This window comes from Rattus norvegicus, chromosome 16, assembly GCF_021556685.1.
Source record: "Rattus norvegicus strain SHRSP/BbbUtx chromosome 16, alternate assembly SHRSP_T2T, whole genome shotgun sequence".
Lineage (NCBI taxonomy): Eukaryota > Metazoa > Chordata > Mammalia > Rodentia > Muridae > Rattus > Rattus norvegicus.
This window is the reverse complement of record NC_141549.1, coordinates 23373783-23517961: the sequence shown is the minus strand read 5'-3', so window position 1 is coordinate 23517961 and position 144179 is coordinate 23373783. Positions and strand designations below refer to the sequence as shown.

At 40.8% G+C, this 144179-nt stretch overlaps 2 protein-coding genes and 2 pseudogenes across 5 annotated transcripts; 1 reads left to right on the top strand and 3 right to left on the bottom strand.

The window, feature by feature from the left end:
* Positions 1–34667: 34667 nt before the first annotated feature.
* Positions 34668–47724, bottom strand: LOC148000473 (uncharacterized; annotated as a pseudogene). The gene is made up of 8 exons (XR_015640531.1): positions 47700–47724; positions 47283–47319; positions 45098–45159; positions 42904–42937; positions 42369–42411; positions 41199–41327; positions 35797–36469; positions 34668–35694 (listed from the first exon to the last, which is right to left on the bottom strand). The product of XR_015640531.1 is annotated as an uncharacterized LOC148000473 (transcript).
* Positions 47725–60591: 12867 nt separating this feature from the next.
* On the bottom strand, positions 60592–102670 carry LOC148000472 (uncharacterized). Of its 2 annotated transcripts, XM_087589376.1 has the most exons (6): positions 84595–102670; positions 84098–84140; positions 82232–82375; positions 61738–71363; positions 61313–61635; positions 60592–60737 (listed from the first exon to the last, which is right to left on the bottom strand). In XM_087589376.1, the coding sequence occupies exons 4-6, from the start codon at positions 71073–71075 to the stop codon at positions 60715–60717; spliced, it is 9684 nt and encodes a 3227-aa protein (XP_087445502.1). In that variant the 5' UTR covers positions 71076–71363; positions 82232–82375; positions 84098–84140; positions 84595–102670; the 3' UTR covers positions 60592–60714. The 2 variants fall into 2 exon arrangements, with proteins under 2 accessions (XP_087445502.1, XP_087445500.1); XM_087589374.1 differs by having other exon boundaries at positions 61313–71363.
* On the bottom strand, positions 89513–112965 carry LOC148000471 (uncharacterized). The gene is made up of 6 exons (XM_087589377.1): positions 112521–112965; positions 107918–108032; positions 107017–107190; positions 105938–106044; positions 103951–104003; positions 89513–89671 (listed from the first exon to the last, which is right to left on the bottom strand). The coding sequence occupies exons 1-6, from the start codon at positions 112775–112777 to the stop codon at positions 89631–89633; spliced, it is 747 nt and encodes a 248-aa protein (XP_087445503.1). The 5' UTR covers positions 112778–112965; the 3' UTR covers positions 89513–89630.
* Positions 112966–125623: 12658 nt separating this feature from the next.
* Positions 125624–125974, top strand: LOC134482344 (elongin-C-like; annotated as a pseudogene). Its single transcript, XR_015639741.1, has one exon. The product of XR_015639741.1 is annotated as an elongin-C-like, transcript variant X2 (transcript).
* Positions 125975–144179: the final 18205 nt, after the last annotated feature.

Genomic DNA, 144179 nt, shown 5'->3' with positions numbered 1-144179 from the left:
AAAGACCCAAATGGTGCTCCAACATATAACAAGGACACATGCTCCACTATGTTCATAGCAGACTTATTTATAATAGCCAGAAGCTGGAAAGAACCCAGATGCCCTTCAACAGAGGAATGGATACAGAAAATGTGGTACATCTACACAATGGAGTACTACTCAACTATATGATTTCATGAAATTCAGAGGCAAATGGATGGAACTGGAAAATGTCAACCTGAGTGAGTTAACCCATTCACAGGAAAACACACATGGTCTACACTCAGTGATAATTGTATGTTAGCCCAAAAGCTCAAATTACCCAAGATGCAATCCCCAGACTCCATGAAGTTCAAGAAGGATGACCAAAATTCAGATGCTTGCAATCCTTCTTAAAATGGGGAACAAAAATATTCATAGGAGGGTATACGGAGGCAAACTTTACAGCAGACACTCAAGAAACGGCCATTCAGAGCCTGCCCAACATGTGCCCCATATATATATATATATATATATATATATATATATATATATATATATATATATATATATATACAGAAATACTCACACACACAGAGAGAGAGAGAGAGAGAGAGAGAGAGAGAGAGAGAGAGAGAGAGCCACCAAAACTAGGTGAGACTGATGAAGCTAAGAAGAGCATGATGACAGGAACCGGATATAGGTCTCTCCTGAGAGACACGAGCTGAGCATGTCAAATACATAGGTAAACACTAGCAGCAACCTACTCAACTGAGAATGGGGCACCCTTGGGGAAATTACAGAAGGGACTGAAAGATCTGAAGGTTCTTGAAACCTCATAACAATATCAAGGCCTACCATCCAGAGCTTCCAGGGACTAAATCACTACCCAAAGACTTTACATAGACTGTCCCAGGACTCCAACTGCATATGCTGCAGAGTTGGAATATCATTTTTGGGCACCAGTGGAAGGGGAAGTCCTTGGTCCTGCCAAGGATGGACCCCAGAGCAGGGAAATGTCGGGGGCATAGAAAGGGGGAGTGAATGGGATGGCCACAGTTATGATGAAGGAGGAGGGGATAGGAGGCTTACGGACAGGAAAATGGGAAAGGAATGTACATTTGAACATAAATAAATATATCCAATTAAAAAGAAGAAAAATAAAACAGACTGAAGGAGCTGAAGGGGCTTTCAATCCCATAGGAATAACAACAACATCAACCATCCAGACCCTCCAGAGCTCCCAGAGACTAAACCATCAACCACTAAGCCACTACCCAAAGACTATACATGGACTGACCCTGGTCTCCAACTGCATAGGTAGCAATGTAGTAGGGCACCGGTGGAAGGGGAAGCCCTTGGTGCTGCCAAGACCTAATGCCCAGTGAACAGGATTGTTGTGGGGAGGGTTGTAAGGTGAGGAGGATGGAAAGGGGAACACCCATATAGAAGGGGAGGGGAAGGGGTTAGGGGGATGTTTGCTTGGAAACCAGGAAAGGTAATAACAATTGAAATGTAAATAAGAAATACTCAAGTTGAGGAAACAGACCAGATAAACAGTTCTCTGCACCCAAATCCCGTGGGAGGGAGAGCTAAAACTACAGAGAGGCAGACACACCTGGGAAACCAGAAGAGACTGCACTCTGCACACATCCAGACGCCAGAGGAAAACACCAAACGCCATCTGGAACCCTGGTGCACGGAGGCTCCCGGAAAGAGCAGCGCAGATCTCCTCGGTTGCTGCCGCCGCGGAGAGGACTTAGGCAGTACCCCACGAGCACACTTGAGCCTCGGAACCTCAGGTAGGACCAACTTTTCCCCTGCAAGTGACCTGCCTGCTGAACTCAAGACACAGGCCCACAGGAACAGCTGAAGACCTATAGAGAGGAAAAACTACACGCCCGAAAGCAGAAAACTCTGTCCCCATAACTGGCTGAAAGAAAACAGGAAAACTGGTCTACAGCACTCCTGACACACAGGCTTATAGGACAGTCTAGCCACTGTCAGAAATAGCAGAAAAAAGTAACACTAGAGATAATATGATGGCGGGAGGCAAGTGCAGGAACCCAAGCAACAGAAACCAAGACTACATGGCATCATCGGAGCCCAATTCTCCCACCAAAATAAACATGGAATATCCAAACACACCAGAAAAGCAAGATCTAGTTTCAAAATCATATTTGATCATGATGCTGGAGGACTTCAAGAAAGACGTGAAGAACTCCCTTAGAGAACAAGTAGAAGCCTACAGAGAGGAATCGCAAAAATGCCTGAAAGAATTCCAGGAAAACACAATCAAACAGTTGAAGGAATTAAAAATGGAAATAGAAGCAATCAAGAAAGAACACATGGAAACAACCCTGGATATAGAAAATCAAAAAAAGAGACAAGGAGCTGTAAATAGAAGCCTCACCAACAGAATACAAGAGATGGAAGAGAGAATCTTGGGAGCAGAAGATTCCCTAGAAATCATTGACTCAACTGTCAAAGATAATGTAAAGCGGAAAAAGCTACTGGTCCAAAACATACAGGAAATCCAGAACTCAATGAGAAGATCAAACCTAAGGATAATAGGTATAGAAGAGAGTGAAGGCTCCCAGCTCAAAGGACCAGTAAATATCTTCAACAAAATCATAGAAGAAAACTTCCCTACCCTAAAAAAAGAGATACCCATAGGCATACAAGAAGCCTACAGAACTCCAAATAGATTGGACCAGAAAAGAAACACCTCCTATCACATAATAGTCAAAACACCAAACGCACAAAATAAAGAAAGAATATTAAAAGCAGTAAGGGGAAAAGGTCAAGTAACATATAAAGGCAGACCTATCAGAATCACACCAGACTTTTCGCCAGAAACTATGAAGGCCAGAAGATCCTGGACAGATGTCATACAGACCCTAAGAGAACACAAGTGCCAGCCCAGGTTACTGTATCCTGCAAAACTCTCAATTAACATAGATGGAGAAACCAAGATATTCCATGACAAAACCAAATTTACACAATATCTTTCTACAAATCCAGCACTACAAAGGATAATAAAGGGTAAAGCCCAACATAAGGAGGCAAGCTATACCCTAGAAGAAGCAAGAAACTAATCGTCTTGGCAACAAAACAAAGAGAAGAAAAGCACACAAACATAACCTCACATCCAAATATGAATATAACAGGAAGCAATAATCACTATTCCTTAATATCTCTCAACATCAATGGCCACAACTCCCAAATAAAAAGACATAGATTAACAAACTGGATACGCAACGAGGACCCTGTATTCTGCTGCCTACAGGAAACACAACCTCAGAGACAAAGACAGACACTACCTCAGAGTGAAAGGCTGGAAAACAACTTTCCAAGCAAATGGTCAGAAGAAGCAAGCTGGAGTAGCCATTCTAATATCAAAAAAAATCAATTTTCAATTAAAAGTCATCAAAAAAGATAAGGAAGGACACTTCATATTCATCAAAGGAAAAATCCACCAAGATGAACTCTCAATCCTAAATAACTATGCCCCAAATACAAGGGCACCTACATACGTAAAAGAAACCTTACTAAAGCTCAAAACACACATTGCACCTCACACAATAATAAAGGGAGATTTCAACGCCCCACTCTCATCAATGGACTAATCATGGAAACAGAAATTACACAGAGACGTAGACAGACTAAGAGAAGTCATGAGCCAAATGGACTTAACAGATATTTATAGAACATTCTATCCTAAAGCAAAAGGATATACCTTCTTCTCAGCTCCTCATGGTACTTTCTCCAAAATTGACCATATAGTTGGTCAAAAAACGGGCCTCAACAGGTACAGAAAGATAGAAATAATCCCATGTGTGCTATCAGACCACCACGGCCTAAAACTGGTCTTCAAAAACAATAAGGGAAGAATGACCACATATACGTGGAAATTGAACAATGCTCTACTCAATGATAACCTAGTCAAGGAAGAAATAAAGAAAGAAATTAAAAACTTTTTAGAATTTAATGAAAATGAAGATACAACATACCCAAACTTATGGGACACAATGAAAGCTGTGCTAAGAGGAAAACTCATAGCGCTGAGTGCCTGCAGAAAGAAACAGGAAAGAGCATATGTCAGCAGCTTGACAGCACACCTAAAAGCTCTAGAGCAAAAAGAAGCAAATACACCCAGGAGGAGTAGAAGGCAGGAAATAATCAAACTCAGAGCTGAAATCAACCAAGTAGAAACAAAAAGGACCATAGAAAGTATCAACAGAACCAAAAGTTGGTTCTTTGAGAAAATCAACAAGATAGATAAACCCTTAGCCAGACTAACGAGAGGACACTGAGAGTGTGTCTAAATTAACAAAATCAGAAATGAAAAGGGAGACATAACTACAGATTCAGAGGAAATTCAAAAAATCATCAGATCTTACTATAAAAGCCTATATTCAACTAAACTTGAAAATCTACAGGAAATGGACAAGTTCCTAGACAAATATCAGGTACCGAAGTTAAATCAGGAACAGATAAACCAGATAAACAACCCCATAACTCCAAAGGAGATAGAAGCAGTCATTAAGGGTCTCCCAACCAAAAACAGCCCAGGTCCAGATGGGTTTAGTGCAGAATTCTATCAAACCTTCATAGAAGAACTCATACCAATATTATCCAAACTATTCCACAAAATTGAAACAGATGGATCACTCCCGAATTCCTTCTATGAAGCCACAATTACTCTTATACCTAAACCACACAAAGACCCAACAAAGAAAGATAACCTCAGAACAATTTCCCTTATGAATATCGACGCAAAAATACTCAATAAAATTCTGACAAACCGAATCCAAGAGCACATCAAAACAATCATCCACCATGATCAAGTAGGCTTCATCCCAGGCATGCAGGGATGGTTTAATATACGGAAAACCATCAACGTGATCCATTATATAAACAAACTGACAGAACAAAAACCACATGATCATTTCATTAGATGGTGAGAAAGCATTTGACAAAATTCAACACCCCTTCATGATAAAAGTCATGGAAAGAATAGGAATTCAAGGCCCATACCTAAACATAGTAAAAGCCATATACAGCAAACCAGTTGCTAACATTAAACTAAATGGAGAGAAACTTGAAGCAATCCCACTAAAATCAGGGACTAGACAAGGCTGCCCACTCTCTCAATACTTATTAAATATAGTTCTTGAAGTTCTAGTCAGAGCAATCAGACAACAAAAGGATTTGGTCAAGGGGATACAGATCGGAAAAGAAGAAGTCAAAATATCACTATTTGCAGATGATATGATAGTTTATTTAAGTGATCCCAAAAGTTCCACCAGAGAACTACTAAAGCTGATAAACAACTTCAGTAAAGTGGCTGGGTATAAAATTAACTCAAATAAATCAGTAGCCTTCCTCTACACAAAAGAGAAACAAGCCGAGAAAGGAATTAGGGAAACGACACCCTTCATAATAGACCCAAATAATATAAAGTACCTCGGTGTGACTTTAACAAAGCAAGTAAAAGATCTGTACAATAAGAACTTCAAGACACTGAAGAAAGAAACTGAAGAAGACCTCAGAAGATGGAACGATCTCCCATGCTCATGGATTGCCAGGATTAATATAGTAAAAATGGCCATTTTACCAAAAGCGATCTACAGATTCAATGCAATCCCCATCAAAATACCAATCCAGTTCTTCAAAGAGTTAGACAGAACAATTTGCAAATTCATCTGGAATAACAAAAAACCCAGGATAGCTAAAAGTATCCTCAACAATAAAAGGACTTCAGGGGGAATCACTATCCCTGAACTCAAGCAGTATTACAGAGTAATAGTGATAAAAACTGCATGGTATTGGTACAGAACAGACAGATAGACCAATGGAATAGAATTGAAGACCCAGAAATGAACCCACATGCCTATGGTCACTTGATTTTTGACAAAGGAGCCAAAACCATCAAATGGAAAAAAGATAGCATTTTCAGCAAATGGTGCTGGTTCAACTGGAGGTCAACATGTAGAAGAATGCAGATCGATCCATGCTTATCACCCTGTACAAAGCTTAAGTCCAAGTGGATCAAGGACCTCCACATCAAACCTAATACACGCAAACTAATAGAAGAAAAACTAGGGAAGCATCTGGAACACATGGGCACTGGAAAAAATTTCCTGAACAAAACACCAATGGCTTATGCTCTAAGATCAAGAATGGACAAATGGGATGTCATAAAACTGCAAAGCTTCTGTAAGGCAAAGGACCCTGTGGTTAGGACAAAACGGCAACCAACAGATTGGGAAAAGATCTTTACCAATCCTACAGCAGATAGAGGCCTTATATCCAAAATATACAAAGAACTCAAGAAGTTAGACCGCAGGGAGACAAATAACACTATTAAAACATGGGGTTCAGAGCTAAACAAAGAATTCACAGCTGAGGAATGCCGAAGGGCTGAGAAACACCTAAAGAAATGTTCAACATCTTTAGTCATAAGGGAAATGCAAATCAAAACAACCCTGAGATTTCACCTCACACCAGTGAGAATGGCTAAGATCAAAAACTCAGGTGACAGCAGATGCTGGCGAGGATGCGGAGAAAGAGGAACACTCCTCCATTGTTGGTGGGATTGCAGACTGGTACAACCATTCTGGAAATCAGTCTGGAGGTTCCTCAGAAAATTGGACATTGAACTGCCTGAGGATCCAGCTATACCTCTCTTGGGCATATACCCAAAAGATGCCCTAAATATAACAAAGACACGTGCTCCACTATGTTCATCACAGCCTTATTTATAATAGCCAGAAGCTGGAAAGAACCCAGATGCCCTTCAACAGAGGAATAGATACAGAAAATGTGGTACATCTACACAATGGAATATTACTCAGCAATCAAAAACAATGACTTCATGAAATTTATAGGCAAATGGTTGGAAGTGGAAAATATCATCCTGAGTGAGGTAACCCAATCACAGAAAAACACACATGGCATGCACTCATTGATAAGTGGCTATTAGAACAAAACCTTGAATTACTCTAGATGCAATCCACGGACCACATGAAGCTAAAAAAAAGAAACGATGAATAAAATACAGATGCTTCCATTCCTTCTTAAAATGGGATAACAAAAATATCCATAGGAGGAGGCAAAGTTTAGAGCAGAGACTGAAGGAACAGCCATTCAGAGCCTGGACCACATGTGGCCCATACATATACAGCCACCAAAACTAGATTAGACTGATGAAGCTAAGAAGTGTGTGATGACAGGAACCGGATATAGATGTCCCCTGAGAGACACAACCAGAGCATGTGAAATGCAGAGGTGAACACTAGCAGCAAACTACTGAACTGAGAACAGGACCCCCTTTCACGAATTAGAGAAAGGACTGAAAGAGCTGAACGTGCTTGCAACCCCATAAGAACAACAATGCCAGAGATTGCCAGGGACTAAACCACTACCCAAAGACTATATATGGACCCAGGGCTCCAACTGTATATGTATCAGAGAATACACTTGTTGGTCACCAGTGGAAGGGGAAGCCCTTGGTCCTAACCTGGTTGGACCCCCAGCTCAGGGGAATGTAGGGGTGGGTTGTAAGGGGGTGGATTCGTGGAGGGAGACCCTTACAGGGAAGGGGGAGGGCATTGGGTGTTTATGGACAGGAAACTGGGAAAGGGAATAACATTTGAAATGTTAAATAAAGAAATATATCCAATATAAAAGAAGAAGAAAAATAAGAAAAAGTTAAAGGAGGGGGAGGAGGAGCAGGAGGAGGAGCAGCAGTAGCAGCAGCAGCAGGAGCAACCTAAGCAGAAGCAGAAGATGCAGCCAAAGCAGCACCTGATGCAGCAGGCCAAGCCACAGCCGAAGAAATCGACACCGAAGCTGTCGATGCGGCTGAAGCCGCCGAAGCCAACGAAGTCGATGCTGAAACCACCGAACCCGAAGCTGACCAAGAAGCCAACGCCGAAGCCAAAGCCGAAGCCGAAGCCGAAGCTGAAGCCAAAGCCGAGGCAGAGGCCGAGGCCGAGGCCAAAGCCGAAGACAAAGCCTAAGCTGAAGGCGAGGCCGAGGCTGCCAAAGAAGCTGTCGAAGCTGATGCGGCCTAAGCTGATGTGCCGGAAGTCGATGCTGACCAAGCCAGTGCCCACGAAGCCGATGCCGCTGAAGCCGATGGGGCCGAAGCTGCCTAAGTCGAAGCCGAAACTGAAGCTGAAGCCGAAGAAGAAGGGAAAGAAGAAGTGAAAGAAGAAGGCGAAGACAAAGCCAAGAAGAAGGGAAAGAAGCAAAAGAAGCCGAAGCCAAGGAGCCAACAAAGCCTAAGAAGCCGACGAAGCCGACAACTTCTAGGAAGAAGACGAAGACAAAGAAGACTGAGGAGGAGTAGGAGGAGGAGGAGGAGGAGGAGGAGGAGGAGGAGGAGGAGGAAGATTAGGAGGAGGAGGAGTAGGAGGAGGAGGATTAGGAGGAGGAGGATTAGGAGGAGGACGAGGATCACAGGAAGCGGGGGGAGGGGGGAGAGGGGAGGGTGAAGAGGAGAAGGAGGGGTAGGAAGAGACGACAACGATGAAGACAACGAAGACAACGACTAAGAAGAAGGTGAAGGAGAAGACAGAGTATAGAAGGCTAATATGCAATGTGTACAAAGAAACTCAGAAGTTTTGACTGCAGAGAATCAAATAACTCTAGTACAAAATGAGGTGCAGAGCTAAACAAAGAATTCTAAACTGAGGAATATCAAATGGCCCTGAAGTACCTAAGGAACTATTAAACATCCTTAATCATCAGCAAAAATCAAACTAAGAAAATGCTGAGATTTGACCCCACTCCAGTCAGAATGGCTAAGAACAAAATCTAAGGTGACAACAAATGTTGACGAGGATGAGGAGAAAAGAGGAACACTCCTCCACTGTAGGTGGGATTGCAACTCTGGAAATTAGTTTGTAAGTTCCTCAGAATTCGGACATAGTACTACCTGAGGACCTAGCTATACAGCCTCCTGGGCATATACCCAAAAGGGGCGCCAACATATAACAAGGACACATACTCAGTTACATTCATAGCACCCTTACTTGTAATTGCCAGGGCTGGAAAGAACCCAGATGTCCCGCCATCTACAGAGTACACTGACAGACCCATGTCTTCAGGTGCATATGTAGCAGAGGACGGCCTTGTTGAGCACCAATGGGAGGAGAAGCCTTTGGTCTTGCCAAGGCTCTATCCTCTCCACAATGTAAGGGAATGCTAAGACAGGGAGGTAGGAAGGGGTGAGTATATGGGTGGGGGAAAACCCTCAGGGGGAGGGGCGATGAAATAGGGGTTCATGGATGGCAAAATAGGAAAGGGGATAACATTTGAAATGGAAATGAAAAATATCAAATAAAAATCCCCCCCAAGAAAATAATGAAGGGCTGTGGTGGTTGGTAAAGCTCAATTGGTAAAACTTTTGCCTTGAAAACCCGACTGTAGATGTGGTGATAAGGGGATCCCCAAAGCTACTTGCCTGCAAGTGTGAATATCAGTGCACTCCAAAGTAGTAAATCAATCACACCAGGGATGTGGGTGAGTGAGGTTTGTCTCCAGAACAGAGGGACCAGGGGTGGAACCCACAGGGAGGCCTGATGACCTGAGTTCAGTCCTCAGAAGCCACAATGTGGCAGAACAGAACTGTCAGTTGGCTCTGTCCTCTGACCAGTACACACTTAGCTCCACATATGTGGGGGACAAGAAACTGAGAGGAAGACAATGGGAATCACTGACCTTCACATGTATATCAGTGCAAAATCAACAGAACAGAAGGTCCTCACTCCCCTTCTGTGAGGGGAACATGGTCACAGTTCCTGTTCAATATGTCTTTTATCCATTAGCAAACAGGTAATGTTAATCTAATATTCATTATTGATATTGCCCTAAAGTTGACAATTTGTCTTATGATTAATTTTCCAGTGCTGTCTATTAACATTAATGCGCTATATATTAAGAAAGTCTTCATAGAATCAGGGGTTGTGGAGGGGGGATGGGAGAGGCAAGAAAGGGGATAACATTTGAAATGTAAATACATAAAATATCCAATAAAAAAGAAAAAAGAACAAAAATAACAAAAACAGGAAAAACAAAAAAAAAATCTAGATAGGGGGCTTGGCAGTGACCAGCTCTAGTTTTGGTTTGAATAACACTCAGTTCTGATTGCTAAGACACACAGGGCAGCTCACAACTGTCTGCTGGGGAACCAGCACCAGGTTCTACCACACATGGTACACAGAAAATACACAGAGGCAAAACAATTGTGTGTGTGTGTGTGTGTGTGTGTGTGTGTGTGTTTGCCCACGTGCATGTGTGTGTCTGTATCTGTGTACCTTTTTGTATGTTTACACAACTTAAGTTATACATAAAAATAAAATTAGGTAGTTTCATTAAGGCGTAGGAGCTGCTGTCCCACAGGGTGGAGGTCTCATATGACTAAGAGCATTCAGCAGGTATAGACTCAGGAGTCCCCAGGCTTGGGCTCTGTCTTCAAATCATGGGTCACCTGGTACCCATCATGAAAAGGATGCTTAGGGATCCTGAAGAGAGACAAGCAGCTAGGGAGACCAGCAGAACGCCTTGACTTGCTGTTTGGCAAATGGTGCTGCAGAGACTTGTGAGATTGCCTGGGCTCTGTTAATGTTTTGGGGTTTTGCTTTGGTTTGGTGTTTTGAGCCAGGGTTTCTCTGTAGACCAGGCTGCCCACAAAGTGAGATTCTATCTCAGAAGTAGTAAGTTACCTTGCCAGAGACGGTGTCATCTGCTTCAGATGTCTTCTGTGAGCCCTTGTAGAAAGGTTGATGACTGATTTATGTGATGCTCCAGAGCTGTTTGTAATGAGGCAGGAAAACAGGGGATGTATGTGAGGGCTGCCTTTGCTCCTTGTGTATCACAGGCCAAATCCTTCCTTCCTAAACTCCAGACTTGCGCGCTGCCCCTTTACCTCTTGAGAAGATGAAGTCCTTGTGGAGATGACCGCAGCTCCATCCTGCAGTTGCTGGTTCTGACAGACAGCCCCGTGAGACCACAAAGCCCTTAAGGATCGGGCTTGTTCTGGAAGTCCGCTAATGTGGGGTCCACCCACACTGGACAGACTAGACGGAGCAAGTCTCACAACCGCCATCTTGGTGAATGCCCGCATCAGCTCCAGGAAGCGGAAGTACATGGATGGGGGGGAGGAGTCCTCCAGCACTTGTTAGAATGGACAGTCTCAAAACGCCCCAAGCATGTCCAGGCCACTTCTCTTTACATTTCCATGTGGACTTTGTGACCTCTGTCTCAATACTTTTCTCCTAGGCATGATTTTTTAATACATGTATGTTATTTTATACTTATCTATTTTCCCACTACTGTCACTACCAGTCACCTTAAAAGGCAATAATACACATATTCCAAAAACCCTGTAGGTTTCTTCTACACTTCTCTCAGCCAACAAAAGCATGAATGCCAAGTTTAACAGTTTAACATATGTGGCCAAATTTTAAAAAATGAAAATAATTAAATATATGAATATATAAATATATATATGAATATGTGAATATATAAATATATATATATAAATCTGTGTGTGTGTGTGTGTGTGTGTGTGTGTGTGTGTGTGTGTGTGTGCGCGCGCGCGCGCGCACAGAGGGAATATATATGGAGCCAAACTAACAGAGGACACAAGGCTCCACCTAGACATCTTGTGTCACACAATTTCACCTCCAGTAACAGGAATGGGTAACAAACTGCTGAGTCCTTAACCATAGGGTCCTATAGGAAGCCTCAACTGTCACAGGCTTGTGTCAAGACTATTGGTTGGTCTACACAATCTGATGTTCAGGACTGATTTCTGATGGTAACACTTCTGTCATCACAGTGGGAGAGGTTGAGCCGGGGTCTAACTAGACTCTTCACCCTACTAACCAGAGTTCATAATACTGGAAGGTACCCTGTCTGCTACTGGAGGGCAAAGGTAATCCTCAATATCTGTCACCTACAAACCCTGCAACCTACAACGACACCTACATGGAAGCCCAAAAGCATCTTCAAATCTAATTCCAGGTGATCTAGACCCCTCTTATGTCTTCACAGGCCTGGACATTCACACAGTGCACACACATATACATAGGCAAATCATTCACACGTAGGAAATAACCATAATGTTTCAATAATAATAGGTTCACATGTATGTAGTAAACTTATGTGCTAAGTTCATTACTTACAAGCATACAATCTATTAGTGCTTTCTTAGTATTTTATTAAAATTATGCCCCTATCACCCTATTGGTTTTCAAAAAAAAATTATCTTTCACCAAAAAACCTGTGGCCATTACAAGCTACTCTTTATTCCTCCACAGCCTACCCCCTATTAAATTTTTAGGTACCACTTCCAACTATTGATGATAGAAGTATGAACTTCAAATATAGAACCTTAAAACCAGGTTGTGTACAGCACCAGTGCCTTTGCAATAGCCCATAATATAAATGGTTTTCTGAGGGGCCCTTTGATTAATGAGGAAACAGGCTGGAACCCAATCTAACTTCTACTTCAGGTTTCTCATTCTGCTAGCGTTTGTTGTTGCTGCTACTGTCTTATTGATTGATTGATTTTTTTTGTGTCTGGTTTTTGAGGTATTTGTTGGATTTGATTGAATGAGTGAGTGAGAGAGAGAGGGTGAGTGAGTTATTTCCAGAATGAAGGTGCGTGTGTGCATGTGCGTTTGCGTGCTTGTGTGTGTGTGTGTGTGTGTGTGTGTGTGTGTGTGTGTGTATGTGTGTGTAGCAGCATTGGCTGTCCTGAATCTAGCTCTGTAGACCAGACTGGCCTTAAACTCATGGAGAACTGCATGCCTCTGCTGCCTGAGTGATGCGATTAAAGGCATATGTCACCACCAACCACTTCATTCTAGGTATTTAATAGAAATGAAATCATCTAATATAACATTAACCCCTTTTTGGTCATTAGAATTTCTTCTTTCACAGAGTTTAATGTTTGTCATTTTTATTAATGTATTAGGATTAGTATCAATAAGTCTTGTCATTGCTAGAAACTAGTCCATTGTATTGATATGCCACACTTTGTTTACCTATTCATCACACTGTACTTCTTCGGGTTCCTCCCTTTTGTCATTTATAAGTTCTGTGCACATTCAGGTGCTTAAGACTGAACCATTTTATATTTATACTTCAAACAGTAATATAGAAGGTTGCTATTTCTCAGTTCCTTTACAGTCTCACATGTGCTCTTGCACTTTTAGACACTTCACAAGTGCTCTACCACTGACCTACACACTCAGCATATAAATATATATGAATATATATTGTTATATTATACTATATGTTACATAAATGATAAACATATAAAATATATTTCTCAACTGCACTCCCCTGCTCTATGAACTGAGCTACCAAACTCTCTACAAAACAACTAGATAGAATACTTGGAAAATAGGCTTTATACCAGGGAAGCAGCAATGTTCAGTTTACAAACACTCATCAAATTTATCTGCCATATAAAGAAACTGATAGAAAAAAATCAGGAATTGATGACAGAGTAGAGACTGAGGGAATGGCCAGTTAATTACTAGCCAAACTTGATACCCATCCGTGGGCAAGCACCAATCCTTGACATTTCATAATACTCTGTAACAGAGTATTTTATAACAATTGTAACAACTGCAGACAAGTGTTTAACATGGCTGTCCTCTGAGAGGCTCCACTGAACAGCTTACTCAGACTGATGCAGATATCCACAGCTAAACAGTGGGCAGAAGTTAAGGACTCATATACAAGATTCAGAAGAAGGATTGCAGCCCTCAAGGGGAATGAAACTCCATAGGCCATACAGCAGAGTTAACTAGACTTGACACTTTGGGCTCTCAGTGTCTGAACCATCAGCAAAAGAACACACAGGGGCTGGAGACAGGCCTCCCAGTACATGTGTGGCAGATGTGCAGCTCGATATTCATGTGTGTCCTGAACAACTGGAACAGGGGCTGGACCAAAAGCTGTTGCTTTTCTGGTTGCTATGTTCTTCTAGCTGGGCATCTTCGAATATATAAATGAAGTACTTGGAAATCTCTGGAGAAGTGTCTTGAAATCCATTGTCCACGCTGTCCTTTTACTGTTGAGTTATTAGACATCTTCATATATTCTGGACAAAGATTGCTACATCTATACCTTTACATAAACTTCTGGAAATATTTCAAACAGCAGGAAAAACACACTGGCTTCTTCTGGACACAAATGAATAAAGACATCAGGCCCTGGTGTCTTATACAATTATTGATTGTACTAAAAATTATTTACTTGCCTTAAAATATTGTGCTTGTCTTCACTGTTAGAGAGCTGCCTTCCATGTGTGAAGCAAACTCACACTACCTCTAAAGTACATGCACAGCCTTATGTGTTCCTTAATACTTTCTAATGTTTGATGTATTTAGAAAGGGACAGAAATATTAAAAACACTTATGTTTTTGAATGAAAAGAATGTTAATGAGAAGAAATTCGTAAAAAAGCATCCATTTAGATGATGCAGCACATAAGATCATTTTCCATCCAAGCCTGATGACCCTCAATCTTGGTAGGAGGATCAAACCTACTCTAAGACATTGCAGTCTCACCTCTACATATATGCATCATCACTTACACACACACACACACACACACACACACACACACACACACACATACACACATGCACATACACACACACACTCAGAGAGAGAGAGAGAGAGAGAGAGAGAGAGAGAGAGAGAGAGAGAGGAGTGGGGGGGGCAGTGCTTGCTCCCATGGTTTGCTGAACCTGTTTTCTTATACAATTGAGGCCCATCCACCCTGGAGTACCAACATCTAGGACCACCACCTACAATTACAGGGGACATTCTACATTAATCACAAGAAAATGACCCACAGACTTCCTTCAAGACAATGTGATGGAGAAGATACCTCTACTCTGATTCAGTCTTCCCAGATTATATGTAGATTTATGGAAAGTTCATTAAATTCAACCAGCACAACATCCTCCAAGGCTCAGGTACTGTTGTTGAAGAGGGAGTCAGAAATGATATAAGAACAAAATTTGGGGAGACGTGCTGTGAAACTAGGTCTTCTGGATGTGACAAAGTAATGACAGTCATGAATCCAATACAGGTGTTTTCCTGAAAACACCCTACACAAGAATGGGGCATCATGGGGCTGGGGATTTAGCTCAGTGATAGAGCGCTTGCCTAGCAAGCACAAGGCCCTGGGTTTGGTCCCCTGCTCTGAAAAAAAAAAAGAATGGGGCATCACCATCATCTCAGGTATTTGGAGTGGTTCATAAAGCCCCCATTAATGGCCACTTCTTGAGGGAGCAGGATAAAAGTTTTACAAAGGAAAGAAAGAAAGAAAGAAAGAAAGAAAGAAAGAAAGAAAGAAAGAAAGGGAGAGAGAGGGAGAGAGAGAGAGAGAGAGAGAGAGAGAGAGAGAGGGAGAGAGAGAGGAAGAAAGTTAGGTTTCAACTGTCTTTTCTCTTTGGCAACTAATAACACATGACTTGGTAATATGAGTAGTTTTTCAGAGTAGGGTTAAAGAGAGATTGTAGGGCGCCCTCCTGTGGTGAACAACGGTACTGCGCATGCGCAGGTTTTGCACCTGGAGTCAGTTAGCCGGGATGGTACCATGCTAGTGAGGTGATTCATTCTCCGCCAATCCCTGAAGGACAATTAGCCACAGCCTGTTGTGTATATAAGGCGAGTGCTTTGCCGCTCGAGGTCCCCGTATCAGCAAAGAGGTGGTCCTGCAATAAAGGTTGTTGAGAAGAATCCGACCGTGTTGCGTCTTCCTTGCTGGCCGAGGCAGGCAAGACAATTGGTGGCCTGTGCGGTGACCCGAGGACAATCTCGTGGATTCAGAACTCTGAAAGTTCAGGACGGTGACGTCAGTAAATTCCCGGATAAGGGACCATAAGGTTCTCTGGAGGTAAGCAGAGAAGATGAAAGCCTTGCTATAGAAACCGAAAGGTTTGTAAACTATGGCAATGTTGTTTCCAATGGATCCTTTGTGGATAGGGCTTGTACCTCTTTTTGTTTCCTTTTTTCTTTGTGTGGGATAGAGAAGCCACAGAGGGCAAGCTTAAGCCCTGACCAAAACCTCTTTGGCGAATGGTTCGTGCCTGCTTAGAGGATAAACGACGTGAGGAAGCCGTTAGAGCCATTAGGACAGGTCAGAGGGTCCTTGCAGAGCAACAAGAAAGTATGTCGGAGGGAGAAAAGTTCTCGAAAGAAAAAAAGAAAAGAAAAGGAGATAAAAGGAACAGAGAGAAGGTAGAGATAAAAAAAAAAGAGGATAATCAGAACCAGGAAACAAATAAGATATATTCTTCTTTAAAAGCCTTGACCTTAGAAATGTCAGATGATTCAGAGCTTAGTGAGGATGATGAGGCTGATCTCGAGGAAGAGTCTGCTCAGTGTGAGAGGGAGAGATATGATCCAGACTGGCCACACGCTAGTGCCACATGGCAACAAGGCGGACAATTAGACAAGAAAGCGGTTATACCAACAGCACCTCCGTATAACCCTCAATATAAAAGCATGGTGAAGCCTACAAAAGCTACTTCCTTTTGCCCAGAGGTGTGGAAAGAGATGGGATTAAGTTTTCCAGTGTTTCTGGATGCTAATGGGCATTGATATCATGAACGTGTTGACTTTAAGACTATAAAGAAATTGGCAGAATCGGTCAGAACCTATGGGGTGAGTGCAGCTTTTGTTGTGGCTCAAGTTGAGGCTATTGCTAGGTATTGCCTCACCTCTTGGGATTGGGGGAGTCTGGCTAAAGCCTGCCTCTCCTCAGGTCAATACTTAGATTGGAAATCTTATCTTTTTGAATATGCTAATACTCAGGCCACCATTAATCTAGCCTCAGGAGTAGACCCTCAGAGACATTGGGATGCTGACATTGCTATTGGGTCTAGGGAGATTCACTCTGCACCAGACTGGTTATCCAGAACAAGTATATAGTCAAATTAATGAAATAGCCATCAAGGCATGGAAAGCACTGCCTAATAGGGGTGCAGTCTTCGGGAACCTTACCAAGGTTCTGCAAGGACCCACAGAGCTGTTTTCAGACTTTGTAGCCTGCATGGTAGAGGCTGCTACCAAGATCTTCGGAGACCCTGATACAGCCATGCCTCTCATTAAGCAGCTAGTGTATGAGCAATGTACAAAAGAATGTAGGACTGCTATAAACCCATACTAACACAAAGGTTTAGAAATTTGGATGAAAGTCTGCAGGGAACTGGGAGGACCATTGACTAATGCTGGCCTAGCGGCAGCTGTGATACAGTTAGGAAAAACTGCCACCACGGATACCTGTTTCAAATGTGGCCATAAAGGGCATTATCGAAGACAGTGTCCTGAAAGGAATAAGGGGAGAATTAGTGATAGACCTAAGCAGCCTGGACTATGTCCACAGTGTAAGAAGGGAAGTCATTGAGCAAATGAGTGTAGATCTGTGAAGGACTTGGATGGCCGACCCCTAGCGACAGGATGTGGTGGTGCACGGCCAAAAAACAGACAACGGGGCCCACGTCCCCAGGGCCCTCAAATATATGGGGCACTGCAGGGCGACAGACAGGGACAGGACAATCAGAGGCCTTGGCCTTTCCTTCGCCACCCAAAGGACCGAGGAGAGCCACTAAAGGCTCCGCAGGACTGGACCTTCACTCCACCACCAGACTCGTACTAACCCCCCAAATGGGAGTGCAGCCTGTAGACACAGATTTTAGAGGACCCCTCCCTAAAGATACAGTTGGGCTATTGTTGGGATGCTCCTCCTCTGCCCTGAAGGGTTTACAGATTGTGCCCGGAGTAATTGACCCTGATTATTTAGGCACAGTAAAAGTCCTGGTAGCCTCCCCCTAGGGAATTACTGCAATTTCCCCTGGAGACAGAATCGCTCAAATGCTGCTTCCGCCTAGCTTGCATAAGTGCTTTCCTGCTGAAAATAGAATCAGAGGGGACAGGGGCTTAGGATCTACAGGCTCCCGATTTGCCTTTATCTCATTGGAACTGGGTGATCATCCAATGTTAACATTGACTGTAGAGAGACAATCATTCCTTGGCCTGTTGGACACTGGAGCAGATCATAGTATTATCTCTGCTCATGACTGGCCACCTAGGTGGCCTACGAAAACATCATCTCAGGCCCTACGTGGTCTAGGGTATGAAATGGCTCCTTTTATAAGCTCCAAAGAATTGACATGGGAGGATACAGAAGGGAGATCAGGAAAGATTACTCCCTGTGTTATAGACATTCCCGTGACACTGTGGGGCAGAGATGTTTTGATAAGTCTAGACATGAGACTGACTAATGCTTACTCCCTGCAAGTTAAGGATATAATGGCGAAAATGGGCTACATGCCTAGAAAAGGTCTGGGAAAAAATTACAAGGACGAGTTGACCCAGTACTGTCAAAACAAAAGCAAAACAGGACGGGTCTGGGTTTTTCCTAGGGGCCACTGAGGGAGGAATACCCATTACTTGGAAAACAGAGGAGCCTGTATGTGTTCCTCAATGGCCTCTATCCTCTGAAAAATTAATTGCTGCTGCCGAATTAGTATTTGAACAATTGCAATTAGGACATATTAAACCATCCAGATCACCTTGGAATACACCCATATTTGTTATTAAGAAAAAGTCAGGAAAATGGCGATTATTGCAGGATTTAAGAGCTATCAATTCTCAGATGCAAACAATGGGTCCCATACAGAGAGGTTTGCCATTACTCTCCAGCATCCCTGCCGATTGGCCTATTATTATTATTGATATTAAAGATTGTTTTTTTCTATCCCTCTTGCTCCACAAGATAGCCTGCTATTTGCCTACTGAGTCTAGAAAAGGGCTGCTGATTCCACAGATAGGCAACAGCTTTAAAAACAGCTCCCACTCCATGTTTGGGGCCCATAATGAAGACTGAGCTACATATCTGCAGCATATGTGTGGGGGCCTAGGACTACTTCATGTATGATCTTAGGTAGGTAGTTCAGTCTCTGAGAGGTTCAGTTTACTTGATTCCTGGTATTCCTGTGTAGTTGCTATCCTCTTCTGGCCCTCAGTCATTCTGCCAAGTGTCCCATAAGAGCCTCTGAACACAATATTTGGCTGTAGGTTTCTAAATCTGCTTCAGTCAGTGCTTGGTGGAACCTATCAGAGGAAAGTTAAGCTATTCTCCTGTCTCCAAGCATAACAAATTATCGTTAATGGTGTCAGAGACTTGTACTTGCCTGTGAGATGGGTCTAAAGTTGGGCCTCTTGTTGGATGCCCATTCTCTCAGTCTCTGTTCCATCTTGTCCCTGCCTTTCTTGCAGGAAGGATAAATTTGGGGTCACAAATTTGTGTCCTCTTGTGTGTTGGTGTCCTTATTCTTCTACTGGAGTTTCTACCTGACTATAGAAGGCAGCTTCTTCATCTTCCATATCCCCACTGCTATGAGTATCAGGTAATGTCACCACTGTTTGTCCTGAGAACTTTTCCACCCCAGGTGTCTGATACATCCTCAGGAGGACCTCATTCAGCAAACACACACATACACAGAGACACACACACACACAGGCACACACACACGCACACACACAGGCGCACACACAGAGACATACAAACAGATACACACAAGCATACACACAGAGACATATAAACAGATACACACACAAACACACCATGTCTGCTGTAGATTTCCATTTATTCTCTGGGCTCTGTGACCCTGTTTTATGTTTCACCTCATATGTGATACTGAATCCCTTCCCCATTCCTTTTTCTATACTTCTCTTACACAGTGCCCTCCCTCCATCTTTCTCCTATTACTCTTTTACTCCCCCTCCTTGTGAAAAGCATGCATTCTCTCTTGAGCCTTCCTTGTTGTGTAGCATCTCTGGGTCTATAGAATGCACTGAGAGTGTTTTGTATTTTATTGCTAATATCCACTTATAAATAAGTACATACACTGCATGTCTTTTTAGGTGTGGTTACCTAATTGAGGATGACATCAATTTCCATCCATTAGTTTTTCATACCTGAATAGTATTCTACTGTGTAGATATAACGCATTTTCTTTATCTATTGTTTGTTTGAGGAGCATCTGGGTTATCTCCAGTATCTGGCTATTATGAAGAAAGCTGCTATGAACATAGTTGAGCAAGTGTCTCTGTTGTGTACTAGGTTATCTTTTGGGAATGTACCCTAGGTATTTTTTTTTACTAATTATTTATTTATTTTTTTTTGGTTCTTTTTTTCGGAGCTGGGGACCGAACCCAGGGCCTTGCGCTTCCTAGGCAAGCGCTCTACCACTGAGCTAAATCCCCAGCCCCACTAATTATTTATTTTTTATCATTCCATATTTATTCACCTCTTGGTCCTCAACCTCCCAGTGTTCCATATTGCATACCTCCCTCCCCTTGCAATCACCCTCCCTTAACTTCTCCACAAGAACATTCCCATTCCATGCACTCCACCCAACCCGTAAAGTTCCTGGGAATTCTAGTCTTTGAGGATTAGGTGCATCCTCTCTGACTGAACACAGACCTGGGAGTCCTCTGCTGTATGTGTGTTGGAGGCCTCATCTCAGCTGCTGTATACTATCTGGTTGGTGATCCAGTGTCTAAGCAATCTCAGGGGGGCTAGGTAATTGAGACTGCTGGTCCTCCTCCAGGGTTACCCACCTCCTTCGCTTCCTCCAGCTTTTCTCCAATTCAACCAGAGGAGTCAGCAGCTTCTGTTCACTGGTTGGGTGCACATAACTGCATCTGACTCTTTCAGCTGCTTGTTGGGTCTTTTGAGGAGCAACCATGATACATCCCTTTTTGTGAAAGCTCCATAGCTTCAGTAATGGTTTCAGGTCTTGGTGCCTCCCCTTGAGCTGGATCTCACTTTGGGCCTTTTGCTTGACCTCCTTTTCCTCAGCTCCTCTCCATTTCCATTCCTGCATTTCCTTCAGACAGGAAGAAATATGGGTCAGAGCTTTGGCTGTGGGATAGCTACTCCATCCCTCACTTGATTCCCTGTCTTCCTGGGGAAAAGACAGGTGGACTCAAAAAGTTCAGTCTTTTCACAGTAGGGCCTTTCATCTAGGGTACCCCATTTGAGACCAGAGAGTCGTTCACTTCCCAGGTCTCTGGTATATTCTAGAGGGTCTTCTCAACCTCTGTCCTCCCAAGTTCATCTGTTTCAATGTTTTCTGCTGTACCTCAGGGCTTCAGATCATGATACCAGATCATGACCCTCCCAACCTCATTCCCTCCCAGTACCTCCCTCCCTCCCCCTTGTGATTGCTTTCTGTTCCCTCCCAAGTGGAACTGAGGCTTCCTCACTTGAGCCCTTAGTTTGTTGACCTTTTTGAGTCCTGTGGACTCTATGGGTATTCTGTACTTTTTTATTTTGGCTAATATCCACTTATTAGTGAGGACATATTGTGCATGTCCTTTTGGGTCTGAGTTACTTCACTCAGGATGACATTTTCTAGTTCCATCCACGTGCCCGAAAAATGCAGAATGTCCTCATTTTTAATAGCTGGTTAGTATTCCATTGTGTAAATGAACCACATTTTCTTTATCTATTCTTCTCTCTTGGAACATCTGTGTTGTTTCCAGGTTTCAGCCATCACAAGTGAAGCAATTATGCACATAGTGGAATATGTGTCCCTGTGGCAGGCTGGAGAATCTTGGGTATATTCCCAAGAGTAGTATTTCTGCATCTTTAGGTATGTCTATTTCCAATTTACTGAGCAACCTCCAAATTGATTTCCAGAGTGGTTGTACCAGTGTGCAATCCCACCAGGAATGGAGGAGAGTTCCTCTTTCACCACATCCTCACAAACATCTGTTGTTAATTGAGGTTTAGATCTTAGATATACTGAGTGGTGTAAGGTGGAATCTCAGAGTCACTTTGATTTGCATTTCTCTGATCAATAATGAATTTGAACATTATTTAGGTGTTTCTCAGCCATTCGAGGTGGTACAAATTTTCCTTTTAGCACTGCTTTCATTGTGTGCCATAGGTTTGGGTATGATGTGTTCATATTTTCATTAAATTCCAGAAAGTGGTGGTTTTTTCATCCCAGACCAAATGATCATTAAGTAGAGAGTTGTTCAGTTTCCAAATGTATGTGGGTTTTCTCTTGTCTTTGCTCTTATTAAAGACCAGCCTCAGGCTATTGTGGCCTGAAAGGGTGCATGGGATTATTTCAATCTTCTTGTATTGGTTAAGAACAGTTTTGTATCCAATTATATGTTCCATTTTGGAGAAGATACCATGAGGTACTGAAAAGAAGGTGTATTCTTTCTTTAGGGTGAAATGTTCTGGATATATCTGTTAAATACTTTTGGTTCATAACCTCTATTAGTTTCACTGTGTCTCTGCTTAGTTTCTCTACCAAAGACCTCTCCATTGATGAGACAGGGGTGTTGAAGTCTACCACAATTATTGTGTGGGTTTCAACGTGTCTTTTGAGCTTTACTAAAGGTTTGTTTTTTGTTTTGTTTTGTTTTGTTTTGTTTTTGTAAACCCAGCAGGTTAACATTTATTTGAAACTGCTATGAGTGTTTTACATTTTCTTAGTAGTTCAACATAGTAAAGACAATGTGGAAAACAGAATACATGGTTTTGTTTGTTTGTTTGTTTGTTTGTTTTCATCTTTATTAAAATGGGTATTTTTTTATTTATATTTGGAATGTTATTCCCTTTCCCGGTTTCCATGCCAACATCACCATAACCCCTCCCCTTCCCATTCTATATGGATGTTCCCCTCCCAACCCTCCCCCAACTATACCCTTCTTAGGCATATACCCAAAAGATGCTCCCACATATAACAATGACACATGCTGCACTATGTTCATAGCAGCCTTATATATAATAGCCAGAAACTGGAAAGAACCCAGATGCCCTTCAACAGAGGAATGGATACAGAAAATGTGGTACATCTACACAATGGAATATTACTCAGCTATCAAAAACAATGACTTTATGAAATTCGTAGGCAAATGGATGGAATTGGAAAATATCATCCTGAGTGAGGTAACCCAATCACAGAAAAACACACATGGTATGCACTCATTGAAAATTGGCTATTAGCCCTAATGTTTGAATTGCCCTAGATGCACAGAACACATGAAACTCAAGAGGGGTGACCAAAATGCGAATGCTTCACTCCTTCTTTAAAAGGGGAACAAGAATACCCTTGGCAGGGAATAGGGAGGCAAAGTTTAAAACAGAGGCAGAAGGAACACCCATTCAGAGCCTGCCCCACATGTGGCCCATACACATACAGCCAACCATTTAGATAAGATGGATGAAGGAAAGAAGTGCAGGCTGACAGGAACAGGATGTAGTTCTTTCCTGAGAGACACAGCCAGAATACAGCAAATACATAGGCGAATGCCAGCAGCAAACCACTGAACTGAGAACAGGACCTCCATTGAAGGAATCAGAGAAAGGACTGGAAGAGCTTGAAGGGGCTCGAGACCCCATATGAGCAATAATGCCAACCAATCAGAGCTTCCAGGGAGTAAGCCACTACCCAAAGACTATACATTGACTGACCCTGGGCTCCAACCTCATAGGTAGCAATGAATATCCTAGTTAGATCACCAGTGGAAGGGGACTCCCTTGGTCCTGTCAAGACTGAACCCCCAGTGAACGTGATTCTTGGGGGGAGGGTAGTAAAGGGGGGAGGATGGGGAGGGGAACTCCCATATAGAAGAGGAGGGGGGACAGGTTATGGGTCCAGAAACCGGAAAGGGAATAACAATCAAAATGTAAATAAGAAATACTCAAGTTAGTAAAGATAAAAAGTAAAAATCAAAATTGAACAGTGGGAAAAAAACAATAAATTTATGAAAATCATAGGCAAATGGATGGAACTGGAAAATATCATCCTGAGTAAGGTTTTTATTTTTAATGGGAATGCCCTTGCATTCAGGTCATAGATATTCAGAATTCTTAATTTTCTCTTGGGGGATTTTCCCTTTAATGAAATATGAGTGTCTTTGTTCATCATACTTATAACTTTCAGTTGAAAGTCTATTTTATTGTATTTTAGGATGGCAACTCCAGGTTGTTTTTTGAACCCATTCCCTCGGTAGAACTGTTGCCATCCTTTTATTCTGAAATAGTGTCTGTCTACGTTAATGAGGTGTGCTTCTTATATGCAGCAAAATGCTTGATATTGTTTGTGTAGCCCATCACACAGCTTATGTCGTTTTATAGGTGAGTTGAGTTCATTAATATTGAGAGACATTAAAACCAGATGACTGTTGGTTCCTGTTATATTTGCTATTGTAAGTATTTTTTATGTGTTTGGGGTTTTCTCCTTTAGGCTTTGCTGTGAGATGTTTAATATGTTGTCTTTTCTTTGTTATAGGTATCTTCCTTATATTAAACTTTTCCTTACAGGATTCTCTGTTGTCCTGGATTAGTAGATAGATACTGTTTGAATTTAGTTTTCTCCTGGAATATTCTAGTTTCTCCACCTATATTGATTAAGAGTTTTGCTGGGTACAGTAGCCTGGGCTGGCATTTGTGTTCTCTTAGAGTCTGCATGACCTCTGACCAGGCTCTTCAGGCTTTCATAGTCTCTGTTGAGAAGTCTGGTGTAATTCTGACAGGTCTGCCTTTTTATGTTATGTGGCCCTTTTCCCTTGCAGCTTTTAATATTCTTTCTCTGTTCTTTGCATTTAGTGTGTTGAGGATTATGTGACAAGAAGAATTTATGTGAAGAGAGGGAGGTAAGACCGGTCGAATAAGTGTCGTCCCATCGCCGTGGGGAAGGTACAGTCTAAGGAGGCTTGTTTCATAGGAGAGATCAAGCACTCACTCAGGGAGAGAGGATTAAGAGTGAAGAAAAAGGATTTAATCAAGTTCTTTTTTTTTTAATTAACTTGAGTATTTCTTGTATACATTTCCAGCGTTATTCCCTTTCCCGGTTTCCGGGCAAACATCCCCCTCCCACTCCCCTTCTTTATGGGCAATCCCCTCCCCATCCTCCTCCCCTTGTCGCCCTCCCGCCAACAATATAGTTCACTGGGGGTTCAGTCTTAGCAGGACCTAAGGCTTCCCCTTCCACTGGTGCTCTTACTAGGATATTTATTGCTACCTATGAGGTCAGAGTCCAGGGTCAGTCCATGTATAGTCTTTAGGTAGTGGCTTAGTCCCTGGAAGTTCTGGTTGCTTGGCATTGTTGTACATATGGGGTCTCGAGCCCCTTCAAGCTCTTCCAGTTCTTTTTCTGATTCCTTCAACGGGGGTCCTATTCTCAATTCAGTGGTTTGCTGCTGGCATGCGCCTCTGTGTTTGCTGTATTCTGGCTGTGTCTCTCACGAGAGATCTACATCTGACTCCTGTCGGCCTGCACTTCTTTACTTCATCCATCTTGTCTAACTAGATGGCTGTATATGTGTGGGCCACATGTGGGGCTGGCTCTGAATGGGTGTTCCTTTTGCCTCTGTTTTAAACTTTGCCTCTCTATTCCCTGCCAAGGACATTCTTGTTCCCCTTTTAAAGAAGGAGTGAAGCATTCACATTTTGATCATCCGTCTTGAGTTTCATTTGTTCTAGGCATCTAGGGTAATTCAAGCATTTGGTCTAATAGCCACTTATCAATGAGTGCATGCCATGTGTGTTTTTCTGTGATTGTGTTACCTCACTCAGGATGATATTTTCCAATTCCATCCATTTGCCTACGAATTTCATAAAGTCATTGTTTTTGATAGGTGAGTAATATTCCATTGTGTAGATGTACAATATTTTCTGTATCCATTCCTCTGTTGAAGGGCATCTGGGTTCTTTCCAGCTTCTGGCTATTATACATAAGGCTACGATGAACATAGTGGAGCACATGTCTTTTTTATATATTGGGGCATCTTGTGCGTATATGCCCAAGAGAGGTATAGCTGGATCCTCAGGCAGTTCAATGTCCAATTTTCTGAGGAACCTCCAAACTGATTTCCAGAATGGTTGTACCAGTCTGCAATCCCACCAACAATGGAGGAGTGTTCCCCCTCCACATCCTCGCCAGCATTTCCTGTCACCTGAGTTTTTGATATTAGCCATTCTGACTAGTGTGAGGTGAAATCTCAGGGTTGTTTTGATTTGCATTTCCCTTATGACTAAAGATGTTGAACATTTCTTTAGTTGTTTCTCAGCCATTCGGCATTCCTCAGCTGTGAATTCTTTGTTTAGCTCTGAACCCCATTTTTAATAGGGTTATTTGTCTCCCTGCGGTCTACCTTCTTGAGTTCTTTGTCTATTTTGGATATAAGGCCTCTATCTGTTGTAGGATTGGTAAAGATCTTTTCCCAATCTCTTGGTTGCCATTTTGCCCTAACCACAGTGTCCTTTGCCTTACAGAAGCTTTGCAGTTTTATGAGATCCCATTTGTCCATTCTTGATCTTAGAGCATAAGCCATTGGTGTTTTGTTCAGGAATTTTTTTCCAGTGCCCATGTGTTCCAGATGCTTCCCTAGTTTTTCTTCTATTAGTTTGAGTGTGTCTGGTTTGATGTGGAGGTCCTTGATCCACTTGGACTTAAACTCTGTACATGGTGATAAGCATGGATCGATCTGTATTCTCCTACATGTTGACCTCCAGTTGAACCACCACCATTTGCTTAAAATGCTATCTTTTTTCCATTGGATGGTTTTGGTTCCTTTGTCAAAAATCAAGTGCCCATAGGTGTGTGGGTTCATTTCTGGGTCTTCAATTCTGTTCCATTGGTCTATCTGTCTGTCTCTGTACCAATACCATGCAGTTTTTATCACTATTGCTCTGTAATACTGCTTGAGTTCAGGGATAGTGATTCCCCCTGATGTCCTTTTATTGTTGAGGATAGTTTTAGCTATCCTGGGTTTTTTGTTATTCCAGATGAATTTGTAAATTGTTCTGTCTAACTCTTTGAAGAATTGGATTGGTATTTTGATGGGGATTGCATTGAATCTGTAGACCGCTTTTGGTAAAATGGCCATTTTCACTATATTAATCCTGCCAATCCATGAGCATGGGAGATCTTTCCATCTTCTGAGGTCTTCTTCAATTTCTTTCTTCAGAGTCTTGAAGTTCTTATTGTACAAATCTTTTCCTTGCTTGGTTAAAGTCACACCGAGGTACTTTATATTATTTGGGTCTATTATGAAGGGTGTCATTTCCCTAATTTCTTTCTCGTCTTGTTTCTCTTTTGTGTAGAGGAAGGCTACTGATTTATTTGAGTTAATTTTATACCCAGCCACATTGCTGAAGTTGTTTATCAGCTTTAGTAGTTCTCTGGTGGAATTTTGGGATCACTTAAATATACTATCATATCATCTGCAAATAGTGATATTTTGACTTCTTCTTTTCCCATCTGTATCCACTTGACCTCCTTTTGTTGTCTGATTGCTCTGGCTAGAACTTCAAGAACTATATTGAATAAGTAGGGAGAGAGTGGCAGCTTTGTCTAGTCCCTGATTTTAGTGGGATTGCTTTAAATTTCTCTCCATTTAATTTAATGTTAACAACTGGTTTGCTGTATATGGCTTTTACTATTTTTAGGTATAGGCCTTGAATTCCTATTCTTTCCCAGACTTTTATCCTGAAGGGGTGTTGAATTTTGTCAAATGCTTTCTCAGCATCTAATGAAATGATCATGTGGTTCTGTTCTTTCAGTTTGTTTATATAATGGATCACATTGATGGTTTTCCGTATATTAAACCATCCCTGCATGCCTGGGATGAAGCCTACTTGATCATGGTGGATTATTGTTTTGATGTGCTCTTGGATTCCGTTTGCCAGAATTTTATTGAGTATTTTTGTGTCTATATTCATAAGGGAAATTGGTCTGAAGTTCTCTTTATTTGTTGGGTCTTTGTGTGGTTTAGGTGTAAGAGTAATTGTGGCTTCAAAGAAGGAATTTGGTAGTGCTCCATCTGTTTCAATTTTGTGGAATAGTTTGGATAATATTGGTACGAGGTCTTCTATGAAGGTCTGATAGAATTCTGGACTAAACCCATCTGGACCTGGTCTCTTTTTCGTTGGGAGACCTTTAATGACTGCTTCTAGTTTCTTAGGAGTTATGGGGTTGTTTAACTGCTTTATCTGTTCCTGATTTAACTTTGGTACCTGGTATATGTCTAGGAAATTGTCCATTTCCTGCAGATTTTCAAGTTTCGTTGAACATAGGCTTTTTTAGTAAGATCTGATGATTTTTTGAATTTCCTCTGAATCTGTAGTTATGTCTCCCTTTTCATTTCTGATTTTGTTAATTTGGATACACTCTCTGTGTCCTCTCATTAGTCTGGCTAAGGGTTTATCTATCTTGTTGGTTTTCTGAAAGAACCAACTTCTGGTTCTGTTGATTCTTTCTATGGTCCTTTTTGTTTCTACCTGGTTGATTTCAGCTCTCAGTTTGATTATTTCCTGGCTTCTACTCCTCCTGGGTGTGTTTGCTTCTTTTTGTTCTAGACCTTTTAGGTGTGCTGTCAAGCTGCTGACATATGCTCTTTCCTGTTTCTTTCTGCAGGCACTCAGCGTTATGAGTTTTCCTCTTAGCACAGCTTTCATTGTGTCCCATAAGTTTGGGTATGTTGTACCTTCATTTTCAGTAAATTCTCAGAAGTCTTTAATTTCTTTCTTTATTTCTTCCTTTACCAGGTTATCATTGAGTAGAGCATTGTTCAATTTCCACGTATATGTGGGCATTCTTCCCTTATTGTTATTGAAGACCAGTGTTAGGCCATGGTGGTCTGATAGCACGCATGGGATTATTTCTATCTTTCTGTACCTATTGAGTCCCGTTTTTTGACTAATTGTATGGTCAATTTTGGAGAAAGTACCATGAGGAGCTGAGAAGAAGGTATATCCTTTTGCTTTAGGTTAGAATGTTCTATAAATATCTGTTAAGTCCATTTGGCTCATGACTTCTCTTAGTCTTTCTACGTCTCTGTTTAATTTCTGTTTCCATGATCTGTCCATTGATGACAGTGGGGTGTCCTACTATTATTGTGTGAGGTGCAATGTGTGTTTTGAGCTTTAGTAATGTTTCTTTTACGTATGTAGGTGCCCTGGTATTTGGGGCATAGATATTTAGGATTGAGAGTTCATCTTGGTGGATTTTTCCTTTGATGAATATGAAGTGTCCTTCCTTATCTTTTTTGATAAATTTTAGTTGAAAATTGATTTTATTTGATATTAGAATGGCTACTCCAGCTTGCTTCTTCTGACTATTTGCTTAGAAATTTGTTTTCCAGCCTTTCACTCTGAGGTAGTGTCTGTCTTTGTCTCTGAGGTGTGTTTCCTGTAGGCAGCAGAATGCAGGGTCCTCATTGCATATCCAGTTTATTAATCTATGTCTTTTTATTGGGGAGTTGAGGCCATTGATGTTGAGAGATATTAAGGAATAGTGATTATTGCTTCCTGTTATATTCATATTTGGATGTGAGGTTATGTTTGTGTACTTTTCTTCTCTTTGTTTTGTTGCCAAGACAATTAGTTTCTTGCTTCTTCTAGGGTATAGCTTGACTCCTTATGTTGGGCTTTACCATTTATTATCCTTTGTAGTGCTGGATTTGTAGAAAGATATTGTGTAAATTTGGTTTTGTCATGGATTATCTTGGTTTCTCCATCTATGTTAATTGAGAGTTTTGCAGGATACAGTAACCTGAGCTGGCATTTGTGTTCTCTTAGGGTCTGTATGACATCTGTCCAGGATCTTCTGGCTTTCATAGTTTCTGGCGGAAAGTCTGGTGTAATTCTGATAGGTCTGCCTTTATATGTTACTTGACCTTTTTCCCTTACTGCTTTTAATATTCTTTCTTTATTTTGTGCATTTGGTGTTTTGACTATTATGTGACGGGAGGTGTTTCGTTTCTGGTCCAATCTATTTGGAGTTCTGTAGGCTTCTTGTGTGCCTATAGGTATCGCTTTCTTTAGGTTAGGGAAGTTTTTGTCTATGATTTTGTTGAAGATATTTACTGGTCCTTTGAGCTGGCAGTCTTCACTCTCTGCTACACCTATTATCCTTAGGTGTGATCTTCTCATTGAGTCCTGGATTTCCTATATGTTTTGTGACCAGTAGCTTTTTCCACTTTACATTATCTTTGACAGTTGAGTCAATGATTTCTATGGAATCATCTGCTCCTGAGATTCTCTCTTCCATCTCTTGTATTCTGTTGGTGAAGCTCGTATCTACAGCTCCTTGTCTCTTCTTTTGGTTTTCTATATCCAGGGTTGTTTCCATGTGTTCTTTCTTGATTGCTTCTATTTCCATTTTTAATTCCTTCAACTGTTTGTGTTTTCCTGGAATTCTTTCAGGGATTTTTGTGACTCCTCTCTATGGGCTTCTACTTGTTTATTTATGATTTCCTAGATTTCTTTCAGGGATTTTTGTGACTCCTCTCTATGGGCTTCTACTTGTTTATTTATGATTTCCTGGAATTCTTTCAGGGATTTTTGCGATTCCTGTCTGTAGGCTTCTACTTGTTCTCTAAGGGAGTTCTTCACGTCTTTCTTGAAGTCCTCCAGCATCCTGATCAAATATGATTTTGAAACTAGATCTTGCTTTTCTGGTGTGTTTGGATATTCCATGTTTATTTTGGTGGGAGAATTGGGCTCCGATGATGCCATGTAGTCTTGGTTTCTGTTGCTTGGGTTCCTGCGCTTGCCTCTCGCCATCAGATTATCTCTAGTGTTACTTTGTTCTGCTATTTCTGACAGTGGCTGGACTGTCCTATAAGCCTGTGTGTCAGGAGTGCTGTAGACCTGTTTTCCTGTTTTCTTTCAGCCAGTTATGGGGACAGAGTGTTCTGCTTTCAGGCGTGTAGTTTTTCCTATCTACAGGCCTTCAACTGTTCCTGTGGGCCTGTGTCTGGAGTTCACCAGGCAGGTCACTTGCAGCAGAAAAGTTGGTCTTACCTGTGGTCCCGAGGCTCAAGTTTGCTCGTGGGGTGCTGCCTACGAGCTCTCCGCGGTGGCAGCAACCAGGAAGATCTGCGCCGCCGTTTCCGGGAGCCTCAGTGCACCAGGGCTCCAGATGGCCTTTGGTGTTTTCCTCTGGCGTCAGAGATGTGTGCAGAGTGCAGTCTCTTCTGATTTCCCAGGCGTGTCTGCCTCTCTGAAGGTTTAGCTCTCCCTCCCACGGGATTTGGGTGCAGAGAACTGTTTATCCGGTCTGTCCTAAATTCTTTTGTTTTATTGATGAAAAATGTCCCTGGTTAATTTTAAACAGTGTGTGGCTGAGGGTGACAAGTGTGCAGGCCTGCTAACAAGCAAGCTGCAGGCTGTGCGTGGGCAACAGCACAGCTCAGGCCAAGTCAGCATAAGAAGAGTTTCAAGGTGAGGAAGCCAGCGCAGAAACAGGGATGTATTGGGGTAAGATGGGCTAGAAAAGGCCTCGATGATTTGGACTAGCTTGAGTAAAACTTGTAATAAAAAAGGGACAAGGTAATGGTAAATTGTTTTTATGTATGCGTTCTTTTAGAGTTATGTTTTAGTCTTTGGACCTGATTAGAGATAGTTTACACCCTAGACATGAGAGAGAATGGGTTTGGGAAAAAGAGTCCTCCCAGACTCTCCATGGATGCTTTGGAGAAAGAGAAAAACTTACAGAGCTCTCCTAGTAACAGAAGAAAGGCAGGAGATGTCCTGCCTCTCTGCTGGCTCCTATTGGAGAAATGCTTCTTTCTGGTTCTGGGTTCCATAGGTAGGATATCTGAGTCCCTTCGGTGGGACACCATCTAGTTTTTCCCCTCTATGTCTATTGTCTGGTGCACCAAGCTGTCCATGTCTGTCAGTTTATGTCTGTGGTTTTTGTTTCTTGTTGTTTAAATGTTTTATGTTTCATGTTCAAAAGAAAAAATGGTAAAAACTTTATCTGCCAGTCATTCACACCTTGATTTGGTTTTAACTCGTTTCAAAAAAAGGGAACAAATGAATAAAAAACAGTTTCAATGGTTGTACCAGTCTGCAATCCCACCAACAATGGAGGATATACTGCTTGAGTTCAGGGATAGTGATTCGCGTTGGGTGTTTCTTATGAATGATGGTCAGGGTGTAGTCATTTCTTATGAATGACTGACAGACTGTAGGCTTGTCCTTTAGAGAAGTGACAGAGTTGGTATGTGTTTCTTGGGGTTGATTCACAGGCTGTTGACATTACCTATGAATGATTTACAGGCTCTGAGACTGGGCACAGAAACAAAAGGTTAAGAATGGGACGATTTTGAGAGATAGTAGAATGTGTATTGTACTCAGTACACATCTAAGTTACATGTGGGGAGTAAATGGACTGACAGAATGAAAAACTAGAGTAGGACAAGTCAGTGTATTTAAAGAAAATATTCAATAAAGAGGAAGATCTTGGAATTCTAATTCAGAATTTATTATTTATATGAAACTGTAACTTAAAGACTAAAGGCCTTTAGATCTACAAAATTATCAAGAAGCATGTGGATTATGGAATATCTACTACTGTGCTATGGTTCTCCTTCATAACCTAGTACAGCCTAACAATAGGAAATAAGGATTAGAGCCTGAGGTGTTTGGTAAAACACGTTTCCTGAAAACCTCACTGCAGATGTGGAAATAAGGGGATCCCCAAAACTTGCTTTCATGCAAGGATGAAGATCAGTGTGCTCCAAGACACTAGGATTTGAGTGAATGAACATGTCCCCAGAACTGAGGGACCAGGGGTGGAACCCATACAGAGGGATGATGGCCTGAGTTCAGTCCCTAGAACCCACAATGTGGTGGAACAGAACTGTAGAGTGGCATTGTCCTTTGACCCACACAATTACACATGTGAGTGGGGTACAGGAAATAGAGAGGAAGACAATATCAGTCTCTATCCTTCACATGTGGATCAATGCACACACAAGATGTACACAAGGTTTATACTGGGGTTCAGGGTTATAGATCCAATTCAAAATGTCTTTGTTTGACCCATCTGCAAGCACAAGTCATATTGGTGTAAATATCTCTTGGTGAAAATTTTTGCACTATACTAGAAAATTTATTGAAGTTTCATGATAAAAATTTATCTTATGGTGAAATTTACCATGTTGTATAATATTAACATACATATACATATACATACACACACACACACCCATACATACACACATATGGCCTAGAGAGATGGAGACGCAGTTAAGAGTTCTAGTTTTGTTTGTAGAGCACTCAGTTTTAATTGCTAGCACATCGCTGGCCACTCAAAACCAACCATCTGTAAATCCAGTTCCAGGGGAACCAGCACTGGGTTCTATCACACATACTGCATAGAAAACGCACAGCAGTAAAAACTCCTACATATAAATCTAATCAATTTAATGATAGACAAAGAAAATAAAATGTATTAACTTCTTGACCTAAAACATGTGCCCAATAACGGGCTCTAAAGGAGACCATGGAAAAGAATTGATAAACTAACTCAATGTTTCTGTTTTCTGTACAGAAGGCCTATGAGCTGCTGTCTTCAGGTACGCAGCTCTCATATGCCTAGGAGCCTAAAGTAGGTATGCAATCCAGTGGGGCTCAGTGAAAAGGAAGCTAAGCATGACCTCTCCCCTCTCAGTAAGGAGCCTATAAAATAAAGGATGCCCAGTGCTACACTCCACAGAGCCAAGAAGACTGAACAAAAGAAGGGCACAAGAAAGGATAATTGAGAATATGGAAGGGTCATGGAAGGCATATGGATGAAGGGAAGCAGTTGGGAAAGGAGAAAGGAAGGAATAGGGTCACTGAGGGTCCAGTGTGGGGAGGGGGAGGGAACTATGATAATGAATGGAAATCTGCAACAGATAGGGGTGGTGAGTGAGGAGGCGACCTCAGAGAGAGACAGAGACTGAGGTAGGGGAGGCAACAAGAATCACTGGAGCTTGTGACTCACTACACTGGGGATACAGAGCATGGGGATCCTGGCTCTTCTCGCTATGCAGGAAGCCCAGTGGAGCAACTGGAACATCGACCCAACCACAAAACTTTAAATCCAAATTTTTTCCTGTCTACAGGAAATGAAGGAATAAGGCTGGAGGGGAGACTGAGGGAACAGCCAACCAATAACCCACCCAACTTGAAACTGATCCCTTGAACAAGCGACAGTCCCTGACTCTGAATGATACCCTGTTATGCTAGCAGACAGAGTCTAGCACAGGCTGTCTGGAGAGGTTGCACCCAGCAGCTGACTTAGATGTACACACCCACAGCTAAAATTGGATGGATCTTGAAGACTCTTATGGAAGAAAAAGTAGAAGGATTGCAGTCCCTCAGAGGATAAGAACGCAACAGGAAGACTAACAAAATCGATTGACCTGGACTCTTAGGGCTCTTAGAGACTGATCCACCAACCAAAGAATATACAGAGGCTGGTCCTAAGCCTCCACACACATAGGTAGCACATATGGAGCTCGATCTTCGTGTGAGTCCCAAAAAAAACTGCAGCAGGGACTATCCTTAAAGCTGTTGCCCCTGTGCGGGATATGTCCTTCTATCTAGACGGCCTTGTCTGGACTCAGTGGGAGAGGAAGGGCATAGTCTCACAGAGACTTCATGTTCCAGGGTGGGAAGATAACCAAGTGGCCCCTACCCTCTCAGAGGAGAAGGAGGCGGGGCACAAGGGAAGGATTGTGGGAGAGGCTGACAGGGAGGGGGCAGTGAGCAGGATGTAAAGTAAACAAGTAAAAAATAAAATTGAAAATAATTGAACATTTTTTCTAGGAAGCATCACATGGCACAACTGAGTCTCCAGTGAAACAATAAATTTTTACTTCAGTCTACTATCACATTATACCTTTAACTCTACAATTTATATATATGATCAATTCTCCCACACAGACTGCTGTGGCATTCCAATCGATCCTGGAGGAATATCAAGGGTCTAGGGATCAGGAGCCGCAGCCACTAGAAGAAAAACAAGAATTATCAACAGCATCATCAGGCACATCACTGGTGATATTGTCATGCCCAGCATCAACAACATCAGTATCATTATCATCGGGATCAATGTAGTGAGAAACAGTGAGAAGGTGGATGCTTCTCTTGTTATTTTTAATCTCAGAAGTTGCTTCTTTTGGAATGTTGCGGTCAAAGGCTATGCTAACCTCAGAAGTCAGAGTTCAGAATGACAGCATTAAATAGACAATAACATTTAACAGGAAGTTACCCCTGCTTAGTCATTCAGGAAACACAAGGTCTTCACTGGGAGTGACCATAATCTCCTCATTCTAGACTAGAAAACAACCAATCAGAAAACAGTTTTACATGTCACTTGTATTTGTCCAAACTGGATTTATCATGTTACTAAAAATATATAAATTGAAAAAAAGTTTCAGGTTCTAGGTTATTCATGAATAGCCCTATAGAAGCATGAAATTTATTAACAAAACAGACCTAGGTTTCAAGGGAAAAAAATTCATCTATTTTAAGCTACTATTTTTGTCTAACTAATCTGATCCAACTTTTTTGTCAGTGGGAGCTCCTTGGCCATTTTCTTCATGCCATGCATGTTGAATTTGGATTTTCATCCATGTTATGACAGAGAAAAGTGAGGATACAAGCCATAAAAAAGGCAAAAAGGGGATGTGTGCTATCGCTGGTGCCCGAAGATATCCACCCACCCTGAGAGGGTTCATGCTGTGGTTTATTGGTTCAGCTGACGCAGAAGCATCAAAATTATCAACAGGTGCCTGAGTAGCAGGCAGACCTTCTTCTATGTCAGGAATAAAAGAAGATTCCTCATCTGAAGAAGCAGTATAAAATATTTCTTCTTCACTAAGGGATATCAAAAGAGTCAGGTTAGTCATTTGAATGGAGTCAAGGGAATCACAAGTGCAGGAACCAGGAGTGGGCTCTGGGTCAGCATGGGGTTTGTACCTTGTACTCTCCTTGTAAAGAGGTAAATCAACTACATAATCCAATCCAATGTGACTAGCTGGTCCTGAGTCACCTGACACAGTACTGTCATCAGCATTTGTATGGGACAGCTCGGGCTCATCTGCAGTCAGACCTTCAGCGGAATTGGTGGACTTAGTCAGCGCAAGCTCAGCTGCAGTCAGACTGGCAGCGGCAGTGGTGGACTTAGTCGGCACAGGCTCAACTGCAGTCAGACTGTCAGCGGCATTGGTGGACTTAGTCGGCACAGGCTCAACTGCAGTCAGACTGTCAGCGGCAGTGGTGGACTTAGTCGGCGCAGGCTCAGCTGCAGTCAGACTGGCAGCATCCTTGGTGGACTTAGTCAGTGCAGGCTCAGCTGCAGTCAGACTGGCAGCCTCCTTGGGGGACTTAGTCTGCGCAGGCTCAACTGCAGTCAGACTGTCAGTGGCAATGGTGGACTTGGCGCAGGCTCAACTGCAGTCAGACTGTCAGCGGCAATGGTGGACTTAGTTGGCTCAGGCTCAACTGCAGTCAGACTGGCAGCCTCCTTGGTGGACTTATTCTGCGCAGGCTCAGCAGCATCCAGGCTGTCAGCAGTAGAAGTGGAAGGTCCAACATCAGCAGCAGCCTCAGAAGGCACGGAATGGAAATTTTCCATTTTAGTTTTTTCATCCTATAAGGAAAATTATCATTGTTATTTTTGATTAAAAATTCACTGATTTTATTCATTTCATCACCCTTCTGATAAAGTCAGGACCTTGATTTATAGTCCCCAAACTATTTCTGTATTCCGTCGATATTTAGCACTACATTCAATGATATTCAGTAACGTCTGCTTCCTTTCAGGATGAGTAAACGGCCCAGAGTCTTTAAAAATCTTTAATGTGGACATGCTTAGGTTTAAACTTACCACTATTCTGCTCTTTGGGATCTAAACTCATGGTACCTTTTAAGATGGAAATATATAAAAAGAAGTGACAAAATGTGTTTCTTGGCCTCTGATGTTTTGCTCTGCTTCTCCTCGAAATAACGATTTTGTAATATTCTCTCTCCTTCACATTCTATGGTTCATCCCAAAAGTTCCACCAGAGAACTACTACACCTGATAAAAAACTTCAGCAAAGTGGCTGGGTATAAAATTAACTCAAATAAATCAGTAGCCTTCCTCTACACAAAAGAGAAACAAGCCGAGAAAGAAATTAGGGAAACGACACCCTTCATAATAGTCCCAAAGAATATAAAGTACCTCAGTGTGACTTTAACCAAGCAAGTAAAAGATCTGTACAATAAGAACTTCAAGTCTCTGAAGAAAGAAATTGAAGAAGACCTCAGAAGATGGAAAGATCTCCCATGCTCATGGATTGGCAGGATTAATATAGTAAAAATGGCCATTTTACCAAAAGTGATCTACAGATTCAACGCAATCCCCATCAAAATATCAATCCAATTCTTCACAGAGTTAGAACAATTTGCAAATTCCTCTGGAATAACAAAAAACCCAGGATAGCTAAAACTATCCTCAACAATAAAAGGACTTCAGGGGGAATCACTATCTCTGAACTCAAGCAGTATTGCAGAGTAATAGTGATAAAAACTGCATGGTATTGGTACAGAGACAGACAGATAGACCAACGGACTAGAATTGAAGACCCAGAAATGAACCCACACACCTATGGGCACTTGATTTTTGACAAAGGAGCCAAAACCATCCAATAGAAAAAAACATAGCATTTTCAGCAAATGGTGCAGTTCAACAGAAGGTCAACATGTAGAAGAATGCAGATCGATCCATGCTTATCACCTTGTACAAAGCTTAAGTCCAAGTGGATCAAGGACCTCCACATCAAACCAGATACACTCAAACAATAGAAGAAAAAGTGGGGAAGCATCTGGAACACATGGGCACTGGAGAAAATTTCCTGAACAAAACACCAATGGCTTATGCTCTAAGATCAAGAATGGACAAACAGGATCTCATAAAACTGGAAAGCTTCTGTAAGGCAAAGGACACTGTTGTTAGGACAAAACGGCAACCAACAGATTGGGAAAAGATCTTTACCAATCCTACAACAGATAGAGGGCTTATATCCAAAATAGACAAAGAACTCAAGAATTTAGACCGCAGGGAGACAAATAACCCTACTAAAAAATGGGGTTCAGAGCGAAACAAAGAATTCACAGCTGGGGAATGCTGAATGGCTGGGAAAAAACCTAAAGAAATGTTCAACATTTTTAGTCATAAGGGAAATGCAAATCAAAACAACCCTGTGATTTCATCTCACACCGGTGAGAATGGCTAAGATCAGAAACTCAGGTGACAGCAAATGCTGGCGAGGATGTGGTGAGATTGCAGACTGGTACAACCATTCTGGAAATCAGTCTGGAGTCTCCTCAGAAAATTGGACATTGAACTACCCGAGGACCCAGCTATACCTCTCTTGGGCATATACCCAAAAGATGCCCCAACTTATAAAAAAGACACGTGCTCCACTATGTTCATAGCAGCCTTATTTATAATAGCCAGAAGCTGGAAAGAACCCAGATGCCCTTCAACAGAGGAATGGATACAGAAAATGTGGTACATCTACACAATGGAATATTACTCAGCTATCAAAAACAATGACTTTATGAAATTCATAGGCAAATGGTTGGAACTGGAAAATATCATCCTGAGTGAGGTAACCCAATCACAGAAAAACACACATGGCATGCACTCATTGATAAGTGGATATTAGCCCAAATGCTTGAATTACCCTAGATGCCTAGAACAAATGAAACTCAAGATGGATGATCAAAATGTGAATGCTTCACTCCTTCTTTAAAAGGGGAACAAGAATATCCTTGGCAGGGAATAGAGAGGCAAAGTTTAAAACAGATGCAGAAGGAACACCCATTCAGAGCCTGCCCCACAAGTGGCCCACACATATACAGCAGTCCAGTTAGACAAGATGGATGAAGTAAAGAAGTACAGGCCGACAGGGGCCGAATGTAGATCTCTCCTGAGAGACACAGCCAGAATACAGCAAATACATAGGCGAATGCCAGCATGAAACCACTGAACTGAGAACGGGACCCCCGTTGAAGGAATCAGAGAATGGACTGGAAGAGCATGAAGGGGCTTGAGACCCCATATGAACAACAAGGCCAAGCAACCAGAGCTTCCAGGGACTAAGCCACTACCCAAAGACTATACATGGACTGACCCTGGGCTCCGACCTCATAGGTAGCAATGAATATCCTAGTAAGAGCACCAGTGGAAGGGGAAGCCCTTAGTCCTACTAAGACTGAACTCCCAGTGAACAAGATTGTTAGGGGGAGGGAGGTAATGGGAGGAGGATGGGGAGGGGAACAGGGGGGAGGGGCTAGGGGGACGTTGGCCTGGAAATCGGGAAAGGGAAATACAATCGAAATGTAAATAAGAAATACTCAAGTTAATAAAGAAAAAAAATAAAAATAAAAATAAAAAGTACCTGAGTTCCATGTCTTTGCTAAGTTCTTCCTAGAATAAAAATTACTCAGGTTCATCACCTGTAGTAGTTAATTGGAAACCAAATTGATCTAGGCATAAACGAAGAGCATTTGAGTTTGGTTTCTATAAATTTACAGTTTCTAATGATTCCATTATGTGTAATAATTATATCTGAACTTCCTCTTTCCTAATGATGAAATTAGAGGTCTAGAGGAAGGTAGTTAGCTACGTGTTGACAGTATGCAGTGGAGTAAGGAGTAAGTAGTGTGTGTAAGATCAGCAGACACACCCTTCTGCTTGCTTTGTAACTTCTGAAAGGGGATTTAAACAGGAAAGATGGCTGTTACTTTTGAATTTGTTTCTGTACTTTCTGTGACAAAATATCTGATGGGGAAAACCAGTCACTTATTTCAAGGAAGGAACAGGGAGGCCTGACTTTTGGCAGTACATTATTGGTTCTCACAGGCTGGTAGACCGGGAAGCAGATAACACAGTACTGGTACCACAAGTAGTCACAGCCATTAAAATCTACCACTGAAAACCTTCTGCTAGCGAGGCCAGACCCCAAAAGTTAAACAATCTCCCAAACAGTGGCCAAGTGTTCAAACACATGAACTCCCATCTCTTTGTCTGATCCTCCCATGCACTGCTTAGCATTTGTGTTAATGTTAAATAACCCCGCCCCACACACACACATGCAGAGTTTATCTACTGTTTGTCTGTTAATGCTAACCAAAGTGTAAATCATGCTACAAATGTGATAAACCTACTTGGAAGCCTGACTGATAACTTGAATTTGATACCTGAGACTGGAAACAGAGGAAGGGAAAGATTCATTCATACAAGTTATCTTTTGATACCCACAATTCAACTTACATTCTCCTACTCCCCAAATAAATTAAGAACAGGACGTCCTTGAACTGACAGAGACCACCCTGCCTGCTTTATGAGTTCGTGAATTAACTGTGTACTCCAACATACCCAGCCACATGTTGTGGGCACCCTGCCTATAAGTACTTTGGAGTCAGTGGGTAAAACCAGAATGCTGAGGTCCTGTCCAGGAAGTTAAGAAATATCAGAAGACTGACTTCTTATTTCCCCTGATGATAATTTTAATCTTTTTGCCTATCAAACATATTAAATCTGTGTGCTGGAAAAGGGGCTGAGGAGTTTAAAACATTCATTGCTCCTCCAGGACACCTGGCTTTGCTTTGTAAAACACATAATATTGGCTGACAAAGTTCTGGAACAACAAGAACAAAGGATGAAATGACCTCTTCTGATTTTTGTGGGAAGCACACGCACATGGTATACAGACAGAATACACGCAAAACATTCACACACATAAAGTCAGTCAATCCAAAGTAAATGAAACACAACTATGGTGGTCGCTTTCATGTTGACTGTACCTATTTCCAGGAGCATGTACTATTTGGTTTCTGTATTTTTATGAGTTCTCCTCAGTGAGTTAAAAACATGCTCATTTTCTGTTTTTTCTTCTGTTTCCATAGTCTAATTTACTATTATTACATTTTATGACAGTGATTCTCAACCTGTCTGTCATACCCTATTGGAGGAGGGCATAGAACAGTCTCACACAGGTTGGCAAAGACCTTCTGAAAATACCAATACGACATTACAGTTGATGATATTATCAATCTGACACTGATGCAGTAGCAAGAAAACAGTTGTATGGTTGGGAATCACCACAGCATGAGGAACTGTATTAAAGGTCACAGCATTAGGAAGGTTGAGAAGCACTGCCTAATGCAGTGACTGGCAAGGAGTGAGGATATGGAGAGTGTGAAGGGAATGCTCAAGGCTGATCTTGCTCTACTCGTTCACTACTTGCACTAGGAAGGCATAGGCACAAACACCCATCACTCCCCTTCACAAAAGGAAATAGGTTACTTCTCACATCAGTGGGGATTACCGTTGCAGATGTATTTTCTTCCCATACTTCAAGAATTGGGTCTACCCGAGAAGACACATAAACTCCAGATTTTCTAAAACTGTTCTGGCTCTTCTTAGGTTTTATGTGGATCTTTCTCCCTGATTCTCCCTGCAATGCAGAGGGGACAGTTAACTTTTTATTTGGTCCCGAAATTAACTCTTTTCTTTTAGGATGCATGCTTTTAAATCAACTTTATTACTTAGGAATTACAGGATATTGACACATGAAAATTAAAATTCATTATTAAATATAAAATATCTTCTAATATGCCTACTTACAACTTAGCAGAGGAGGACGGTAATGGGGGGAGGATGGGGAGGGGAACACACATAGAGAAGGCGACAGGGAGGGGCTAGGGGGATGGGGAGGGTTTAGGGAGATGTTGGCCAGAAACCCGAAAACAGAATAAGAATCGAAATCTAAATAAGAAATACCCAAGTTAATAAAGATGAAAAAAATTGCATGCATTTTCCTGAGGGTCAAGTCACTTAGGAGATTCCTGGATTATAGAAATGTCTGGACTTACTAAGAAGTACTTATTATATATAAGTACACTGTAGCTGTCTTCAGACACACCAGGAGAGATCATCAGATCTCATTATAGATGGTTGTGAGACACCATGTGGTTGCTGGGAATTGGATTCATCAAGACCTCTGGAAGAGCAGTCAGTGCTCTTAACCACTGAGCCATCTCTCCACTCCAGGAAAACCCGTATGGGAGAGGGTGAGGGGGAAGGGATGGGGGCTCATGGACAGGAAACCGGGAAGGGGAAAAACATTGGAAAAGTAAAGAAATATATCTAATAAAGAATTTTTAAAAAAGAAATATTATGGTCTAGTAAGAGTCACATTTTAAAATCAGTCAAATGTGTACTCATCTCTGCAAACAATACTTGTCAAACATCAGACATCTTCTATTGTACAAGGACTGTGCTCAATCTTCCACTCACTATGTATTTTGAGTCCATTCTCTTATTGGCCACCACTACCCACAAGGACTTACTGCTCACTTGCAGTTTGTAGAAATCTCCACATCTACAATGTAGACTCCCTTGAGCAATCTTTCCATATAAAACTGATCCCAGTTACACTATTGCTGAATTATAACAAAATTCATAAGAAAATTAATTTCACAAAGAAGCATTTTACCTTCACAGAGGAGGTAGAGCTGACATTATCCACATTCACACACCTAGGAACAACAAAGGAGGGCTTGTCAGGGAGCCTTTAGAATAACAGCATGCAACATTCTTCCAACCTCAGTTAGGTGGCTCAATCCCTTCTTCTTGAATAAGAAACCCAGGCAAACTAGCCAGTAAACTTCAGGGGATTCTCTGTCATCACCTCCTGCCTCATCGTACGTGCCCCAGGATTCAGATGCACGTGAGATCATCAGACTTCATGTGGATTCTGAGAATCCAAACTTCCATTCTCACAGACTCATGGCAAGCACTTTATCCACTGAATCATCTCCCTTCCTAAGGATGTTTGTCCATATCTCATGCTGTGTGGGAGATAGGTCTAGTAGTTTGAACATGGTTTGCTCTACAAATAATTGTTTAGCTTGTGATTATAGAAGAAATAAAGAAGCTGAAATCGTTGTACACAAAGGCAAAGACAGTGTCATGTTCTGAACATTATACTTTTTACAGATTAATGTATTGTACAATGCACACATTCTTACCACGGTGATCTTCCTGTAAGTTGCATACCAGCTTCTAAATAGGGAAGCAAAATTTGTCACTAAACAACTATAGGAAACATGACAATAAGTGCAAAGGCTAATATTTGTGACCCTATATCTTTTGGCACCATTTATGAAAAGCCTTTAAAGTGAATAATTATTTGTAAATAATAAATATATGCAAAAACCTTCCTTCCCATTTCCTAGTATATTTTAAAGACAAAGAGAAAATTTCATCAAAAGTTACTACTTATAAAAATTGTTGTGCAAATTACCTATGATCCTGATCACTATCAGACACAGAAATTACCATCTTAGCCTGAATTGTTGTCCCATAGTGAAGGGTTAAAAGGACAGCGTCATGTTGCCACTGCTGCTTTTTGCCTCTGGACTAGGGATGTTTGCAGCGCTCTAAGTGAGCATGCTCATCTCATACAGTAGTGAAAGGGGCTGCTACAAAGGTCGACTTGAACTTCCTTCACTGTGGAGGAACATTCATTGCTACCACCGGGAAGCACAGTCTCTGGTGACTGTCATTGCAGGACAGTCAAGTATAGGAGACCCAAAGAACTTTACAAAACATTTCCAGCTGCAAGTGTGACAAAGCTCTTGAGAGATCAGTGTGTTACTGTAGTCGAGATCTTCTGAAGAAGATGTTAAGGGCCCTCAGATCTAGCATTGACCCCTAGCTCATTTCCATCAAAAAGAAGTTCAACATCAACTTCCATTGCCGGCCATGGCAAGAGCAACTGGAAAGACTTCCTTAGTAGTTATGCAACATGAATTATTACTCCAGAGAGAGAAGCATGAAAGAAACTTGCAGATAGAGCAGCAATCTCACATAAAACATTTTTAAAATATATTTCCACATATAAACCATAGTGTGTCTCAAGTTTCACTCTCTGGATAAAGCCTGCCCTCGAAACATGCTTCAGAGAATGAACAACCCTAGTTCATTTCCTTTACAGTATGTAAAACTCCACTGCACACCCCTTGGCATTGCCCATGACCAGAGCAAGTTTTTTGTCCTATCAACAAATGGGCTGAGAAAATGTCTCTATGGTGGACCGTATGCTCAGCATGTGTGGGGCCTCTTTCAGTCCTCGACAACACAAACAAAACTCCAGTGCTGAAATACATTTTTAAAAAAGACACCCACATTATGATAATTCTGTTTCCCTCAGGGTTATGTGAAGAGGGTCATTTAGGTTCCTCTACACTATTCTCTGGCTGGCTCTCTCCAAAGGCACAGTAGGTATGAGAGATGCTGTGGTGTAGGTTGCTGAAAGGATAAATTCTGTGGTGCTTCTCCCACTGTTGGAATCTAATCTTATTCAGACTCAATCAAGGGATCATTCAGTGCTGTGTACTGGAGAATGATGTGGTTTTTAAACCTTCCATCTACTGTGTCAATGTTGTTTTTACTGGAAATTTTGTCTTGCAGCATATAAATCAAGTAGCACTATATCTTTTGCTAATTAATAGGACTACAGGGAAAAGGTGCTGTCAGAGTAGCCCATATGGAAGCCGCTTTCATTGAATGCTAAGAATATCAGTTTTTATTCCCCAGCACTACCTACAAATCTCACACACTATTCACTTCTCCAAGGGTTCCTGAGTGAGCCAGATATTTATAATATCAAGATATTTACATTAAATGGAAGACATCTAAAAATAACTATAAGATAATCTATGAATTATCAAATAAGTATGATTGAAATATTATGAAGGGAAAAATTCCAGATTATGTTAAAAACATTTAGTCTCCAAAACATAATGAAAGTAATTGAATATTGTTTTGGTTTGTTTTTTAACCTTATCATATTTTACAGACACTAACACCTATAATACGTAGCATTAATCATATATATATTATATATAAAAACTGAAATAAAAATGTATTTTATTACAAAGTCAACTTACTGCTATGTGTCTAGAGAAGACACAAATCATGGAATAGTGTATTTTTTGTATCATAAGACACTACACGCATGAGTAGTTCAATTTGAAGAAGCTAACACGTCAGACGGTATAATTTGAATTTGACATTGCTTAGAAACAATACCTTAATAAATCTATAGTCTAAAAATGGTTGCCAGCAAGTGAACAAAGAATATAAATATATTCGTATTTGATTTCCTTATTCTTTTTATAGTAAGGGTAGAATCAGTAGAGGACTTACACTTAATCTTACCTGAATTATGCTGGATAGATGTTTTCAGAATGGATTTTAGCTGTCTTGGTGATCTTACTCGACTGCGGGGTATTTTAAGAATGTTATGTTAATATTCATATTAAACATTAATCCAATGCATTGAATTACTTCTTGTTTGATTTCCTAACTTATATTACATTACAAGTCTGGGAATACTTTCCTTTCAACTTTTCCCCATGTGGAAAAAAGGGAAGGAATTTAGCAACACAAATGAAACCATTACACAGTTACACACACACACACACACACACACACACACACACACACACACACACACCTTTCCAGCTTTTGCTCTCATAGCTATACCAAGTGATATTTTTAATCTGTAGATGCAATGGAATTAGTCCCCTGACTACATTAATCATAACAGTCTCTGCCCCTGATGCAACAAAGCACCTTTTCCCATGATACTTTGTGAATATTTCACTATCTATGATGGTATCACCCAAGTGGTTTGCTTGTCGAACATCAAATAGATTTCTGTTGCTGCTAGAACTCTTCAAAACCCACCACTGCTTTTGTAATGTTCAAGCTGCTCCTTCTTAACTCATGCATGAATGAATCCTGAAGTCACAATATGCCTGTTTCTGTGCCATTTATGCGTTTTTATGAACATAAGAAGGTAATAACAGAAAAAAAGAACAATAAGACTAAGCGCATTGAGACTGTGAAACTGTTTGCACTTCCAAGTATAAGTTAAAATGCATATTTTGCAAGGAGTCTTTGAACAGTTTTAGTATGGAAAAGTTTGAATCTTGATTTTTGACATTAGCTTGTATGATTTAGGAAATTTTAAACATGGAGGAAATAAGTCATTTGATAGTATTTATAAAATGTTTTCCTGATGTAGAGCCCAAATAAAGAGAACAACATAATTGTCTTCTCTTGTGGAGGTAATTACTCTTAATGAGCACAGAATTAGCTTGAAATACACCTTTTAATTTTCTACCAAACCAGTGTCTAACCTAGCATCCTGGACAGGAATGGATGGGCCTTCACCTGTATGTTCATGTCCAACTGATGTGGAAGGCAAAAACCCCTTTTATACAGAGATAAATAATTGTCACATGGTCATTTAGTTCTATACATTCAGCTAACCTATTGAGATTCAAAGGATCTGTTACTGTGGAAAGCAGATCATATGAATGGATAATTGACGGGTGGAACTTTCAGGAAGACATTGGACTTGTGGAATAATTAAAAGGTGAATGATTCCCTCGAGTTCCAATGCCAGGTGGAATCACATGCTCTAGATGTTTCTCTGTCCTCCATTTTCACACACTGTCTCCATAAAGGGTTGTTCCCAACCTGAAACCCACATCACGTTCCGTGGGCCATGCTAGTGTGGCCAAATGTCAAGCTAGCCCCAAGCATTCTATAGCCTAGCACGGCTTCCTGTCACAGACTCTTCTCACACTCCCAACAACCCAGTGAAGTCATGACTCAACAAACTGTAGCCCAGCAACCAGAGTCATATGTTAATTACTTAATGAACAATACATTCGCACAATTAACTTATAACTAACTTATAAGGACATAAACCGCCCACCAAGATAAGATATAGTTTGTTCATCTAGACACCCAAAATCCTGTACATATCCATCCCTTCAGAATAACCATAACACCCAATAAATGTACAGAGAGAATTCTTAACATCCACCTTCAAATTCTCTCAGCCTGTCATTGGATGGACTGCAACTCATGGGTGTCTTCCAACATCTATGATATATGCTACACCTTTGCATTCATAGCTGGTGCCAAAGGAGGAAAGAAATTGTTGCCATCCTCTAGTAATGACTGACTGAGAATCATTCCAAATTATGTAACATGTCAGACAAGATGAATGACTGAAATGATAACTATGAGTGTGGGTCTTAGTGTACAAGTATTTAGTAAGGCTTTGAAAAGCCAAAGAATCTTAAGTAGACACTAACTTGCACAGTTAATCCTAGCAGGCTCTTTTTAAAAACTGTATAGTTTGTTCTTGGAAATGGTGGGTGAGTATAATTTTCATTTTCTTATGAAATACACCGAACAAGTTTTCAACCTAAAATTATATTCAGAATATTGTGGGACCTGTAAGACACAAGTCTCAAAGTATACCCAAAATAATTTACTTATTATCTTTGCATTTCTCTAGTATTAATGTATTGTTAAACCTTACCGGGACAAAGGCCTTTCATTGTTAAAAACAAATACTTCTGAAAATAAAAACAAAGAATGTATTATTACAAGTATAGAAGAATATTACGAATAATCAGACTCATTATTAGTATCAATGTCTATAAGAGCAATCTAGAGAGTATTCTAGAGTAAATATTCATTTGTAGCCAATTACTTCACTTAGAACCAATCCATTCCCTATATATTTCAAATCAAGGATGACAGCAATTTATCAAACATTAATGTCTAGAAATAAATAGCCGTAAACAATTGCGATGATCCTAACTGAACTCTCTCAGAATGACAGGAAGCCCAATCCTTACCAGTATGAATATAATCAACTGTGATTCTTTTTACTCTGGGCTAATGATTCTGGAAAGAATAACAGATTGGGTCTGGTGGTGCATAACATGAATACCAACACTGAGGAAGCAAAAACACATTGATCACTGTGATTCCTTAGACAAACAGAACTACAATTTAGTGAGACAATGTCTCAACTTCACCCGTAAAAAGAGAAAAACCCAGAGCCCACCTCAGGACACTGCACCTGAAAAACACCCAGGGATAAACAGTTGGCTGAGGGCCAGCATGAGAATACATTCAACAAGAGCCAAATCAACATGACACATCCTGAGCCCAGATATCCTACTACAGCAAGACCTGGATATCCTAACACAATCAAAGCACAATGAAATTACTTTGAAACCAATCTTATTGATATGATAGAGGAATTTAAAGGAGAAATTAATAAATCCCTTAAAATGTACAGGAAAATATAATCAAACAGGTGAAAAATGAATAAAACATGTCAATACCTGCAAATGATAAAAAAAGAAATAAAGGAAACAAACTGATGGAACCTTGGAGATGGAAAATCTACAAAAGAGAACAAGAACAGAAGCACAGCCAACACAATAAAAGAATTGGAAGAGATGATCTCAGGCATAGAATATATACTTTAAGAAATTAATACATCATCCAAAGAAAAGGTTACCTAAAAAAATGACTGACCCAAAATGTTCAGGTAGTCTGAGACACTGTGAAATTTCCTACTAAGAATAATAGCCATGAACAAAAGTGGAGAGTACGAGCTCCAAGGATGAGAACATATGTTCAGCAAAATCATAGAAGATAATTTATACAACGTAAAGAAAGAATGCTTATGAACATAAAAGAACCTCACAGAACACCAAATTGATTAGTGTTCCCAACACATAATAATCTCTTCACAAAACGAGAATGGTAGGAATTAACACTCATTGGCTATTAATATCTCTCAATATAAGTGAACTCATCTTCCCCACTAAAAAGACACAGCCTGACAAGCAGGATGTGAAATTAGGACCAAATCTATGAAAAATAGGAATGGAAGAAGTTTCCCAGATTAAAGGCACAGAAAATATCCTCAACAACATCATAGAAGAAAACATCCCAAACTTCAAGAAAAAGATGCCTATCTACACACAAGAAGCTTAAAGTACAAATAGTACTTTATTGTGCCAGAAAAGAAAATCCTCCAGCTACATAATAACCAAAACAGTAAATCCACCAAAAAAGAGAGAAAATTAAAAAGCGGCAAGGAGAAAGAGGCAAGTAACATATTACATATAAAGGCAAACCAATCAGAAATATACCGAACTTCTCAACAGAGAATTAAAAGCCAGAAGTGCCAATGAGATGTCTTCTAGAACCTAAGAGACTACAACTGTCAGCCCAGACTACAACACTTAACAAAATTTTCAAACAACATACATGGAGTAAAAAGATATTTTGTGACAAAACCAAATACAAACTATATCTTTCTACTAATCCATACCTACCAGGGATGCTACAAGCAAAACTCCAAGACAAGTAGAGTAACTGAACTCAACAAAACAGAAGAAATTAATAATCACACAGCAAAATCAATAGAAGAGAAAGACATGCAAACCAACATCAAAATAATAAGTAAAAGCAATCGTTAGTCATTAATACCTCTGAACAGGAACAGATTCACTTGCCAAACAAAAAGACAGGGTCTAAGAGAGCAGATGTATAAACAGAATCTATCGTTCTGTTGCATATCGAAACGGAACTCAGCCACAAAGATAAAAACTACCACAAAATAAAGGGCTGAACCAAAGGACTGAAAAGCAAATGGACCCAAGACACAAGCTGAAGCAGTCAATCTAATAACTGGTAAAATAGACCTTCGATCAGAAATAATCAAAAGAGATGGGAAAGGACACTGCATACAAATCAAAGGAAAATACACCAACATGATGTCTCAATTCTGAACAATGCCTGAGATGCAAGGGCATCCTGCTTCATAAAAGAAACATTTACTAATTTGGCTAATGCTTAAACCACACCTCAAACCTCACAAATTAAGAGTAGGGGGCATCAACTACATATTATCACTATTATGACCAAAGGACATGTCACCAAAAGAGAAACTAAACTGAAAAATTATGCAACTCATAGATGGCATGTACCAAATGGACCTAACAGATATCTACAGAACCTTTCACACAAATAAAAAATATGTACCGTCTCAGCATCTCATGGAATGTTCTCCAAAATTGAACATATATAGATACAGATCTACATCAACAGATAAAAGAAAAGGGAAAAAAAGAACCAACAACAATCCCCCCAAAAAACTCTTGCATCTAATAAGGTCACCATGGACTAAAGCTGGACTACATCAACAAGAAAACAACAGAAAGCATACAATCTGATAGAAACTGAACAATGCTATGCTCAGTGACCACTGGTGCAAGAAGAAATCGAAGACTTTCTAGAATTCAATGAAAATGAAGGCACAAAACATCCCAACTTAGGGAACACAATAAAAGCAGTGCAAAAGGAAAGTTCATAGCACTATGTCCCTTCATAAAATGGAGCAATTTCATAAAAGCAGCTAAACATCAAATCTGAAATATTGAAAAAAAGAAGCAAACAGGCTCAAGAGAAGATGGTATGAAAATTAAACATAGAAACATGGCAAACAATACAGAGAACAAAACCAAGGGCTGCTTACTCAAACCCACTGACATGTGATTTGACACCCATCACAAAACAAGGTGACAAACTCAAGTGAGAGTAAATGCTGGCAGGATGTGGAGCAAAGGGAAGTCTACTCCATCACTGGTGGGTGTCAACAATAACTGGATATCAATTGGGTGGTTTCTCAGAAAACTGAGAATAGTTCTACCTCCAGGGCCAGCTATAACTCTCCTGGGTGTAGTCAGAAAGATGTCACACGATACCAAAGAACCACATCTTAAACTATGTTCTAGTAGCTTTGCTATGAATTTCATAAAGGCATTGTTTTTGATAGGTAAGTAATATTCCATTGTGTAGATGTACCACATTTTCTGTATCCATTCCTCTGTTGAAGGGCATCTGGGTTCTTTCCAGCTTCTGGCTATTATAAATAAGGCTGCTATGGGCTGGAGAGTTGGCTCAGCAGTTAAGAGCACTGTCTGCTCTTCCAGAGGTCCTGAGTTTGATTCCCAGCAACCACATTGTGGCTCATAACCATCTGAAATGGGATCCGATGCCCTCTTCTGTGTGTCTGAAGACAGCTACAGTGTACTCATATAAATAAAATAAATCTTAAAAAAATAAATTTTTAAAATGAAAAAAGACAATGTGGGATACCATTCACCTACTAAGGACAAAGATAATGAATTTTGCTGGTGAATGAATAGAACTTGAGAGTATCTTCCTGAGTGACATAACCCAGACCCAAAAGACATGGATGGTGTATACTCACTTCTAAGTGGATATTAGCAATAAAGTACAGGATATCACTACTATACTCAGGACCGAAAGAAGATGAGCAAGAAAGAACCAAGAGAGGATTTTGAATCTAACTTAGAACATACTGTAAAATAGTCAGAGGAGGCAGAGGAAGGAAGGAACTAGGTGGGAGTGGGTAAATTTGGGACAATTGAGTGTTTCAGGATCGGGTCTGGGGAGATACAGAGGAGATGGCTTGACAGCCATGAAAATGAATGGATAGCTGCAGCTGGTAGGGGTGGGGTTATGGAAAAATTTTACTTGATCATCACATTAGATGCTGATAAAGCCATATAAAAACAAACACCCCTTCATGTTAAAAGTCTTAGAGACCTCAGTGATCAAATTTGCATACCTAAACCAGCCAATAGACAATAACAACTTAAATGCAGAGAAACTTAAAACCAGAGAGTAAGCAAAGCTGCCCACATACAAAGGAGACCTCGCAAAATCTACCAAAGTACACCTACACCAAAGGTGATAAACCCTTACAGAAAAGTGTCTGGATACAAGATTAACTCTGAAAACCAGCAGCCCTCCCTCATACAATAGTTAAAAGAGATAAGAAAAAATTTAGCCAAGCAAAACCCTTCACAGTAACCACAGGGAACATTAAATAGCCCAGTACAACTCTAATCAAGCTACTTAAAGTCCTGTCTGTCAAAAACATTATGTCTCTGAAAAAGGAATTAACAGGACATCTGAAGATGGAAAGGTCTCCTATGCTACAGATGGATAGGATTAACAAGGTGAAAATGGCCATCTTATAAAAAGCATCATCACATTCACTGCACTTCCCATCAAAATTGCAAGACAGTTATTTACAGACCTTGAAAGAGCAATTCTTTCAAAAAAAAAACCCAAGATCGCTAAGACATAGATAGATAGATAGATAGATAGATAGATAGATAGATAGATAGATAGAGTTAGATATCGATATAGATATAGATCTTGAATAATAAAATAATTCTTGGAGGTATCACCATCCCTGATCTCAAGACATATCACAAAGCAATCATAACAAAAGTTGTATAGAATTAGTACAGAAACAAAAAGTTGATAGGTGGAATCAAATCAAAGAAAAGACACACATATCTACCAACACATGATTATGACAAAGAAGGCAAAACCATACAATGGGGGAAAAATGAAAGTATCTTCAACAAATGATGCAGGTGTAACTGGATGTCTGCATGAAGAAGAATGCAAATAGATGAGTATTTATCACCCTGCACAAAACTCAAGTTCACATGGATGAAAGACCTCAGCATTGAAGCAGAAACATTAATATCCTTGGAACATTAGTACAGTAGACAATTTCCTAAACAGAACACCAATGTCCCAGCCTCTAAGACCAACAACTGATAAATGGGGACTCATGAAACTGAAAACCTTCTGTAAAGCAAAGGAAACCATTAAAGGACAAAACAGAAGCCTACGCATTGGGAAAAGATCTTCACCAGTCCTGCACTTGAAAGAGAAATAATGGTCAAATTATATATAAAAACCCAAGGAGTTAGACACCAATAAACCAATTGGAAAGTGAGGTAAAGTGGTAGATGGAGAATTCTCAACAGAGGAATCTCAGGAGGCAGAGAAATAGTAAATGTTCAGTCTTCAGTCATCACTGAATGCAAATAAAAAGAACTCTTAGATTCCATCCTACCACAGTCAGAATGGCTAAAATAGAAAACACAAGTGACAGCTCATGCTGGCAAGGATATTGAGCAAAGGAAACACTCCTCCATTGTTGGTGGGAGGACACATTTACAACCCCCTTTGAAAAGGAACTTGACAGTTTTTTTTTCTAAAAATTAAGAATGGATGGGATTGGCAAACATCATAATGGATGAGGTAACTGAAACCGAGAAGGACAGGCATGGTATGTACTCACTTAAAGGTGAGGACCTTAGCAGCCATAAATTCCAGAATAACCAGGCCACAGTGCACAGACCTAAAGAAGCTAAGTAATGAGGGCCCAAGGGAAGATGCGTGAATCTCACTCAGGAGAGAAAATGAAATAGATATCAGGATTCAATTGAGGGAGGGAAATTTGTGGGAGATGGGGAGGGGAACTAAGGTGCAGAGCAGGTGTGGTGTGGGAGCTGGGACAGAAGATACCAGTGGAGAGGCATCTCTATCGTGAAACAAAGACCAGGAACCATGGGGGCTCTTAGCAGTCTATCTATGGAGCTGAGACTCGCGGAGCCTACTAGCAGCAGGTGATATGCAGCTTTCAGTGGTCATCTTCTGTACACAGGGGAGACTTCCAGGAGAAGGAGGAGAACACCAAAGCACTTAGAAAAACATCAACCCAAAATTTATCCTACCAGCAAGATAGGCAGGTTAAAATGGAACGGACATTAAGGAGATACCAAACCAATAACTGGACCAACTTGAGACCCACCCTGTGGAAGAGAGCCAATCTTTGACTCCATTAATGATATTTTGCTATGCTTGCAGACAGAAACCTTGGCTAATTGTTCTGAGAGTCTTCATCAAGCCCTGGATAGAAACAGATGTGCACACCCACAGCCAAATAAATATCAGGTGGAGGTTGGGGCGTCTTGTGAAAGAGTTGGGTGAAGGATATTGAATTCAAAGGAGGACAGTGCCATTGAAGGTTCAGAAACACAACAAGAAAACCTACAGATTAACCAACAGGGGACCATGAGGGCTCACAGGGACTGAACCACCAATCAAAGAGCACGCAAGGCTGCACATAGACCCCATATTCACAGGTAGCAGATGTGCAGCTTCATGTGCTCTTCATGTGGACTCCTGGTTTACTGAACTGAGGGCAGGTTCACATTCTGTTCACATTTGGATTCCTTTCTGCTAGCTGGGCTGCCTTGTGTGGTCACAGTAGGAGAGGAGCTAAAATGTCTGCACTATTTTATCTAGGGTGAATAAGACCAGCTACAATATAGTAAATTTATATATGATATAAAAATCTTACCTTTGTTAAATCTGACATGCTTCACTTTTTTTTTTATGTGCTGGTCTTCTTGCACTGTGGCATAGATTTTAAAGTTATGGTTATCGTACTATTCATAAGAAAAACATTTAGCGAGCATTTGAAGCCCTTTATATTTGAGTCCCCTGTGTCTTAGTTTAGATGTTTACAAACATTCTTTTTTGAAACCGGATCTCACTATGTAGCCATGCTGGTCTGAAACCCACCCCATAGACCATGTTGGACTTAACTCACAAAGGTCTGTGTGTCTCCTACCTCCCACAGTCTGGGATGTAATTCATGGAACTACAGGTCTAGGCAAATAATCTTTAATTCATTTTTCAGCAAATGATTATGATTATTGACTGGTATCCTCCCGAATTTCACAAGAGAAAACATGAGGCATGGTTAAGTTTTAAATAGAGCACAAACTAAAAGGCTCGAGAAAGCATACACACAATCTTTCCCTCTTTCCCTCCTTTCCTCCCTCCCTCCCTCCCTCCCTCCCTCCCTCCCTCCCTCCCTCCCTCCCTTCCTCCCACTTAAAAACTCTAATGACAAGATTTGCCTTGCTCAGGGATGTATGGCATTAGACTTTTAGGGAACACTAGGAGGAAAGATTCCAGGTCTGCAAGGAGATAAGAACTCCAGAGGACAAACAACAGAGTGAAATAACCTGGACACCTGGGGCTCTCAGAGACTGAACCACCAACCACAGAAAATACACGGGCTGGACTCACACCTTCCCACTCATATGTAGCAGAAGAGTAGCTGGATTTTCTTATAGGTCCCAGTCAACTGGGATGGGGCCTATCAAAAACTGTTCCTTATACATGGGATACCTCCTTCTAGCTGAGCTGCCTTGTCTGACCTTGGAGAGAGAGGAAGTGTCTACCCTTGCAGAGACTTGAAGTGCCTGGGTGTGGGGATATATAGGGGATCCATGACTGCTCAGAGGTGAAGGGGAAGGGGAACCGGAAAGGACTGTAGAATAGGGAGACTGAGACAGGGTCAGTGAGTTTGATGTAAAGTGAATAAGAAAAAATAAAATTAAATATTTCAAAGAGCATTAAAGTTTTGAAATGAGAGTGAGCTCTCTCTAGAAAGGCGCACCTTAAAGCACAGATCTGTTGTCTGGAAATAATGGCTCAACATAAACAATAGGTAAACATGTGTACTAAACAGGGAATTTCAGCATAAACAATTTTATTTCATATGGAAAGGAATATAGCTTTGTAAGATCATTTTGTAGAGCTAAACATTAACAAAGTCTAGGACAAGATTTATAATTCTACAATACCAGAATATGTGGAAGGAAATGAACTATTTATATATCCACATTGAAAGCTCCATCTGAAATATGACAAAAAAATGTCTTGGACTGCAGTATCAAGAACATTGCTGGTTCATTACAGGATGAAAGTTTACAGAAAACCTCCTAGCAAAAGGTAGTTTTCTGCTGCATTGGACATTTCAAAACTCAAACAGATCATTAGGAAACACTATTTATTACCTGTGATTATGTATGTATAATTCTAAACATGTGGCTTATGCTGTCATTTTTAGAGTCAGAAATTACAAAATTTCAGACTCAGGGACTGGGGGTGTTTATTCATGGTAGAACATTTGCCAATGACACACATGACCTTTAATTCAGTGGCAAACTGTGTCAAAATAAAAAATACTGAAGTGGACCAACAGCTGATCTAGCTTATTCTTTGTCTTGGTTCATGACTCACGAACTGAACTACTGAACTATGTAGTAATCCTGGTACTGCTGTTCTTTTGTTGTGTTGGAACAGTCTCCGTATTTCCTGTGTCATAAGCTTTCTAAATATTTGTCTCTGAGTTTTTCAAATCATTTAATATCATTTTAATATTCATACTTAAGTAATTGTCACCATCAAGAACAACACTAAGATTGTAGGGAAGGGAGAGGTAGCAATGAATATCCTAGTAAGAGCACCAGTGGAAGGGGAAGCCCTGGGTCCTGCTAAGACTGAACCCCCAGTGAACTAGACTGGTGGGGGGAGGGCGGCAATGGGGGGAAGGTTGGGAGGGGAACACCCATAAGGAAGGGGAATGGGGAGGGGGATGCTTGCCCGGATACCAGGAAAGGGAATAACACTCGAAATGTATATAAGAAATACTCAAGTTAATAAAAAAAAAAAAAAAAAAAAAAAAGAACCTATTCTGCATACAGGCAACATCCTTTAGGATAACCCATGCTGTAATTGTTTGGGACTCACACAAAGATCAAGCTGCACATCTCCTACCTATGTGTGTTGAGGCTTAGGACCAGCCTCTGTGTGTTCTTTGGTTGGTGGTTCAGTCTCTAAGAGCCCTAAGAGTCCAGGTCAGTTGATTTCGTTAGTCTTCCTGTGGCGTTCTTATCGTCTGAGGGACTGCAATCCTTCCACTTATTTTTCCATGACAGTCTTCAAGATCCATCCAATTTTAGCTGGGAGTGTTCATCTAAGTCAGCTTCTGGGTGAACCCTCTCATGGGACAGCCTATGCTAGACTCTGTCTGCAAGCATAACAGGATATCATTAATAGTGTCAGGGACTGTTGCTTGACAATGTGATGGGTTTCAAGTTGGGTAGGCTAGTGGTTGGCTTTTCCCTCAGTCTCTCCTCCAGTGTCCCGCGCGACCTCGCCAGCAAGAATACATGGGAACACACGAATTCTTACTGCAGCTAAACATTTTTTGAATCTTAAGGAGAGGCCCGGGACGCCGGCAGGGCGCGGCTTATATACACCCTAGCGCGGCACATCCACACCTGATTGGTCGCTTACCCAAGATCTCATTAGGCACACCCCGGAGTGGGCAAAGACCTGGCACGAAGGCACTCTTGCACATGCACACACAGTTAACTTCCTGAAAGGAAGTCGGCTGGCGCGGCGGAGGCCCGCGCCATCTTGTGGTGGCGAATGTTATTGCGGCCCTCTACACTCCAGCCCTGTTCCTTCATTGACTGTAGACAGGAAAAAAATTGGATGTAAAGTTTTGTGGTTGTTGCGATGTTCGAATTGCTCCAGTGGGCTTGCTGTGTAGCTAGAAGAGCCAGTCACCCCAGGTTCTGTATCCCCAAGGCTATGATTCATAACCTCCACTGATTCTTGTGTGCCTCCCCTATCCCATTCTCTGTCTCTCTCTCTGAGGTTGTACCCTCACTCAACACTCTTACAAGTTACAGATCTCCATGTAAGGTTTGTATGTAAGCTTGTGGACATGACCTGTGGATGATTAACAGACTATGGCTATTTTTTATGCGTGATTGACAGGCTGTGAAAATTTCTTCTGGATGACAGAGAGTTGAGAGTTGCTTGTAGATGACTGACAGGACAAGGAGGTTTCCAGTGGATGATTGACAGGACTTAGGCAATTCTTATTGATGATTGCCAGGCTGTGGGATTTCCCTATGGATAATTGACAGACTATGGAGGGTTTGCGGACAGATTTTTTGATAAGCTGTGTGTCTTGTGGATGAGTGACAGGCTGTGGGTCTTAGGCTGGATGATTGACACAATGTAGACATGACCCACTGATGCAGTTTTCAGACCACGTGTATCTATGTAAATTCTTACCAACAAATGAACAAGGAAACCCCCAGTCACTAGTACTTTGATTTTTTTTTCATTTCCAAATTTCATTTTTTATGCCCAGGAGTAATGTTTCTGTATTTGCTTCCATCAGGATCACAACATGCTTCTTAGGTAATAGATAAAGTATCAATGGTAACACAGGGACTAAAAGGTAGCAAAGCAGGACTTCACGCTTTATGGTAAAATGGTCAGTGTGTGCCTGGATTTACACCAAAATTGGTAAATATCACTATGAGGTGAGAAACAATGGCACCCCAGCTCCTGGATTTTAGATTCAAAATGGTTTAAGCAAAATGAAATGAGGGTCCCAAAGACCAGGGTTCATTTCATAATATTTAAATTTATGAAGTGTAAGGATCTTGACTGGCTAAAGAAACAAAAAGGTGTAAGAATGGGACAATCTTGAGAAATAGTAGAATGGGGATTCTACACAGTACATGTGGGAAGTTACATGTGGGGAGTAAATGGACTGACAGAATGAAAAATTCCAGTTCATCAAGTCGGAGTATTTAAAGAATATGTTCAATAAACAGAGGAATATTTTGGAATTAGAATGCATAATTTATTATTTATATGAAACTGCAGCTTAAAGACTAATTAATTAAGCCTTTAGAACTACAAGATGATCAAGAAGCATGTGGACAATGGAATGTCTACTACTGTGCTACTGGTTCTCCTTCCTAAGCTAGTACAGCCTAAAAATAGGAAATAAGGGATAGAGACTGGGGTGCTTGGTAAAACTCAATTGGCAAAACACTTGTCCTGAAAACCTCATTGCAGATGTGGGTATAATGGGATCCCCAAAGCTTACTTTCCTGCAAGTATGAAGATAATTTTGCTCCAAGACAGAAAATCAAACACACTAGGGATTTGAGTGAGTGAACAGTCTCCAAAATGGAGGGACCAGGGGTGGAACGAAAATGAGGGTTGATGGTCTGTATTCAGTCCCTAGAACCCACAGAATAGCAGAACAGAACTGTCAAGTGGCATTGTCCTTTGGCCCAAACACAGTAATCCACGTGTGGGGGGTAAAGTGAGAGAAAGACAATATCAGTCTCTATCTTTCATATGTGGATCAATGCACAAACAAGATGTACACATGTACACAATGTGAGTACTGGGGTTCAGGGTCATAGATCCAATTCAAAATGTCTTTGACCCATCTGCAAACACAGGTCATATTAGAGTAAAATGTTCTTAGTGAATTTTTTTTTACATAAACTAGACAATGTATTGAAATTTCATAAGATTTTATGATAAAATTTACCATGTTGAGATATATATATATATATATATATATATATATATATATATATATATATATATATATATATATATATATACCTTTAGAGATGGATGGGCTGTTAAGAGTTCTAGTTTTGACTGTAGAGCTCTCAGTTTTAATTGCTAGCACATTGCTGGTCACTCACAACTATCTGTAACTCCAATTCCAGGGGAACCAGTACTGAATTCTATCACACATGCTGCATAGAAAATGCACAGCAGCAAAATCTTCTACATATAAATCTAATCAATTTAATGATATAAAAAAATGTAATTTCTTTAACTTAAACATGTTAAAGTGCTGAATAGATGGGCTCTAAAAGAAACATTGGAAAAGTATTTATGACTTAATTCAATGATTATGTTTTCTTATAGAAGGCCTAGGATTGGCTCTCTTTAGTTATACAGGCCTCTTATGCCTAGGAGCCCTAAATAGGAATGCAATCCAGTGGGGCTCAGTGAAAAGGAAGGTAAGCATGACCCCTCCCTCTCAGGAGGCAGCCCATAAAATACAGGATGCCCATGATAGACTCTACAGACCCAAGAAGGTAGAAAAAGAAGGGCACAAGAAAGGATATTTGAGAATATAGAATGGTTATGGAAGGCATATGGATGGATGAAAGGAGCTGATTAAGAAAGGAGATAGAAAGGGATAGGGTCAGGCAGGGTTCAGTGTGGGAAGGAGGAGGGAACCATGATAATGAATGGAGATCTGTAACTTGTAAGGGTGTTGAGTGAGGGTACAACCTCAGAGAGAGAGACAGAGAATGGGATAGGGGAGGCACACAAGAATCAGTGGAGGTTGTGAATCATAGCCTTGGGGATACAGAGCCTGGGGTGACTGGCTCTTCTAGCTACGCAGCAAGCCCACTGGAGCAATTCGAACATCAACCCAACCACAAAACTTTAAATCCAATTTTTTTCCTGTCTACAGTCAATGAAGGAACAGGGCTGGAGGAGAGACTGAGGGAAAAGCCAACCACCAGCCTACCCAACTTGAAACCCATCGCATTGTCAAGCAACAGTCCCTGACACTATTAATGATATCCTGTTATGCTTGCAGACAGAGTCTAGCATAGGCTGTCCCATGAGAGGGTTCACCCAGAAGCTGACTTAGATGAACACTCCCAGCTAAAATTGGATGGATCTTGAAGACTGTCATGGAAAAATAAGTGGAAGGATTGCAGTCCCTCAGACGATAAGAACGCCACAGGAAGACTAACCAAATCACCTGACCTGGACTCTTAGGGCTCTTAGAGACTGAACCACCAACCAAAGAACATACAGAGGCTGGTCCTAAGCCTCCACACACATAGGTAGGAGATGTGCAGCTTGATCTTTGTGTGAGTCCCAAACAATTACAGCATGGGTTATCCTAAAGGATGTTGCCTGTATGCAGAATAGGTTCTTCTAGCTAGATTGTGTCCTAGATTAGTCTCACAGAGACTTCATGTTCCAGGGTGGGAAGATAACCAAATGGCCCCTACCCACTGAGAGGAGAAGGAGAGTGGGGCACAAGGGAACAATTATGGGAGAGGCTGACAGGGAGGGGGCAGTGAGCAGGATGTAAAGTAAATAAGTAAATATTAAAATTGAAAATATTAAAATTGAAAATAATTGAAAAAAGTTTCCAGGAAGCATCACATGGCACAACTGAGACTCCAATGAAACAATCAATTTTTACTTCAGTCTACAATCAGACTGAACATTTTATTTTAAAATTTATATATATGATCAATTCTCCCACACAGACTGTGTTTTGATATTCCAATCGATCCTGGAGGAGCATCAAGGGTCTAGGGATCAGGAGCCGCAGCCACTAGAAGAAAAAGAAGAATTATTAACAGTATCATCAGGCACATCTCTGGTGATATTGTCATGCCCAGCATCAACAACATCAGTGTCATTATCATGTAGATATCAATGTAGACATATCAATGTAGAGAGAAACAGTGAGAAGGTGGATGCTTCTCTTGTTATTTTTAATCTCAGAAGTTGCTTCTTTTGGAATGTTGCGGTCAAAGGCTATGCTAACTTCAGAAGTCAGAGTTCAGAATGACAGCGATAAATAGACAATAACATTTAACAGGAAGTTTTCCCGGCTTAGTCATTCAGGAAACACATGTTTTCACTGGAAGTGACAATAATCTCCTCATTCTAGAATAGGAAACATCCAAGTAGGAAAAAATATTACCTGGTCAGTTGTATTTCTCTAAACTGGATTTGTTACATTATGAAAATTATTTTCTATAAATTGAGAAAAAATAAATTTTTCAGGTTCTAGGTTATGCGTAAATAGCCCTATAGAAGTATGAAATTTATTAACAAAAGAGACCTAGGTTTCTAGTAAAACAATCTTAATCTATTTTAAGCTACTATTTTAGTTTAACTTACCTGGTCCGACTCTCTTCTTAGTGGGAGCTCCTTGGCCATTTTCTTCATGCCATGCTTGTTGAATTTGGATTTTCATCCATGTTATGATGGATAAGAGTGAGGATATAAGCCATATGAAGAGCAAAAAAGGTATGCGTGGTATCTCTGTTGCCCGAAGATATCCACTCTCCCTGAGAAGGATCAAGCTGTGGTTTATTGGTTCAGCTCGTGCGGAAGCATGAAAAATATCCTCAGCACCCTGAGTAGCAGGCAGACCTTCTTCTACGTCAGGAGTAAAAGAAGATTCCTCATCTGAAGTAGCAGAATCAAATATTTCTTCTTCACTAAGGGATATCAAAAGAGTCAGGTTAGTCATTTGAATGGAGTCAAGGGAATAACAAGTGCAGGAACCAGGAGTGGGCTCTGGGTCAGCATGGGGTTTGTACCTTGTACTCTCCTTGTAAAGAGGTAAATCAACTACATAATCCAATCCAATGTGACTAGCTGGTCCTGAGTCATGACTCTCAACTAACACACTACTGTCAGCAGCACATGTAACAGACAGCCGAGGTTCAAGAGCAGCCAGACAGTCAGCAACAATGGCAGGATCTGTAGGCTCAGCATCAATAGCAGCCATACTGTCAGCAGGGTGGGTGGACATACTGGACTCAGGCTGAACAGCAGGCAGACAGTCAGCAGTACTGGAGCAATTAGTATGTTCAGGCTCAACAGCAGTCAGAATGTCAGCATGGTGGGTGGCCATAGTTGGCTCTGGCTCAGCAGAGTCCAGACAGTCAGCAGCTTTGGTGGAATTAGTCAGTTCAGGCTCAATAGCTACCAAACTGTCAGCAGGGTGTGGGGACATAGATGACTCAGGCTGAACAGAATCCAGACAGTCAGCAGGGTGGTTTGACCTAGTTAGCTCAGGCTGAACAGTAGCCAGACAATCAGCAGCTTTGGTGGAAAAAGTAGGCTCAGGCTCAACAGATGCCAAAGTGTCAGCAGGCTGGGTGGACATGGTTGGCTCAGCCTTGAGAGAAGCCAGACAGTCAGCAGCTTTATTGGCATGAGACAGCTCATGCTCAAGAGCAGCCAGACTGTCGGAACGGGGGGTGGGCATAGCTGGCTCTTGTTCAATAGAGTCCAGACCGTCAGCAGCATTGGTAGAATTATTATGTTCAGGCTCAACAGCTGCCAAACTGTCAGCAGGCTGGGTGGACATGGTTGTCTCAGTCCCAACAGAAGCCAGATAATCAGTAGCATTGGTGGAATTAATCAGCTCAGCCTTGAGAGAAGCCAGACAGCCAGCATCTTTGTTGGCATGAGACAGCTCATGCTCAAGAGCAGCCAGACTGTCGGCACGGTGGGTGGACATAGCTGGCTCTGGCTCAACATAGGCCAGGCAGTCAGCAGCACTGGAGGATTTAGTCGACTCAGGCTCAAGAGCAGCCAGACAGTAAGCAGCATTGGTGGAATGTGTAGGCTCAAGCTCATCAGTAGCCATATTGTCAGCAGGGTGGGTGGACATAGTTGTCTCAGTCCCAACAGAAGCCAAACAATCAGAAGCATTGGTAGAATCAATTGACTCAGCCTTCTGAGAAGGCAGACAGTCAGCAGTGTTGTTGGAATTAGTCAGCTCATGCTCAAGAGCAGCCAGACTGTCGGCATGGTGGGTGGGCTTAGCTGGCTCTTGTTCAACAGAGTCCAGACCGTCAGCAGCATTGGTGGAATTATGTTCAGGCTCAACAGCTGCCAAACTGTCAGTAGGCTGGGTGGACATGGTTGTCTCAGTCCCAACAGAAGCCAGACAATCAGTAGCATTGATGGAATTAATCAGCTCAGACTTGAGAGAAGCCAGACAGTCAGCATCTTTGTTGACATGAGACAGCTCATGCTCAAGAGCAGCCAGACTGTCGGCACGGTGGGTGGACATACCTGGCTCTGGCTCAACATAGGCCAGACAGTCAGCAGAATTGGAGGATTTAGTCGACTTAGGCTCAAGAGCAGCCAGACAGTAAGCAGCGTTGGTCGAATTTGTAGGCTCAAGCTCATCAGTAGCCATATTATCAGCAGGGTGTGTGGACATAGATGACTCAGGCTGAACAGAGCCCAGACAGTCAGCAGGGTGGTTTGACCTAGTTAGCTCTGGCAGAACAGTAGCCAGAAAATCAGCAGCTCTGGTGGAAATTGTAGGCTCAGGCTCAACAGCTGCCGAACTGTCAGCCGGCTGGGTGGACATGGTTGGCTCAGCCTTGAGAGAAGCCAGACAGTCAGCAGCTTTGTTGGCATGAGACAGCTCATGCTCAAGAGCAGCCAGACTGTCGGCATGGTGGGTGGACATAGCTGGCTCTGGCTCAACGGAGTCCAGATTGTCAGCAGCATTGGTAGAATCATTATAGTCAGGCTCATGAGCAATAGGAATATCAGCAAGGTGGGTAGACATGGTTGTCTCAGACCCAACAGAAGCCAGAATATCAGCAGCATTGGAGGAATTAGTCGACTGGGGCTCAAGAGCCGCCAGAAAGTAAGCAGCATTGGTGGAATGTGTAGGCTCAAGCTCATCCATAGCCATATTGTCAGCAGGGTGGGTGGACATAGATGACTCAGGCTGAACAGAGTCCAGACAGTCAGCAGGGTGGTTTGACCTAGTTAGCTCTGGCAGAACAGTAGCCAGAAAATCAGCAGCTCTGGTGGAAATTGTAGGCTCAGGCTCAACAGCTGCCGAACTGTCAGCAGGCTGGGTGGACATGGTTGGCTCAGCCTTGAGAGAAGCCAGACAGTCAGCAGCTTTGTTGGCATGAGACAGCTCATGCTCAAGAGCAGCCAGACTGTCGGCATGGTGGGTGGACATAGCTGGCTCTGGCTCAACGGAGTCCAGACTGTCAGCAGCATTGGTAGAATCATTATAGTCAGGCTCATGAGCAATAGGAATATCAGCAAGGTGGGTAGACATGGTTGTCTCAGACCCAACAGAAGCCAGAATATCAGCAGTATTGGAGGAATTAGTCGACTGGGGCTCAAGAGCGGCCAGAAAGTAAGCAGCATTGGTGGAATGTGTAGGCTCAAGCTCATCCATAGCCATATTGTCAGCAGGGTGGGTGGACATAGTTGTCTCAGTCCCAACAGAAGCAAAACAATCAGTAGCATTGGTAGAATCAATTGACTCAGCCTTCTGAGAAGCCAGACAGTCAGCAGTGTTGTTGGAATTAGTCAGCTCATGCTCAAGAGCAGCCAGACTGTTGGAACGGTGGGTGGGATTAGCTGGCTCTTGTTCAACAGAGCCCAGACCATCAGCAGCATTGGTGGAACTATTATGTTCAGGCTCAACAGCTGCCACACTGTCAGTAGGCTGGGTGGACATGGTTGTCTCAGTCCCAAAAGAAGCCAGACAATCAGTAGCATTGATGGAATTAATCAGCTCAGTCTTGAGAGAAGGCAGGCAGTCAGCATCTTTGTTGGCATGAGACAGCTCATGCTCAAGAGCAGCCAGACTGTCGGCACGGTGGGTGGACATACCTGGCTCTGGCTCAACATAGGCCAGACAGTCAGCAGCATTGGAGGATTTAGTCGACTCAGGCTCAAGAGCAGCCAGACAGTAAGCAGCGTTGGTCGAATTTGTAGGCTCAAGCTCATCAGTAGCCATATTATCAGCAGGGTGTGTGGACATAGATGACTCAGGCTGAACAGAGTCCAGACAGTCAGCAGGGTGGTTTGACCTAGTTAGCTCTGGCAGAACAGTAGCCAGAAAATCAGCAGCTCTGGTGGAAATTGTAGGCTCAGGCTCAACAGCTGCCGAACTGTCAGCAGGCTGGGTGGACATGGTTGGCTCAGCCTTGAGAGAAGTCAGACAGTCAGCAGCTTTGTTGGCATGAGACAGCTCATGCTCAAGAGCAGCCAGACTGTCGGCATGGTGGGTGGACATAGCTGGCTCTGGCTCAACGGTGTCCAGACTGTCAGCAGCATTGGTAGAATCATTATAGTCAGGCTCATGAGCAATAGGAATATCAGCAAGGTGGGTAGACATGGTTGTCTCAGACCCAACAGAAGCCAGAATATCAGCAGCATTGGAGGAATTAGTCGACTGGGGCTCAAGAGCCGCCAGAAAGTAAGCAGCATTGGTGGAATGTGTAGCCTCAAGCTCATCAGTAGCCATATTGTCAGCCGGGTGGGTGGACATAGTTGTCTCAGTCCCAACAGAAGCCAAACAATCAGTAGCATTGGTAGAATCAATTGACTCAGCCTTCTGAGAAGCCAGACAGTCAGCAGTGTTGTTGGAATTAGTCAGCTCATGCTCAAGAGCAGCCAGACTGTCGGCACGGTAGGTGGGCTTAGATGGCTCTTGTTCAACAGAGTCCTTACCGTCAGCAGTATTGGTGGAATTATGTTCAGGCTCAACAGCTGCCAAATTGTCAGTAGGCTGGGTGGACATGGTTGTCTCAGTCCCAACAGAAGCCAGACAATCAGTAGCATTGGTGGAATTAATCAGCTCAGCCTTGAGAGAAGCAAAAAAGTCAGCATCTTTGTTGGCATGAGACAGCTCATGCTCAAGAGCAGCCAGACTGTCGGCATGGTGGGTGGACATAGCTGGCTCTGGCTCAACATAGGCCAGACAGTCAGCAGCATTGGAGGATTTAGTCGACTCAGGCTCAAGAGCAGCCAGTGTGTCAGCAGGGTGATTGGACATAGTTGGCTCTGGTTCCACATCAGGCAGACTGTCAGCAGGGTGGGTGGACATGTTTGGCTCAGGCTCAAGGTCAGCCAGACAGTCAGCACCTTTGGTAGAAGTATTATGTGCAGGCTCGTCAGCAGTCAGAATGTCAGCAGGGTGGGTGTACATAGTCGGCTCAGGCTCAACAGCTGCCATACTGTCAGCAGGGTTGGTGGACATAGTGGGCTCTGGTGCAACAGCAGCCCGACAGTCAGCGGCATTGGTAGAAATAGTCGGATCAGGCTCAAGGTCAGCCAGACAGTCAGCAGTGTTGTTGAAATTAGTCAGCTCAGGCTCAAGAGCAGCCAGAGTGTCAGCAGGGTGGGTGGACATAGTTGGCTCTGGTTCCACATCTGGCAGACAGTCAGCAGGGTAGGTGGACATAGTTGGCTCTGGTGCAACAGCAGCCTGAAAGTCAGCGGCATTGGTAGAAATAGTCGGATCAGGCTCAAGGTCAGCCAGACAGTCAGCAGTGTTGTTGAAATTGGTCAGCTCAGGCTCAAGAGCAGCCAGAGTGTCAGCAGGGTGGGTGGACATAGTTGGCTCTGGTTCCACATCAGGCAGACTGTCAGCAGGGTGGGTGGACATGTTTGGCTCAGGCTCAAGGTCAGCCCAACAGACAGCAGCTTTGGTAGAAGTATTATGTTCAGGCTCGTCAGCAGTCAGAATGTCAGCAGGGTGGGTGGACATAGTCGGCTCAGGCTCAACAGCTGCCATACTGTCAGCAGGGTTGGTGGACATAGCGGGCTCTGGTGCAACAGCAGCCCGACAGTCAGCGGCATTGGTAGAAATAGTCGGATCAGGCTCAAGGTCAGCCAGACAGTCAGCAGTGTTGTTGGAATTAGTCAGCTCAGACTCAAGAGCAGCCAGAGTGTCAGCAGGGTGGGTGGACATAGTTGGCTCTGGTTCCACATCAGGCAGACAGTCAGCAGGGTGGGTGGACATAGTTGGCTCTGGTGCAACAGCAGTCTGAAAGTCAGCGGCATTGGTAGAAATAGTCGGATCAGGCTCAAGGTCAGCCAGACAGTCAGCAGTGTTGTTGAAATTGGTCAGCTCAGGCTCAAGAGCAGCCAGAGTGTCAGCAGGGTGGGTGGACATAGTTGGCTCTGGTTCCACATCAGGCAGACTGTCAGCAGGGTGGGTGGACATGTTTGGCTCAGGCTCAAGGTCAGCCAGACAGTCAGCAGCTTTGGTAGAATTATTATGTTCAGGCTCATCAGCAGTCAGAATGTCAGCAGGGTGGGTGGACATAGTCGGCTCAGGCTCAACAGCTGCCATACTGTCAGCAGGGTTGGTGGACATAGCAGGCTCTGGTGCAACAGCAGCCTGAAAGTCAGCGGCATTGGTAGAAATCGTCGGATCAGGCTCAAGGTCAGCCAGACAGTCAGCAGTGTTGTTGGAATTAGTCAGCTCAGGCTCAAGAGCAGCCAGAGTGTCAGCAGGGTGGGTGGACATAGTTGGCTCTGGTTCCACATCTGGCAGACAGTCAGCAGGGTAGGTGGACATAGCAGGCTCTGGTGCAACAGCAGCCTGAAAGTCAGCGGCATTGGTAGAAATCGTCGGATCAGGCTCAAGGTCAGCCAGACAGTCAGCAGTGTTGTTGGAATTAGTCAGCTCAGGCTCAAGAGCAGCCAGAGTGTCAGCAGGGTGGGTGGACATAGTTGGCTCTGGTTCCACATCAGGCAGACAGTCAGCAGGGTGGGTGGACATAGTTGGCTCTGGTGCAACAGCAGCCTGAAAGTCAGCGGCATTGGTAGAAATAGTCGGATCAGGCTCAAGGTCAGCCAGACAGTCAGCAGTGTTGTTGAAATTGGTCAGCTCAGGCTCAAGAGCAGCCAGAGTGTCAGCAGGGTGAGTGGACATAGTTGGCTCTGGTTCCACATCAGGCAGACTGTCAGCAGGGTGGGTGGACATGTTTGGCTCAGGCTCAAGGTCAGCCAGACAGTCAGCAGCTTTGGTAGAATTATTATGTTCAGGCTCATCAGCAGTCAGAATGTCAGCAGGGTGGGTGGACATAGTCGGCTCAGGCTCAACAGCTGCCATACTGTCAGCAGGGTTGGTGGACATAGCAGGCTCTGGTGCAACAGCAGCCTGAAATTCAGCGGCATTGGTAGAAATCGTCGGATCAGGCTCAAGGCCAGCCAGACAGTCAGCAGTGTTGTTGGAATTAGTCAGCTCAGGCTCAAGAGCAGCCAGAGTGTCAGCAGGGTGGGTGGACATAGTTGGCTCTGGTTCCACATCTGGCAGACAGTCAGCAGGGTAGGTGGACATAGCAGGCTCTGGTGCAACAGCAGCCTGAAAGTCAGCGGCATTGGTAGAAATCGTCGGATCAGGCTCAAGGTCAGCCAGACAGTCAGCAGTTTTGTTGGAATTAGTCAGCTCAGACTCAAGAGCAGCCAGAGTGTCAGCAGGGTGGGTGGACATAGTTGGCTCTGGTTCCACATCTGGCAGACAGTCAGCAGGGTAGGTGGACATAGTTGGCTCTGGTGCAACAGCAGCCTGAAAGTCAGCGGCATTGGTAGAAATAGTCGGATCAGGCTCAAGGTCAGCCAGACAGTCAGCAGTGTTGTTGAAATTGGTCAGCTCAGGCTCAAGAGCAGCCAGAGTGTCAGCAGGGTGGGTGGACATAGTTGGCTCTGGTTCCACATCAGGCAGACTGTCAGCAGGGTGGGTGGACATGTTTGGCTCAGGCTCAAGGTCAGCCCAACAGTCAGCAGCTTTGGTAGAAGTATTATGTTCAGGCTCGTCAGCAGTCAGAATGTCAGCAGGGTGGGTGGACATAGTCGGCTCAGGCTCAACAGCTGCCATACTGTCAGCAGGGTTGGTGGACATAGCGGGCTCTGGTGCAACAGCAGCCCGACAGTCAGCGGCATTGGTAGAAATAGTCGGATCAGGCTCAAGGTCAGCCAGACAGTCAGCAGTGTTGTTGGAATTAGTCAGCTCAGGCTCAAGAGCAGCCAGAGTGTCAGCAGGGTGGGTGGACATAGTTGGCTCTGGTTCCACATCAGGCAGACAGTCAGCAGGGTGGGTGGACATAGTTGGCTCTGGTGCAACAGCAGCCTGAAAGTCAGCGGCATTGGTAGAAATAGTCGGATCAGGCTCAAGGTCAGCCAGACAGTCAGCAGTGTTGTTGAAATTGGTCAGCTCAGGCTCAAGAGCAGCCAGAGTGTCAGCAGGGTGGGTGGACATAGTTGGCTCTGGTTCCACATCAGGCAGACTGTCAGCAGGGTGGGTGGACATGTTTGGCTCAGGCTCAAGGTCAGCCCAACAGTCAGCAGCTTTGGTAGAAGTATTATGTTCAGGCTCGTCAGCAGTCAGAATGTCAGCAGGGTGGGTGGACATAGTCGGCTCAGGCTCAACAGCTGCCATACTGTCAGCAGGGTTGGTGGACATAGCGGGCTCTGGTGCAACAGCAGCCCGACAGTCAGCGGCATTGGTAGAAATAGTCGGATCAGGCTCAAGGTCAGCCAGACAGTCAGCAGTGTTGTTGGAATTAGTCAGCTCAGGCTCAAGAGCAGCCAGAGTGTCAGCAGGGTGGGTGGACATAGTTGGCTCTGGTTCCACATCAGGCAGACAGTCAGCAGGGTGGGTGGACATAGTTGGCTCTGGTGCAACAGCAGCCTGAAAGTCAGCGGCATTGGTAGAAATAGTCGGATCAGGCTCAAGGTCAGCCAGACAGTCAGCAGTGTTGTTGAAATTGGTCAGCTCAGGCTCAAGAGCAGCCAGAGTGTCAGCAGGGTGGGTGGACATAGTTGGCTCTGGTTCCACATCAGGCAGACTGTCAGCAGGGTGGGTGGACATGTTTGGCTCAGGCTCAAGGTCAGCCAGACAGTCAGCAGCTTTGGTAGAATTATTATGTTCAGGCTCATCAGCAGTCAGAATGTCAGCAGGGTGGGTGGACATAGTCGGCTCAGGCTCAACAGCTGCCATACTGTCAGCAGGGTTGGTGGACATAGCAGGCTCTGGTGCAACAGCAGCCTGAAATTCAGCGGCATTGGTAGAAATCGTCGGATCAGGCTCAAGGTCAGCCAGACAGTCAGCAGTGTTGTTGGAATTAGTCAGCTCAGGCTCAAGAGCAGCCAGAGTGTCAGCAGGGTGGGTGGACATAGTTGGCTCTGGTTCCACATCTGGCAGAGAGTCAGCAGGGTAGGTGGACATAGCAGGCTCTGGTGCAACAGCAGCCTGAAAGTCAGCGGCATTGGTAGAAATCGTCGGATCAGGCTCAAGGTCAGCCAGACAGTCAGCAGTGTTGTTGGAATTAGTCAGCTCAGGCTCAAGAGCAGCCAGAGTGTCAGCAGGGTGGGTGGACATAGTTGGCTCTGGTTCCACATCTGGCAGACAGTCAGCAGGGTAGGTGGACATAGTTGGCTCTGGTGCAACAGCAGCCTGAAAGTCAGCGGCATTGGTAGAAATAGTCGGATCAGGCTCAAGGTCAGCCAGACAGTCAGCAGTGTTGTTGAAATTGGTCAGCTCAAGCTCAAGAGCAGCCAGAGTGTCAGCAGGGTGGGTGGACATAGTTGGATCTGGTTCCACATCAGGCAGACTGTCAGCAGGGTGGGTGGACATGTTTGGCTCAGGCTCAAGGTCAGCCAGACAGTCAGCAGTGTTGTTGAAAGTAGTCAGCTCAGGCTCAAGAGCAGCCAGAGTGTCAGCAGGGTGGGTGGACATAGTTGGCTCTGGTTCCACATCAGGCAGACAGTCAGCAGGGTGGGTGGACATAGTTGGCTCTGGTGCAACAGCAGCCTGAAAGTCAGCGGCATTGGTAGAAATCGTCGGATCAGGCTCAAGGTCAGCCAGACAGTCAGCAGTGTTGTTGGAATTAGTCAGTTCAGGCTCAAGAGCAGCCAGAGTGTCTGCAGGGTGATTGGACATAGTTGGCTCTGGTTCCACATCAGGCAGACTGTCAGCAGGGTGGGTGGACATGTTTGGCTCAGGCTCAAGGTCAGCCAGACAGTCAGCAGTGTTGTTGAAAGTAGTCAGCTCAGGCTCAAGAGCAGCCAGAGTGTCAGCAGGGTGGGTGGACATAGTTGGCTCTGGTTCCACATCAGGCAGACAGTCAGCAGGGTGGGTGGACATAGTTGGCTCTGGTGCAACAGCAGCCTGAAAGTCAGCGGCATTGGTAGAAATCGTCGGATCAGGCTCAAGGTCAGCCAGACAGTCAGCAGTGTTGTTGGAATTAGTCAGCTCACGCTCAAGAGCAGCCAGACAGTCAGTAGCATTTGTAGAATTTGTTGGGTCAGGCTCGGCAGCATCCAGGCTGTCAGCAGTAGAGGTGGAAGCTTCACGATCAGCAGTAGCCTTAGGAATAGAATTTCTATGCTCAGAAGACACCGCATAGAAATTATCTGTTTTATATTTTTCATCCTAAAACGAAAATTAGCAGTGATACTTTTGATTGAAAATTTACTGATTTTATTCATTCTATCACCCTTCTGATAATGTCAGAACCTGGATTCATAGTCCCCAAACTATTTGTGTATTCTGTCGAAAGTTAGCACGACATTCAGTGACATTCAGTGAAGTCTGCTTCCTGTCTGCTTGAGTAATTGGCCCAGAGTTTTTCAAAGTCTTTACTGTGGATCTCTTTAGGTTTATACTTAGATTTCTTCTGCTCTTTGCTACCTGAAGTCATTTTTCCTTGTAAGATGGAAATATATAAATAGAAAGGACAAAATGTGACTCTTGGCCTCTGATGTTTTGCTCTACTCTTCCTCTAAATAATGATTTTGTAATATTCTCTTTCCTTCATATTCTATGGTTCATTCTGCACTGTTTCTCTCTAAAACTCTCCAAGTAAAAAGGCCACCTCCCTCCCTCCGCCCCTCCCTCCCTCCTCCCTCTCTCTCTCTCTCTCTCTCTCCCCCCGTCTTTTTGTACTTTCTGCTGCACTACCCCTCAAGTAGCCACTTTTCTTATTCCTTCGTGAGAGAGATGGGAATATTCTTTATACCACATCTTTCTCTGGATAATCACCTTCTCTTTCATGCAATTAAGCATCACTTTTAAACGAGGTGCTTCATTCTATAAACTAAGGTTACATTGATTACTTAGCATTAAGGGTGGGTACTAAGGAAATGTCTACATTCCAGTTTGAGAGATTAAAGGTCTGTGCAAAGGCTGAACCACAGCAATTAGTAGAAATTTGTTTATAAGTAAACAACGCAATCTGGGAGGAGGGCACAGTATCGTCAACTATTCTGTAACATCATGACTATTGCTACACTTACAGGATGTATATTAAGACCTCATCCAGCACCTCTGTGGTGGCTTGAATGTCAACAGCCCCATAGGCTCACATTATGCTTGCTGTGCAGAGCGCTGAATTATTTTCAAAAGGAGTAGGTGGTGGGGCTGTTTTGTAGTAAAACTGTTGCCAGGATGAGGTTTAAGATTTCAATAGAGAGACAGAGCTGGAAACAGAGTAGAACAACAGTGCTTTCTTTTGGCATCTGAGACACCGCCAGAACCTGAAGGGACTGACCATATAAACAGTTCTCTACACCCAAATCCTGTGGGAGGGAGAGCTAAACCTTCAGAGAGGCAGACATGCCTGGGAAACCAGAAGAGACTGCACTCTGCACACATTACTGACTCCAGAGGAAAACACCAAACGCCATCTGGAACCCTGGTGCACAGAAGCTCCCGGAAAGGGCGGTCAGAACTTCCTGGTGGCTGCCGCCGCGGAGAGCTCATAAGCAACACCCCATGAGCAACCTTGAGCCTCCGGATCACAGGTAAGACCAACTTTTCTGCTCCAAGTGACCTGCCTGGTGAATTCAGGGCACAGGCCCACAGGAACAGCTGAAGACCTGTAGATAGGAAAAACTACACGCCCCAAAGCAGAACACTCTGTTCCCATAACTGGCTGAAAGAAAACAGGAAAACAGGTCTACAGCACTCCTGAAAAACAGGCATATAGGACAGTCTAGCCACTGTCAGAAATAGCAGCACAAAGTAACACTAGAGATAATCTGATGGCGAGAGGCAAGCACAGGAACCCAAGCAACAGAAACCAAGACTACATGGCATCATCGGAGCCCAATTCTCCCACCAAAGCAAACACAAAATATCCAAACACACAAGAAAAGCAAGATCTAGTTTCAAAATCATATTTGATCATGATGCTGGAGAACTTCCAGAAAGACGTGAATAACTCCCTTAGAGAACAAGTAGAAGCCGACAGAGAGGAATCGCAAAAATCCCTGAAAGAATTCCAGGAAAACATAAATAAACAAGTAGAAGCCCATAGAGAGGAGTCACAAAAATCCCTGAAAGAATTCCAGGAAAACACAATCAAACAGTTGAAGGAATTGAAAATGGAAATAGAAGCAATCAAGAAAGAACACATGGAAACAACCCTGGAAATACAAAACCTAAAGAAGAGACAACAAGCTTCACCAACAGAATACAAGATATGGAAGAGAGAATCTCAGGAGCAGAAGATTCCATAGAAATCATCAACTCAACAGTCAAAGATAATGTAAAGCGGAAAAAGCTACTGGTCCAAAACATACAGGAAATCCAGGACTCAATGAGAAGATCAAACCTAAGGATAATAGGTATAGAAGAGAGTGAAGACTCCCAGCTCAAAGGACCAGTAAATATCTTCAACAAAATCATAGAAGAAATCTTCCCTAACCTAAAGAAAGAGATACCCATAAGCATACAAGAAGCCTACAGAACTCCAAATAGATTGGACCAGAAAAGAAACAGCTCCCGTCACATAATAGTCAAAACACCAAACGCACAAAATAAAGAAAGAATATTAAAAGCAGTAAGGGAAAAAGATCAAGTAACATAAAGGCAGACCTATCAGAATCATACAGACTTTTCGCCAGAAACTATAAAATCCAGAAGATCCTGGACAGATGTCATACAGAACCTAAGAGAACACAAATGCCAGCCCAGGTTACTGCATCCTGCAAAACTCTCAATTAACATAGATGAAGAAACCAAGATATTCCAGGACAAAACCAAATTTACACAATATCTTTCTACAAATCCAGCACTACAAAGGATAATAAATGGTAAAGCCCAACATAAGGAGGCAAGAGATACCCTAGACGAAGCAAGAAACTAATCGTCTTGGCAACAAAACAAAGAGAAGAAAAGCGCACAAACATAACCTCATATCCAAATATGAATATAACAGGAAGCAATAATCACTATTCCTTAATATCTCTCAACATCAATGGCCTCAACTCCCCAATGAAAAGACATAGATTAACAAACTGGATACGCAACGAGGACCCTGCATTCTGCTGCCTACAGGAAACACACCTCAGAGACAAAGACAGACACTACCTCAGAGTGAAATGCTGGAAAACAACTTTCCAAGCAAATGGTCAGAAGAAGCAAGCTGGAGTAGCCATTCTAATGTCAAATAAAATCAATTTTCAACCAAAAGTCATCAAAAAAGATAAGGAAGGACACTTTATATTCATCAAAGGAAAAATCCACCAAGATGAACTCTCAATCCTAAATATCTATGCCCCAAATACAAGGGCACCTACATACATAAAAGAAACCTTACTAAAGCTCAAAACACACATTGCACCTCACACAATGATGGTAGGAGATTTCACCACCCCACTCTCATCAATGGACAGATCATGGAAATAGAAATTAAACAGAGACCTAGACAGATTAAGAGAATTCATGAGCCAAATGGACTTAACGGATATTTATAGAACATTCTATCCTAAAGCAAAAGGATATACCTTCTTCTCAGCTCCTCATGGTACTTTCTCCAAAATTGACCATATAATTGGTCAAAAAACGGGCCTCAACAGGTACAGAAAGATAGAAATAATCCCATGCATCTTATCAGACCACCATGGCCTAAAGTTGGTCTTCAATAACAATAATGGAAGAATGTCCACATATACGTGGAAATAAAACAATGCTCTATTCAATGATAACCAGGTCAAGGAAGAAATAAAGAAAGAAATTAAAGATTGCTTAGAATTTAATGAAAACGAAGGTACAACATACCCAAACTTATGGGACACAATGAAAGCTGTGCTATGAGGAAACTCATAACGCTGAGTGCCTGCAGAAAGAAAGAGGAAAGAGCATATGTCAGCAGCTTGACAACACCCCTAAACGCTCTAGAACAAAAAGAAGCAAACACACCCAGGAGGAGTAGAATGCAGGAAATAATCAAACTCAGAGCTGAAATCAGCCAAGTAGAAACAAATGGACCATAGAAAGAATCAACAGAACCAAGAGATGGTTCTTTGAGACAATCATTAAGATAGATAAACCCTTAGCCAGACTAACTAGAGGACACAGAGAGTGTGTCCAAATTAACAAAATCAGAAATGAAAAGGGAGACATAACTACAGATTCAGACGAAATTCAAAAAATCATCAGATCTTAGTATAAAAGCCTGTATTCAACAAAACTTGAAAATCTGCAGGAAATGGACAATTTCCTAGACAGATACCAGGTACCAAAGTTAAATCAGGAACATATAAACCAGATAAACAACCCCATAACTCCTAAGGAAATGGAAGCAGTCATTAAAGGTCTCCCAACCAAAAAGAGCCCAGGTCCAGACGGATTCAGTGCAGAATTCTATCAGACCTTCATAGAAGACCTCATACCAATATTCTCCAAACTATTCCACAAAAATGAAACAAACGGAGCACTACCGAATTCCTTCTATGAAGCCACAATTACTCTTATACCTAAACCACACAAAGACCCAACAAAGAAAGAGAACCTCAGAACAATTTCCCTTATGAATATCGACACAAGAATACTCAATAAATATCTGGCAAACCAAATCCAAGAACACATCAAAACAATCATCCACCATGATCAAGTAGGCTTCATCCCAGGCATGCAGGGATAGTTTAATATACGGAAAACCATCAACGTGATCCATTATATAAACAAACTGAAAGAACAGAACCACATGATCATTTCATATGATGCTGAGAAAGCATTTGACAAAATTCAACACCACTTCATGATAAAAGTCCTGGAAAGAATAGGAATTCAAGGCCCATACCTAAACATAGTAAAAGCCATATAGAGCAAACCAGTTGCTAACATTAAACAATATGGAGAGAAACTTGAAGCAATCCCACTAAAATCAGGGACTAGACAAGGCTGCCCACTCTCTCCCTACTTATTCAATATAGTTCTTGAAGTTCTAGCCAGAGCAATCAGACAACAAATGGAGGTCAAGGGGATACAGATGGGAAAAGAATAAGTCAAAATATCACTATTTGCAGATGATATGATAGTACATTTAAGTGATCCCAAAAGTTCCACCAGAGAACTACAAAAGCTGATAAACAACTTCAGCAAAGTGGTTGGGTATAAAATTAACTCAAATAAATCAGTAGCCTTCCTCTACACAAAAGAGAAAAAGCTGAGAAAGAAATTAGGGAAATAACACCCTTCATAATAGATCCAAATAATATAAAGTACCTCGGTGTGACTTTATCCAAGCAAGTAAAAGATCTGTACAATAAGAACTTCAAGACTCTGAAGAAAGAAATTGAAGAAGACCTCAGAAGATGGAAAGATCTTCCATGCTCATGGATTGGCAGGATTAATATAGTAAAAATGGCCATCTTACCGAAAGCAATCTACAGATTCAATGCAATCCCCATCAAAATACCAATCCATTGCTTCAAAGAGTTAGAAAGAACAATTTGCAAATTCATCAACAAAAAGCCCAAGATAGCTAAAACTATCCTCAACAATAAAAGGACTTCAGGAGGAATCACTATCCCTGAACTCAAGCACTATTACAGAGCAATAATGATAAAAACTGCATGGTATTGGAACAGAGACAGACAGATAGACCAATGAAACAGAATTGAAGACCCAGAAATGAACCCACACACCTATGGGCACTTGATTTTTGACAAAGGAGCCAAAACCATCCAATGGAAAAAAGATAGCATTTTCAGCAAATGGTGCTGGTTCAACTGGAGGTCAACATGTAGAAGAATGCAGATCGATCCATGCTTATCACCCTGTACAAAGCTTAAGTCCAAGTGGATCAAGGACCTCCACATCAAACCAGATACACTCAAACTAATAGAAGAAAAACTAGGGAAGCATCTGGAACACATGGGCACTGGAAAAAATTTCCTGAACAAAACACCAATGGCTTATGCTCTAAGATCAAGAATCGACAAATGGGATCTCATAAAACTGCAAAGCTTCTGTAAGGCAAAGGACACTGTGGGTAGGACAAAACGGCCACCAACAGATTGGGAAAAGATCTTTACCAATCCTACAACAGATAGAGGCCTTATATCCAAAATATACAAAGAACTCAAGAAGTTAGCCCACATCGAGACAAATAACCCTATTAAAAAATGGGGTTCAGAGCTAAACAAAGAATTCACAGCTGAGGAAGGCGAAATGGCTGAGAAACATCTAAAGTAATGTTCAACATCTTTAGTCATAATGGAAATGCAAATCAAAACAACCCTGAGATTTCACCTCACACCAGTGAGAATGGGTAAGATCAAAAACTCAGGTGACAGCAAATGCTGGCGAGGATGTGGAGAAAGGGGAACACTCCTCCATTGTTGGTGGGAAAGCAGACTGGTGCAACCATTCTGGAAATCAGTCTGGAGGTTCCTCAGAAAATTGGACATTGAACTGCCTGAGGATCCAGCTATACCTCTCTTGGGCACATACCCAAAAGTTGCCCCGACATATAAAAAAGACACGTGCTCCACTATGTTCATAGCAGCCTTATTTATAATAGCCAGAAGCTGGAAAGAACCCAGATGCCCTTCAACAGAGGAATGGATACAGAAAATATGGTACATCTACACAATGGAATATTACTCAGCTATCAAAAACAATAACTTTATGAAATTCGTAGTCAAATGGCTGCAACTGGAAAATATCATCCTGAGTGAGGCAACCCAATCACAGAAAAACACACATGGTATGCACTCATTGATAAGTGGCTATTAGCCCAAATGCTTGAATTACCCTAGATGCATAGAACAAATGAAACTCAAGACGGATGATCAAAATGTGAATGCTTCACTCCTTCTTTAAAAGGGGAACAAGAATACCCTTGGCAGGGAATAGAGAGGCAAAGAATAAAACAGACACAGAAGGAACACCCATTCAGAGCCTGCCCCACATGTGGCCCAATCATATACAGCCACCCAATTAGACAATATGGATAAAGCGATGAAGTGCATGCCGTCAGGATACGGATGTAGATCTCTCCTGAGAGACACAGCCAGAATACAGCAAATACATAGCCGAATGCCAGCAGCAAACCACTGAACTGAGAACGGGACCCGCGTTGAAGGAATCAGAAAAAGAACTCGAAGAGCTCGAAGGAGCTCGAGACCCCTTATGAACAACAATGCCAAGCAACCAGAGCTTCCAGGGACTAAGCCACTACCTAAAGACTATACATGGACTGACCCTGGACTCTGACCTCATAGGTAGCAATAAATATTCTAGTAAGATCACCAGTGGAAGGGGAAGCCCTTGGTCCTGCTAAGACTGAACCCCCAGTGAACGTGATTGTTGGGGGGAGGGCAGCAATGGGGGGAGGATGGGGAGGGGAACACCCATAAAGAAGGGGAGGGGGAGGGATTAGGGGGATGTTGGCCTAGAAACCAGGAAAGGGAATAACATTCGAAATGTAAATAAGAAATACTCAAGTTAATAAAAAAAAAAGATTTCAATAGACTGGTGTCATTTCCACTAAGTTCTCTCTTTCCTGTGTAGGTCAAGATGTGATCTCTCAGCTGCTGCTTCATCGTCATGCTTGTCTGCCTGAATCATGATGGTGATTTCTGTATCCAATTTAACCAAGAGACCCACTTCACACCATCTCTTTCTTCTAAACATTTTCTTTCCCATGATATTTTTTACAACTATAGAAAGTGACTAACATAAGCATCAGCTAGTTACAATAAGAGTGTATTTAACAGAGTCTGAAGGATTCATTCAAAGCTGTGAAGTGGTGTTACCCAGGGGATTTGGTCACAAAATGTGTTATCAAATTCCATAAAGCTAGCTTAGATAGGATGCCCGGAACACTCGTTGATTTAAATAGATAAATTCAGGAAGTTGGGCTTGTGAATGGGTTTGATGCTGCATTGTAAATGGGAAGCCTCATTGACTCATACTGCATAAGAAATAAGATCTTCACATGTTTGTTCTTCCTTACACCTCAGGGAAACCCATAACATGGCAGTCTACTTTTGACTTTCAGTGCCAGGTTTGAGGATGATTTACGTTTCTTACTTGCAAAACTGACACGTCAAACATTCTCTGCATCAACAAGCAATATATCACAGAGAAGATTCAACAGAACAGGTGAAGGAGGACTGTTGATCAAAGAATAATGTTGAAGAAGCATGCATTTCCTCTTAGTGTTCACACTATTAAAATGGATCATGAGAGAATTTAAGTTCCTTGGATTTCCTGAGAAAGACAGACTTGAATATAGCAAACCATGGGGTATGTTACACACATAGTCATGTTTTCATATGCAATGTGTTACCAGACTACTTATCACTACCCCATTGAACCATCTGGCTGGCAAATATGCATATACACATGTGTGTGTGCACTTATACGCATGTATGTATTTGTAACTACATATGTGTACGTGAGAAGATGTGTATACATGCATATATATGCAAGTATATGTATATATGTATATATGTATATATATTTACTGCTTTTAAAATAAAAGGAGAAAGATTGGTGTATAGCCGTTTAGAATAAAAATGAAATGTAGTAAGTGTGAATTTCTCATTCATGTGATCTTTTTCTTTCAGCCAAACTAGGCATCACCTTTGAAATGTGCCTGTGTCATTGTAAATCCTGCTGGCTGTACTTGTTTATAATGACTTATACCTGGTATTCCGCTAGCATGGGGTAGAGAACTGGTATTAACTAGCTAAGGTCTTTCATTTTTTTATTTTATACTCATTACACTGCATTTCCCATGTAGTCTTGTGGGAAGTCTTGTGTTCGTTTGGTTTTATTCAAATTTAACATCAGAAATGATGTTTAGTTTTACTTCAGTGACATTTATTCCTTGGAAGAATGGAAACTACCTTTGTCTTAGTTGTCTCTGTAAGATCCCACTGCTGTAATGATATTGTGGATTGTATTCTAATCATGGGCATATAAAATTTAGTTACTATATTCATCACCATTATTTGTACATTCCATAGCATCATAAAATTCTAGTTAGGATAAAATGTGTTTGCATTAGAAATTTTAGTTTAGAAAATTCTAATGACTTTTCACTGCAATAGAAGGTGATTGCCGAATGAATTTCTGTTTATTAAAGTACCTGAGTTCTATGTCTTTGCTAAGTTCTTCCTAGAATAAAAATTACTCAGGTTCATCACCTGTAGTAGTTAATTGGAAACCAAATTTATCTAGGCATAAACGAAGAGCATTTGAGTTTGGTTTCTGTAAATTACAGTTTCTAATGATTCCATTATGTGTAATAATTATATCTGAACTTCCTCTTTCCTAATGATGAAATTAGAGGTCTAGAGGAAGGTAGTTAGCTACGTGTTGACAGTATGCAGTGGAGTAAGGAGTAAGTAGTGTGTGTAAGATCAACAGACACACCCTTCTGCTTGCTTTGTAACTTCTGAAAGGGGATTTAAACAGGAAAGATGGCTGTTACTTTTGAATTTGTTTCTGTACTTTCTGTGACAAAATATCTGATGGGGAAAACCAGTCACTTATTTCAAGGAAGGAACAGGGAGGCCTGACTTTTGGCAGTACATTGTTGGTTCTCACATGCTGGTAGACCGGGAAGCAGATAACACAGTACTGGTACCACAAGTAGTCATAGCCATTAAAATCTACCACTGAAAACCTTCTGCTAGCAAGGCCAGACCCCGAAAGTTAAACAATCTCCCATCAGTGGCCAAGTGTTCAATCACATGAACTCCCATCTCTTTGTCTGATCCTCCCATGCACTGCTTAGCATTTGTGTTAATGTTAAATAACCCCCCCACACACACATGCAGAGTTTATCTACTGTTTGTCTGTTAATGCTAACCAAAGTGTAAATCATACTACCAATGTGATAAACCTACTTGGCAGCCTGACTGATAACTTGAATTTGATACCTGAGACTGGAAACAGAGGAAGGGAAAGATTGATTCCTACAAGTTATCTTTTGATACCTACAATTCAACTTACATTCTCCTACTCCCCAAATAAATTAAGTACAGAATGTCCTTGAACTGACAGAGACCATCCTGCCTGATTTATGAGTTCATGAATTAACTGTGTACACCAAAATACCCAGCCTCCTGTTGTGGGCACCCCGCCTATAAGTACTTTGGACTTCAATGGGTAAAACCAGAATGCTGAGGTCCTGTCCAGGAAGTTAAGAAATATCAGAAGACTGACTTCTTATTTCCCCTGATGATAATTTTAATCTTTTTGCCTATCAAACATATTAAATCTGTGTGCTGGAAAAGGGGCTGAGGAGTTTAAAACATTCATTGCTCCTCCAGGACACCTGGCTTTGCTTTGTAAAACACATAATATTGGTTGACAAAATTCTGGAACAACAAGAACAAAGGATGAAATGACCTCTTCTGATTTTTGTGGGAAGCACACGCACATGGTATACAGACAGAATACACGCAAAACATTCACACACATAAAGTCAGTCAATCCAAAGTAAATGAAGCACAACTATGGTGGTCGCTTTCATGTTGACTGTACCTATTTCCAGGAGCATGTACTATTTGGTTTCTGTATTTTTATGAGTTCTCCTCAGTGAGTTAAAAACATGCTCATTTTCTGTTTTTTCTTCTGTTTCCATAGTCTAATTTACTATTATTACATTTTATGACAGTGATTCTCAACCTGTCTGTCATACCCTATTGGAGGAGGGCATAGAACAGTCTCACACAGGTTGGCAAAGACCTTCTGAAAATACCAAATCGACATTACAGTTGATGATATTATCAATCTGACACTGATGCAGTAGCAACATAACAGTTGTATGGTTGGGAATCACCACAGCATGAGGAACTGTATTAAAGGTCACAGCGTTAGGAAGGTTGAGAAGCAATGCCTAATGCAGTGACTGGCAAGGAGTGAGGATATGGAGAGTGTGAAGGGAATGCTCAAGGCTGATCTTTCTCTACTCGTTCACTACTTGCACTAGGAAGGCATAGGCACAAACACCCATCACTCCCCTTCACAAAAGGAAATAGGTTACTTCTCACATCAGTGGGGATTACTGTTGCAGATGTATTTTCTTCCCATACTTCAAGAATTGGGTCTACCCGAGTAGACACATAAACTCCAGATTTTCTAAAAATATTTTGGATCTTCTTAGGTATTATATGGAATTTTCTTCCCGATTCTCCCTGCAATGCAGAGAAGAGAGTTTACTTTTTATTTGGTCTTGAAATTAACTCTATTCTTTTAGGATGCATGCTTTCACATCAACAATGTTCTTTAGGAATTACAGGATATTGACACATGAAAATCAAAATTATTAAATATAAAATATCTTCTTATATGCCTATTTACAACTTAATAGGATACCATCAAGAAGTTAAAATATTTATGCTAGCCTAGATTAAGAGAAAATCATTAACTGACAAACTTGACCTTGTTCTTGTTGAGACTAAGCTTAATTCATTATCAGTCAATTATTCTGCTTCTAGTTTAAGATGATTATTAATATTAATGAGGCCCCTTCTAACAGTCTTCCTCTTCCATTGTGGGGAATCCCAAAATGCACAGTTTTCATTTACAAATAAATGGCAATTTAATTGCTAGCACTGTCCATACCATAGAACCGGTGAAACTGCTTTATAGAAACACAATTGTCCACTGAGTCACATTCAAAAATCATTAAATTGCCACTCTTCATTCACACAGCCCCTCACTATAGGGCTATAGGTTATATAGAAACAGGTTTCTTAACCTGGAGCAGCTCACAGTGATAAAGCAGCCTCAGACTGGATATCGAAATATCTAAGTAAAGCACTACAATATTTTAACTGTTTGAATGTGGCACAAAGAATATAAGTTTATATTATTTTAAAATCCATAAAGAAGAACTTAAATGGAAATATACAGTAATTGACTCCCTGCATCTAAAAATGCTGGATAATTGGGAAAAACACTTGTTGTTTTTCTAGATGAAGAGCTTTCAACATACCCTCATAGAATCAAATAGAAAATGCTCTATTCTCATAAGACAAACTTGATGAACATATTACAAACTGCTACATAGCCACAATTTCTCCTTAGTGTAAATACACATGAAATAGAGAAACCAAGGAGATGCTCTCATACAGGATCCTAAAATAGCAGTGTCCAAAGGTAGATAAAAATTGCATGCATTTTCCTGAGGGTAAAGTCACTTAGGAGATTCATGGATTATAGAAATGTCTGGACTTACTAAGAAGTACTTATTATATATAAGTATACAGTAGCTATCATCAGACACACCAGGAGAGATCATCATATCTCATTATAGATGGTCGTCAGTCAACATGTGGTTGCTGTGAATTGGATTCATCAAGACCTCTGGAAGAGCAATCAGTGCTCCTTTTTTTTTGGTTTTTTCTTTTTTTTTTTGGTTCTTTCAGTCAGTGCTCTTAACCACTGAGCCATCTCTCCAGCCCAGGAAAACCGATATGGGAGAGGGTGAGGGGGAAGGGATGGGGGCTCATGGACCGGAAACCAGGAAGGGGAAAAACATTGGAAAAGTAAGTAAAGAAATATATCTAATAAAAATTTTTTAAAAAAGAAATATTATGGTCTAGTAACAGTCACATTTTAAAATCAGTCGAACATGTACTCATTTCTGCAAACAATACTTGTCAAACATCAGACATCTTCTATTGTATGAGGACTGCGCTCAGTCTTCCACTCACTATGTCTTTTGAGTCCATTCTCTTATTGGCCACCACTACCCACAAGGACTTACTGCTCACTTGCAGTTTGTAGAAATCTCCACATCTACAATGTGGACTCCCTTGAGCAATCTTTCCATATAAAACTGGGATAGTTACACTATTGCTGAATTGTAACAAAATTCATAAGAAAATTAAATTCACAAAGAAGAATTTTACCTTCACAGAGGAGGTAGAGCTGACATTATCCACATTCACACACCTAGGAACAAGAAAGGAGGGCTTGTCAGGGAGCCTTTAGAATAACAGCATGCAACATTCTTCCAACCTTGGTTTTGTGGCTCAATCCCTTCTTCATGAATAAGAAACCCAGGCAAACTAGCCAGTAAACTTCAGGGGATTCTCTCTCACCACCTCCTGCCTCACCATAAGTGCCCCAGGATTCAGATGCACATGAGATCCTCAAGACCTCATGTGGATTCTGAGAATCCAAACTTCCATTCTCACAGACTCATGGCAAGAGACTTTATCCACTGAATCATCTCCCTTCCTAAGGATGTTTGTCCATAACTCATGCTGTGTGGGAGATAATTGTTCAGCTTGTGATTATAGAAGAAATAAAGAAGCTGAAATCGGAGTACACAGAGGCAAAGAGAATGTCAGGTTCTGAACATTATACTTTTTACAGATTAATTGTAAAATGCACACATTCTTACCATGGTGATGTTCCTGTAAGTCTCTTACCAGCTTCTAAAGAGGGAAGCAAAATTTGTCACAAAACAACTATAGGAAACATGACAATAAGTACAAAGGCTAATATTTGTGACCCTATATCCTTTGGCACCATTTATGAAAAGCCTTTAAAGTGAATAATTATTGGTAAATAATAAATATATGCAAAAACCTTTCTTCCCATTTCCTAGTATATTTTAAAGACAAAGAGAAAATTTCATCAAAAGTTACTACTTATAAAAATTGTTGTGCAAATTACCTATGATCCTGATCACTATCAGACACAGAAATTATCATCTTAGCCTGAACTGTTGTCCCATAGTGAAGGGTTAAAAGGACAGCGTCATGTTGCCACTGCTGCTTTCTGCCTCTGGACTAGGGATGTTTGCAGCGCTCTAGGTGAGCATGCTCATCTCGTACAGTAGTGAAAGGGGCTGCTACAAAGGTCGACTTGAACTTCCTTCACTGTAGGGGAACATTCATTGCTACCACCGGGAAGCACAGTCTCTGGTGACTGTCGTTGCAGCATAGTCAAATATAGGAGACCCAAAGACCTTTACAAACTATTTCCAGCTGCAAGTGTGACAAAGCTCTTGAGAGATCAGTGTGTTACTGTAGTCGAGATCTTCTGAAGAAGATGTTAAGGGCCCTCAGATCTAGCATTGACCCCTAGCTCATTTCCAGCAAAAAGAAGTTCAACATCAACTTCCATTGCTGGCCATGGCAAGAGCAACTGGAAAGACTTCCTTAGTAGTTATGCAACATGAATTATTACTCCAGAGAGAAGCATGAAAGAAACTTGCAGATAGAGCAGCAATCTTACATAAAACATTTTAAAAATATATTTCCACATATAAACCATAGTGTGTCTCATGTTTCACTCTCTGGATAAAGCCTGCCCTCGAAACATGCTTCAGAGAATGAACAACCCTAGTTCATTTCCTTTACAGTATGTAAAACTCCACTGCACACCCCTTGGCATTGCCCATGACCAGAGCAAGTTTTTGTCCTATCAACAAATGGGCTGAGAAAATGTCTCTATGGTGGACCGTATGCTCAGCATGTGTGGGGCCTCTTTCAGTCCTCGACAACAGAAACAAAACTCCAGTGCTGAAATACATTTTAAAAAAAGACACCCACATTATGATAATTCTGTTTCTCTCAGGGTTATGTGAAGAGGGTCATTTAGGTTCCTCTACACTATTCTCTGGCTGGCTCTCTCCAAAGGCACAGTAGGTATGAGAGATGCTGTGGTGTAGGTTGCTGAAAGGATAAATTCTGTGGTGCTTCTCCCCCTGTTGGAATCTAATCTTATTCAGACTCAATCAAGGGATCATTCAGTGCTGTGTACTGGAGAATGATGTGGTTTTTCAACCTTCCATCTACTGTGTCAATGTTGTTTTTACTGGAAATTATGTCTTGCAGCATATAAATCAAGTATCACTATATCTTTTGCTAATTAATAGGACTACAGGGAAAAGGTGCTGTCAGAGTAGCCCATATGGAGGCTGCTTTCATTGAATGCTAAGAATATCAGTTTTCATTCCCCAGCACTACCTACAAATCTCACACACCATTCACTTCTCCAAAGGTTCCTGAGTGAGCCAGATATTTATAATATCAAGATATTCACATTAAATGGAAGACAACTAAAAATAACTATAAGATAATCTGTGAATTATAAAATAAGTATGATTGAAATATTATGGAGGGAAAAATTCCAGATTATGCTAATGATATTTAGTCTCCAAAACATAATGAAATTAATTGAATACTGTTTTTGGTTTGCTTTTTAATATGATCATATTTTCACACACTGACACCTATGACATGTAGCAATAATCATATATATAGTATATATGCTAAAACCTGAAATAAAAATGTATTTTATATCAAAGTCAACTTGCTGCTATGTGTCTAGAGAGGACACAAATCATGGAATAGTTTTTTTTTTTTATCAAAGGTCACTACATGCATCAGTAGTTCGATTTGAATATAGTAGCATTGCAGATGATATAATTTGAATTTGAAATTTCTTAGAAGCTCTGGTTGGTTGGCATTGTTGTTCATATGGGGTCTCAAGCCCCTTCAAGCTCCTTCAGTCCTTTCTCTGATTCCTTCAACGGGGGTCCCGTCCTCAGTTCAGTGGTTTAATGATGGCATTTGCCTATGTATTTGCTGTAGTCTGGCTTTGCCTCTCAGGAGAGATCTACATCCGGTTCCTGTCGGCCTGCACTTCTTTGCTTCATCCATCTTATCTAGTTTGGTGGTTGTATAAATTTTTAAAAATCCCATAAAAGAAAAAAGGAAAAAAAAGAAAAAAAAAGAAATACAGGGTAAAAAATGGAGCAGAGAGGAAAGGAAAGGCTGTCCAGTGACCGGCCCAACTTGGGATCTATCCCATGCATAGGCACCAAACCCTGATACTATTACTGATGCCATGTTGTGCTGGCAAACAGGAGCCTAGCATGGCTGTCCGCTAAGAGGCTCTACCAGAAGCTGACTAAGACAGACGCAGAGACAGCCAACCACTGGATTGATGTCTAGAATGCCTATGGAAAAGTTGTGTAAAGAAATAAAATGTAATTCAATAAAAAGAATGCAAATACATAAAACAACTTTAAAAGAAAAAAAGAAATTTCTTAGAAACAATATCTTAAGTAAATCTGAATTCTAAAAATGGTTGCCAGGAAGTGAAGAATGGATATAAATATATTCATATTTGATTTCCTTACTTTCCTAGCACAAACAAAGTTCTTTCTATAGTTAGGGTAGAATCAGTAGAGGACTTACACTTAATCTTACCTGAATTATGCCGGTTAGAGTTTTTCAAAATGGATTTTAGCTGTCCTGGTGGTCTTACTCCACTGTGGTGTATTTTAAGAATGTTATGTTAATATTCATACTAAACATTAATCCAATGCATTGGATTACTTCTTGCTTGATTTTCTAACTTATATTACATTATAAATTGTTTTAAAAAGCTATTCATTTGTTCTTTAACCAGTTGAGTATGTCTGGGAATACTTTACTTCCAACTTTTCCCCATGTAGAAGAAAGGGAAGGAAATTAGGCCCAAAAATTAGCCCAATGAAACCATTATACAGATACATATATACACACAACCACCTCTCTAGCTTTTGCTCTCATAGCTATACCGAGTGATATTTTTAATCTATAGATGCAATGGAATTAGTCCCCTGACTACATTAATCATAACAGTCTTTGCCCCTGATGCAGTAAGGCACCTATTCCCATGATACTTTGTGAATATTTCACTATCTATGATGGTACCACCCAAGTGGTTTGCTTGTCGAACATCAAATAGATTTCTGTTGCTGCTAGAGCTCTTCAAAACCCACCACTGCATTTGTAATGTTCAAGCTGCTCCTTCTTAACACACGCATGAATGAATCCCGAAGTCACAATCTGCCTGTTTCTGTGCCATTTATCCATTTTTATGAACATAATAAGGTAATAACAGAAACAAAGAACAATAAGACTAATTGCATTGAGACTGTGAAACTGTTTGCACTTCCAAGTATAAGTTAACATGCGTATTTTGCAAGGAGTCTTTGAACAGTTTTAGTATGGAAAAGTTTGAATCTTGATTTTGACATTAGCTTGTATGATTTAGGGAATCTTAAACATGGAGGGAATAAGTCATGTGATAGTATTTATAAAATGATTTCCTGATGCAGAGCCCAAATAAAGAGAACAACATAATTGTCCTCTCTTGTGGAGGTAAGTAATCCTAATGAGCACAGAATGAGCTTGAAATACACCTTTTAATTTTCTACCAAACCAGTGTCTAACCTAGCATCCTGGACAGGAATGGATGGGCCTTCACCTGTATGTTCATGTCCAACTGATATGGAAGGCAAAAACCTCCTTTATAGAGAGATAAATAATAGTCACATGGTCACTTAGTTCTATACATTCAGCTAATCTATTGAGATTCAAAGGATCCATTCCTGTGGAAAACTGATCATATGAATGGATATTTGATGGGTGGAGCTTTCAGGAAGACATGGGTCTTGTGGAATAATTAAAAGGTGAATGACTGGTTCCCATGAGTTCCCATGCCAGGTGCAATCACATGCTCTAGATGTTTCTCTGTCATCCATTTTCACACACTGTCTCCATAGCGGGTTGTTCTGTGGGCCATGCTAGTGTGGCCACATGCCAAGCTAGCCCCAAGCATTCCATAGCCTAGCACCGCTTCCTGTCACAGACTCTTCTCACACTCCCAACAATCCAGTGAAGTCATGACTCAACAAACTGTAACCCAGCAACTGTAACCCAGAGTCATATGTTAATTACTTAATGAACAATACATTTGCACAATCAACTTACAACCAATTGATAAGGACATAAACCACCCACTTAGGTAAGATATAGTTAGTTCATCTAGACACACACAAACCAGTATATATCCATCCCTTAAGAATAGCCATAACAACCTATAAATGTAAAGTGAGAAATGTTAATATCCACCTTCATGGAATCTCAGCCTTTCATTGGATGGACTGCAACTCATGGGTTTCTTCTAAGATATATGATGTATGCTACACCTGACAAAAAGTTCCTTTGCCTTCATAGCTGGTGTCAAAGGAGGAAAGAAATGGTTGCCATCTTGTAGTAATGACTGACAACTGAGAATCATCCCACATTATGTACCGTGTCAGAGAGATGAATGCCTGAAATGATAACTATGAGTGTGGGTCTTAGTCCACAAATACAATTTAGTAAGGCTTTGAAAAGCTGAAGAATCTTAAGTGGACATTAACTTGCAGAGTTAATCCTAGCAGGCTCTTTTTAAAAACTGCATAGTTTTTTCTTGGAAATGGCATACTTGTGAGCATACTTTTCACATTCATATAAAGTACACTGAACAAATTTTAGGCTAAAATTATATTCAGAATACTGTGGGACCTGTAAGACACAAGTCTCAAAGTATACCCAAAAAGAATTTGCTTTTTATCTTTGCACTCCTCTAGTACTAATGTACTGTTAAGCCTTACCAGGACAAAGGCCTTTCATCTTTAAAAAACAAGACTTCTGAAAATAAAAACAAAATGTGTATTATTACAAGTATAGAAGAATATTACAAATAAAATTATGAAACTCATTTTTAGTATCAATGTCTATGAGAACAATCTATTGAGTACTCTAGAGTAAATATTCATTTGTAGCCAATTACGTCACTTAGAACCAATCCATTCCCTGTATATTTCAAATCAAAGATGGCAGTAATTTATCAAACATCAATGTCTAGAAATAAATACCCGTGAACAATTGTGATGATCCTAACTGAACTCTCTCAGAATGACAGAAAACCCAATCCTTACCAGTATAAAAACAATCAACTGTGATTCCTTTTACTCTGGGCTAATGATTCTTGAAAGAATAACAGATTGGGTCTGGTGGCGCACAACATGAATCCCAACACTGAGGAAGCAAAAGCATATGGATCACTGTGATTCCTTAGACAAAGAAAGCTACAATTTAGTGAGACCATATCTTAACCTAACCCCTAAAAAGAGAAAAACCCAGAGCCCACTTCATGACTCTTGCACCAGTAAACACCCATGGATAAAGAGTTGGCTAAAGGCCAGCATGAGAATACACTCAACAAGAACAAAACAATATAACACACCTGGAGCCCAGCTATCCTACTACATCAAGACCTGGATATGCGAATAAAATCAAAACACAATAAAATGACATTGAATCCAATCTTATGAATATGATAGAGGAATTTAAAGGAGAAATTATCAAATCCCTTAAAATATACAGGAAAATACAATCAAACAGGTGAGCAAAATGAATAAAATATGTCAACACCTGCAAATGATTAAAGAAGCAATAAAGGCAACCCAAAATGATGGAACCTTGGAGACAGAAATACTCCAAAAGAGAACAAGAACAGAAGCACAGCCAACACAATAAAAGAATTGGAAGAGATGATCTCAGGCATACATGATATACTCAAAGAAATTAATACGTCAACCAAAGAAAATATCACCTAAAAAGTTACTGACTCAAAATATTCAGGTAGTCTGAGACACTGTGAAATTTTGTACTAAGGATAATAGGAATTGTTCAAAAGTGAAGAGAGTACCAGCTCCAAAGATGAGAACACATGTTCAACAAAATCATAGAAGGAAATTTATACAACATAAAGGAAGAATGCCTATAAACTTAGAGGAACCTTACAGAACACCAAATTGATTGGTGTTAACAAAAATAAATAATAATCACTCATTCACAAAATGAGAATGGCAGGAATTAACACTCATTTGTTGTTAATATCTCTCAATATCAGTGAACTCATCTTCCCCATTAAAAAGGCACAGCCTGATAGGCTGGATGTGGAATCAGGGCCAAACTTAAGAAAAATAGGAACAGGAGAAGAAGATTCCCAGATGAAAGGCCCAGAAAATATCTTCAACAACATCATAGAAGAAAACATCCCAAACCTCAAGAAAAAGATGCCTACATACACGCAAGAAGCTTACAGTACAAATAAGAGTTTACTGTGTCAGAAAATAAATCCTCCAGCTACATAATAACCAAAACATTAAATCCCCAAAACAAAGAGAGAAAATTAAAAAGCCACAAGGAGAAAGAGGCAAGTAACATATTACATATAAAGACAGAACAATCAGAATTATACCAAACTTCTCAACAGAGAATTAAAAGCCAGAAGAGCCAGAGAGATGTCTTACAGACCCTAAGAGACTATAGCTGTCAGCCCAGACTACAATACTTAGCAAAATTTTCAATCAATTTTACTCAAGATGGAGTAAAAAGCTATTCTGTGACAAAACCAAACGCAAACTATATCTTTCTACTAACCCATCACTAATCAGGATGCTACAAGCAAAACTCCAAGACAAGGAGAGTAACTGAACTCAATGAAACACGAGAAACTAATAATCGCATAGTAAAACCAACCAAGAGAAACACATGCAAACCAAAATCAAAATACCAAGTAAAAGCAATCATTAATTATTAATATCTCTGAACAGGAACAGATTCACTTACCAAATAAAAAGACATAGTCTAAGAGAGTAGATGCATAAACAGAATCTATGCTTCTGTTGCATATAGAAATGCAACTCAGCCACAAAGATAATCACTGCCACAGAATAAAGGACTGGACAAAAGGTCTGTAAAGCAAATGGACCCAAGAGTCAAGCTGCAGCAGCCAATCTAATATCTGGTAAAATAGACTTTCAATGAGAAATAATTAAAAGAGATGGGAAAGGACACTGCATATAAATCAAAGGAAAATCCAACAAGATGGTGCTTCAATTCTAAACATCAATGCTTGCGATACAAGTGCATCCTCCTTTACAAAAGAAACATTTACTAATTTTGTTAAAGCTTAAACCACACCTCCAATTCCACACATTAATAGTAGGGGACATCACCTACATATTATCACGTTAATGACCAACAGGCATGTCACCAAAAGAGAAACTAAACTGAAATGTAATGCAACTAGTAGATGACATGAATCAAATGGACCTAACAGATATCTGTGGTGGTTTGCCCTGAAGTTTCTGTATTTTGATGCTAATTCCACTGCCCCAAGGACAGCTGCCTAGTCACATACTCAGAACTCAGATGACTTCACCAGAACCACCTCCCCATTGAATTTGTAAAATACAGGTGAGGGGCAGGTACAGGATAGTAGGAGACCTGACACTGGAGGAGAAGCAAGGATGGGCAGGAGAGAAGCTTGAAGGAAGAGAAGGGGATTAACACAGAGAAGAGGAGAGAGAGGGGGGAGGAGCCATGGCAGGTGATGTTAAGATTCTGCTCTGTGTATTTACAGGTTGTTATCAATCTTCCTAAGGGATGGATGGTACCAGGCCTTGTATGTTTAAGTGGCAACTATACCTTACCAATTGGATCAAAGATTATTGTGTTGTGTGTTCTTTTATGTGAGGGTTTGAGTGTAGGAAAATGTGCGGCTGGGCTGTGTTTCCGCCAAGATATCTAGCAGATATCTTGGGGCACCGAGGTGCGGACCTAGCGGGGTAAAAGACAACTTTTACTTTTTTATTTTAATATTTTTACAACAACATATATCTATAGAAGCTGTCACTCAAATAAAAAAATATGTATCTTCTCAGCACCTCATGGAACCTTCTCCAAAATTGAACATGTACAGATACAGATCTACAACAGATACAAGAAAATACAAAAACAACAACAACAAAAGAACACCAAAATGCTTTTGTGTCTGATAAGGTCACCATGGACTAAAGTTGGACTATGTCAACAACAAAAACAATGGAAAGCCTACAATCTCATGGAAACTGAACAACTCTATGCTAAGTGACCACTGTTGAAAGAAGAAAAGTCTTTCTAGAATTCAATGAAAGTGAAGGCACAAATCATACAAACTTAGGGAACACAATAAAAGCAGTGCAAAAGGAAAGTTCATAACACTATGTCCCTTCAAAAGAAATGGAGAGATTTCATAATAGCAGCTAATCAGCACATATGCAATATTAAAAATAAAAACAGAAGCATACACGCTCAAGAGAAATGGTATGAAAATTAAACATAGAAACATGGGAAACAATACAAAGAATGAACAAAACCAAGAGCTGCTTACTCAAAACCACTCTGACATGTCATTTGACACCCATCACAAAAGCAAAGATGAAAAACTCAAGTGAGAGTGAATGCTGGCAGGTTGTGGAGCAAAGGGAACACTAATCCATCACTGATGGACGTGAAACTTTGAACAACAACTTTGGAAATCAATTGGGTGGTTTCTCACAAAACTGAGAGAAAAAAACTGTTCTACCTCAAGGGCCAGCTATAACGCTCCTGGGTGTGTAGTCATAAAGATGTCACACTGTACCAAAGAACCACTTGTCAAACTATGTTCATAGTAGCTTTGTTCATACTAACCAGAATCTGGAAACAACCTGGATGTGCCTCTACTGAACAATGAATAAAGAAAGTGATGTATGGCTCCCAAACCCCGTGGGAGGACCGGACACTTCCAGTTTTTAGCGGGAGTCCGAATCTCGTGCTCCCTGCCTCCAGCTCACTGCTCCCAAACCCCGTGGGAGACAGAGCTCACCGCCCGGACAGGTGGGCACTCCTGAGACTGCAGAGCAGAAGAGACCACCAACACTGCCCACCCCTGCCCATATCCCTGGCCCAAGAGGAAACGGTCTCTGGGTTCCCATAGATAAGGGCACAGGAGCAGCAGGTCCACTGCGTCTGAGACACCGCAGGAACCTGAAGGGACCAGCCAGATAAACGGTTCTCTGCACCCAAATCCTGGGAGAGGGAGAGCTAAACCGTCAGAGAGGCAGACACGACTGGTAAACCAGAAGAGACTGCACTCTGCCCACATCTCTGACTCCAGAGGAAAACACCAAACGCCATCTGGGACTCTGGTGCACGGAGGGCTCCCGGAAAGGGCAGCGCAGGTCCGCCTGGTTGCTGCCCCTGAGGAGAGATCATTAGCAACACCCCACGAGCAATCTTGAGCCTTGGGACCACAGGTAAGACCAACTTTTCTGCTCCAAGTGACCTGCCTGGTGAATTCAGGGCACAGGCCCACAGGAACAGCTGAAGACCTGTAGATAGGAAAAACTACACGCCCCAAAGCAGAACACTCTGTTCCCATAACTGGCTGAAAGAAAACAGGAAAACAGGTCTACAGCACTCCTGACACACAGGCTTATAGGACAGTCTAGCCACTGTCAGAAATAGCAGAACAAAGAAACACTAGAGATAATCTGATGGCGAGAGGCAAGCACAGGAACCCTAGCAACAGAAACCAAGACTACATGACATCATCGGATCCCAATTCTCCAACCAAAGCAAACACGGAATATCCAAACACACCAGAAAAGCAAGATCTAGTTTCAAAATCATATTTGATCGATGCTGGAGGACTTCAAGAAAGACATGAAGAACTCCCTTAGAGAAACGCAGGAAAACATAAACAAGTAGAAGCCTACAGAGAGGAATCACAAAAATCCCTGAAAGGATTCCAGGAAAACACAAACACTTGAAGGAATTAAAAATGGAAATAGAATCAATCAAGAAAGAACACATGGAAACAACCCTGAATATAGAAAACCAAAAGAAGAGACAAGGAGCTGTAGATACGAGCTTCACCAACAGAATACAAGAGATAGAAGAGAGAATCTCAGGAGCAGAAGATTCTATAGAAAACTATCGACTCAACTGTGAAAGATAATGTAAAGCAGAAAAAGCTACTGGTCCAAAACATACAGGAAATCCAGGATTCAATGAGAAGATCAAACCTAAGGATATAGGTATAGAAGAGAGTGAAGACTCCCAGCTCAAAGGACCAGTAAATATCTTCAACAAAATCATAGAAGAAAACTTCCCTAACCTAAAGGAAGAGATACCCATAAGCATACACGAAGCCTAGAGAACTCCAAATAGATTGGACCAGAAAAGAAACAGCTCCCGTCACATAATAGTCAAAAGACCAAACACACAAAATAAAGAATATTAAAAGCAGTAAGGGAAAAAGGTCAAGTAACATAAAGGCAGACCTATCAGAATCACACCAGAAACTGTGAAAGCCAAAAGGTCCTGGACAGATGGCCTACAGACCTTAAGAGAACACAAATGCCAGCCCAGGTTACTTTATCCTGCAAAACTCTCAATTAACATAGATGGAGAAACCAAGATATTCCAGGACAAAACCAAATTTACACAATATCTTTCTACAAATCCAGCACTACAAAGGATAATAAATGGTAAAGGCCAACATAAGAAGGCAAGCTACACCCTAGAAAAAGCAAGAAACAAATCGTCTTGGAAACAAAACAAAAAGAAGAAAAGCACACAAACATAACCTCACATCCAAATATGAACATAACAGGAAGCAATAATCACTATTCCTGAATATCTCTCAACATCAATGGCCTCAACTCCCCAATAAAAATACACAGATTAACACACTGGATATGCAATGAGGACCCTGCATTCCCTACAGGAAACACACCTCAGAGACAAAGACAGACTCTACCTCAGAGTGAAAGGCTGGAAATCAACTTTCCAAGCAAATGGTCTGAAGAAGCAAGCTGGAGTAGCCATTCTAATATCAAATAAAATCAATTTCCAACTAAACGTCATCAAAAAAGATAAGGAAGGACACTTCATATTCATCAAAGGAAAAATCCACCAAGATGAACTCTCAATCCTAAATATCTATGCCCCAAATACAAGGGCACCTACATACGTAAAGGAAACCTTACTAAAGCTCAAAACACACATTGCACCTCACACAATAATAGTAGGAGATTTCCACACCCCACTCTCATCAATGGACAGATCATGGAAACACTAATTAAACAGAGACGTAGACAGACTACGAGAAATCATGAACCAAATAGACTTAACAGATATTTATAGAACATTCTATCCTAAAGCAAAAGGATATACATTCTTCTCAGGTCCTCATGGTACTTTCTCCAAAATTGACCATATATTTGGTCAAAAAACAGGCCTCAACAGGTACAGAAAGATAGAAATAATCCCATGGGTGCTATCAGACGACCACGGCCTAAATCTGGTCTTCAATAACAATAATGGAAGAATGCCCACATATACGTGGAAGTTGAACAATGCTCTACTCAATGATAACCTAGTTAAGGAAGAAATAAAGAAAGAAAATAGAGACTTCTTAGATTTAATGAAATCGAAGGTACAACATACCCAAACTTATGGGACACAATGAAAGCTGTGCTAAGAGGAAAACCCATAGCTCTGAGTGCCTGCAGAAAGAAACAGGAAACAGCATATGTCACCAGCTTGACAGCACACCTAAAAGCTCTAGAACAAAAAGAAGCAAATACACCCAGGAGGAGTAGAAGGCAGGAAATAATCAAACTCAGAGCTGAAATCAGCCAAGTAGAAACAAATGGACCATAGAAAGAATCAACAGAACCAAAAGATGGTTCTTTGAGACAATCATTAAGATAGATAAACCCTTAGCCAGACCAACTAGAGGACACAGAGAGTGTTTCCAAATTAACAAAATCAGAAATGAAAAGGGAGACATAACTACAGATTCAGACGAAATTCAAAAAATCATCAGATCTTACTATAAAAGCCTACGTTCAACAAAACTTGAAAATCTGCAGGAAATGGACAATTTGCTAGACAGATACCAGGTACCGAAGTTAAATCAGGAACAGATAAACCAGTTAAACAACCCCATAACTCCTAAGGAAATAGTAGCAGTCATTAAAGGTCTCCCAACAAAAAAGAGCCCAGGTCCAGACGGGTTCAGTGCAGAATTCTATCAGACCTTCATAGAAGGCCTCATACCAATACTATCCAAACTATTCCACAAAATTAAAACAGATGGAGCACTACCAAATTCCTTCTATGAAGCCACAATTACTCTTATACCCAAACCACACACAGACCCAACACAGAAAGAGAACTTAGACCAATTTCCCTTATGAATATAGACGCAAAAATACTCAATAAAATTCTGGCAAACCAAATCCAAGAGCACATCAAAACAATCATCCACCATGATCAAGTAGGCTTCATCCCAGGCATGCAGGGATGGTTTAATATACGGAAAACCATCAACGTGATCCATCATATAAACAAACTGAAAGAACAGAACCACATGATCATTTCATTAGATGCTGAGAAAGCATTTGACAAAATTCAACACCCCTTCATGATAAAAGTCCTGGAAAGAAAGGTATTCAAGGCCCATACCTAAACATAGTAAAAGCCATATACAGCAAACCAATTGCTAACATTAAAATAAGTGGAGAGAAACTTGAAGCAATCCCACTAAAATCAGGGACTAGACAAGGCTGCCCACTCTCTCCCTACTTATTCAATACAGTTCTTGAAGTTCTAGCCAGAGCAATCAGACAACAAAAGGAGGTCAAGGGGATACAGATTGGAATAGAAGAAGTCAAAATATCACTATTTGCAGATGATATGATAGTACATTTAAGTGATCCCAAAAGTTCCACCAGAGAACTACTAAAGCTAATAAACAACTTCAGTAAAGTGGCTGGACATAAAATTAACTCAAATAAATCAGTAGCCTTCCTCTACACAAAAGAGAAACAACTGAGAAAGAAATTAGGGAAACAACACCCTTCATAATAGACCCAAATAATATAAAGTACCTCGGCGTGACTTTAACCAAGCAAGTAAAAGATCTGTACAATAAGAACTTCAAGACTCTGAAGAAAGAAATTGAAGAAGACCTCAGAAGATGGAAAGATCTCCCATGCTCATGGATTGGCAGGATTAATATAGTAAAAATGGTCATCTTACCAAAAGCGATCTACAGATTCAATGCAATCCCCATCAAAATAACAATCCAATTCTTCAAAGAGTTAGACAGAACAATTTGCAAATTCATCTGGAATAACCAAAAACCCAGGATAGCTAAAGCTATCCTCAACAATAAAAGGACTTCAGGGGGAATCACTATCCCTGAACTCAAGCAGTATTACAGAGCAATACTGATAAAAACTGCATGGTATTGGTACACAGACAGACAGATAGACCAAAGGAATAGAATTGAAGACCCAGAAATGAACCCACACACCTATGGTCACTTGATTTTTGACAAAGGAGCCAAAACCATCCAATGGAAAAAAGATAGCATTTTCAGCAAATGGTGCTGGTTGAACTGGAGGTCAACATGTAGAAGAATGCAGATTGATCCATGCTTATCACCCTGTACAAAGTTTAAGTCCAAGTGGATCAAGGACCTCCACATCAAACCAGACACACTCAAACTAATAGAAGAAAAACTAGGGAAGCATCTGGAACACATGGGCACTGGAAAAAATTTCCTGAACAAAACACCAATGGCTTATGCTCTAAGATCAAGAATCGACAAATGGGATCTCATAAAACTGCAAAGCTTCTGTAAGGCAAAGGACACTGTGGTTCGACAAATCGGCAACCAACAGATTGGGAAAAGATCTTTACCAATCCTACAACAGATAGAGGCCTTATATCCAAAATAAACAAAGAACTCAAGAAGTTAGACCGAAGGGAGACAAATAACCCTATTAAAAAATGGGGTTCAGAGCTAAACAAAGAATTCACAGCTGAGGAATGCCGAATGGCTGAGAAACACCTAAAGAAATGCTCAACATCTTTAGTCATAATGGAAATGCAAATCAAAACAACCCTGAGATTTCACCTCACACCAGTGAGAATGGCTAAGATCAAAAAGTCAGGTGACAGCAGATGCTGGCAAGGATGCAGAGAAAGAGGAACACTCCTCCATTGTTGGTGGGATTGCCGACTGGTACAACCAATCTGGAAATCAGTCTGGAGGATCCTCAGAAAATTGGACATTGAACTGCCTGAGGATCCAGCTATACCTCTCTTGGGCATATACCCAAAAGATGCCCCAACATATAAAAAAGACACGTGCTCCACTACGTTCATAGCAGCCTTATTTATAATAGCCAGAAGCTGGAAAGAACCCAGATGCCCTTCAACAGAGGAATGGATACAGAAAATGTGGTACATCTACACAATGGAATATTACTCAGCTATCAAAAACAATGCCTTTGTGAAATTCATAGGGAAATGGTTGGAACTGGAAAATATCATCCTGAGTGAGCTAACCCATCACAGAAAAACACATATGGTATCCACTCATTGATAAGTGGATATTAGCCCAAATGCTTGAATTACCCTAGATGCATAGAACACATGAAACTCAAGATGGATGATCAAAATGTGAATACTTCACTCCTTCTTTGAAAGGGGAACAAGAATGCCCATGGCAGGGAATAGAGAGGCAAAGATTAAAACAGAGACTGAAGTAACACCCATTCAGAGCCTGCCCCACATGTGGCCCATACATATACAGCCACCCAATTAGACAATATGGATGAAGCAAAGAAGTGTAGGCAGACTGGAGCCGGATGTAGATCTCTCCTGAGAGACACAGCCAGAATACAACAAATACAGAGGTGAATGCCAGCAGCAAACCACTGAACTGAGAACAGGACCCCCGTTGAAGGAATCAGAGAAAGGACTGAAAGAGATTGAAGGGGATGAGATGCCATATGAACAACAATGCCAAGCAACCAGAGCTTCCAGGGACTAAGCCACTACCTAAAGACTATACATGGACTGACCCTGGACTCCGACCTCATAGGTAGCAATGAATGGCCTAGTAAGAGCACCAGTGGAAGGGGAAGCCCTGGGTCCTGCGAAGACTGAACCCCCAGTGAACGTGATTGTTGGGGGGAGGGCGGCAATAGGGGAGGAATGGGAATGGAACACCCATAAAGAAGGGGAGTGGGAGGGGCTACGGAGATTTTGGCCTGGAAACTGGGAAAGGAATAACACTTGAAATGTAAATAAGAAATACATAAGTTAATAAAAAAAAGAAAGTGATGTATACTTTCAAAATGGCATATTATCCCACTATTACAAACAAAGGCAGAATGAATTTTGCAGGTAAATCAATGGAACTTGAGAATATCCTCCGGAGTTCAAACAGGACATGTGTGTTATGTACTCACTTATAGATGGTTATTGGCCAAAAATACAGACACCATGCTATTATCCACAGACTCAGAAAAGCTACACAAGAAGGAATGCACAAGTGAGGATGCCTGAATCTCACTTAAAGGAGTGCATAAAGCAGTCCTAAGAGGAAGACGGAGGGAGTGAACTGAATAGAGAAGAGATACGGAGGGCTATGGGATGGGTTTGGAATCAGGTGTGGGTAAGGAAGAGGAGAGATGGATGGATGGTCCTGAAAGTGAATGGAAATCTGCAACTGACAAGGGTGAAGTTTTTTTTTTTTTAATGAAAAAAGACAATGTGGGATACTATTCACCTACTAAAGACAAAGACATAATGACCTTTGCAGGTGAATGAATAGAACTTGAGAATATCTTCCTGAGTGACATAACCCAGACCCAAAAGACATGGATGGCGTATACTCACTTCTAAGTGGATATTAGCAATAAAGTACAGGATATCAATACTATACTCAGGACCAAAAGAAGATGAAGAAGAAAGGACCAAGAGAGGATTTTGAATCTAACTTAGAACATACCGGAAAATACTCAGAGGAGGCAGAGGAAGGAAGGAACTAGGTGGGAGTGGGTAAATTTGAGACAACTGAGTGTTTCAGGATCGGGTCTGGGGAGATACAGGGGAGATGGCTTGACAGCCATGAAAATGAATGGATAGCTGCAGCTGGCAAGGGTGGAGATGTCAAAAAAATTCACTTGGTCATCACATTAGATGCTGATAAAGCCGTTGATAAAATCAAGCACCCCTTCATGTTAAAAGTCTTAGAGACCTCAGTGATCAAATTTGCATACCTGAACCAGCCAATAAACACTAACAACTTATATGCAGAGAAACTTAAAACCAGAGAGTAAGCAAAGCTGCCCACATACAAAAGAGACCTCACAAAATCTACCAAAGAACTCCTACACCAAAGGTGATAAACCCTTACAGAAAAGTGTCTGAATGCAAGATTAACTCAAATAACCAGCAGCCCTTCCTCATGCAACAGTTAAAATGGATAAGAAAAATTTAGTCAAGCAAAACCCTTTACAGTAACCACAGATAACATTAAATAGCCCAGTACAACTCTAATCAAGCTACTTAAAGACCTGCCTGTCAAAAACTTTATGTCTCTGAAAAAGGAATTAACAGGACATCTGAAGATGGAAAGGTCTCCTATACTACAGATGGATAGGATTAACAAGGTGAAAATGGCCATCTTACAAAAAGCATCTTCACAGTCAATGCATTTCTCTTCAAAATTGCAAGACCATTATTTACAGACCTTGAAAGAGCAATTTTTTAAAAAACAAAAAACCCATGATAGCTGATAGATACATAGATGATAGATAGATAGATGATAGATACATAGATGATAGATACATAGATAGATAGATAGATAGATAGATAGATAGATAGATAGATAGATAGATAGATATCTTGAATAATTAAATAATTTTTGGAGGTATCATCATCCCTGATATCAAGACATATCACAGAGCAATCATAACAAAAGCTGTATAGAATTAGTATAGAAACAAAAAGTTGACCGATGGAATCAAATCAAAGAAAAAACACACATACCTACCAACACATGATTTTGACAAAGGCAAAACCACACAATGGGGAAAATAGGAAAGTTTCTTCAACAAATGGTGCAGGTGTAACTGTATGTCTGCATGAAGAAGAATGCAAATAGATCTGTATTTCTCAACCTGCACAAAACTCAAGTTCATGTGGATGAAAGACCTTGACATTGAAGCAGAAACTTCAATATACTGAGGACATCGGTACAGTAGACAATTTCCTGAACAGCACACCACTGTCCCAGCCTCTGAGATCAATGATTGATAAATGGGGACTCACAAAACTTAAAAACCTCTGTAAAGCAAAGGACACCATCAAAAGGACAAAAGAGAAGCCTACATTTTGGGAAAAGATCGTCATCAGTCTTACACTTCACAGAGAAATAATGGTTAAAATATATAAAAAGCCCAAAAAGTTAGACAGCAATAAACCAATCTGAATATGGTGTACAGTGGTAAACGAAGCATTCCCAGCCGAGGATGCTCAGGAGGCCGAGAGACATCAAATGCTCATCTACAGTCATCACTGAATGCAGATCAGAAGGACCCTGAGTCCATCCTACACCAGTCAGAGCAGCCAGAATCAAAACCTCAAGGGACAGCCATGCTGACAAGGATATTGAGCAAAGGGAATATTCCTCCATTGTTGGTGGGAGAGACATTAAAATCCCTTTTCTTTTTTTTTTTTCTTTTTTTCAGAGCTGGGGACCGAACCCAGGGCCTTGCGCTTGCTAGGCAAATGCTCTACCACTGAGCTAAATTCCCAACCCCTAAAATCCCTTTTGAAAAGCAATTTGGCGGGTTTTTTTTCCAAAAAATTTGAAATAGTTTTTACCTTAAGACACAACTATGTCAATCATGGGCATATACCCCAAACTTGCTCCACCATACCACCCAAGCACACTTGCTTAACTATGTTCATAAAACCTCTCCTTGTAATAACCATGGACAGGAGACAACTGAAAAACTGATTAAGGAAATGTGGTATATTTGCACAATGAAATAATACTCGGCTATGAAAAACATGGAATTTGAGAAAACTGCAGGCAAATGGATGGGATTGGCAAACATCATACTGGATGAGGTAACTGAAACCGAGAAGGACAGGCATGGAATGTACTCACTTAAAGGTGAGGACCTTAGCAGCCATAAATTACAGAATAACCAGGCCACAGTGCACAGACCTAAAGAAGCTAAGTAATGAGGGCCCAAGGGAAGATGCGTGAATCTCACTCAGGAGGGAAAATGAAATAGATATCAGGATTCGATTGAGGGAGGGAAATTTGTAGGATGGGGAGGGGAACTAAGGTGCAGAGCAGGTGTGGTGTGGGAGCTAGGACAGATGATACCAGTGGAGAGGCATCTCTGTGGTGAAACAAAGACCAGGAACCATGGGGGCTCTTAGCAGTCTATCTATGGAGCTGAGACTTGCAGAGCCTACTAGCAGCAGGTGATATGCAGTTTTCAGTGGTCATCTTCTGTACCAGGGGAGACTTCCAGGAGAAGGAGGAGAACACCAAAGCACTCAGAAAAACATCAACCCAAAATTTATCCTACCACCAAGATATGCAGGTTAAAATGGAACGGACATTAAGGAGATACCAAACCAATAACTGGACCAACTTGAGACCCACCCTGTGGGAGAGAGCCAGTCTTTGACTCCATTAATGATATTTTGCTATGCTTGCAGACAGAAGCCTTGGATAATTCTTCTGAGAGTCTTCATCAAGCCCTGGATAGAAACAGATGTACACACCCACAGCCAAATAAATATCAGGTGGAGGTTGGGGCGTCTTGTGAAAGAATTGGGGGAAGGATATTGAATTCAAAGGAGGACAGTGCCATTGAAGGTTCAGAAACACAACAAGAAAACCTACAGATTAACCAACAGGGGCCCATGAGGGCTCACAGGGACTGAACCACCTATCAAAGAGCACGTCAGGGCTGCACATAGACCCCATATTCAGAGGTAGCAGACGTGCAGCTTCACGTGCTCTTCATGTGGACTCCTGGTTTACTGAAGTGAGGGCAGGTTCTCATTCTGTTGCCTGCATTTGGATTCCTTTCTGCTAGCTGGGCTGCCTTGTGTGGTCACAGTAGGAGAGGAGCTAAAATGTCCGCACTATTTTATCTAGGGTGAATAAGACCAGCTACAATATAGTAAATTTATATATGATATAAAAATCTTACCTTCCAAAAATCTTACATGCTTCACTTCTTTTTTATGTGCTGGTGTTCTTGCACTGTGGCATAGATTTATAAGTTATGGTTATTGCACTATTCATAAGAAAAACATTTAGCGAGCATTTGAAGCCCTTTATATTTCAGTCCCCTGTATCTTAGTTTAGATGTTCACAAACAATGTTTTTTGAAACCGGATCTCACTATGTAGCCATGCTGGTCTGAAACCCACCCCATAGACCATGTTGGACTTAACTCACAAAGGTCTGTGTGTCTCCTACCTCCCACAGTCTGGGATGTAATTCATGGAACTACAGGTCTAGTCAAACAATTTTGAATTTATTTTTCAGCAATTCACTATGACTGTTGACTGGTATCCTTGTGACTTTCTCAAGAGAAAACATGAGGCATGGTTAGCTTTTAAATAGAACACAAACTAAAAGGCTCAAGCATGCATACACACAATCAGTCAATCAATCTCTCTCTCTCTCTCTCTCTCTCTCTCTCTCTCTGTCTCTCTCTCTCTCTCTCTGACTCTCTGTCTCTCTCTGTCTCTCTCTCTGTCTCTCTCTGTCTCTCTCTGTCTCTCTCTGTCTCTCTCTGTCTCTCTCTGTCTCTCTCTGTCTCTCTCTCTCTCTCTCTCTCTCTCTCTCTCCTCCCTCCCTCCCTCTTAAAAACTCTAAAGAGAATATTTGCCTTGCTCAGGGATGTATGGCAGTAGACTCTTAGGGAACACTAGGAGGAAAGATTCCAGGTCTGCAAGGAGATAAGAACTCCAGAGGACAAACAACAAAGTGAAATAACCTGGACGCCTGGGGCTCTCAGAGACTGAACCACCAACCACAGAACATACACGGGCTGGACTCACACCTTCCCACTCATATGTAGCAGAAGAGCAGCTAGGTTTTCATATGGGTCCCAGTCAACTGGGATGGGGCCTATCAAAAAGCTGTTGCTTATACATGGGATACCTCCTTCTAGCTGAGTTGCCTTGTCTGACCTTGGAGAGAGAGGAAGTGTCTACCCTTGCAGAGACTTGAAGTGCCAGGGTGTGGGGATATATAGGGGATCCATGACTGCTCGGAGGTGAAGGGGAAGGGGAACCGGAAAGGACTGTGGAATAGGGAGACTGAGACAGGGTCAGTGAGTTTGATGTAAAATGAATAAGAAAAAATAAAATTAAATATTTCAAAGAGCATTAAGTTTTGAAAGGAGAGTGAGCTCTCTCTAGAAAGGCTCACCTTAAAGCACAGATCTGTTGTCTGGAAATAATGGCTCAACATAAACATTAGGTAAACATGTGTACTAAACAGGGAATTTCAGCATAATAATTTTATTTCATATGGAAGGGAATATAGCTTTGTAAGATCAATTTTTTTAGAGCTAAACATTCACAAAATCTAGGAGAAGATTTATAATTCTAAAATACCAGAATATGTGGAAGGAAATGAACTATTTATATATCCACATTAAAAGCTCCATCTGAAATGTGACACAAAAATGTCTTGGACTGCAATATCACCAACATTGCTAGTTAATTACGGGATGAAAGTTTACCGAACACCTCCTAGCAAAAGGTAGTTTTCTACTGCATTGGACATTTCAAACAGATCATTAGGAAACACTATTTATTACCTGTGATTATGTAACATATAATTCTAAAGATATGGCTTATACTGTCATTTTTAAGGTCAGAAATTATAAAAACTGTGTCAAAATAAAAAATACTGAAGTAGACCAACAGCTGATCTAGCTTATTCTTTGTCTTGGTTCATGACTCACGAACTGAACTACTGAGCTATGTAGCACTCCTGGTACTGCTGTTCTTTTGTTGTGTTGGAACAGTCTCTTTTCTAGCTCATATTTCGTGTGTAATAAGCTTTCTAAATATTTCTCTGAGTTTTTCAAATCATTTAATATCATATTAATATTCCTGACTTAAGCAATTCTCACCATCAAGAACAGCACTAAGATTGTAGAAGAGAAGAAACTGTACCTGTTTGACACTTGCACGGCCTGTGCATCTGCACTCATTGATTCTAAGAAGTTTATCATTTCAGTCTGATTTTCATATGTTGCAAGTTGCAGTGGTGTCAAGCCATACTGTAAAGAAAACAATATTACATTTTATAAAACAACTTGTTTCTCAACTGAAAGTTCATCACAGATTTTGTGAACATAAACACACACTGTACTGAGTCACAAGGCATCATTTTTCCTACAACACCTGCTGTGCTTTCCACACACAGCTCTCTTCTTCCCTTTGACACATCTTTTGTCTACACAACACTGCATATGAACACCAATCCCTTCCAGAATTTTCCCCAAACACTCAATGGTTCCAATCTTCTTAGCTCCAAAGACTAGGACCTCCATGGACACAACCCCAAAATATAAAGTTTGGTATGCCCCTGTTGAAGGAGTGTGCTCAAGAGGTATCTGGAGCAGAGTTTCTCAATCTGCACTCCAAATATATTTCTTTTCTAAACTAAAAATTATCTCCCAAGGGCAATAGCATCTTCTATGAATACCAAAACTTTTGAAAATCATAAAAATGTTTTGTATATTTTCTCAATGATCAGATTTTCTAATTTGCCTGACACCTCTCTCCTTTCCCAGTCTGCCCTCATCCCTGAGCCAAACACACATCAATACCTTCTTAGCAGCAACCCAGTTCTATATATTCTATAATCATTAAACTTGAAATGTATTTCTTTTTCTTGTTGGTGTAGATGTGATGTGATGTGTGTGTGTATGTGTGTGTGTGTCTGTGTGTGTCTGTGTGTGTCTGTGTGTGTCTGTGTGTAATCCTAAAGCCTATAATCTTGAATTTCAAACTTAAAGTCAACGCTGAGACAAAATATGCTATTCTGTGGGTTTTTTGGCACTAATTATAAATACACACACACACACACACACACACACACACACACACACACATATTTAAAGAGAAAAAGCGTTCCTCTGAACACATTCAGTGAGAATGCTTGAGGTTCTGCATGTAGAAAATAGGTCTGAGTGTCCCAGCTAGAAGTAGCTAGAAGTGCATTGGGAATGAAGTTGAATGACCTTTACCTCTGTTTTGGCTTCAATATCTACGTTGTACTCCAGGAGCATCTTTACAATTGCTATGCTGCCCCTGGAAATGGCATGGTGAAAGGCTGTATTCCCACTGTAATCCATCAAATTTGGATTAGCATTGTGCCTGAGCAATACACAAACACAATGTGTGTTGTCCCGCTGCGCAGCCTGTGGAAATTGTACAAAGAAATACATCTTCACTTCAAGGAAGCCAAGGGAGACATTTCTACAATGGCACTGAATAGTTTCTCTGAAATCAGACAGAGTTTTAGTTATTCATATTTTCCCTCCATTTTGACACAAGGTCTTCTTAAATACTCCAGGCTTGACTCATTTAATGATCTCCCCACCACATCTTTTTCCAAGTGGTAGAATTAAGGGGTTCTACCAACCCACCTAGATGTCCTAAGCACTCAGGTCTGTGCTGGTTGGCTGTCACAATGCAGAGATTGCTTGTTTGCTTAGATTTTGTTCTTTTTGCCAATGTGATACATGCTTAATACACCTGGAAAGATCCTCACTTGAGGAATTGGACTGGCCTCTGGGGCACTGTGTGGAACTATTTTTTTTTATTTAGACAGAAGTAGGAAAGCCCAAGGTCTTGTGGTAGGGGCATGCCTGAGTTCAAAGTTGTATAAAAAAAAGCTGACCAAACCTGTGTAAAAGCCATGGAAAGCTGCATTCTCCCCTGATCTCTAGTTTAGTTCTTCCCCCCAGTTCCTTATTTGAGTTCCTGACCAGGTTTCCCATGAGGATCAACTGGGATGAATAAATGTAAGCTAAATAACTTTTTCCTCTCCTGAGTAAGTTTTGGTCTGTGTTTTCTCACAACAACAGAAACCAAACAAGGACACCTCTAATCCATTTCATACCAAAACAGATGGCCAATAGCTACCTTAATCAACGGTGTGCAGCCTTCATCATCCTGGATGTTAATGTTGGACTTATTTTCTAATAACAGTGTCACTACATCTGGATGGTTGTGGGCACTCGCATAATGCAGCGATGTCCTGCAAATTGAAAACACATTTAGCAACATCTCTGAATTCCCAGTAAGACTATCATCACCTGTAAGTACTACATAATATGAAGGTGATTTCTATCTGATGGAAGAAAGTAACTACAATGTTCTTATTTATTGAGGTCTACTCGAATGTTCATTTACTGTGCTAGGGATATGGTACATGACTCTTCCTATTTAAGGCAGGTGTTCTATCCTGACCTTCTTCGCTGCTCAAAGCAGCCTGTCTGAATCCTAGAAAAGTTCCCAAATTGATCTCAGCTTGAATTTAAATCATACTCTAATATCTGGAACTTACTAGTTACTCCTCGGTATTTTCAGGAGCTCCATGACTCCATGTCCCCATCCAAGGGATGAACATTAAACATATCTTAATAGGGGCTACTCTGATGTTTCAGTTCGAATGGGGAAGAAATCTGCTACAACACTACAAGCATTTCCAGCTCCTGAGAGCTCAGCATTTCCTGATCATGGTAATGATTTCTCTTCCTAGTGATAACAAACAGAACTATTCTGTGAGAGAAAAACAGGATTTTATCAGCAGTACACATAAAAAAATTCATATAAAAGAAGTTTACATTTCTTAATCCTCCTATCTTATCTATTGTGGTTACCTTCATTTTCATTCACATTTTACCCTCTCTAAGAATGGAAGGTCATTTATCCTTTTTATTATTTTACAACTATAATTAGCAATACTTTTAGCACTTTACAAAATTAAAGGTAATTATCATGCAACCCATTGTGGCCTACATTAAACAAAATATGTCACAATCAACAGGTAAGTGGCAATTTTACTGGTCACTTGCATCTATGTACATTTTTAACAGTGAACAAAATATAAGCCCTCAGTCCTCAATACTTTCTTTTATTTTTATTTTCACATTTCATTTTTTATGCCCATATGTAACACTTCTATACTCGGTATAGAAACCAGGACCTCATGCTTTGCCGTATATTGATCAATGTGCCCATGGACTCACACCAAAATCAGGTAAATATTGCTACAAGGTAATAACCTATGGTGGCATAGCTGCCTTGCTTGAGATTCATAGAGGTTCAGTAAAATGAAAGAAGGGTTCCAAAGAGTAATGTTCATTTCATGTTATATTTAAATTTATAGAATGTAAGGAAGCTTGACTGGGCAGAGAAATGAAGTTTTACAAATGGGAAGATCTTGAGAGATATTAGAACGTGTATTCTACACAGGGGATATCTAAGTTACATGTGGGGAATAAATGGACTGACAGAATGAAAAATTACCATTGGACAATTCAGTGTTTTTAAAGAAAATATTCAATGAACAGAAGAATATTTTAAAACTAAACTTCATTCTTGTATTCTTTATATGAAGCTCCACCTTAAAGACTAATTAACATCTTAGAATAACAAAATGATCAAGAAGCATGTGAACTAGGGAAAATATGCTGGTGTGTCATCGATTCCCCTTCAACCATAAAGACAGGATATAAGAATGAGGTGCTAACCTTTAAAAGTCTTGGAAAAATCAGGAATTCAAAGCTTACTATAAACATAGGAAAAGCAATATACAGCAAACCAATAGCCTACATCAAACTAAATTGAGAGAAAGTTGAAGGAATACCACTAAAATCAGGGAGTAGTCAAGGATGCCCCCTTAAACAAATTCAGCAAAGTGGCTGGATACAAAATTAACTCAAACAAATCAGTAGCCTTTCTCTATTCAAAGGATGAATAGGCTAAGAAAGGAATTAGGGAAACAACACCTTCAGAATAATCACAAATAAAATAAAATAACCCAGTGTGACTCTAACCAAGCAAGTGAAAATCCTGTTCGGTAAGAACTTCAAGTCTCTGAAGAAAGAATAGAAGATCTCATAAGATGGAAAGATCTCCCATTCTCACAGATTGGCAGGATTAACATTATAAAATTGGCCATCTGTCCAAAAGCAATCTACTGATTCGACGCAATCTCCATCAAAATTCTAACTCCATTCCCCATGGAGGTAGAAAGAGCGATTTGGAAATTCACTTGCATTAACAAAAAAACAGGATCCTGAGAACTATACTCAACAAGAAAAAAAAATTCTGGGGGAATCACCCTCCCTAACCTTAAGCTGTATTACAGAGCAATAGTGATAAAAATGTTATGATACTGGTACAGCGATAGGCAAGTAGATCAATGGAATAGAATAGGAGACCCAGAAATGAACCCATACACCTACCTATGGTCACTTGATTTTTAACAAAAGAACTAAAACCATCTAGTGGGAAAAAGATAGCTTTTTCAACAACTGGTGCTGAATCAACTGGCACTCAGCATGTAGACTGCAAATCAAACCTTTCTTATCACCCTGTACACAGTTAAAATCCAAGCAAATCAAGGATCTCCACATAAAACCAGATATACTCAACTTAAAAGAAGAAAACATGGGGAAGAGCCTAGAATACATGAGCCTGGAATACTTGGGAAAATTTCCTGAACAGAACAGCAATAGTTTATTCTCCAAGATCAAGAATCAACAAATGGGACCTCATCAAATTGCAAAGCTTCTGTAAGGCAAAGAGTACTGTCATTAGAAAAAAATGGCTACTAACAGATTGGAAAAGATTTTTATGAATCCTACATCTGATAGAAGGCTTACAACCAATATACACATAGAATTCAAATAGTTGGACTCCAGAGAATCAAATTACTCTATTACAAAATGGGGAGCAGAGCTAAACAAAGAATTCTCAATTGAGGAATATCAAATGGCCAAAAAGAACCTAAAGGACTGGTCAACATCTTTAGTCATCAGAGAAAATGCAAATCAGTACCACCCTGTGATTCAACGCCACACCAGTCAGAATGGCTAAGATCAAAACTCAGGCAACAGAGGTAGGCGAGGATTTGGAGAAGGAGGAACACTCCTCCTTTGTAGGTGGGAGAGCAAGCTGGGACAACTCTGGAAATCTGTTTGGAGGACCCAGCTTTACACACTCCTGTGCATATACACAAAAAGGGCTCCAACATAAAACAAAGAAACATATTCCATTACATTCACAACAGCCTTATTTACAATAGCCAGGAGCTGGAGAGAACCCAGATATCCGTTCATCTAAAGAGTTCACATGGAAAGACCCCTGGCTTCAACTGCATATGTAGCAGAGGATGGCCTTGTTGGGCACCAATAAGAGGAGAAGCTCGTGGTCCTGCCAAGGCTCTAGCCCCAGTGGAACGGAATGCTAAGGCAGGGAATCCGGAAGGAGTGGGCAAACGGGTGGGGGTGAACCCTCATATAAGAGGAGGAGGGACGATGAGCAAGGGGGTTCATGGTAAGAACCCACACACACACAGAGAAAAAGGAATGAGGGGCTGGGGTAGTTGTTAAAACTCAACTGGTAAAGCATTTGTCCTGAAAACCTGACTGCTGATCTTGGGATAAGGGGATCCGCAAAGCTCACTTGCCTACAAGTGTGAGGATCAGTGTGCTCCAAGACAGTAAATAAAGCACACCATGGACTTGCTTGAGTGGAGTCTCCAGAACAGAGGGACGATGGGCTGGAACCCACAGGGAGGCCTGCTTGCCTGAGCTCAGGCCTTAGAACCCCATGGTGGTACAACATAACTAGCAGTCGACATTGTCTCTGACCACCACACCCTAAGCTCCACACGTGTGGGGCACAGGAAGTGAGATGAGGACAATCTCTGTCCTTCACATGTGTATCGATGTAAAAACAACAGTACAGAAGGTGATTACATGGGAGCATGGTCACAGTTCCAGTTCTAAATGTCTTTGATCCATTATTATTTTATACTATATTATTATATTGTATCATATACATTATATTATATTATACATTATTATATTGCATCATATTATGTATTAAGAAAGTCGTCATAGAATCAGGGGGAGTGGGAAGTGGGATGGAAGAGGCAGGACAGGATATAACATTGAAATGTAAATGTATGAACTATCTAATAAAAATGAAAAAACAGAAAACAACAACAACAACAAAGAAGAAAGAAAATCTAGATAGGGGTCTTGGCAATAACAGCTCTAGTTTTGTTTAGTAGAGAACTCAGTTTGATTGCTAAGACACACAGGGCAGCTCACAACTGTCTATAGCTGCAGTTCCAGGGGATCCTGCACCAGGTTCTATCACAATGGTACACAGAAAATACACAGAGGCAAAACAACGGTATTTATGTGTGTGAGTGTGTGTGTCTTTTTGTATGTTTACAAAATGTAAGGGTTAACATAAGAATAAAACTATGTAGTTTCATTAAGGCCTAGGAGCTGCTGTTCCACAGTGTGGAGGTCTCATACGACTAAGAGCATTTAGCAGGTATAAAACCCAGGGGTCCCCAGTGAAAATGAGCCTATGTATGACCACTCTCTACCCTCAGATTGTAGCCCTGGAAGTTGATTTGTCTTCCTCCTTAGCCCTGAGTGTCCCTAACAGTTCCTACCCTCCTCCTTTTACTCCCCTCATCAATTTGAAGCCCCATTACCTGCCCCTCCAATCAGATTCATCCACATGATGATGACACTCATGGATCATACTTTCAATTTTCTCCACGTCCCCAACACAGGCCGCTGTTTGTAATCGACCCACGGGATCATACCCGATCAGATAGAGGGGAAATTTCGTCGTTTTCTTTTGACGCAGGCATCCAAAACCAGGACAGGAGCGCCACAGACGGGTGTACCAGCGTCCCCTTCTGGGGAACTTCAATGCCAGAGCATCATATTCAAAATCTTCCTCCATTATGGAGCGCTAGGGCCGCCCAGGACCTTCTTACTCTCTCTTCCCTCCCATTTAGCTAATCTCCACCTCCCAAATTATACGATAAGAGTTTGCTAAAATCACCAATTCTTGCCAAAGAAGTGTAGGCAAGACCTGCTCGTTCAGGGTTAACTGAACTATACTTCATCACCTAGTAACACAGCTGCACTGGCACCACCATAGTGACATGCTCTGAGCTCACAATGGAGCTGGCTTACGGACTGTACCCTATGCTTATGCTCCATGTGTGCCCCCCTCAGACTCCACTGTTAGGAGCCCAGCCCCCTCAGTGCTTGTTCAAAGCTCTGTCAATGTTGACGCTGAAGTAGATCTATTTGCATGGCCTTCAAAGGGAGTACTGAGGGCAGTTAGGGCAGCCATTGCAATCTGTAACCCTAAGACTGGCCTGATGGACCTAAAAAAATCATCCTGATTTGGCAAACCCAGACCCAAAACAACAAACATTTCATGTGTCTGCTGTTAAGGATGTTAGGTTTTAAGTATCTGATATGAGAACTACAATCTGGATAACCACACAGGATTCCTGACTATCTACTAGGGAACTAGGGAGCAGAAGAATATCGCCCCAGGAAGAGGAAGGAGTGTATAGTGTTGGGAAGAGATAAAAGCTAGAATAGGAGGGGTTAATGAGAGGGAACCGGGAGAAATGGGTAGAGGCAAAGGGTACACACTTCTACCTCCCTCGCATTTTTCAAGCCCCATTACCCTCCTTTCATATTCATCAACATGATGTTGACTGGAGTTGATCACTCTCTCCAGTGTATCCTGGTCACCTGCTGGCTGCATGTTGGAATGGGCATACAGATTCATACTTGATAAGGAAGAGGGTCAGTTTCTTTTTCTTAACCAGGCACCCACAGCCCTGGTATGCAAGCCTAGGTAAAGTAGGAAATAAGGGGAGGGACAACAAACACTAAAGTCCCTTTGAAAAAATTAAATGGAAATCTGCTACTCTATTAGCTTCCTATATGTATGGAATACATATGGAGCCAAAAACTAACATGACACGAGGCTCCACCTAGACATCTTGTGCCACCAAGTTACAAATCCAGCAACAGGAATGGGTGACAACCTGTTGAGTCATTACCCAAAGGGTCCTATAGAAAACCTTGACCATCACAAGCCAGTGCCAAGACTATTGGTTGCTCTACACAATCTGATGTTCAGGACTGACTTCTGAAGATAACATTTCTGTCATCACAGGGGGGGGAGGGATAGGTTGAGCCGGGGTCTAACTAGACTCTTCACACTACTAACCAGAGTTCATAATACTGGAAGGTAACCTGTCTGCTACTGGAGGGCAAAGGTAATCCTCAACATCAGTCAGCTTCAAACCCTGAAACCTACAGTAACACCTACAAAGAAGCTCAAAGGCATCTTCAAATCTAATTATAGGCGATCTAGAACTCTCATATCTTCACAGGCCCAGACATACATATAGTGCACACACAGACACGTAGGCAAAACATTCATACATGTGAAAGAAGCATTATCTTTCAATAATAACATGTTTACAGGTATGTAATACACTTATGCAGCAAATTCATCTTTTTCAAGTATATAATCTAGGAGTGCATTCTTACTATGTCATTAAATTATGCATCCCTTATACTATTGGTTTTAAAAATATTTTAAGTTTGAGAAAACTCTGTGGCCATTAGAAGGTACTCTTTATTCCTCCAGATCCTACCCCCTATCAACTTGTTAGGCACCAGCTCAGCCTATCCCTCTTTAATGACAGAAGTGTTACTTTAAGTATAGGAACTTAAGATCAGGATGTGTAGAGCACACCATAGCCCATGATGTGCCTGGGTTTCATGGATGCTTTGAGTTAAGGAGTAAACTGGCTGCAATCCAATCTAACATTTGGTCTCATTCGGTTGGTTTTTGGTGTAGATGTTGTCGTCGTTGTTGTTGTCGTTGTTGTTGTTGCTGCTGCTGCTGCTGCTGCTGTTGCTTCTGACATTGTTTGATAGATTGATTGGTTTTTTGGTGTCTGGTTTTTTGAGGTTTTTGTTTGTTTAAGTGATTCCTTGTGTGAGTGATTGGTTGATTTTCAAGAAAGTTTGTCTCTGCCCACCCCCTTTCTCTCTCTCTCTCTCTCTCCCTCTCTCTCTCCCTCTCTCTCTCTCTCTCTCTCTGTCTGTGTGTGTGTGTGTGTGTGTGTGTGTGTGTGTGTGTGTGTGTGTGTGTTTGAGTGTGTGTAGCTCTGGCTCTCCTGAATCTACCTCTGTAGACTAGGCTGGCCCCAAACTCGTGAAAATCTACATGCCTCTGCTTCCTGAGTGCTGGGATAAATTTCTATGCCCCCACGAACCAGGTCATTTTGCGTATTTAACAAAAATGAAGTCATCTAATATAGAAATATCCCCTTTCTTGGTCATTAAATAATAGCTTCTTTTATCATAAGATACTGTCAATGCCTCTGTCCATCTCTAGAGACTAGTCCATTGTATCAATATGATAAACTCTGTTTACCCATTCATCATGCTGGACCATTTGGGGTTCTCTCTTTTGTCTTTTACACTTAGCAGGGCAATTATACATCAATCACAAAAAAAATGAGCTTCAGACTTGCCCTCAGGACAATGTGATGGAGAAGATACCTCTACTGTGATTCACTTTTCCCAGATTATATCCACATTTTGTAGAGTTGCTTAAAATCAACCAGCATCCTAGCCTCCAAGGCTCCAGTGCTGCTGTTGAGCAGAGTCAGAGAGGATGGAAGAGTGAATTTTGGGGGCATTCCTGTAAAACTAGGTCTTCCGGATGGAACAAATGCTAGCAGTCATGAGTCCAATACAGGGGCCTTTGCTGAAAACACCCCACACAGAATGGGGCATCCTAATTCCATCAGGTACTGGAAGGAGCTCCTGAAGTTTTAAAGGGTACCAGTTGAAGACTGGTTTTCACTTGAAAAATACACTAAAAAGCTACTGATGTAATAAAGAGTATAGAAACTTGTGGCTTTCACTTAGAACATTTTAATGGGAAACTTTTTTTTAATTAACTTGAGTATTTCTTATATACATTTCGAATGTTATTCCCTTTCCTGGTTTCCAGGAAAACATCCCCCTAATCCCTGCCCCTCCCCTTCTTTATGGGTGTTCCCCTCCCCATCCTCCCCCCATTGCCGCCCTCCCCCCAACAATCTAGTTCACTGGGGGTTCAGTCTTAGCAGGATCCAGGGCTTCCCCTTCCACTGGTGCTCTTACAAGGATATTCTTAATGGGAAACTCTTAATTAAAAGGCAAACAGTTTAGGTCAACACTCATAGGATGAGTCACTAGGACTAGCAGCAGAGTCCTTGACAAGAGGGAGTCCTACTTAGCAATCTCATGATAAACCCTCACAAATCAGAGGCCCACTGCTCTCCTTGGACTGTTTTACTAACAGTGCTGTGCTGGCTTTCTTTTACAACTTTACAGCGTACGCAGACCAGACTCCATAAATTGTCATGTCTGCAAACGTCATCTGCTGTTCGTGACGTCACTTTATCTCTGAAAAAAACTGAGCTTCACTAAGGATCACCTTGGACATGGATACATCTACTGTCATGGTATTGGCCTGCTGCCTGCCCGATGGCAAAGAAGGACAAATGAGTCACCTCCAGGACACTGCAGTCACAGAGACATGGATTCTCCTTGATCAAGGTTCCAATCTCCTGGATTGCATCATCTGGTAAATGCGTGAGAAGTATTTGTTCTTTTCACACATAAAATCCTGTTCACCAAAATCAGTGAGTGCACAGTGCACCCTTCAGGTGCAGACCTGACCTATTAGACTGAGAATAAATTTTAACAAACATCCATGCTCAGTGGAATCCAAACATCACATCTGTCTTCCCAAGTGGAGGATATTTATACTCATTAAATTGCAGAAATTACTAAAATACCTAAATACTGAAGGGAAACACAGGGTGGCTGGTGCCATTGTGCCGTCCTTAGGTGATGCTCCCACAGGTCCTCTGAATGCACGAAAGGGAAAGTACTGACCTCTACCTTCATCCACTCAGCAATTCCTTGTTTGAATCCTATTGACTTCTTAGTATTACTTCTCAGATTCCATGTTGTTTTTTCTTCTCTTTTACTAGGGACTTGGTATTATGTCTGTAAGTCACTCACTACAGTAATCTATCACCCCAATCTCTTAGAATCTCTACGTTTATTTGCTATAGAGATAATGAAGTCTTGAAGTAGAGATGTAAAGGAGTCATCCCATTTAAAATGGAGTTACCACCTTCTCTGTACACTTTCCAGGTTGGGGTCTCTGTGTTAGTGTCTATAGCCTACAAGAAGATGATGCTTTTCTAATGAGGGTTCCAAACACAGATCTATAGCTATGACAGTCATTTCATTGATACGGATAAGAGTACTGAGTTTTCCTTTTGGCTCAGGACATACCTACTCTTAGGGTTTTGGCTGCTTTAGCAGTTTCAGGCCTGGCTTCCATCACATAGAGTGTGTCTGAAATAGAATCAGGAAATAGAATTATTTCCATAATATGTGTTCCACTACTGTACCAGAACATCTTACGAGCCAGTAACTGGTTTACTTTGCAGTATTTGTAGCTTTGGGATAACCACGCTTGCATTTCTGTTCTGAAATCATGCAGACTACTTTACGTATCATGAATGCTACTTGGTAGGTGTGAAGCTTAATAGATAAGGCTTTTCTTGTGTTTATAGAGTAAATATACTTATTTTTATAGGAATCTATTAAGATTTTTACGAATGGTAGAGGCATCATTTTCAGCTAAATGATGATGATCATTGATTTATGCCATGTTTTAAATTTCAGGAGGTATGATTTATGAATGGATGTTTTTATTCTCTATGCTATAGGAGTAATGTTCAGGAAGTACCATTCTGTACAGTAAAGTCAAACATATTTCCTATTTTCTCATCTCCCACATCTGTGGTATGAAGTCTTATGTTTTGTTCCATGATGCATGTGGCATTGACTTTTGTGCTTGTTCTGTGTAATGGACCAAGTTTCTGTCTTCTCCATGAAGCTGTCTCTATTCATCAGTATAATTTGTTAACGTGCTGTCAATTCCCCATATACCATGGATTTATTTTTAATTTTTATTTTTTAATTAATTAGTTAATTAATATATACTTTCCTTCAATCTCTTCTCCAAATTTTGGCTTCATATTTCCTGCTATAAATATTTTTGTTCCCCCTTCTAAGAAATACTGACACAAACACATTTTGGTTGTCCTTCTTCTTGAGCTTTATGTGGTCTGTGGATTGCACCTTGGCTCATCTGAGCTTCAGGGCTACTATTCACTTATCAGTGAGTGCACACCATCTGTGTTATTTTCTGGGGTCACCTCACTCAAGATGATATTTTCTAGTTCCATCCTTTTGCCTATGAATTTCATGAAGTCATTGCTTTTTAATAGCTGAGTAGTACTGCGTTTGTGTAATTGTACCACATTCTCTGTATCCATTCTTTTGTTGATGGACTTCTGGGTTCTTTCCAGCTTCTAGCTATTAAAAATAAGGCTGCCATGGACTTACTGGAGCATGTTTGTCTGTTATATGTTGGAGCATCTATTGGCTCTATGCCCAGAAATGGGTATACCTGGGTCCTCAGGTAGTACTATGTCCAATTTTCTGAGGAAACCCCCAGCTGATTACCAGAGCAGTTGTACCAGCTCGCTATCCAAGTAACAGTGGAGGAGTGTTCTGCTTTCTCCACATTCTTGTCAGAATCTGTGGTCACCTGAGGTTTGTTCCTAGCCACTCTGAGGGGTGTGAAGTAAAATCTCAGCATTGTTTTGATTTGCATTCCCCTAATGACTAAGATTGTTGAAGAACATTTCTACAGGTACTTTTCAGTTGTTCGATATTCCTCAGCTGAGATTTCTCTGTTTAGTTCTATATCCATTTCTCTAATAGGATTATTTGGCTCTCTGGAGTCTAAGTTCTTGAGTTCTTAGTACATATTGGATATTAGACCTCTATTGAATGTAGGATTGGTAAAGACCTTTTCCCAATCTCTTGGTTGCCGTGTTGTCCTAAAGACAGTATCCTTTGCCTTAGAGAAGCTTTGCAATATTATGAGGTCCCATTTGAAAGTCCTTGAGCAGAAGCCATTGGTGTTTCTTTTCAGGAAAATTTCCGCAGAGTCCCTACGTTCGAGGCTTTTCTCCACAGTTTCCCCTCTGGCTTTGAGTGTTTTCTTTTTATGTGGATGTCCTTGATCCACTTGCCCTTGAGCTTTGCACTAGGGAAGAAGATCAATATGCATTCTTCTGGGTGCGAACTTCCAGTTGATCCAGCAACAATTATTGAAAAAGCTATCTTTTTTCTACTGTATGGTTATATTTCCTTTGTCAAACATCAAGGGACCATAGGAGTATTTGTTCATTTCGGTGTCTTCAATTCTATTACATTGATCTACCTGCTTGTCTCTGTTTTTAATACCATACAGTTTTTAAAACTATTGCTCTGTAATACAGCTTGAGGTCAAGGACGGTGATTCTATCTTTTATTGTTATTATTTCTTTATGTTGAGGATAGTTTTCTCTATCCTTGTTTTTTTTTGTTGTTATTCCAAGTGAATTTCCAAATTCATCTTTCTGACTCTATGAAGGATTGAATTGGAATTTTGATAGATTGTATTGAATCAGTAGATTGCTATCAGCAAGATAGCCATTTTTTATTTATTTACTTTTACACTTCAGATTTCATTCCCCTCCCAATCCACCCCCTGACAGTTCCACATCTAAATATTGCATACCTCCTCCCCCTACCCCTTGTCTCCTCCACAAGGATATCCCCAGCCCAGCAACTCCACCATATGTATAAGCTTCCTGGAGCCTCTAGTCTCTTGAAGGGTAGACATCTGCTTTACCTGAACCCAGACAGGGGTGTTCAATGACTCATGGCTGTCTGTGTACAAAATTATGGACAGATGCTTAATTACGTTTCCCAACCTATGAGCCTTTGAATACTGTTGCAGATTTCATTATTGCTTTACCTCTATGGTGTATTAACTCCAAATCTGTGTCGGTGAGGGCTCAAGCTGCGCTAATGTTGATGACTGTGCTGACCTACATGGCTCCTTTATATTGACCTATTAAATTAATGATGGATTTCTAAATGTCATTAAAGAATCGTGTTGGTATTCTTAGGGGATTGCACAGACTATCTAGATGAATTTTTGTGTTATGGCCACTGTCTTACGTAGGACTTTAGTTGTGTGAACAGACACCATGGCCAATGCAACTCTTAAAAGGAAACCATTTCATTAGGGCTGGTTTACAGCCTCAGAGGTTCAGACCTGTTATCATCACAGCAGGATCACTGCAGCCACCAATCAGACATGGTGAAGGAGGATCTGAGAGCTGTAGATCTTCATCTGGATGGTCCTGCAGAATACGGCCTTCTAGGCAGCTAGGATGAGTGTGTTAAACCCCTTACACACAGTCGCACACCTACTCCAACAGGGCCACTCCTACTCCAACAGGACCACACTTCTAATAGTGCCACCCCTGAGCCAAGGAAATATAAACCATCACATCCAACTCCACCATATTAATCCTTCTGACCTAGGAGCATGGGGCTTTTCCATATTACTGTATCTTCTTCTGTTAATTTACATTAAGTTTAGAGTTTTTACTGTACAAGTCATTCAATTCCTTGGTTATATTTAATCTATAATGTCTGTGAGAATCTGTTAGTTTGCTTATTTGCAGAGTGTGCTGGGTATTTGGATTTAGGAAACTAACTTGGTTTTATGCATTGCTTTTCCTCTAATACAATGCTGAATAATTGAATAGCTGCAGGGGAATTTTGGTGGAGGCTTTAGAGTCTTTTGTGTATATCAACCACCCAGGCCTAAATAAAGTGACATTGGCTTCATTCTTTCAAGGGTGTACATCTATCTCATTCACTTGTGCTGTTATTCTAGCTAAGACTTCAATGATTTTATTGAACAGGGGAAGATCAAATATACTTTTCACATTTCTGATTTCTGATTTAGTGTGAATGCTTGGCATAAATATTTTAGAATGATATTTGCTGTGTACCATTCTTATCTTGTCTTTATTATATTGAACTGTATCCTGGGTCTGATGGTTTGTATGTGTGAAGCCGAGGAAGTAGCAGTATTAGAAGTTGTGACCCTGTTGGAATAGGCATGTCACTGTGGGTGTGGGCTTTAAGACCCTGATCTTAGCTGCATGGCAGTCAGTCTTAAACTAACAGCCTTCACGTAAACATGTAGACTACTCAGCTATCAAAAAACAATGACTTTATGAAATTCAAAGGCAAGTGGATGGAACTGGAAAATATCCTGAGTGAGGTAACCCAATCACAGAAAAACACACATGGTATGTATGCACTCATTGATAAGTAGATATTAGCCCAAATGCTCGAATTACCCTAGATGCATAGAACACATGAAATTCAAGAGGGATGACCAAAATGTGATTGCTTCACTCCTTCGTTAAAAGGGGAACAAGAGTACCCTTGGGAGGGAATAGGGATGCAAAGTTTAGAACAGAGGCTGAAGGAACACCCATTCAGAGCCTGCCTCACATGTGGCCCGTAAATATACAGCCACCAAACTAGATAAGATGGATGAAGCAAAGAAGTGCAGGCTGACAGGAACCAGATATAGATCTTTCCTGAGAGACACAGCCAGAATAAGGCAAAAACATTGGCGAACGCGAACAGCAAACCACTGAACTGAGAACAGGACCCCCGTTGAAGGAATCAGAGAAAGGACTGAAAGAGATTGAAGGGGATGAGACGCCATATGAACAACAATGCCAACCAACCAGAGCTTCCAGGGACTAAGCCACTACCCAAAGACTATACATGGACTGATTCTGGGCTCCAACTGCATAGGTAGCAATGAATAGCCTAGTAAGAGCACCAGTGGAAGGGGAAGCCCTAGGTCCTGCCATGACTGAACCCTCAGTGAACGTGATTATTGGGGGGAGGGCAGTAACAGGGGAAGATGGGGATGGTAACACTCATATAGTAGGGGAAGGGGAGTGGTTGGGGGATTTGGCCTAGAAACTGGCAAAGGAAATAACAGTTGAAATTTAAATAAGAAATACCCAAGTTAATAAAGATGGAGGAAAAAATACTGAATAAAAGAAAGGAATGTAAACCTTTGAGGCAAGTTGTAAACCTGTCACTAGAATTCATTAATTAAATATTAATTCTATGTGCATATTGTTTAAACATCTGTGTTTCTTTCAATGGCAAACTGTGATCATATTCAAAATGAGGCATTTCCTTTCATTTTTCTGACGTTTCCTTTTGCTATTGTCAATATAATTGAAATAAGGTGAGATAGGACTCTTGAATGGACATACACTTCCTGCCTTGTTTTCCTATTATACAATCTTCTGCTTTATCAGGAGCTCTGAAGAATTAGCTAACGTATGCAGAAAAACAGTAGACTAAACCCTTCTGAAAATGTGCTGTCAACAGAAACAAAATCCTGCGCTTCCTTCACTACATGATTTTTATAAAGCTATTAGAATAAATTGACGAAGTTCATCATCACAAACATCTCCCCATTTGATTTCAAGCAGGCATGGTAACAGAATCGGCTCTGCATGGCAAACCTGAGACCTGAATGATGTAGGAGAGGAGCCTGAGGCAGAGATGAATCTTTGCTCTCGGCATGATTTATTGTGTGCTGTCTCCCAGGTTTATCATGTCCCTATTTATGATATCAGTGTGTGAGGGTTGCGGATTTTGGAAATTTTTCTGTTTAATCTTAATTGTATACTGTTGAATAATTGAAATGTGGGAGCTGTATTGGATTTGGGCCTGGTTGCTTTGTCACTGTGTGGCACAAGAAGTTTACATTCACAGAATGTTGTCAGCCTGAACAAGACCCTTCTGGGTCTCCAACAAGGTTTGACCCCTGCTGAGCCCTGCCCTTGCATGTGGAAGCCTTTTGTCCCCAACTGGGAACAGTCTGGCCGGGTACTTCTCACCTGAGTCAGAATTAGGCTGGCCTTCCTGGTTATTTCCCTAATTTATTCAGGCCACATAGTTGGTCCTTTGTTACCGAAGTCTCAGCCAGGGTTCCCCACTGTGCTTGACAGATACCTGCTAAGTGGTGTTCTTTGGATATATAGTTTGGTCAATAAAGAAACCAGGAGCTCTCTTCCTCTTCTGGCTTGACACGAATAACCTGTGTGTGTGTGCTTCTTTCATCCCGCAGGCTTTCGCCCGATTCTAGGTACCCTGTTGGTGCTGGCCCCGACATTGAAAGACTGTGTGAATTTTCTCTTGATAACTGACAGACTGTTGGAGATTCCTATGCATGATTTACTGGTTGTGTTCATTTCCTTTGTATGCATGACAGGCACTTAGCTTTTCCTATGGATGACTCTCACGCAATGTATGTGATCTGTGGATGACTGACAGACTGTGTGTGTTTCTAATAGATGACTGAGAGGCTGTTGACTTTACTGTGGCTGTTTGAAAGGATATTGAAATTTCTTATAAATGGTTCTAAGGCTATGGGCAATTCCTATGGGTTATTGATAGGATGTAGATTTTTCCCCCAGATGACTACCAAGTTGGGGGTGTGCCATGTAGCTGACAAACAGGCAACTCTTTCCTACAGATGATTGACAGGTTGTTGGTTTTTCCTATGAATGCCTTACAGGTTGTGGGTACTTTCTATGGATGATTTCATGTAGCAGTCATTTACCATGGAGGACTGACTGAAAGTCTGTGCATATTTGTTATGCATACTGAACAATGGTAGATACATACTATGTATGGTTGACAGGCTTTGGCTATTTCTTATCAATGATGGACAGGGTGTAGGTATTTCCTATGAATGACAGATAGAGTGTAGGCTTGTCCTTTGGACAAGTGACAAAGTTGGTATATGTTTCCTGGGGCTGAGTGATAGGCTGTTGACACTACCTATGAATAATCCACAGGCTTTGAGATATGTTGTGAAAGACTGACAGGCTGTGGGTCTCTCCATTGAATGACTGGCTATGGGAGTTTCTAATGTATGACTGACCGGCTCTGAGAGGTTTGTATATAAGTTAGCCGCCATGTCCTGTGGTTGATTAACAGACTATGGCCATTTGTTATGTCTGATTGACAGACTGTGATAATTTCTTCTGGATGACTGACAGGTTTTGTGAGTTGCTGGTAGATGATTGACAGGGTGAGGGGATTTCCAGTGGATGACTGACAGGACATGGGCAATTCTTATGGATGGTTGCCAGGCTGTGGGCTTTTACTTTGGATGATGTAGGTGTTGGGGACAGATTTTTGATAAGCTGTATGACTTGTGGGTGACTGACATGTTGTGCTTCTTAAGATAGATGATTGATACATCATAGGCATGATCTACAGATGCAGATCTACAGACCACTTGTTTCACTGTAAATTTTATAAACAAATGAAAATTGAAATCCCCAGTCACCAATACTTTGACTTTTTCAATCCAAATTTCATTTTTTATGCCCACGATTAAGCTTTCTATATTTGCTACCATTATGATCACAACATATTGCTTAGGTAATAAATAAAGTATCCATGTTAACCCGGGAGCAAAAACGTAGCAAAGCAGGACCTTCCATTTTGTTTTAAAATGGTCAATGTGTCCCTGGACTTACACTAAATTTGGTAAATATAAGTAGAAGGAGATAAACTATGGCATCCAATCTCCTATATATGAGATTCAAAAAGGTTTCAGCAAAATGAAATGAGAGTTCCAAAAAGCAAGGTTCATTTCATGCTATATTTACATTTATATGATGTAAGGAAGCTTGACTGGGCAGAGAAACATAAAGGTTTAAGAATGGGAAGACCTTGAGATATATTTTTTTTTCGGAGCTGGGGACTGAACCCAGGACCTTGTGCTTGCTAGGCAAGGGCTCTACCACTGAGACAAATCCCCAACCCGACCTTGAGATATATTAAAATGTGTATTATACACAATAGACATTTAATTACATGTGAGGAATAAATGGACTGACAGAATGAAAAACTATAGTTGGACAAATCAGAGTTTGAAGAAAATATTCAATAAGCATAAGAATATTTTCAAACTATAATTCATTCTTGTATTATTTATATGAAGCTCTACCTTAACAACTAATAAACACCTTAAAATAACAAAATGATTAGGAAGCATGTGGACTTCGGAAAAATATGCTGGTGTGCCATCAATTCCCCTTCAAGCAAAAAAATATGAAATACGAATGAGGGCCTAGCCCATCACACTGCTCCCTGATCTCAAATCCCACGGAGAAGAGAGCTAAACACCAAGAAGTATGGAACATCCTGAGACCAGAGGACAGACAGACACATCTGTCCACTTTCAACACCACATTCTCATCAATGGACAGATAAGAGAAACAGAAATTAAACAGCGACATAGAGAAACTAACAGAAGTTATATACTAAATGGATTTAACAAATATTTATAGAACATTAAATAATAAAACAAAAGGATTTATATTCTTCTCAGTACCTCATAGTACCTCCTCGAAAATTGACCATATGATTTGTCAAAAAAATAGGCATCAATAGATACAGGAAGATAGAAATAATTCTATTTGTCCTATCAGATCACCATGGACAAAGGCTGGTCTTCAATAAAAACAATAATGACAGAATGCCCTCAGATACATTGAAGTTTAACAACACACTACTCAATGAAAACTTGGTCAAGGAAGAATTAATGATAGAAATTAAAGATTTCTTAGCACTTCCTTCGGATGCAAGTTACTAGATGACTGCTTCTCGGCCTCGCCAGGAAACTAGTAAGTTCCTCTGGGATCAAGTAGAATTTTATAAGAACATAATGGATGGAGAGGAGAAAACCTATGGTGGCTGTGAAGGCCCTGATGCCATGTATGTGAAATTAATATCTTCTGATGGTCATGAATTTATTGTAAAAAGAGAACATGCATTAACATCAGGAACAATAAAGGCCATGTTGAGTGGTCCAGGTCAGTTTGCGGAGAATGAAACCAATGAGGTCAACTTTAGAGAGATCCCTTCACATGTGCTATCGAAAGTGTGCATGTATTTTACCTACAAGGTCCGCTATACTAACAGCTCCACTGAAATTCCTGAATTCCCAATTGCACCTGAAATTGCACTGGAACTGCTGATGGCCGTGAACTTCTTAGATTGTTAAATAAGATAAATTAAAATAAACTGTTAATTTTTTTTCAGTATTTAATACCTGTAGTTCAGTTAGTAATTTTTTCACATATAGCATGTTGCCTGTATGAAATTGAACTCTAAAGTTAATTGCTGAGCACATTTCTTCTGTCATTTGCATAGCAGAGTTGAAATTTGTTTGCTACATCAACAAATTAAGGAAGTTTCACAAGCCAAAAAATAAATAAATAATGCCAGTTTTAAAAAAAAAGATTTCGTAGAATTTAATGAAAATGAAGATACAACACACCCAAACATTTAGGACACAGTGAGAGCAGTACTAAAAGGAAAAATAGCTCTGAGTGCCCCCAAAAGAAACAGGAGAGAGCATACTCAGCAGCTTGACAGCACATCTAAAATGTCTACAGCCAAAAGAAGTAAATACACACAAGAGGAATAGAAGGGAAGAAATAATAAAACTAAGAGCTAAAATCATCCAAGTTTTAAAAAAAAAGGAGTACACAAAGAATCAACAAAAGCAGGAGCTGGTTCTTCGACAAAATCAACAAGATAGATAAACCCTTAGCACGAATACCCAGAGTGTATCCAAATTAACAAAATCAGAAGGGAAAAGGGAGACATAACAAAAAATCTGAGGAAATTAAAAATATCAACGGATCCCACTACAAAGGCATATATTCAACAAAACTGGAAAATCTGGAGGAAATAGACAATTTTCTAGACAAATACAAGGTACTAAAGTTAAATCAAAAACAGATAAACATCTAAACAACACCATAATTCCTAAAGAAGTAGAAGCAGTTATTAAGAGTCTCCCAACCAAAGAGAACCCAGGACTCCATGAATTTACTGCAGAATTCTATCAGGCCTTCATAGAAGACCTCATATCAACACTATCCAGATTAGTTCCCAAAATAGAAATAAGCAGAGCACTACCAAATTCCTTCTTTGAAACCACAGTTACTCTTATAAATAAACCACACAAAAATCCAACAAAGAAAGAGAACTTGAGACCATTTACCCTTATGATTATTGATGTAAAAATACTCAATAAAAATCTTGCAAAGTGAATACAAGAACACATCAAAATAATCACCCATCATGATCAGTTAGGCTTCAGCCCAGGGATGAAAGGATGGTCCAATATACTAAACGATAACCTGGGCAAGGAAGAAATAAAGAAAGAAATTAAAGATTTCTTAGAATTTAATGAAAATGAAGGTACGACATACCCACACGTATGGGACACAATTAAAGCTGTGCTAAGAGGAAAACTCATAGTTCTTAGTACCTGCAGAAAGAAACAGGAGAGATCATATATCAGCAGCTTGACAGCACACCTAAAAGCTCTAGAACAAAAAGAAGCAAATACACCCTGGAGGAGTAGAAGGCAGGAAATAATCAAACTCAGAGCTGAAATCAACCAAGTAGAAAAAAAGAGGACCATAGAAAGAATCAACAGAACCAAAAGTTGGTTCTTTGAGAAAATCAACGGGACAGATAAACCCTTAGCCAGACTAACGAGAAGACACAGAGAGTGTGTCCAAATTAACAAAATCAGAAATAAAAAGGGAGACATAACTACAGATTCAGAGGAAATTCAAAAAATCATCAGATCTTATTATAAAAGCCTATATTCAACAAAACTTGAAAATCTGCAGATAATGGAAAATTTCCTAGACAGATACCAGGTACCGAAGTTAAATCAGGAACAGATAAACCAGTTAAATAACCCCATAACTCCTAAGGAAATAGAAGCAGTCATTAAAGGTCTCCCAACCAAAAAGAGCCCAGGTCCAGACAGGTTTAGTGCAGAATTCTATCAGACCTTCATAGAAGACCTCATACCAATATTAGCCAAACTATTCCACAAAATTGAAACAGATGGAGCACTACCAAAGTCCTTCTATGAAGCCACAATTACTCTTATACCTAAACCACACAAAGACCCAACAAAGAAAGAGAAATTCAGACCAATTTCCCTTATGAATATAGACGCAAAAATACTCAATAAAATTCTGGAAAACCGAATCTAAGAGCACATCAAAACAATCATCCACCATGATCAGGTAGGCTTCATTCCAGGCATGCAGGGATGGTTTAATATATGGAAAACCATCAATGTGATCCATTATATAAACAAACTGAAAGAACAAAACCACATGATCATTTCATTAGATGTTGAGAAAGCATTTGACAAAATTCAACACCCCTTCATGATAAAAGTCCTGGAAAGAATAGGAATTCAAGGCCCATACCTAAACATAGTAAAAGCCATATACAGCAAACCAGTTGCTAACATTAAACTAAATGGAGACAAACTTAAAGCAATCCCACTAAAATCAGGGACTAGACAAGGCTGCCCACTCTCTCCCTACTTATTCAATACAGTTCTTGAATTTCTAGCCAGAGCAATTAGACAACAAAAGGAGGCAAAAGGGATACAGATTGGAAAAGAAGAAGTCAAAATATCACTATTTGCAGATGATATGGTAGTACATTTAAGTGATCGCAAAAGTTCCACAAGAGAACTACTAAAGCTGATAAACAACTTCGGCAAAGTGGCTGGGTATAAAATTAACTCAAATAACTCAGTAGCCTTCCTCTACACAAAAGAGAAACAAGCCAAGAAAGAAATTCGGGAAATGACACGCTTTATAATAGACCCAAATAATATAAAGTACCTCGGTGTGACTTTAACCAAGCAGGTAAAAGATTTGTACAATAAGAACTTCAAGACTCTGAAGAAAGAAATTGAAGAACACCTCAGAAGATGGAAACATCTCCCATGCTCATGGATTGGCAGGATTAATATAGTAAAAATGGACATTTTACCAAAAGCGATCTACAGATTCAATGCAATCCCCATCAAAATAACAATCCAATTCTTCAAAGAGTTAGAACAATCTGCAAATTCATCTGGAATAACAAAAAACCCAGGATAGCTAAATCTATCCTAAACAATAAAAGGATATCAGGGGGAATCACTATCCCTGAACTCAAGCAGTATTACAGAGCAATAGTGATAAAAACTGCATGGTATTGGTACAGAGACAGACAGATAGACCAATGGAAGACAATTGAAGACCCAGAAATGAACCCACACACCTATGGGCACTTGATTTTTGACAAAGGAGCCAAAATCGTCCAATGGAAAAAAGATAGCATTTTCAGCAAATGGTGCTGGTTCAACTGGAGGTCAACATGTAGAAGAATGCAGATCGATCCATGCTTATCACCCTGTACAAAGCTTAAGTCCAAGTGGATCAAGGACCTCCACATCAAACCAGATATACTCAAACTAATAGAAGAAAAACTAGGGGAGCATCTGGAATACATGGGCACTGGAAAAATTTCCTGAACAAAACACCAATGGCTTATGCTCTAAGATCAAGAATCGACAAATGGGATCTCATAAAACTGCAAAGCTTCTGTAAGGCAAAGGACACTGTGGTTAGGATAAATCGGCAACCAACAGATTGGGAAAAGATCTTTACCAATCCTACAACAGATAGAGGCCTTATATCCAAAATAAACAAAGAACTCAAGAAGTTAGACCGCAGGGAGACAAATAACCCTATTAAAAAATGGGGTTCAGAGCTAAACAAAGAATTCACAGCTGAGGAATGCCGAATAGCTGAGAAACACCAAAAGAAATGTTCAACATCTTTAGTCATAAGGGAAATGCAAATCAAAACAACCCTGAGATTTCACCTCACACCAGTGAGAATGGCTAAGATCAAAGATCAAAAACTCAGGTTACAGCAGATTCTGGAGAGGATGTGGAGAAAGAGGAACACTCCTCCATTGTTGGTGGGGTTGCAGACTGGTACAACCATTCTGGATATCAGTCTGGAGGTTACTCAGAAAATTGGACATTGAACTGCCTGAGGATCCAGCTATACCTCTTGGGCATATACCCATAAGATACCCCAACATATAAAAAAGACATGTGCTCCACTATGTTCATAGCAGCCTTATTTATAACAGCCAGAAGCTGGAAAGAACCCAGATGCCCTTCAACAGAAGAATGGATACAGAAAATGTGGTACATCTACACAATGGAATATTACTCAGCTATCAAAAACAATGACTTTATGAAATTCGTAGGCAAATGGTTGGAACTGGAAAATATCATCCTGAGTGAGGTAACCCAATCACAGAAAAACACACATGGTATGCACTCATTGACAAGTGGCTATTAGCCCAAATGCTTGAATTACCCTAGATGCCTAGAACAAAGGAAACTCAAGACGGATGATTAAAACGTGAATGCTTCACTCCTTCTTTAAATGTGGAATGAGAATACCCTTGGCACGGAAGGGAGAGGCAAAGATTAAAACAGAGACTGAAGGAACACCCATTCAGAGCCTGCCCCACATGTGGCCCATACATATACAGCCACCCAATTAGACAAGATGGATGAAGCAATGAAGGGCAGGCTGACAGGAGCCGGATGTAGATCTCTCCTGAGAGACACAGCCAGAGTACAGCAAATACATAGGCGAATGCCAGCAGCAAACCACTGCACTGAGAATAGGACCCCATTGAAGGAATCAGAGAAAGAACTGGAAGAGCTCGAAGGGGCTCAAAACCCCTTATGAACAACACTGCCAAGCAACCAGATCTTCCAGGGTCTAAGCTACTACCTAAAGACTATACATGGACTGACCCTGGACTCTGACCTCATAGGAAGCAATGAATATCCTAGTAAGAGCACCAGTGTAAGGGGAAGCCCTGGGTCCTGCTAAGACTGAACCCCCAGTGAAGGTGATTGTTGGGAGGAGGGCAGCAATGGGGGGAGGATGGGGAGGGGAACACCCATAACGAAGGGGAGGGGGAGGGATTAGGGGGATGTTTGCCCTGAAACCGGGAAAGGAAATAACACTCGAGATGTAAATAAGAAATACTCAAATTAATGAAAAAAATTTGACTTCAACAAGTTTCTAACCCCTGGACCATTTCTAAAATTCAAAGATTGTTTTCTCTACTATAAAGTATATGTATATTTAATGGTTTTATCTTATAATTATTATATAACTTCTATCCATTATATGATAATGAACTCATCTTTTTCAGTAGCACATACATTTTATACTTTATTATGTAAAAGGTATGGCTCAGGTACAATATTTCATTGCATAAATGTTATATTTTGTAATAAAGAGAAAACAACAACAAAAAAAAAGTCCTGGAAAGATCAGGAAATCAAAACCCATAACTAAACATAGTAAAAACAATATACAGTGAACCAGTAACTAACATCATACTAAATGGAGAGGAACTTGATGAAATCCCACTAAAATCAGGGACTAGATAAGGCTGCCTGCACTGTAACTACTTATTCAATACAGCCCTGGAATTCCGAGCCAGAGCAGTCAGACAACAAAAGGAGGTCAAGGGATACAAAGTGGGAGGGAAGATGTCACAATATGGCTATTTGCCAACGATAGGATAGTATATTTAAGTGACGCCAAAAGGTCCACCAGAGAATTACAAAACCTGATATTAACTTCAGCAAATTTTTGGGTACAAAATGACTCAAAAAAAAATTAGTAGCCTTCCTCCACTCAAAGGAAAAACAGGCTGAGTAAAATTAGGGAAATGACACCCTTCACAATAGTCGCAATAATATAAAATACCTCAGTGTGACTTTAACGAAATAAGTGAAAGATCTATATAGCAAGAACTTCAAGTCTCTGAAAAGACATTGAAGAAGATATCAGAAGATGGAACGGCCTCACATTCTCATGGATTAGCAGGATTAATATAGTAAAAGTGGCCATTTTGCCAAAAGCAATCTACAGATTCACTGCAATCCCCATCAAAAATCCAACTCAATTCTTCAGACATAGAAAGAGCAATTTACTAATTCATTTGGAATAAAAAAAACCCAGGATAGCAAAACCTATACTCAATGATAAAAGAACTTCTGGGGAAATCATCATTCCTGACCTCAAGCAGTATTACAGAGCAATAGTGGAAAAAAAAAAGCTGTATGGTTTAGTAACATAGACAGCTAGACAGATCAGTGAAATATAATTGAAGACCCAGACCTGAACCCACCCACCTTTGGTCAATTGATCTTTGACAAAGAACAAAAACCATCCATTTGTAAAAAGATAGCATTTTCAATAAATGGTGCTCATTCAATAGGTTAGCATGTAAAAGATACAAATCAAACAATTCTTATCTCCCTGTACAAAGCTTAAGTCCAAGTGGATCAAGAACATCAACATTAAAACATATACAGTGGAACTAATAGAAGAAAAACTGGAGAATAGACTCACACACATGGGCACTGGGGAAATTTTCCTAAACAAAACAACAATGGCTTATGTGCTAAGGTCAAAAATTGACAAATGGAACCTCATAAAACTGCAAAGCTTCTGTAATGCAATGGATACTTTTCAATAGAACAGAACAGCAACCAACAGATTTGGAAAAGATCTTTACCAATATTACATCTGATGCAGGGCTAATATCAAAAATATACAAAAAAAAAAAAAACCCCAAGAACTTAGAGTCCAGAGAGCCAAATAACCCTATTAAAATTTGGGTTCAGAGCTAAACAAAGAATTCTCAGCTGAGGAATATCAAATGGCTGAGAAGCACCTATAGAAATGTTTAGCATTCTTAGTCATCAGGGATGTACAAATCAAAAAACCCTGAGATTCCACTCACACCAGTAAGAATGGATACGATAAAAAAACTCAGGTGACAGCAGATGCTGGCCAGGATGTGGATAAAGAGGAAAACTCTTCCATTGTTGGTAGGATTGCTGACTGGTACAACCACTCTGGAAATCAGCCAGGAGGTTCCTGAGAAATTTCCACTACCTGAGGACCCAGCCACACCTCTCCTGGGCATATACCCAATAGATGCCCCAACAAACAACCAGGAAACACGCTCCACTATGTTCATAGCAGCCTTATTTATAATAGCCAGAAGCTGGAAAGAACCCAGATGCCCTTCAACAGGGGAGTGGATTCAGAAAATAAGGTACATCTACACAATGGAGTACTACTCAGCAATCAAAAACAATGACTTCATGAAATTCATAGGCAAATGGAATGAACTAGAAAATATCATCCTGAGTGAAGTAACCCAATCACAGAAAAACACACATGGTATGCACTCATTCATAAGTGGATATTAGCCGAAAACCTCGAATTACTCTAGATGCAATCCACAGACCACATGAAGCTCATGACAAAGGATGAATAAAATACAGATGCTTCCACTCCTTCTGAAATGGGATAACAAAAATATCCATAGGAGGGAAATAGAGGCAAAGTTTAGAGCAGAGCCTGAAGGAACAGCCATTCAGAGCCTGCCCCACATGTGGCCCATACATATACAGCCACCAAAACTACATTTGACTGATGAAGCTAAGAAATGTGTGATGACACGGACCGGATATAGATGTCTCCTGAGAGACACACAGAGCATGTCAAATGCAGAGGTGAACACTAACAGCAAACTACTGAACTTAGAACAGGACTCCCTTTTGGGGAATTAGAGAAAGGATTGAAAGAGCTGAAGGTGCTTGCAACCCGATAAGAACAACAATGTCAGAGATGCCCAGGGACTAAACCACTACCCAAAGAGTATACATGGACCCAGGGCTCCAACTGCATATGTATCAGAGAATAGACTTGTTGAACACTAGTGGAAGGGGAAACCCTTGGTCCTACCCTGGGTGACCCACAGTGCAGGGGAATATAGGGGTAGGTTGTAAAGGGTGTGGGTTTGGGGGGAGAATACCCTTATAGGGAAGGGGGAGGGGACGGGGGCATATGGAGAGGAAACTAGGAAAGGGAATAAAGCAGCAGCAGCAGCAGCCTGAGGAGGAGGAGGAGGAGGAGGAAACAGACTGGAGGAGCTGAAGGGGTTTCAACACCACAGGAAGAACAACACTATCAACCAACCAGAATCGCAGAGTTCCCAGAGACTAAAACACCAACCAAAGAGTAGCTTGATACTCATGTATTGCTTTTCTAGGTATCACATTATCTATTTACTGACTAACTGATTTATGGGATTTTGCTGTTCATGGTTTGTTTTAGATACAGGCACTGTAGAATAGGATAGAAGCCTCCAAAAAGGCTTTTATCTGTCCCTCTTGAGACACTAATCCTGTCTAGCTCCAGATGGCTCCAGGCATTTAGAGAACATTAATTAGCTCAGTAATGCCACTGTGTGCTCACAGAAAGGGATTGATTCAAAATTGCCAACATTATCTCTGGAGCTAGTTAAGTTTGCCACAGTCAAAACAAATCTAAATAAACTTGTATCTAATAAAGGTATAATATATTTAAAGTAAAAAAAAAAAAGAATGAAGGCTAGCCTTCATTTTAAAAGTCTTGGAAAGATCAGGAATTCAAGTCCCAAATCTAAACATAGTAAAAACAATATACAGCATACCAGTAGCCAACATCAAACTAAATGGAGATGAACTTGAAGAAATACCACTAAAATCAGTAGCCTTCCTCTATTCAAAGGATAAACAGGCTCAAAAAGAAATTAGGGAAATAATGCACTTCACAATAGTAACAGATGTTAAAAAACTACCTCGGTGTTACTCTAACCAAGCAAGTGAATGATCACTTTGACAAGACCTTCAAGTTTCTGAAGAAAGAATTTGAAAAAGATCTCATAAGATGGGAAGATCTCCCATGCTCATGGATTGACGGGAATAAAAATGTAAAATGGCCATCTGACCAAAGGGAATTTACAAATTCAATGTAATCCCCATGAAAATTTCAACTCTATTCTTCATAGAGTTAGAAAGAGCAATTTGCAAATTCGTTTGAAATGACAAGAAATCCAGGATAGTGAAAACTATCTTCAACTATAAAAGAATTTCTGGGAGAATCACCATCCCAGGCCTCAAGCTGTATTATATAGCAATAGTGATAAAACCTGTATGGTTTGGTACAGATTCAGACAGGCAGATCAATGGAATAGAAGTGGAGACCCAGAAATGAGCCCACACACCTTTGGGCCCTTGATGTTTGACAAAGGACCTAAAACCATCCACTGGAAAAAATATAGCATTTTGAACAAATGTTGCTGGATCAACCAGCAGTCAGCATGGACAATGCAAATCAAATGTTTCTTATCACCCCGTACACAGCTAAAATCCAAGAGAATTGAGGATCTCCACATAGAAGAAGATACACTCCAAATAATAAAAGGAAAATTGGGGAAGACCCTGGAACACGTGGGCACTAGGGAAAATTTCCTGAATAGAACACCAATAGCTTATGCTTTAAGATCAAGATTCAACAAATGGGACCTCAAAAAATTGCAAAGATTATGCAAGGAAAAGGACACTGTCATTAGGACAAAATGGAAAACAACAGATTGGGAAAAGATCTTTACCAATCCTATATCTGATAGAAGGGTAATATGTAATATATATATATATATATAAAGAAATCTAGAAGTTTAGACTGCAGAAAATCAAATAACTCTACTACAAAATGAGGTACAGAGCTAAACAAAGAATTCTAAGCTGAGGAATATCAAATGGCCCTGAAGCTCCTAAGGAACTATTAAACATCCTTAATCATCAGCAAAAATCAAACCAAGAAAATGCTGAGATTTGACCTCACACCACTCAGAATGACTAAGGACAAAATCTAAGGTGACAACAAATGTTGACGGGGATGTGGAGAAAGAGGAACACTCCTCCACTGTATGTGGGAGAGCAAGCTGGCAAAATAATTCTGGAAATTAGTTTGTAAGTTCCTCAGAAAATTGGACATAGTACTACCTGAGGACCCAGCTATACCCCCTAGTGGGCATATACCCAAAAGGGGCTCCAAAATATAGCAAGGAAATATGCTCCATTATGTTCATAGAACCCTTATTAGTAAATGCCAGGAGCTGGAAAGAATTCAGATGTCCCTCCATCTACAGAGTACACATTGGCTGACCCATGGCCTCAGGTGCATATGTAGCAGAGGATGGCCTTGTTGGGAACTAATTGGAGGAGAAGCCCTTGGTCTTGCCAAGGCTCTATCCCCCAGTGTAAGAAAATGGTAAAGCAGTGAGGTGGGAAGAGGTGAGTAGATGGGTGGGGGAAAACCCACATAGAAATTGGGAAGGGGCGATGTGATAGGCTGTACATGGATGGGAAACCAGGAAAGAAGATAACATTTGAAATGGAAATAAAAAAAATTAAACAAACCCCTCCCAAAAAAATGAAGGGCTGTGGTGGCAGGTAAAACTCATTTGGTAAAACATTTGCCCTGAGAAACTGACTGTAGATGTGGGGATAAGGGGAGCCCCAAAGCTTACTTGCCTGCAAGTGTGAGTATCAATGTGCTCCAAGATAGTAAATCAATAACACCAGGAACGTGGGAGAGTAAAGTTTGTCTCCAGAACAGAGGGACTAGAGGTGGAACCCACAGGGCGGCCTGATGGCCTGAGTTCAGTCCTCAGAAGCCACAATGTGGTAGAACAGAACCGTCAGTTGGCTCTGCCCTCTGACCACTACACACTTAGCTCCACGTGTGTGGAAAGTGAGAGGAAGTCAATGGCAATCTCTGGCCGTCACATGTATATCAGTGCAAAATCAACAGTACAGAAGGTCCTCACTCACCTTCTGTGAGGGGGCATGGTCACAGTTCCTGTTCAATATGTCTTTTATCCATTAGCAAACAGGTAATATTGATCTAATATTCATTATTGATATTTTTGTCCCAAAGTTGACAATTTGTCTTATGATTAATTTTCCAGTACTGTCTATTAACATTAATGCTCTATATATTAAGAAAGTCTTCATAGAATCAGGGGTTGTAGAGAGGAATGGGAGAGGCAAAGAAGGGGATAACATTTAAAATGTAAATACATAAAATACACAAACACCTCCAGCAAAGTGGCTGGGTATGAAATTAACTCAAAGAAATCCGTAGCCTTCCTCTATACAAAAAAGAAATAAGCCGAGAAAGAAATTAGGGAAATGACACCCTTCATAATAGTCCGAATTGATATAAAATAACTCGGTGTGACTTTAACCAAGCAAGAGAAAGATCTGTATGATAAGAACTTCAAGCTTCTGAAGAAAGAAATTAAAGATGAGCAATGCTCTACTCAATGATATCCTAGAAAAGGAAGAAATAAAGAAATTAAAGACTTCTTAGAATTTAATGAAAATGAGGGTACAACATACCCAAACTTATGGGACAAAACGAAAGTTGTGCTAAGAGGAAAACTCATAGCTCTGAGTGCCTGCAGAAAGACACAGGAGAGAGCATAGGTCAACAGCTTGACAGCACACCTAAAAGCTCTAGAACAAAAAGGAGCAAATACACCCAGGAGGAGTAGAACGCAGGAAATAATGAAACTCAGAGCTGAAATCAGCCAAGTAGAAACAAAAAGGACTATACAAAGAATCAACAGAGCCAAAAGCTGGTTCTTTGAGAAAATGAACAAGATAGATAAACCCTTAGCCACACTAACAAGAGGACACAGAGAGTGTGTCCAAATTAACAAAATCAGAAATGAAAAGGGAAACATAACAACAGAATCAGAGGAAATTCAAAAAATCGTCAGATCTTACTACAAAATCCTACATTCAACAAAACTTGAAAATCTGCACGTAATGGACAATTTCCTAGACAGATACCAGTTACCAAAGTTCAATCAGGAACAAATAAACCATTGAAACAACCCCATAACTTCTAAAGTAGTAGAAGCAGTCATTAAAAGTCTCCCAACCAAAAAGAGCCCAGGTCCAGACGGGTTTAGTGCAGAATTCTATCAGACCTTCATAGAAGACCTCATACCAATACTATCCAAATATTCCAGAAATTTGAAACAGACGTAGCGCTACCGAATTCCTTCTGTGAAGACAGAATTACTATTATACCTAAACCACACAAAGACCCAACAAAGAAAGAGAACTTCAGATCAATTTCCCTTACAAATATTGACGCAAAGATACTTAATAAAATTCTTGAAAACCAAATCCAAGAGCACATCAAAACAATCATCCATCATGATCAAATCAGCTTCATCACAGAAATGCAGGGATGGTTTAATATACGAAAAACCATCACCGTAATCCACTATATAAACAAATTGAAAGATAAAAACCACATGATCATTTCATTAGATGTTGAGAAAGAATTTGACAAAATTCAACACCCCTTCATGATAAGAGACCTGGAAAGAAGAGAAATTCAAGGCCCATATCTAAACATAGTAAAATTCATATATACCAAACCAGTAGCTAATATTAAACTAAACGGAAATAAACATGAAGCAATCCCACTAAAATCAGGGACTAGACAAGGCTGGCCACTCTTTCCCTACTTCTTCAATATAGTTCTTGAAGTTCTACCCAGAGCAATCAGACAAGAAAATAATATCAACGGGATACGGATTGGAAAGGAAGAAGTCAAAATATCACTATTTGCACACGATAAGATTGTATATTTAAGTGATCCCAAAAGTTCCATCAGACAACTACTAAACCTAATAAACACCTTCAGAAAAGTGACTGGGTATAAATTTAACTCGAATAAATCAATAGCCTTCCTCTAACACAAAAGAGATACAAGCCAAGAAAGAAATTAGGGAAATGATACCCTTCAAAATAGTCCCAAATGATATAAAATAACTTGGTGTGACTTTAACCAAGCAAGTGAAAAGATAAGAACTTTTATAAGTGTATGATAAGAACTTCTAGCCTCTGAAGAAAGGAATTGAAGAAGACCTCGGAAGATGGAAAGATCTCCCAGGCTCATGGATTGGCAGGATTAATATAGTAAAAATGGCCATTTTACCAAAAGCAATCTACAGATTCAATGCAATCCCCATTAAAATACCAATCCAATACTTCAGAGAGTTAGACAGAACAATTTGCAAATTCATCTGGAATTACAAAAAACCCAGGATAGCTAAAACTATCCTCAACAATAAAAGGACTTCCAGGGGAATCACTTTCGTGAACTCAAGCAGTATTACAGAGCAATAATGATAAAAACTGTATGGTATTGGTACAGAGACAGACAGATAGACCAGAGGAATAGAATTGAAGACCCAGAAATGAAGCCACACACATATGGTCACTTGATTTTTGACAAAGGAGCCAAAACCATACAATGGAAAAAAGCATTTTTTAACTAATGGTACAGGTTCAACTGGACATCAGCATGTAGAAGAATGCAGATCAATCCATGCTAATCACCCTGTACAAAACTTAAGTCCAAGTGGATCAAGGACCTCCACATCAAACCAGATACACTCAAACTAATAGAAGAAAAAGTGGGGAAGCGTCTTGAACACATGGGCACTGGAGAAGATTTCCTGAACAAAACACCAATGGCTTATACTCTAAGATCAAGAATGGACAAATGGGATCTCATAAAACTACAAAAACTCAATAAAACTCTTGCAAACTAAATCTAAGAAAACATCCATCAGCATCAAGTAGGCTTCATCCCAGGCATGCAGGGATGGTTTAATATACGGAAAACCATCAATGTAACCCACTATATAAACAAATTCAAAGATAAGAAGCACATGGTCATTTCATTAAAAACTGAGAAAGCATTTGACAAAATTCCACACTCCTTCATTATAAAAGTCCTGGAAAGATCAGGAATTCAAGGCCCATATCTAAACATAGTAAAAGCAACATACAGCAAACCAGTAGCTAAAATCAAACTAAATGGAGAGAAACTTGAAGCCATCCCACTAAAATCAGGGACTACACAAGGCTGCCCATGCTCTCACTACTTATTCTATATAGTACCGGAAATCCTAGTCAGAGCAATCAGACAGCAAAAGCAGGTCAAAGGGATACAAATTGGAAGGGAAGAAATCAAAATATCACTATTTGCAGATGATATGATAGTGTACTTAAGCGAACACAAAAGATCCACCAGAGAACTCCTTAACCTGATAAACAACTTCAGCAAAGTGCCGGGGTGTAAAATTAACTCAAACAAATCAGTAGCCTTACTCTACCCAAAGGATAAACAGGCTGAGAGAGAAATTAGGGAATGGCTCCCTTAACAATAGTCCCAAATAACATAAAATGCCTTGGTGTGATGTTAATCAAGCAAGTGAGAGATCTGTATGACAAGAATTTCAAATCTCTGAAGAAATTGAAGAAGATCTCAGAAGATGACAAGATCTTCCATGCTCAAGGATTAGCAGGATTAATATGCTAAAGTTGGCCATTTTGCCAAAATCAATCTACAGGTCAATGCAATCCCCATCAAATTTCCTGCTCAATTCTTTATAGAGATAGAGAGAGCAATTTGCAAATTCATTTGGAATAACAAAACCCCAGGATGGCGAAAACTGTACTCAACAATAAAAGAAATTCTGGGGGAATCACCATCCCTGACTTCAAGCAGTATTACAGAGCAATAATCTTCAAAACTTTATGGTATTGGTACAGAGACAGGCAGGTAGATCAGTGCAACAGAATTGACGATCCAGCAATGAACCACACACCTGTAGCCTCTTGATCTTTGACAAAGGAGCTAAAACTGTCCAATGGAAGAAAGATAGCATTTTCAACAGATGGTGCTGGTTCAACTGGAGGTCAGCATATAGAAGAATGGAAATGGATCCATTCTTATCACCCTGTACAAAGCTTAAATCCAAGTGGATCAAGAACCTCCACATCAAACCAGATACACTCGAATTGATAGAAGAAAAATTGGAGAAGAGTCTCAAACACATGGGCACTGGGGAAAATTTCCTGAACAAAACAAAAATGGCTTATGCTCTAAGATCAAGAATCAACAAATGGGACCTCATAAAACTACAAAGCTTTTGTAAAGCAAAAGACAATGTCATTAGGACAAAACAGCAACCAGCAGATTGGGAAAAGATCTTTACCAATTCTACATGTGATAGAGAGCTATTATCAATCCAAAATATACAAAGAACTCGGGAGGTAGACTCCAGAGAGCCAAATCACTCTATCAAAAATAGGGTACAGAGCTAAAGAAAACATTCTCAGCTGAGGATTATCAAATGGCCAAAAAGCATCTAAAGAAATGTTCAACATCCTTAGTCATCACGTGAATGCAAATCAAACAGCCCTGAGATAAAAAAAAAAAAAACAAAAAAACTCAGGTGACAGCAGACGCTGGTGAGGATGTGGAGAAAGAGGAACACTCCTCCATTGTTGGGGGGATTGCAAACTTCTACAACCTCTCTGGAAATCAGGCTCTCCAGCCTCAGAAAATTGGACATTACACTACCTCAGCACCCAGCTCTACCACCCTTGGGCACATACCCAAAAGATGCTCAAACATACAACAAAGACACATGCTCCACTATGTTCATAGCAGTCTTATTTATAATAGCCAGGAGCCGGAAAGAACCCAGATGCCCTTCAACAGAAGAAAGGATTCAAAAAAATGTGATAAATCTACACAATGAAGTATTACTCAGCTATCAAAAACAATGACTTCATGAAATTCATAGGCAAATGGAATGAACTAGAAAATATCATGCTGAGTGAGGTTACTCAATGACAAAAAACACACTTGGTATGCACTCATTGATAAGTGGATATTAGTCAAAAACCCAATTTCCCAAGACACAATCTACAGACCACAGGAAGCTCAAGAAGAAGGATGACCAAAATGCAGATGCTCCTACATTTTCTTAAAATTGGGGAAAATATTCATGTGATGGGATATGGAAGCGAAGTTTAGAGCAGCGACTCAAGAAATGGCTGTTCAGAGCCTGACACACATATGGCCCATGTATATACAACCACCAAAACTAGATAAGATTGATGAAGCTAAAAAGGGACCGGATATAGATCTCTCCTGAGAGACAATCCAGAGCATGTCTAATACAGAGGTCAATGCTAGCAGCAAACCACCAAACTGAGAAGAGGACCCTGTTGGGCAGAATTAGAGGAAGTATTGAAAGATTTGAAGGAGCTTGCAACCCCATAAAAACAAGAATGCCAACCAACCAGAGCCTCCAGGGACTAAACCATCACCTAAAGACTATACATGGACTGACCCAGGTCTCCAGCTGCATATGTAGCAGAGAATAGCCTTGTTGGGGCACCAGTGGAAGGGAAAGCCCTTGATCTTTCCACGGTTGGACCGCCAGTTCAGGGGAATATGGGGGAGGGCAATGAGGGGGATGTATAGGAGGAATACCTGTATAGGGGAGAAGGAGGGGAAGGAATGTGGGCTTATGGACAGGAAACCAGGAAGGGGAATAACCTTTGAAATGTAAGTAAAGAAACATATAATAAAAAATTAAAAATAAATAAATTTAAAAATAAGAAAATAAATAAATAAATAAATAAATAAATAAGGCTGCAATGGAACATAGTGGATCATGTGTCCTTGTTAAATGTTGGGGAATCTTTGTAGGTATATGCCCAGGGTTATATATCTGGTTCTGAGGCACGGTGTCCAGTTTTCTGAAGAACCTCCAGCCTGATTTCCGGAGTGATTGAACAAGCCTGCAATGCTAACAGCAATGGAGGGCTGTTCCTCTTTTTCCACATGTTGGCCAGCATATGCTGTCACATGAGTTTTTACTCTTTGCCATTCAGACTGATATGAGGTAGAATCTCATGGTCATTTTGAGTTTCATTTCCCTCATGACTAAGGATTTTGAACACTTCTTTATATGCTGCTTGGACATTTGAAATTCATCAGTTGAGAATTCTTTACCTCTGTACCCCATTTTTAATAGGGTTATTTTTCTCTCAGGAGTTTAACTTCTGGGAATTCCATGAAGCCACAGTTATGTTGATAACTAAACCACACAAAGACTCAAAAAAGAAAGAGAACTTCAGACCAATTTTTCCTATGAATATCGAGGCAAAAATACTCAATAAATTTCTAACAAACCTATTTCAAGAACGCCTTAAAATAACCATTCATCATGATAAAGCAGAGTTCTGCCCAGAGACGCAGGGATGATTCAATATATGAATATCAATCAACATAATCTACTATATAAACAAACTAAAAAATACATTATCATTAAAAGCCTTGGGCAAAATACACCACCCCTTAATGTTAAAAGTCTTGAATAATCAGGAATTCACGGCCCAAATCCAAACATAATAAAAGCAAGGAAGAGCAAACCAATGTGCAATATCAAACTGACAGAACGTTCACATATTCATGGAAGTTGAACAACTCTATCCTCAATGACAACTTGGTCAAGGAAGAATTAAAGAAATAAAGACTTCTTAGAATTTAATGAATATGAAGATACAAAATATCGAAATATAAGGGACACAATGAAAGCAGTGCTAAGAGTAAAACTCATAGCTCTGAGTGCCTGCAAAAGAAACAGGAGAGAGCATACTCAGCTACATGACAGCACACCTAAAAGCTCTAGAACAAAAGAAACAGATACACCCAAGTGGTGTATTTGTAGAGGGCAGCAAATAATCAAACTCCGGGCTAAAATTAAGCAAGTAGAAACAAAAAGGATTACATAAAGATTCAACAAAACCTGGAGCTGTTTCTTTGAGAAATCAACAAGATAGATAAACACTTAGACAGACTAACCAGAGATCACAGAGAAGTGTAGCCAAATCAAAAAAAAATCATAAATGAAAAGAGAGACATAGCAAAATCTGAGTAAATTAAAAAAATCATTAGATCATCCAACAAAAGCCTATATTCAGCATAACTGGAAAATCTGGAGGAAATGGATAATTTTCTAGACAAATACCATTTACCAATGTTAAATGAGGAACACATAAACCATCTAAACAATCCTGTAACTCCTAAAGAAATAGAAGCAGTGATTAAGAGTCGCCTAACCAAAAAGAGCCCAGGACGAGATGGATTTAGTGCAGAATTCTATCAGAATAGAAGATATCACAGCAATACTATCCCGATTATTCCCCCAAATAGAAACAGATGGAGCACTCCCAAATTCCTTCTATGAAGCTACAATTACTCTTATACAGAAACCACACAAAGACCCCATGAAGAAAGAGAAGTTCAGACCAATTTCTTTTATGAATATTGACACAAAAATACTCAATAAAATTCTTGTAAATGGCAAACAGAATCAAAGAACACATCAAAACCATGATCCATCATGATCAAGTAGGCTTCATCCCAGGCATGCAGGGATGGTTTAATATACAGAAAACCATCAACATAATCCACTATATAAACAAACCGAAAGAACAAAACCACATGATCATTTCATTAGATGCTGAGAAAGCATTTGACAAA

What these genes read in the sequence shown, in the direction of transcription:
- LOC148000472 (XM_087589374.1), bottom strand. Translation starts at nt 71,075, where the DNA reads ATGTCCACCCACCCTGCTGACTGTCTGCCTGATGTGGAACCAGAGCCA. An exon ending in TAAGAAGAGAGTCGGACCAG is followed by an intron (nt 60,738 to 61,312) that starts GTAAGTTAAACT and finishes TTTTTCTTCTAG; the next exon opens with TGGCTGCGGCTCCTGATCCC.
- LOC148000471 (XM_087589377.1), bottom strand. Translation starts at nt 112,777, where the DNA reads ATGGAGGAAGATTTTGAATATGATGCTCTGGCATTGAAGTTCCCCAGA. An exon ending in GCTGCACACCGTTGATTAAG is followed by an intron (nt 107,191 to 107,917) that starts GTAGCTATTGGC and finishes CAATTTCCACAG; the next exon opens with GCTGCGCAGCGGGACAACAC. An exon ending in GCATGTAAGATTTTTGGAAG is followed by an intron (nt 89,672 to 103,950) that starts GTAAGATTTTTA and finishes TTTTATTTTCAG; the next exon opens with AAGTCTTGTTTTTTAAAGAT.